The 112,946-nt window shown below is 45.1% G+C and overlaps 1 protein-coding gene across 1 annotated transcript; it reads left to right on the forward strand.

Moving 5' to 3' along the window:
• The first annotated feature begins 20,045 nt into the window (after positions 1 to 20,045).
• Positions 20,046 to 107,229, forward strand: LOC142201185 (macrophage mannose receptor 1-like). The gene is made up of 31 exons (XM_075272013.1): positions 20,046 to 20,103; positions 22,416 to 22,808; positions 24,452 to 24,625; positions 27,497 to 27,658; positions 28,212 to 28,325; positions 29,832 to 29,952; positions 60,407 to 60,612; positions 61,658 to 61,815; positions 61,894 to 62,007; positions 64,994 to 65,109; positions 65,816 to 65,964; positions 70,266 to 70,459; positions 71,099 to 71,226; positions 74,373 to 74,460; positions 76,698 to 76,836; positions 78,860 to 78,892; positions 79,727 to 79,890; positions 82,174 to 82,250; positions 82,825 to 82,925; positions 83,551 to 83,693; positions 85,102 to 85,216; positions 86,326 to 86,480; positions 87,039 to 87,050; positions 91,445 to 91,547; positions 92,875 to 93,104; positions 93,497 to 93,662; positions 97,403 to 97,552; positions 97,883 to 97,999; positions 102,732 to 102,950; positions 106,610 to 106,645; positions 107,009 to 107,229. The coding sequence occupies exons 1-31, from the start codon at positions 20,046 to 20,048 to the stop codon at positions 107,227 to 107,229; spliced, it is 4,356 nt and encodes a 1,451-aa protein (XP_075128114.1).
• Positions 107,230 to 112,946: the final 5,717 nt, after the last annotated feature.

The following is a 112,946-nucleotide window of genomic DNA, read 5'->3' on the forward strand; positions in this document are numbered from 1 at the left end:
TCACATTAGATAAGATAATGTAATGAATAAGTCTGTGTATACATATATTCTCATAATTGGTAATTGTACCTACATGTGTATTAAGTAATATTATGTCCTGCGAAACATTCCCCAGGTGGGGGTGTCCATTAGCTGACGTCAAACATTAACCTTGAATGTTGGTATAGTGGACAAGCTTTAGAGGAGCCCCTGAGATAAGACACCTCTGTGCCTGGGCTTTGTGTAAGAACTAGAGATGAGTGAATGCCGTTTCAAATAGCACGCTCCCATAGGAATGAATGGAAGCGGCCGGCACGCTGGCCGCTTAACCCCCTGCGTGCCGGCTGTGTCCATTCATTCCTATGGGAGCGTGCTATTCGAAACGGCAGTGTTCGCTCATCTCTAGTAAGAACCAAATCAATGCTGAAAGTAATGGATGTTAGCGTCCACCAATAGGAATTGAGAATGATGTCATAAATGAGGGTTTTGATGTATAAAGGAGAGCTGGGCCCTGTATGTCTTTGAGACTGCTAATTGTATACTGCACACTCTCACCCCGGGGTGAATAAAACGTTATACTTCTTGAAGATTTGAAGTCTGAAGTTGTATTTCCTCCAACACTAATCTATACGAGGGGTTGGCGTGATACGCTGGGTTCCAGTGACACACTCCCTTTAAGAGAGGTTTGAAGGTCTGTAGATTAGATTAGATTGTGTTCCGCATAGTCATCCCACCTTGGCATGCACCTTTCATGGTTCCCGAGGCAAGATCTCAGACTTGTTGGCTTGTCCTTTTACGTGTCAGTGAAGGAGCTGTATCGAAATTTGTGATACTGAAGGCCAAGGGAGTTGCATTTAGTAACCAATTGGACTCCAGATATCAATATATAGACACCTTTAGGGAACTATAATCTGATTCTTGATTGGTTGTTCTGGGGGGCCCGATCTACTATGCAACAACTGAAATAAATCTCCCCAAATTAGGTTTTAATGCGACGTCTCAGTCAGTCTGCTGCCCCCTAGTTGCCGGTCTAGGGCATTCAGAGGAGGTAGATTTATAATATGGCCTTGGATGTCAACCACTGGTAAGGCTGTAGTCGAAAATGGTTGGGTAGCCCTGACCTAAGATGTCTGCATAGAAGTCTATGGACACAGCTTATCCATGGACATACAGGCACAGATGTCAGTACAGTCTCTGAAGATCATGGCTTGGGGACCAAGTTAATAAGAATCGTATATTACATGGAATATGTGAACAAAATTCTTTGGCCCTGGGCAACCCCGGTGTAGTGAGGTCAGTATTAGTTACACCGCCACAGCGTCATAGGATCAGTAGTTCTCCTGATGTAGGTTATAGGATGCTTAGAGGGTATATTAGATGTTGTTATTCTCTATTTAATAGCAGACCATAATCTGATGTGGTATTTTATTTATTATGTTATTTTACTGACTTAGGGCCCCTTCACACGATGTAAGCGCTCGGTTCATTCTGAGCCGTACACGCCAGCGCTTCTGAACAGTTCCCATTCACTTCAATGGGAGCGCGCATGAAACCGGCTTCACGCGCGCTCCCATTGAAGTGAATGGGAACTGTTTAGAAGCGCTGGTGTGTACGGCTCAGAATGAACCAAGCGCTTACATCGTGTGAAGGGGCCCTTATATTAGTGACTTGGGCCGGGACTATTCTGCCTCAGCATTATCCAAGAACAGGGAATGGCTGCAGATTTATGTCTCAGATTGGAGACATTTTCTAGGACACAAACCCACAACTAGAGAAGAGCGAACAGTAAAATATTCATTATTCGTTTTCGAATAGCCGCTCAATATTTGACTATTCGAACGAATACACTGGTCAACAGCCAAAATGTTTCGGGCATCAAACCAGTTGTTCTTAACTAATTTTGGGGTGCTGAGATTGAAATTGATGCTAAAATTTTAAAATTGGCTTTACTTTTCATGATATAGACGTGCATTTTATATTTCTATTTATATTTGGTTAAGAAAGCCTACCACCTGTATTTTGGCTGCAAAATAGGCGACCAGGACAAGAGTTGGGCTCCACACATATGCTGTAATACATGTTCTTAAAATCTCAGACAGTGATTGAACCGGAAGAAACAGTCTATGCCGTTTGCAGTGCCAATGGTCTGGAGAGAGCCATCTGACCATAGTGACAATTGCTACTTCTGCAAGGTGCCTCCAATTGGGAAAGGAATTTCAAAAAGAAAGAAGTGGACTTTACAGTATCCGAATATTCCATTTGCGATACGCCCAGTAGCTCATTCTGAAGAATTGCCAGTTCCAAATGCTCCAGAAACATTCTCGCTCGATTCCACTGACGAGGAAGAAGAAGGAGTTTGTCATGAACCATCTACCTTGTCAGATCCAGACTTTCCTGCATCACTCTCCACTGAACCGCACCTTATATCGCAAAGTGAACTTAACGATCTTGTTAGAGATCTAGACCTGCCCAAGAGTAAGGCCAAGTGCTTAGGTTCCAGACTACAACAGTGGAATCTGTTGGCAGATGATGTTCAAATTTCTTTCTTTAGGAACCGTCAACAGTCTCTTGTCCAATTCTTCTTCATGGAGGGTCATCTTGTTGTATGCAATAACGTTTGTGGTTTAATGGATGCTCTCAAAATCAGCTATAACCCCGATGAGTGGAGGCTATTTATTGATTCATCAAAGCTAAGTCTTAAAGCTGTCTTACTTCACAATGGCAATGCACTACCATCAGTTCCAATTGGTTATGCTGTTCACATGAAGGAAACCTATAACAACATGAAAGAGCTCTTGAGATGCATAAACTATGATCAACATCTGTGGTGACTTGAAGGTGGTAGCGCTAGTGCTTGGTCTACAGGGAGGATACACCAAGTACTGCTGCTTCCTATGTGAGTGGGACAGTCGTGCAAGATCAGAACACTACAAGAAAAGAGACTGGCCACTCAGAAAGTCACTGCAGCCAGGGACTAAAAATGTTATGCATCCAGCACTTGTTCAAGCAGGAAAGATTCTGTTACCTCCTTTACATATCAAGCTTGGTCTTATGAAGAATTTTGTAAAGGCAATGGATAGAAATGAAGAGGCATTCAAATATCTCCTCTGTAAGTTTCCAAGGTTGAGTGAAGCAAAGATAAAAGCAGGAGTCTTTATTGGTCCTCAGATTCGTATGCTTCTTCAAGATGACGAGTTTTACCATTTGCTGCGTGGCAAAGAAAAGACTGCATGGGAAGCATTCAAGTTAGTCGTGACTAATTTCTTGGGAAACACCAAAGCAGATAATTATGAAGAGATGGTTGAAAATCTCCTGAAGGCATATAAAAACCTGGGATGTAACATGTCTTTAAAGATTCATTTCTTACACTCTCATCTTGACTTCTTTGCACTAAACTGTGGAGCGGTGAGCGATGAACATGGTGAACGATTTCATCAGGAAATTGCGACTATGGAAAAGAGATATCAGGGTAAATGGAACCCATCAATGCTTGCAGACTACTGCTGGACAATTATCAGAGACAATCCCATGTCTGAATACAAGAGACGTGAGTAAAGGAGCCGAATAGCAATTCAATAAGGATCTACGTTCCAAAGTTCAATAAACATACTTCATTTGTAAAAAATTCTTAGATATGACTATAAATTATAGTTGAGTTTAGATAGAACTAAGTTTCCTAAGAATATATTTCCAAAATTTTAAAAACAGTAAACTTGCACCTCTATTATTGCAGAAGTAATAAATATGTATCATATTCTATACAATTCACAAAACAGTAAAATGAGAACTCTTCGATATCATAGAAACTAGAGCCAATTGATAGTTTTCCTTGTGATATTTGAATTCAGCACATAAAAATCATTAGGGAATGACTCATTTCATTTCAGAAACAAACAACTTTTGAAAATTTGTTGACCTGTGATATCGAACCCCATTATAGTCTATGGGGAAAAATGCTTCGTTTCAGGGAATCCTACCATTCGACTCAGGAGGGGTCACCAAGTCCACTATGACACCCCAGGAAATGATGCCAACACCTCTGGAATGACACTGGGACAGCAGGGGAAGCATGTCTGGGGGCATCTAACAAGCCCAAGTCACAGTTTTACGCCACCATCACAGCCTAACAACTACACACTTTCCACACTCAAATAAACCTCTATCAAAGTGGGAAAATACCTGGAAAGCTTCTTTACTCCCCAAATGGATGGACACAAACCCAAATTTAAGCTAAAGAAACATTAACAAGCACCCCTTTAAATCACGTTCCCCATGACAACCACAGATGGAATAGACAATGGGAAATCCATCAGTCCCCACCCTGAACTGTCATTGTGTGTGTGTGTGTGTGTGTGTGTGTGTGTGTGATGTGGTAAGACCTTCCAAAATTCACTTTTATGGCCCTTAACATGAGCCCTTCCAAATTAAGTTACAGGCCCTTAAGCTGAGCTACCAGCAGAGATTGAGGCCCTTCAGGTGACTTCAGCCTCTACCTGCAGAGTTTTAGGCACTTTAACTTAATTCAGCCTTGCACCAGCAGAGTGTTAGCCCCTTTAAAATTGTTAGCCCCAAAACGGTGGTTCCAGAACCATCACTCTCATTATGTGGGATTGATGCAGTGGATTGGACTGAGGACCCAGACATTGAGACATTGACCTTGATTTTGATTGGAAAATTGATAACATTTTGGCATCCACGGTGGGGATAATACTAAGTGGGATACACTGAAAGTGTATTCCTACATACTCTATATACCCGTAATCCACGTTGTAACAGTGTACCCCCCCAGAACTAACTGGCATAAACTGAAATGCTCAGCCCATAGAATGTGGGTTAAGGGTATATAGGGTATGACAGTGTGCCCCCCGCACCTAACTTGTATACTCTGGAATATTCACCTGGGTTGTCAGTGTTAAATCCCCAAATTAATTGGAGATATATGCACCATAAATCTCAGGCTATTGCTATATTCACCCAGGTTCTCAATGCTAATTCCCCAAATTATTTGGGGATACATACACCCTACATCTCAGGCTCTTGCCATATTCACCTGGGTTGTCAGTGTTAAATCCCCAAATTATTTGGGGATACATACATGTAACATTTCTGGGTATTGGCATATTCACCCAAGTTGTCAGTGTTAATTCCCCAAATAATTTGGGGATACATACATGTAAAATTTCTGGGTATTGTCATATATATATATATATATATATATATATATATATATATATATGTATATATATATATATATATATTCTTTTGTAAATCTCATTCAATTGAATTTTTTACATTTTCGTACAACAAATGCAAAGACCAAAAAATATAAAGAAAACATAACATAAGCATCTTTGGTTCTGAATAAGGTTACATCATACAGAATAGTGTAAAATAAACAAAAATAAAGGTATTACTCTAAGTTTAATGGGTTTACAATCCTAAGTGGACTGATTTGGACTATCTGGAACATGCTTTGTATTCGGGTCGCCTTATAACTATAAGGAGGAGGGTGAGTATAGGCTATAGAGAATGTAGGAAAAAAAATAAAAAAATAAAGATCGGTAGGGGAGGGGATTGCAAGGGAGGGGTAGGGGTTGTATTAGTAGCTTATATTCAGCTATCTGAGCTCAGGTTGGTCTTATGAAATTTGAGCCAGGAAGACCAGATATTTAAACATTTCCTGTGAGTTCCATTGGCTCAACTAATGAGTTCTTCAAATCTCGAGATTTGGTGGACTTTTTCTTCCCAATGAGAGATCGGGGGAGAAATCGGTTGTAGCCAGTAGTAGGGGATAAGAGCTTTTGCTGCTTCAATTAAGATGGTTATCAGATCCTTTTTCTTCGGGGTGAAGTCAGATTGGGGGAGGTGTGTGTGTTGTGTGTGATTGTGCGTGTGTGTGTGCTGCGAACTTACCGGTGAGTGTGCAGACAGTGAAGGAAAGTTGCCAGGTCGGGGCTGAGTGGCGGTGCGGGTCAGACTGTGTGTGCGCTCTGCGGTCTGATGTGTGCCGTGCGGGCCAAACTGTGTGAGGGCTCTGCGCGGGAACTGTGCATGTGGCGTCATCAGTGAATCAGTGAAGTGCAGTTGGTGTGAGTGGCCAAGCGGTGGCGCGCGGCTGATAAGAGAAGATGGCGGTGGCACGCGGCTGATGAGAGAAGATGGCGGTGGCAGAGCGGGACCTTTGTTTTTGGGGTTATGTGAGTGTGTAAGGTGTGGAAATACATGTAAATGTGATGGAGTGGGGTTAGGGTTACCGTAGAGGCAACAATATGGAGTGTGGAGGTATTTTGGGGCCGGAAATGCAAGGAAGTGTGTGTGGGGGGCTAGGAGTCCTACTTTTGGGACTGTCCTGCTAAGGAGCCATGTTGTCTAGCGGCACGAAAAGTAAATTATTACCAGCAGGGTTGTGTCCACCTGCAAGCCGTGCTCCCCGGAGGACTCTATATGATCAAGTTTTCTATACGGTGAGCTGATACATACTTTTTTCTTCTTGTATTGGCACGAAAAGTAGCCTAGGTTTCAATCGCAAGGAATAACTATGTTTCTGGAAAATTTTAGGGAAATCCGTCCAGCCTTTTTAGCTTGATTGAGGAACAAATATCCAAACATCCAAACACACATATTAGTGTGATGTACAGTATATTGAGATGTTAAAGAGGAGCTGTCACCTCCCGGGACACATGTGGTTTAATACACTGCTAGAGAGCTGACAGGGCAATGAATTCAGCGCACTTTCGGCTTTCCCGTTCTGTGCCCCGGTGAAGAGCTATTGATGCCGGTACTGTAGCTCTTCACCATCAGAAGGACGTTTCTGACAGTCAGTCCGGAACGCCCTTCCTCATAGCAGCGCCTATAGCACTGTACTGTGAGAGCGCTATAGGCGCTCAGCGTCATTGATGGCTGTCATAATGCCCTTCTGAAATTGAGAGCTACAGTACCGGCACAGAACGTGAAAGCCAATAGTACACTGAATTCAGCGCACTGTTGGCTTTCTAGCGGTGTATTAAACCTCATGTGCCCCAGATGGTGAAAGGTCTTCTTTAAGGATTAGGCGCAACAGCGAGATGCAGCTAAAAAAACATTGCGGGAAAAAAATAGCAGTGAATCTCAATATATTTTTTCCACAGTGTTTTTCATTGAGCTTTTGTCCCCAGCGCCCCGTTGCCCCTGCCTGTGTCTGTTCAGTCTCATGGCCTCATTTCTGGAAATCCTGTATCTAATTGGTTTCAGTGGTCCCATGAGGTGCAGGACTCCCAGCATGGGTGCACCGGCGCAAGACTGAATAGACACTGGCAGCGAACAACAGAGCAACAAGAAGGCGCTTTTTATTTATTCTTTTATTTTACACCTCCCTCCCAGCACATGGGTCGCTCCAATTCCTGGACAAATCTTTAAAGGGTTTATCCATCTTTGTAATATTGATGGTTTGTCCTTGGGATAGACCATCAATATTACATCTGTGATGACACAACAGCCAGGACCTCTACAGATCAGCTCTTCCAGGACAGCGCGGCTATAGGTAATGGTAACATTTCTAGGAGCCATGCTGTTCACTTTCCATACAGTATGTAGCAATAGGTTTAGATAGTGCAGTGTTGCACATCGTATGGCAGGTGAGCAGCATGGCTCCTGATATGTTATTACCTTCAGCCGCCCTTTCTCGCTGGTTTGCAGGGATCCTGATGGTGGGCCCCTAGAAATAATTCCACTGGTGGGCCCTAGACACCCCAGTCCGACACTGTTCCTGTCCCACCTTCCCTGCAGTTATTGGTGCAAAAAACGCGCCAGGGAAAGTGGGAGGGGATACGAATTTTTACTGCATATGCCACGTGGTATTCGATTGGATACCAATACCTCAAACGGCCTGATATTCGATCGAATACTTATTCGATCGAACGGTGTTCGCTCATCTCTACCCACAACCTCTTCTGGGTATACAAGTAGTGTATCTGCTGCTCATAATCTCATGTAATCTGTTTGTATAGTCTACGGAAAGAATTATGGAAAAATGTATACAGGTACTTTGTAGTCTATTTTAGACCTTCTAGGACCAAGTAATCTCGCCTTTACAGGGATTGTCTGGTATAGAAAAACTATCTTCTAATATCATATTACAAAATGTTATGTCAATAGAGGAGGGTATGCTCCATGATAAGGGCCCCACTTAGAGCCCCCAAAGCTGAGAGCAGCTACAAGGTGTTGCTCTGGAGGATCTATGACTTCTATGCAACCTGTTGGTTTTAATGGCAGCCATGTATCCCTAGGCAGAGTGAATCCCAGGCGGAAGAAGACGCGGGACGCTGCACGGAGAAGACTTCGAAAAGGTAAGAGAAGAACCAGCGTTGATTGGAGGAATGTATAGCATTCTGCCAATCAACGCTGGTTCTGCTTCGAACATTAAACTTCGAACAGCTAGTAGTGTTCAATCGAGTAGTGTTCGATCGGACACCTACTCGATTGAACACTGCTCGCTCATCTCTACTCCTAATCTCTTAATGAACCATTAATTGTGTATTAATCATGGATTATAAATCAAGGTTTGTAACAACTGATAAGGAGTTCAGACAATATCTGGTTATTAGATATTGCAGATGCCAATGAAGTCCTAGGAGATGTTAAATCCGCCCTCAAATCTCATCTTGATTATCTGAGACCTTATCTGTCTAATCTCTCCCCACAACATGGACATCTTCTCTATCATTCTGGCCTTTTTATGCTGCTAAATGGTGCACAGGGTGGTCCATCAAAGTTTACCCCATTGTACCCAATCTTCTTATTTACAATTCTTTACCTAATTTTAGTTTTAAAAAAATCTGATGAATTCAGTCGCATTTGGAATTATTTCAGATTTGCAGAAAACAAGAGCAGTTTCTATTTTGATGTATCAAATGTGTAAAGATTCTTATCTTTCTTAATTTGTAAAGATTCTGATTTTTAGGACCCCTGCACACAAGAGTGCATTGTCAGTGTGTTAGCTGTGCTTCTTATGGCCCCATACACACACCCAAGCATTATCACCGGCCCAGCTCCTACAGCTGTGTGTTTTGTGACTTGAGTTCTCTGAAGGATATTAATGGGTCTGTGATGGCATGGCCAGTGCATGGATATGGCTGTTCAATCACGGGCCCGGTACATGCACACGGTCATGTACATGCATACATAATATTCATTTTAAAGAAAAGAGAACTATAGTTTTTTGCAATTTCCTTCATGACTGAGACATCTTCCTTGGTTCATGACCGGACACGTTTTTGGGTTTCTTTTTGGTATATCAGGTTTAGAAGGCTATAACATTTTTATCATTCAGGATATTACAATGAGTCTTGATTTTTTTTTTTTTTTTTGTATTTATTTATTTTTATTTAGAGATACAAAGGGATTTATTTTTACATCATTTTTTATTTTTTGCACCCTCTTCTTTTTATATAATTGGGAAATGCAAAAAAAAAATCTAGGGGAATGAAATCATGTCAGTTTTACACATTTCTTCAATTCATTTTTAATAGCACAAAGGCCTAAAAGACGATTTTTAAATAGTTTTTCCTTTCCATTACAGCAAGTTTTTTGTTGCTGGGGATGGGGCTAGAGGCTGTGATGTGGATGTGGTAGGGGAATTCTAGTATTCAAATCAACCTTCTACCGTTAGCAGCACGGTGAGAGGAATGGCGATAAAGGAGACTCAATAGAGCAGCATATACTGCTTCTCTTCCCCGCTGCATATTCTCCATCCTTTCCACCCACCCCGCATTACACACAAGTTCCCCCCACAAACACATCTCCACACTGGCGGGGTTATCATTCAAGAGAGGCAGTTTTACGGTGAAGCAGGGACACATTCATGCAGCATTCCAGATCACACACCGTGGGTTCCAACATGCGTTGGGAGCCACGTAATACGCAGTCCCCGCAAAGCACACCCCCTCCACAGTCCATGCAAGGGTCCACCGCTGCCAATCAGAATGCAGGCTAACCCTGGCTCTGCAGGAAGGAGGAGGGCACACAAGGCATCATCACGGCAGGCGCACAATACTTCTGACACATGTCCTGAGTTTCTCTCAACAGATGATAGTGACCCACAGAACTGGCAGAGACCGCTCACCCCCAGGAGACATTATCGTAGAGGATTGCTTTAGAAAGATGCCTCCAACGTTGCTCCTATTGCAGCTGCTCATCCTCTACTTCAGATAGATCCTGACCGTCGAGGCGACATCAAGACTCTAGGCTGTCTGGCGGGTCGGCGAGGCCTCCTCGCTGTGAGGACAGAACATCCGTGGCTACAACATCAAGATGGGCTACTCTAGAAGCACAGTCCATGCCTGCGGTTAAAGGGGTATTCCCACGTCGCATACTCACCAGTCTTTACTGCTGTAAAATCTTCTTTATTCCTGGTTTCTTGCATCATTTGGTGGGCGGGGTTTCACATGCAACCTGCTGTTTAGCTCCGCCCCAAAATTCAAGTGTAGCTCCGCCCACCCATATTGGACTATGAAGTACAGGCAGCAGCAACTCCATTCTGTGTTACATACAGAGACTGCCTGTCTCTGCCATAAAGAACACAATTGTATTAGCTAGCCTGATAACTGGGAGAACCAAAGAAATGAAAGCAGCTCCTCTCCCCTATTTGATAGCAGGAAGCTAGGTCACGTGGTGTAGACACAGGAATAGCTAGATACACAGGCTCACTGCCTGCACTTAGCCCCTCCTCCCTCCCCCCTGAGAGCAGGAGATACATCACTGGACTTTTGAGCAGATAAGTCAAGGGCTGTGGCCACAAAGAATTGAATAAAGTAAGATAGTGGACAAACAAAGCAGTTTTGCTGAAGCAGTGTATTTAGGAAAAGTCTTACATCCACATTAACAAGCAGTATAGATAGGATCCTTGTGATGGGACAACCCCTTTAAGCCCACCGCTCCCATCACGTTACCGGCCTAGATGTCTACAGGACCTGGAACAGCTGGTGAGTACCACAGCCACCAAGGCTGGACTAATATACCTTAACATGCTACACCTAATGATTTTGTCTCAGCCTTAAAGTAGTTACTGTCGAATCTTGAACAATCATCACCTGTGTTAGGACCCACAGTGTCATCAGGGAGAGTACTGCCCCTGCCTGTTACTCCCAGCGAGGGTCCTGGGTTTGCTTTCCGGGACTCCATTTTTTGTGGAGTTGCCCCACTGGGCACATACATGTGCACGGATACAAAAGAAAAAAAATGAAAAAGGCGAATATATCTATATCTGGTCACTATTATCTGTGGACCACCTGTCTGTGGTTAAGGAGCGATCCTTTGAAAGAGGACAGGATAAAATACCAAGGTGGCAAAATTGGGTACAAGCATTTGCTACTCTGGCAGATATTATAAGCCATAAGTCACTAGAGCGCAGTCCAGAGACAGTATAGACAGAGCCCACAAGCTGCATGGAGGTGCAGCTTGGTGGCGTTATGACGAGGTGTATCGACGTTGGTTGGCTCTAGCCCCCACAGTTAGGCGTCAAAGGCAACGGACGTTTGGATACAAATGATGATGTCTCAGAGACCCCAGCGTCCCTTTCAAGCAGGGTCTGTAGGCATTGGAAGACAATCCGATGCAACAGCCCATCGTCCCATTGGTGCATGTTGGCTGTACGATGAGGGCCATTGCCGGTTTTATGCCACATGCAAGTTTCGGCACGAATGTTCAATTGTTTGCACATTCCAGTGAGCGCCCTCTATTGGTTTGCAACACTGAGGCACCTGACTTCCTAATTACATCATGGAAGACAGATTTGCATATTCTTCCCATGGTCCCTTGCAAAGTGGAGTGCTAAAGGCTTAATAAGTCTCCACACACCTATATGGTGGTCTCTCCCCAAAGAGTGACGATATCCCCCTAACCACATGAACACAATAAATGTACTACTTATAGGCATCAGTTGTCAAACCTGAGTGTCAACTAAACCATTTCAATCCCATTTGGCTTGCCCGGACCTTTCTGGATAATAAATGCAGATGATATAGCTAGCAAACCAATATCATTTAACTAAAGTTTGAGAGTCCAGAGACTTATTTTCCCCTGCCATCCTCCACTGCCATAGATTTCTACCAGGAGCCCTCCACTCCTTCCCCGCCAATGCTATAATGACAAAATTAACCCTTCTGGCATAACCAACAACATCCAATACTCTGTCACCTGATATATCCATATAATAGCTAACCGGGTAGTCCGTTGCATAATCTACCTGGTATATTGTGTAGATGCTTAGGCTGGCTGAGATGCTGTAGACCACTTATCTGTATGTAGTGCACTAAGTGGAACCAGATTCAACCTCAATTTTCTAAAAGTTTTGGGGTCGACTCAAATCAGAAACTTTGCGTGTTCTCCTGACTCCAGAGTGTAATAATTCCACTTTTGCTTCTATCCAAACAAGTTTCTTTACACTGAACCATACACACCCAAAACTAATCTTCAGAGGTTCGCCCATCTCTAACCCTTGGATCACATCTGCGTTTGGTAATCTGTTCGGGGGCCCCGCATAGGGACCAAATGCATTTGCAAGCGGAGTGCAGTGAAAGCACACGGACCCCATAGACTATAATGGGGTCCGTGTGCTTCCCGCAAGATTTCCGCACGAGTCATACGGACAGGAAAGTAGATTGTGAAATACTTTCCTGTAGGCATGTTCCCTGAAGAGATCGCGCAGCAAGCACACAGACCCCATTATGGTCTATGGGGACTCCCCCGAACGGATTACCGTATTTTTCGGACTATAAGACGCACTGGACTATAAGACGCACCCAGGTTTTAGAGGAGAAAAATAGGGGAAAAAAATTTTCAGGCAAAAAATGGTAAAATATTTAATATATGGGAGTTGTAGTTTTGGAACAGCTGCAAGGCCACATTGACAGGTGACCCTGCAGCTGTACGGGGATGTATAGGGCGTTTTTTTTGTGGGGCCAGGTGTACTTTTTAGATATACCATTTTGGGAAATGTTTATTGCTTAGATCACCTTTTATTTAATTCAGAGGCAAAACAGAGAGAAAAACCCAGCAGTTTAGCACTTTTGATTTTGACGTTCACTGTACATAAAAATATTAGTAGACCGGGCATTTTCAGACACAGGGATACCTAATGTATATGTTTCACAGTAATGTTATACTTTTATATGTATTCTAGGGAAAGGAGGTGAACTTTTATTTATTTTATTTTTTATTATATTTTTTTAAGTGTTTTTTTTTTTTTTACTATTTTATTATCCCCCGCCTAGGGGGCTTGAACCTGCAATCATTTGATTGCAAGTCCCATAGACGGCAATACAAGTGTATTGCCGTCTATGGGAGATTCTATACATTACTATCGCGGAGGGTCATAGACCAGCCACAATAGTAATATATATCTATGACAGGCCTGGGAGCCTTCATTAGGCTCCCAGCTGTCATCGGAACAGGTCGGCTCCTGCGGCCTCGCCGTGCAGGAGCCGGCCTGCATCACTAAAGGTATGGGGCCAGTGGGGACCGGCCCCGGGGCTAACTGACTGCCGGGACCTGTGGAGGAGGAGTGGATTTGCAGCATGGCCGCGCTACTGCCACCGCTGGTTTTCTTCAGCGGCAGGAGCGTGACAATCTGCAGGCCTCGGCAGCTAAGACAGTCCCCGGCATCTGCTGTAATAGACCGGCGGATGCCGGGGAGTGTCTTAGCTGCCGGGGCCTGCAGTATTGTCACACTCCTGCCGCTGAAGAAAACCAGCGGTGGCAGTAGCGCGGCAATCTGCAGGCCCCGGCAGCTAAGACACTCCCCGGCATCCGCCAGTCTATTACAGCAGATGCCGGGGACTGTCTTAGCTGCCGGGGCCTGCAGATTGCCGCGCTACTGCCACCGCTGGTTTTCTTCAGCGGCAGGAGTGTGACAATACTGCAGGCCCCGGCAGCTAAGACACTCCCCGGCATCCGCCGGTCTATTACAGCAGATGCCAGGGACTGTCTTAGCTGCCGGGGCCTGCAGATTGCCACGCTCCTGCCGCTGAAGAAAACCAGCGGTGGCAGTAGCGCGGCCATGCTGCAAACCCACTCCTCCACCCACATTCAGACTATAAGACGCACCCTCATTTTCCTCCGAAATTTGGGGGGAAAAAAAGTGCGTCTTATAGTCCGAAAAATACGGTACCTACGCAGATGTGAACGAGGCCTAACTGTGACATGTGGTCTTTATATAGGGGGTGGGGGATGCCCTGTCTCAGGAGCCCACCAGCAAACTGGCCCCTGTGGGCCAATTTGAGCCTAGCCAAAAAATAAGCCAACAAATATGCTTTACCAAGAGAAATGTAGTTTGTATTTGGATATGACTTCAACACAACCTAAATTTCTACCTAATTTATGTACCTAGATACCATTAATTTTGAGTAAGGGGGGGGGACACCTTGGCTCAGGGGCACAGCAAGGAATGTACCTGCTTCCCTGAGAGCCGAGCCAAAAAAAAAAAAAATTAGATATCATGGACTGACTAATAGGTACACCCCATACAGGCAGGATTGGGGCCTTTTGATGGTATGATGTGTTATGGAAACATTCCAGCCATAGTATAAGAAGTAAATAGATGACAGATCAGACATAATAACACAGGATTCTGATCTTAGCAACTACATCAGTAAGTGCAAGTCCTCCTATTCATTCCTCCATTCATTCTTCCTCCTTGGACAAGGCATCTTCCAGGAGATGACACGTAGACAAGTTTCCTTATCTTGTTATTCTTTGAAATATATTGTTCAAAATTCTGCAGAATTTTGACCGACACAAGAAAGACAATACAATTTCCAAATTTCTTCTACACTTGCAGAAAATTGAAGATGCAGCAAGAATGAAATCGCTTACTCCAACCAAATAAAAAGAACTTGATATCAACAGGACAGAATGTCGGATTTACTTCATTTCTATAACAGATGTAATAATAGTGAAGGGGAGTTACTGTAGATTGTTAGAGATGAGCGAACAGCGTTCGATCGAGTACGTTTGATCGGACATCAGTGGAATATTCAATCTAATTCTCAGGCTATAGAAGCCTCATCCAGGTTGTCACGGTGTGTACCCCTCAAAAAACAGTGGGATATACATTCTAATTCTCAGGCTATAGACGCTTCATCCAGGTTGTCACAGTGTGTACCCACCAAACCATCTAAAAATGCGCAAGGCTACCAGTAAGAGACGTGGACAAGGCCGTGGGAACGCTGCTGGGGAGCAGGTCACGGTGAAGCCATAGCGCACTCCGTGCCTAATCCTCAGGGGCAGCAAGCTCTCACAACCTGAGTTCTTGTGATGGAGTTGTGTGTTTTTCTGGTGGGGATTTGATCTGGTGTTCTCTGGTCTTTTGGTGGTTTCCTTGCCATTGGACCATCTGTTTGTACATTTGGTATTGGCCTTCAGAGTATGCTTGTAGTTCTTTGGATTGAACTTCAGGTGTTGGTCGTTACCATTATCCTATGGGACGGTTCTGGGGCCTGTATTAGGAGGAGGGCTGGCTTCACTTGTTGCCGGTTTTCATTGTATCCAACATAGAATTCGTGGCTCAGGGAGGAGGAGTGTTTTTGGAACTATAGCTGACTTGGAAGTGGTGTGAGTGTTGCCTTGTGTGTGAGTCTGGTTTTCCCCTGCACACTTCCACTCTGCCCTGTCCTTCAGTTCTGATTGCCTGTCACTGTCTTGGTGTTTGTGAGGAAGTTTGGGTTCCAGTTAGTTTTGCCCCAGTCCTGTGTTAACCCTTTCCTCACCTCTCCACTGTCCCTCTCCTCATTCTCTTGTTGCGTATTGTGTTGTGCTGTGTGTCTGTTGTCCAGCACATCCCATCCTGTTTGTTTTGTCTGCAGCTGCACCTTGGTTTCTGTAGGGGTGACCACCTTAGTATCCCCAGTCCCTAGCTCTCTTGTAGCTCTCGCCCTGTCAGCTAGGCCTTCGTGTTAGAGAGCCAGGAGTTGTCTGGGCCAAGGCTAGCTTGGGAACACCTGACCACCACCCGAAGGCAGGGTCTAGCTAACCGCCATAGCGTCAGGGAAAGTCTCCCTCCCCTGTTCCCGTAGGGAGCATTCACACGGAGTAACGCCGGGCGTGTATCACAGCCGTACACGCCGGTGTTACAGCAGACTGCCGAACACTTCCCATTCACTTCAATGGGAGCGCTCGTAAACGCCGCTGTTGCGAGCGCTCCCATTGAAGTGAATGGGAAGTGTTTGGCAGTCTGCTGTAACGCCGGCGTGTACGGCTGTGATACACGCCCAGCGTTACTCCATGTGAATGCCCCCTTAGCGGTGCAGTCTGCAGTCCGGATTTTGCGTCTGGGCATAGACACGAACGTCACACAAGCATTGCGCTTCTCCACAGTCCCCGGCTTGCCGGCCACATTAAGTAGGGTGCAGGGCACAAACCTAACTAGGCCCAAGCACCAGGAACATGTGTTACAATGGCTGGCGGATAATGCTTCTACCACATTATCCACCAGCCAGTCAGCCTCTACCTCAACTCCTACTCCTACACAACATTCTGGTCAACCTTCCTCCCAAAATGCCCAATCTTCCCAGCAGAGTAATCCCAACTTTCCCTGCTTTACCGAAGTCAGGCAACACCCAGAATGGCCCAAGATGTTCTCTATCATAGCCAGCCCAGGAAAACTCCCCCATCGAAGGCACGTTCCTCGATGGTGTGGAGATTTTTCAAGGAATAAGCGAGGGACAAATATAGTGCGGTTTGCACAATTTGCCACTCAAAACTGAGTAGGGGCTTTGAAAAGAGCAATGTTTCGACCACTTCCATGCGCCATCATTTGGAATCCAAGCACTCGGCTCAGTTGGAGAGAGCAAACACAGGACAATCATTGTCCAGCGTTGCTGCCACTGCCTCTCCCACTGTTGCCAGTGCTGGTGCTGCAGTCCAGAGCACCAGCCAGGACACTGCAACATCTGGCACCGCCACTTTGGGGACTTCTCCCTCATCCTCCCCTTTTCCTGTCTCAGCTCCTTCTCCTGCACCATCATGCACCTCCTCCCAGCAACCCACCATCTCTCAGACATTTCAGTGCAGGCAAAAATACAGCGCTAACCACCCACATGTGCAAGCCTTGAATCTCCAAGCTCCTGGCCCAGGAGATGTTGCCGTTCCGGCTTGTGAAAACTCCGGCCTTCCGGGACCTGATAGCAAGTGCGGCACCTCGCTATGCCGTCCCTAGCCGTCACTACTTCTCCCAGGGTGCCGTCCCTGCCTTGCACCAGCACGTGCCACTCAACATCAGGCGGGCCCTAAGTTCCGCGCTTTGCACAAAGGTCCACTTAACCACCGACACGTGGACAAGTGCACGCGGACAGGGAAGCTACATTTCACTGACTGCACACTGGGTGAATGTAGTTTTAGGCTGGGACTGGGTCACAAACTGGGCCGGTGTACCTCATCTCCCCGCCTATCACTCCTGGCAGGGGCTATGAAACAAAACCCTCCTCCGCCGCCGTTAAATTGACTCCAGCTACGAACTGGAAATGTTGCAGCACTGGCGTGGTAGACATCAGCAGGGCGTGCTGAAGCTCATCAGCTTGGGGGACAGACAGCACACTGCCTCCGAGGTGAGGGATGCCCTACTCAATGAGACAGCAATATGGTTTGAGCCACTGCACCTGGGCCCAGGCATGGTCGTGTCTGATAACGGCAGGAACCTGGTAGCAGTTCTGGAGCTTGCCGGACTCCAACATGTTCCATGCCTGGCCCACATCTTTAACCTAGTGGTGCAACATTTTTTAAAGACATACCTAAATGTGCATGAGCCCACTTTCGCAAGTCTACAGTAGCCGCTGCTAGCCTAAAAAAAACTCCAGCAATGCCTACATCTGCCCGAACACCGGCTGTTGTGCGACGTCCCCACATGCTGGAACTCAACATATCGTATGTTGAGCAGAGTGGTTGAGCAGCACAGACCTTTGATGGAATACCATCTCCAAAACCCTAGGGTGCCACAAAGTCAGCTCCCTCAGTTTCTCAACCATGAGTGGCCATTGATGGGAGACCTATGTGAAATCCTACGGGTGTTTGAGGAGTCCACCAAGAGGGTCAGCTGTGACGATGCACTAGTGAGTGTAACAATCTCACTCTTGTGTGTGATGTGTGAATCCCTCATTGCCATCAGGGATAACGCAGATCACACTGAGGAGTCAGGGATAGCAGCAGAACCGTCACAGCAGGACAGTAGTTCCACACACCTGTCCGCTTCACAGCGTTTAATGATGGAGGAGGAGGAGGATGAAGACGTGGCAGATGATATGATTGTGACACAGGAGGCTACCGGGGAAGTTCAATGCGTCCCATTCTTGCAGCGTGGATGGGGCGAAAGGGAGGAAGAGGAGGAAATGGAGAGTGACCTCTCTGGTGGGGGCAGCGAAGTCATGCCAAGTAACACTCTGGCACACATGGCTGACTTCATGTTGGGGTGCTTTTCAAGTGACAAGCACGTAGTCAAAATAATGGAGAGCAACCAATACTGGATATTTGCTATCCTTGACCCTCGATATAAAAATGACATCTCGTCTTTTATTCCGGTAGAGGGGAGGGCCAATCGCATTAATGATTGCCACAAGCAATTGGTGCAGAATATGATGGAGATGTTTCCATCAAGGGTCGTTGGCGGCAGAGAGGACAGTTCCTCCATGAGGCGAACAAGTGCCGTCTGGTCCACACCCACAAGGTGTACACTGTCTAAGCTCTGGGACACATGGCACCCCCTCGCCAAACTCCCGCCACTGAGGGGTCTAGTGTCACCAGGCGGGAAAAGTTTAGGCGCCTGTTGCGGGAATACCTGTCCAACCACAGCCTTGTCCTCTCCGACCCCTCTGCGCCCTACACGTATTGGGTGTCGAAGTTGGACCTGTGGCTTGAAGTTGCCCTATATGCCTTGGAGGTGCTGTCCTGTCCTGTCCTGCCGCCAGCGTGCTATCTGAAAGGGTTTTCAGCGCAGCCGGTGGTATCATCACGGATAAGCGCACCCGTCTGTCAGCTGAGAGTGCCGACCGGCTGACTTTCATCAAAATGAACAGCCACTGGATAGAGCCTTCATTTTTGTGCTCAACCTCTACAATTCCTCCTCATATTCCTCCACCATTTGCGTTGCACAATTCTGATCCTTCTAGGTTCAATCCACCCTGATTTCCCCAAACTCTGCTGGTTAGAGGCTCAACTCACTCCAAGGGCCAAAAACACTGCTGATGCAAGGCTCAACTAAGTTATTGGGGCTCAAGTCACCTAAAGGACCTCAATCTCTGCTGGTAGCTCAGCTTATGGGCCTGTAACTTAATTTGGAAGGGCTCACGTTAAGGGCCAGGAAAGTGAATTTTGGAAGGTCTTACCACATCACACACACACACACACACACACACACACACACACACACACACACACACACACACACACACACACACACACACACAATGACAGTTAAGAGTGGGTACTGTTGGATTTCTTATTCCATCTGTGGTTGTCATGGGCAACGTGATTTAAAGGGGTGCTTGTTAAGGTTTCATTAGAGTAAAATTTGGGTTTCTGTCCATCCAATTGGGGAGGAAAAAAGGTTTCCAGGTATTTTTCCACTTTCATAGTGGTTTTTTGAGTGTGGAAAGTGTGTAGTTGATGGACTGTGATGTTGGGGTAAAACTGTGACTTGTTAGATGCCCCCAGGCATGCTTCCCCTGCTGTCCCAGTGGCAATCCAGAGGTGTTGGCATCATTTGCTGAGGTGACGTGGTGACCCTCCTGAGTCAAACATTGGTTTCCCCCTAAACGACTATTTTTCTCCATAGACTATAATGGGGTTCGATGTTCGATCGAACAGTCGAGTATTGAGCGGCTACTCGAATCGAACTTCGAACATTTCACTGTTCGCTCATCTCTATAGATTATGTGGCTCTTAGGACTGGGAGGTCCTGTTAGGTCCCATGTGACCATATAGTCCTTTATTATATACAGAACACATTTTGGGATGTCACAATCTTCCTACTGGGAACTGTAACAGGACTTGCTTGGTGCAGATAAATTAATGTGGGAACTGGACAGAAAAATGCGATATATACAATGACTGTCTCCATATTACTCACACTTCTATACCTTATGTGGCCGCCTGGTCTGTTGGGTAAGTTACACTGTACTTACATGTGCTAGGGTGCGGGTTATAGCTATGTCTAGAGTCCAAAGGCTGGAGGTGCTACCAGGATACAGACCAGTACACCAGGGGACGTGGAGGGGGCCATAGGAGGGCAAAAACCCAGCAGCATGACCTCCACCTTTGTGCAAGCAGGAACAGGAGGAGCACTGCCAGAGCCCTGCAAAGTGACCTCCGGCAGTCCACAAATGTGCATGTGTCTGCCCAAACGGTTAGAAACCGACTCCATGAGGATGGTATGAGGGCCCGATGTCCACAGATGGTGGTTGTGCTCACAACCCATGGCCACAAGAAAAATGGCCGCTTCCACAGTATTGTAAGCGGCCATTTTCTCGTGGCTGGCAGGCATGCGCAGTTGGCTTGCCTTAGGCCCAAGGCCTAGAAGTAAGAAGACGCCGCCGGAAAAAGATGTGGTGAAGATCTCGTCGCAGAAGAAGATGGAGGCGGCGCTGGATAGCTCTCTGGCAGCATTGGGGACGCCCCCAGTGCTGCGAGAGAGCTCATTTGCATACCGAGAAAAATTGGGATTGCAGGCGAACGGCGGCACGGAGAAGAAAAGGAAAGGTAGGAGACGAATAGCCTTTCTTAAGGATATTCCGACATGTTAGGGAGAAAAAATTGTGTTTATTGTGATTTTTGTGTGATTTTGTTGTCATCACATTCAACTTTGTACAGAACAAAGTATTCAATGAGAATATTTCACTCATTCATTCAGATCTAGGATGTGTTATTGGAGTGTTTCCTTTATTTTTTGAGCAGCATAGATGACAGATCAGACATAAAAACACAGGATTCTGATCTTAGTAACTACATTAGTAAGTGCAAGTCCTTCCATTCATTCTTCCTCTTTTGACAAGGCATCTTCCAGGAGATGACACGTAGACAAATTCTGCAGAATTTTGACCGACACAAGAATGACAATACAATACTAAATTTCTTCAACACTTGCAGAAAATTGAGGATGCAGCAAGAAAGAAATAGCTTACTCCAACCAAATAACAAGAACTTGATATCAACAGGACAGGATGTCGGTTTTACTTCACTTGTATAACAGATGTAATAATGGTGGAGGAAAGTTACTGTAGATTATGTGGCTCTTAGGACTGGGAGGTCCTGTTAGGTCCCATGTGACCATATAGTCCTTTATTATATACAGATCACATTTCTGGATGTCACAATCTTCCTACTGGGAACCTTAACAGGACTTGCTTGGTGCAGATAAATTAATGTGGGACCTGGACAGAATAATGCGATATATACAATGACTGCCTCCATATTACTCACACTTCTATACCTTATGTGGCTGCCTGGTCTGCTGGGTAAGTTACACTGTACTTACATGTGCTAGAGTGCGGGTTATAGATATGTCTGGACATATAGGCAGCCTATATATATGTCCCATATGATCATTATGGGGTTGATTGCGGGTGTAGGTCACTAGGGTATCCCACTAATGTCTGATAGGTAGGTGACCGACTACTGTAGACACCTGCAGCATTGTCAGAATGCCACTTGGCACTGTATGCAAACAAGCACCTTCATGCAATTTTGATTTAAAGTGAGTGTTTAATAAAAAATGCAAATAAATGTATATTAGTTGCTAAAAGTGGAAACCAAACAATAAATTATATGCACCAAACCTCCTAAAAATAAGAGTTCAACATGTGCAGATGTCCTCCTGGAGACTGAAGGGGAAGAATCTGTAGGCAGGTGCGGGGATAAGTAAGAAGGACCACGGCACTGAGAGTATTTGCAAGGTGAACAGGATTGCCCAAACATGTCTGAAACGGAACAGCTATTATTATACTGTGTGGTCTCTTCAGATCCCAGAGTATAATATGCAGAGGCCCAGAGGAAACATAATTAAAAATGTTACCCCTCCTTGGTTCTAGTGCAGATCTTTGGGGCCTCTTTAATGATGTCAGAGACTTCTGAGGCTCAATCACAGGATAGGTCATCAGTATGTGATCTGTCAGGGTCTGACACCTGGACCTCTCACATATCAGTGCAGCTAGCTATATCCGTGTGCTGGAACCAGCTAGTGAACTGGGAGCAGGTGCAGCACTTCTCCTATTCAAGGAATGGGTGTGGCACAGAAGCCCCGCACATGGCATAGTGATGGTTTGGGGGAATTCCAGAGCTGCTCCATCCACTAGCAGTTTCCAGCACAAAGACTGCTAGAACAGCTGATCTGTGTGGGGTTCGGCACCCGAATCTCATCAGCATGAAAAACTGAATTTGGGGCTGGAAAATCCTTTTAATAAATGTATCTTATTTTTCAGGTGCCAACACATTTTTAATCTACAATGACCCTCACAAGCGATGTCTACAAGCAGAGGATTCTGCCCTCGTCATGGCTGAATGTAATGAGAATTCTATTAGGCAGAAATTTCAATGGATTTCTGAGGAGCAGCTTATAAATGTAGGGACATCACACTGCCTGTCTGTAGCGTCTATAACAGAAGGGTCAGCAGTGGGGCTGCATACATGTGACGCCAACAGTCACCTCCAGAAATGGCAATGTAAAAATGAGACTTTGTTTGGAGTCACCAATGGTGATCTATACATGACCTGCAGAGATAGAAAGAAAATCATCATCTCCAATAGCACAGGAGACTGGAGCCAATGGAGAATCTATTCTACAAAGGAGGATTTATGTAGTAATTCTTATGAAGGTAAGGAGAAGATGGACAAAGATCATGTGGGCAATCTAGTCTGCCCTTGTATTGGCAAACATCTATTACTCTCTCAATGTGATAATATTTACTGACTTTGCTTTTGATCTTATCTGAAATAGTTTCAGATTGTGCCACTTGTTCTTGTGTTTAGTTGTTTATTAAAAAGTTTTGTAATAAACCTTATATTCCTTTTACCATAGAGGAGAGAAGCTGAGCTCTGTGATATATAGGTTATATGATAGAGGAGAGAAGCTGACCTCTGTGATATATAGGTGTATATGATAGAGGAGAGAAGCTGACCTCTGTGATATATAGGTGTATATGATAGAGGAGAGAAGCTGAGCTCTGTGATATATAGGTGTATATGATAGAGGAGAGAAGCTGAGCTCTGTGATATATAGGGTTATATGATAGAGGAGAGAAGCTGAGCTCGGTGATATATAGGGTTATATGATAGAGGAGAGAAGCTGAGCTCTGTGATATATAGGATTATATGATCGAGGAGAGAAGCTGAGCTATGTCATATATAGGGTTATATGATAGAGGAGAGAAGCTGAGCTCTGTGATATATAGGGTTATATGATAGAGGAGAGAAGCTGAGCTCTGTGATATATAGGGTTATATTATAGAGGAGAGAAGCTGAGCTCTGTGATATATAGGGTTATATTATAGAGGAGAGAAGCTGAGCTCTGTGATATATAGGGTTATATTATAGAGGAGAGAAGCTGAGCTCTGTGATATATAGGTTATATGATAGAGGAGAGAAGCTGAGCTCTGTGATATATAGGTTATATGATAGAGGAGAGAAGCTGAGCTCTGTGATATATAGGGTCATATGATAGAGGAGAAAAGCTGAGCTCTGTGATATATAGGGTCATATGATAGAGGAGAGAAGCTGAGCTCGGTGATATATAGGGTTATATGATAGAGGAGAGAAGCTGAGCTCGGTGATATATAGGGTTATATGATAGAGGAGAAAAGCTGAGCTCTGTGATATATAGGGTTATATGATAAAGGAGAGAAGCTGAGCTCTGTGATATATAGGGTTATATGATAGAGGAGAGAAGCTGAGCTCTGTGATATATATATATATATAGATTATTATATAGGAGAAAAGCTGAGCTCTGTGATATATATAGATTATTATATAGGAGAAAAGCTGAGCTCTGTGATATATATAGATTATTATATAGGAGAGAAGCTGAGCTCTGTGATATATAGGTTATATGATAGAGGAGAGAAGCTGAGCTCTGTGATATATAGGTTATATGATAGAGGAGAGAAGCTGAGCTGTGTGATATATAGGGGGGGCCCTGGGGTACATGAAGAGGATACTCAGGAGAGGTGAGGCAAGGCGAGTATAAAATTTATTATTTTTACTCACAATCCCTGTGCCTTCACTTATTATAAGGAGACCCCGGAGTATATTTTTTTCCTGCTTGGTAAATTACAAAAGCTTTTGGGTTCGAATACAAAACTTTTGGAAAATTGTGGTTTTTCCAGATGTATCTGAAACAGTTCACTTATCCCCAGTTTATCCGAATCTCTAGTTGGCCTACAACACCTTGTATACCCCATAATGAAGTAAACTAGATATTAATTCTACCATGAGGACAATGATGTAATTTGCTTTTCCACAGAAATATACACTCTGAGGGGGAATAGTAATGGTCGGCCCTGCAAATTCCCTTTCAAGCTCAACAACAAGGTTTATGTAGACTGTACAAGTGATGGACGATCTGATGGAAGACCCTGGTGCTCTACAACCTCAGATTATGACACCGACCAGCTGTATGGATTTTGTCCATCTAAATGTAAGTGTAATAGTGATTTACACTGATGGAGTTGTCTATTACAGATGTCTCCTTCCTTACCTTTCCTCTGGGCTGTATATGTGAAATATTTGCTTCTCAAGATGACAGATTATTCAAAACAACATGCTTCTGAGATACTGTCACATGATGCCTGCCCTGTATAAATATATATATTTACATATATATTGCCATTGGCCACCCAGTAGTTGTGATTTTGGGTTACAGCCTTCTTTGTATCTTCCACTTCTTTTTAACAACCTACTGTGGGGGACAATCCAGCACGTTGGATACTTCACCAGGATCAATGGTGGTTACAATGCTGAGCAATAAGGGAGTATCCCATAAGATGAGTTACTTCATACACTTGAGTACTATGGGTATGAAAAGAACGACATAGTGTTCGGACAACGATATGAAGTATACATCAAGATTAGTGAAGAAATGGTTCAATAACAATGAGGTGGAGGTGCTGGATTGGTCCCTACACGCCCCAGGGTATTACTACTAGTACAGGCTTCAGGCCTATATGGTACTGCTAGCACAGGTTTTGGGCCTATATGGTAATATCCCAGACTGCGTGACATCTGGGACATTACCATATAGGCCTGAAGCCTGCTAGGATTAACATCGGATCCCGGAGAGGTGAGTAACACTGTTTATTATGTTCCCTCACCTCCCCTGGGACTCTTATTATTATACTCGGGGGGTCTGAAAAGACCCCTGAGTATAATAATAGCAGCAGTGGGATCACGGCCTGGGCCCGGGCCTACTCACTACCACCCTCAGCAGCCTATAGTACGAGAGAAAGCGGGGGCGGCAGTGAGCAGGCCTGGGGAGGTTGGTAAATAAGCCTCTACCTGCTGGGGAGCTGGGGATACTCCAGCATGTAGTGACCTATTATAAAAAAAAAAAAAAAAAAAAAAAAAAGTTATTTTACTTACTGATCCTGCTGCTGCCTCTTCTCCCCCCCGGCAGTAAGACGTGTGATGACGCCGCCTGCGATGAGAGGCAGAGGTCTAAACCAGTGCAGGAGGAGGCAGCTCGGGTTGTTGTAAGAGCGGTCGTTCTCCTGCGTTAGTTTAGGCAAGAAGAGTGAAAAAAAATAAAAAGAATCGCCGCGGCTGCCGCCCCCTCCGGAGCGCCGCCTGAGACTGTCTCCTCACCTCGCCTCATTAGAGGTGCAGCGCTGCTAACAAAATCATAGAAAAATAGATTTTAAGGAGCAAAACAGTAACAATGCAGTTACAGGGCATGAATCTGCAGAACTAATCATATGCTAAATAGTCACAATCATATTTATGTATGAGATAGCCAAGAGGATTGTCTATAAAATGATGGGAGTCTCATGTTCTAGGCTGTAGTGGATGGTGAAAAATGGAAAAGTCACAAGACCAAAACATTGTTACCCTTTTTGCCTATCAGTGTATTACATGTTTCTTATATTCACCTGTACTGTTCATTTATCAAACTTTTATTTTTTTTTTTTTTTTGATCGGAATCAGAAATTATTGAAAGCAAAATATGAAAGATTATTACAGTCTCCAGGAAGTAATGAAGTTCAGTCCCCTGTCCCAGTTAGTGATTTGGGGGCTGCACAGAAGATCCTTATCTGTGTGCATAGTGTTACTATTCTGCCTTATCTAGGTCTCCAGCAGTACAGAACAGTTATTATATCTCCTGTCCCAGCCTGCACAATAAGGGCTCATTCACATGGAAATGATGAGGAATCTTAGGTGGATATGTGCCTTAGCCTAGTTAGCCTACTTAACTTCGCCTAAAGCTGAGCTGTAGAAATTAGGACATGTCAGCCTATGATAGTGATCTTACTATGGATGTTAGTAAACGAAGTGTGATTGCAGCATCCTGGAGTACTGCTGCTGTAAGTATTTTTCTGTTGGTATGTGCCGGCTTCTATGTACATAGTTTCATTTTTATGGTTCCTTGTTGTCCCCCCCCCCCCCCCACAACTCAAAAGCCTTGGTTCATCTCTGGCCTCTCACAGGCCAGTGCGCCCAGGGTTGTAGGAGGCTATTGTCTCCACGATGACCATTGAAGGCCAGTCTAGAGCTAGCAGTCACCCAGCACAGTACATGTTGGACTGTGTTGGGAGAAGACCAGGGCTGGAACAGAATGGCCACCAGTACAGCCTCTAGGATGAATATTTATCGCACCAGGCTCATCTAGAGACCACCCTGAGACATGGAATATTTCTGTGCATCTCTAATGGGACATTTGCCAGTCGTGCCGGGAAGAGCAGCGGAGCTTCCTGACGGAGGTCTTATTGGGGCCTAGTATCCAGGTAACCAGATCCCTGTCAGGATTCCCCCTACCCGCAACATCCCAGGTGGGGAGTGGCATGAGGGGAGGAAGAGTTGTGGACTTATTTGTAGAGCCTATAACATCCCTGGGCAGTCTCGTGAGAACAAGGCGGAGGGACTGGACTGTGTACTACTACCCCCATCTGCAAGTTGCTGGTTTGTCATTTACCTGAGTTAATAACCAGTTACCTGGTTTTCACTGCACATCTGGACTCTTGAGTTGCGCCTGCTTCACCATCAGGGCCCTTCCAAACACCACCACACCGTCTCAGAGAGGAAAGGTCCCCTCTCCAACTAGAAGTGCCCCGGGGGAATACTACTACTACCACCACCACCATCCGATAGAGCTGCAGGCCCCCCCTTGCCTGTATCTGTTCCTGGAGTGGGATTGGGATGTACGTGGAGTGTGCTCGGCCTAGCAGGTGGCACAGCCAATACCACTACAACTCCCATCCTCCGGTCTCCTCCACTGGGTTGTGGCATAACCTGATTTATATAATTCGCCATTTTCGGATTATCGTCTCTTTAATACATAACACATTTTTCTTCTCAGCTACATCTAAGGACTTGTGGACAGCAGATCCTGTTACTGGCGACAACTATCAGATTAACTCTGATTCAGCCCTCACGTGGTACCAAGCCAGAAGAAGCTGCCAGCAACAAGACGCAGAACTGCTGAGTATAACCGAACTACACGAACAATCATTCATTGCAGGTAAGAACCAAGGTAGAGAAGAATCAGAAGGGACACGTCAGAGATCTACAGGAATTAGGACAATAGTATGATATGTATGATGAATGTGGAGTCACAGATTATCTAATCCCGTTCTCTATAGAAGCTTCCATTATTCCCACACACCGGAGACATTTTTCATTTTCATCCAACAATTGTCTGATTTTCCATTGGGATAAAATGTCCCCTCGTCTTATTACAGTCTGTGCGATTACACACATGGACTCCTTCAAAGGCTCTTGGACCCTAATGTGAATTCTATACAGGACCATCACCTACCATGTGCCATGTATAATACTGCTGTTCTCATATGTGACAGACCACCCTTATACCCACTCACCAGAGCCCACTTATGGCTCCTATATAATCAAATATAAATATATATAGTATTGTAATGAATCTTTTGATAGAATAGAGCTTTCCATGAGCCTTTGTTTCTTCTTCTGCTCACACCACATTTGTGACTCTCCTGATAATTGGTTTTCTGGGGCTAAACTGTATGTAATCCATTATGTTATCTATCTATATTTTATAGGGTTAACAAACACCCTCACCACACCCTTATGGATTGGGCTTAATGGTCTGGACTTCAATGGTGGCTGGAGTTGGGACAGTGGAGACCCTTTTAGATATCTCAACTGGCTTCCAGGTAAAATCAAAGTATAAGTTCTATATCCTGCACTTAAAGGGGTTTTATGGGTTAAAAATATTGATGACTTATCCTTACAATAGGTCATCAATACCAGATTGGTGGGGGCCCGACACCTGGCACTCCATCTATCACCAGTTCTAAGCAGCTGATACACAGAGAATGGAGCAGGAAGCAGACCGTGCTGGGAGCCGGAAAAAAATAAGCGAGATACTCATTTTTCAGGCCATTTCGCCTTGCGATTTGGCCTGAAGAAACTCCCTCCTCCGGACTAGGCCCATTCATCGGGCCTAATCCGGAACAGAGTGCACGGCTGGATGCCGGTGCAGTACACCGGCTTTCAGTCGCGGCTACCCGGTCTTTGGATCGGAACCTGAGGCAGCCTCTGCCTCAGGTTCCGATCCAAAAAAGCCAGTGTGAACTTACCCTAACAAGTAACTAAGATTAACTGAGTGCATAGAAAAGGTATAATGAAAAAATATAAATAAAATAAATAAATAAAATAAAAATATATAGAAACATTGGAGTAGTCACCTGGTGACTGCAATAAAAAAAAATTGCATCCACACTATTCACACTATATCTTAAAAATGTTGGACTGGTATTCTCAACTTATAAGTAGAGATGAGCGAACAGTAAAATGTCCGAGGTTCGATATTCGTTTCGGGTAGCCCCTCAATATTCGACTACTCGAATCGAATATCGAACCCTATTATAGTCTGTGGGGGGAAAATGCTCGTTTCAGGGGTAGGCAACGTTCAATCAAATTATACTTACCAAGTCCACGAGTGAGGGTCAGGCTGGATCCTCCGAGAAGTTCTTCTCTGTGCAGTGTCCTTGCGGCGTCTTCCAGCTCTTCATTCACTCTGCCAGGCATCGGGCCTGGGCAGAGCCGACTGCGCATGCCCACACTACAAGTGGACATGCGCAGTCGGCTCTGCCCAGGCCCGATGCCTGGCAGAGTGAATGAAGAGCCAGAAGACGACGCGGGGAAGCTGCACGGAGAAGATTTCTAAAGGTAGGAGAAGAACCAGCGTTGATTGGCCGACTGTATAGCATTCGGTCAATCAATGCTGGTTCTGCATCGAACTTTTACATTCGAACAGCGAGTGGTACTTGATCGAGTACGAATATTTTGAATACCGTAGTATTCGATCGAATACCTACTCAATCGAGTACTACTCGCTCATCTCTACTTATAAGATGGTGTGTATGAGGAAAATAAATGAACATAACCACAGCACAGCTTAGGCCAAGTTCACATTTGCATTAGAATTTGCAGTGTCTTCCTTAAATTCGCTCTCTGCTTTCAGTTTAAAAGCAACGGATATCCAACAGACTCTATTACAGTCAATTGTGTCTCCAGGGGCGCCATATGCATCCACTATTTTAGTGGTCTTCCTCTCCATTGTTCTGGTCCTCCAAAGGACCAGAACAACAGATAGGCTGGCACACATATGACCTTAGCCTTTAGGCATTTTTATCTAACACTGTTGCTTTCTTTAGGAAATCCATCAGATGCCCCCGGTGTAAACTGTGTAGCGGTAAATCCTGGAGAAAACACAAAGTGGGAAAGCAAAGAGTGCAAGCAAAAACTGGGCTATATCTGTGAGAAAGGCGACAAGAAGTCCCGAGATGTCCCCTCTCCAGGTAGGAAACAGAGATATGTGTGATAAAGAATAGAGATGAGCGAACAGTGTTCTATCGAACTCATGTTCGATCGGATATTAGGCTGTTCGGCATGTTCGAATCGAATCGAACACCGCGTGGTAAAGTGCGCCATTACTCGATTCCCCTCCCACCTTCCCTGGCGCCTTTTTTGCTCCAATAACAGCGCAGGGTAGGTGGGACAGGAACTACGACACCGGTGACGTTGAAAAAAGTAGGCAAAACCCATTGGCTGCCGAAAACATGTGACCTCTAATTTAAAAGAACAGCGCCGCCCAGCTTCGCGTCATTCTGAGCTTGCAATTCACCGGGGACGGAGGTTTCCGTCCAGCTAGCTAGGGCTTAGATTCTGGGTAGGCAGGGACAGGCTAGGATAGGAAGGAGAAGACAACCAACAGCTCTTGTAAGAGCTAAATTCCAGGGAGAAGCTTGTCAGTGTAACGTGGCACTGACGGGCTCAATCGCCGCAACCCAGCTTTCCCAGGATCCTGAATGGAATACACTGTCAGTGTATTCCCGTATACCCGATATATACCCCGATACCCGTTCCAACGGTGTGCCCCCCCACCTTCACCCCAGAAATACCCTGCAAGTCCCCTAGCAATAGAATTGGGGCTATATACACCCACAATTTTTACTACTGGTATACAGTGCCATTGTCTGACTGGGAATTCAAAGAATATATTGGGAATACAAATACCCTCATTTCTTGCTACTGCCATATAGTGCCAGTTTCTGACTGGTAATTCAAAGAATATATTGGGGTTACGTGCACCCACAATTTTTACTACTGGTATACAGTGCCATTGTCTGACTGGGAATTCAAAGAGTATATTGGGAATACAAATACCCTCATTTCTTGCTACTGCCATATAGTGCCAGTTTCTGACTGGGAATTCAAAGAATATATTGGGGTTACGTGCACCCACAATTTTTACTACTGGTATACAGTGCCATTGTCTGACTGGGAATTCAAAGAATATATTGGGGTTATAAATACCCTCATTTCTTGCTACTGCCATATAGTGCCAGTTTCTGACTGGTAATTCAAAGAATATATTGGGGTTACGTGCACCCACAATTTTTACTACTGGTATACAGTGCCATTGTCTGACTGGGAATTCAAAGAGTATATTGGGAATACAAATACCCTCATTTCTTGCTACTGCCATATAGTGCCAGTTTCTGACTGGTAATTCAAAGAATATATTGGGGTTACGTGCACCCACAATTTTTACTACTGGTATACAGTGCCATTGTCTGACTGGGAATTCAAAGAATATATTGGGGTTATAAATACCCTCATTTCTTGCTACTGCCATATAGTGCCAGTTTCTGACTGGTAATTCAAAGAATATATTGGGGTTACGTGCACCCACAATTTTTACTACTGGTATACAGTGCCATTGTCTGACTGGGAATTCAAAGAGTATATTGGGAATACAAATACCCTCATTTCTTGCTACTGCCATATAGTGCCAGTGTCTGACTGGGAATTCAAAGAATATATTGGGGTTACGTGCACCCACAATTTTTACTACTGGTATACAGTGCCATTGTCTGACTGGAAATTCAAAGAATATATTGGGGTTATAAATACCCTCATTTCTTGCTACTGCCATATAGTGCCAGTTTCTGACTGGTAATTCAAAGAATATATTGGGGTTACGTGCACCCACAATTTTTACTACTGGTATACAGTGCCATTGTCTGACTGGGAATTCAAAGAGTATATTGGGAATACAAATACCCTCATTTCTTGCTACTGCCATATAGTGCCAGTGTCTGACTGGGAATTCAAAGAATATATTGGGGTTACGTGCACCCACAATTTTTACTACTGGTATACAGTGCCATTGTCTGACTGGGAATTCAAAGAATATATTGGGAATACAAATACCCTCATTTCTTGCTACTGCCATATAGTGCCAGTTTCTGACTGGGAATTCAAAGAATATATTGGGGTTACGTGCACCCACAATTTTTACTACTGGTATACAGTGCCATTGTCTGACTGGGAATTCAAAGAATATATTGGGGTTATAAATACCCTCATTTCTTGCTACTGCCATATAGTGCCAGTTTCTGACTGGTAATTCAAAGAATATATTGGGGTTACGTGCACCCACAATTTTTACTACTGGTATACAGTGCCATTGTCTGACTGGGAATTCAAAGAGTATATTGGGAATACAAATACCCTCATTTCTTGCTACTGCCATATAGTGCCAGTTTCTGACTGGGAATTCAAAGAATATATTGGGGTTACGTGCACCCACAATTTTTACTACTGGTATACAGTGCCATTGTCTGACTGGGAATTCAAAGAATATATTGGGGTTATAAATACCCTCATTTCTTGCTACTGCCATATAGTGCCAGTTTCTGACTGGTAATTCAAAGAATATATTGGGGTTACGTGCACCCACAATTTTTACTACTGGTATACAGTGCCATTGTCTGACTGGGAATTCAAAGAGTATATTGGGAATACAAATACCCTCATTTCTTGCTACTGCCATATAGTGCCAGTTTCTGACTGGGAATTCAAAGAATATATTGGGGTTACGTGCACCCACAATTTTTACTACTGGTATACAGTGCCATTGTCTGACTGGGAATTCAAAGAATATATTGGGGTTATAAATACCCTCATTTCTTGCTACTGCCATATAGTGCCAGTTTCTGACTGGTAATTCAAAGAATATATTGGGGTTACGTGCACCCACAATTTTTACTACTGGTATACAGTGCCATTGTCTGACTGGGAATTCAAAGAATATATTGGGAATACAAATACCCTCATTTCTTGCTACTGCCATATAGTGCCAGTTTCTGACTGGTAATTCAAAGAATATATTGGGGTTACGTGCACCCACAATTTTTACTACTGGTATACAGTGCCATTGTCTGACTGGGAATTCAAAGAATATATTGGGGTTATAAATACCCTCATTTCTTGCTACTGCCATATAGTGCCAGTTTCTGACTGGTAATTCAAAGAATATATTGGGGTTACGTGCACCCACAATTTTTACTACTGGTATACAGTGCCATTGTCTGACTGGGAATTCAAAGAGTATATTGGGAATACAAATACCCTCATTTCTTGCTACTGCCATATAGTGCCAGTGTCTGACTGGGAATTCAAAGAATATATTGGGGTTACGTGCACCCACAATTTTTACTACTGGTATACAGTGCCATTGTCTGACTGGGAATTCAAAGAGTATATTGGGAATACAAATACCCTCATTTCTTGCTACTGCCATATAGTGCCAGTGTCTGACTGGGAATTCAAAGAATATATTGGGGTTACGTGCACCCACAATTTTTACTACTGGTATACAGTGCCAATTTCTAACTAGGAATTCAAAATGCGCAAGGCTCCCGGAAAGGGACGTGGACGAGGCCGTGGGCGAGGTCGGGGGAATGGTTCTGGGGAGCAAGGTAGCAGTGAAGCCACAGGGCGTCCCGTGCCTACTCCTGTGGGGCAGCAAGCATTGCGCCACTCCACAGTGCCAGGGTTGCTTGCCACATTAACTAAACTGCAGGGTACAAACCTTAGTAGGCCCGAGAACCAGGAACAGGTCTTGCAATGGCTGTCAGAGAACGCTTACAGCACATTGTCCAGCAGCCAGTCAGACTCTGCCTCCTCTCCTCCTATTACCCAACAGTCTTGTCTTCCTTCCTCCCAAAATTCCGAAGCTTTACAGAACAATAACCCAAACTGTCCCTGCTCCCCAGAGCTGTTCTCCGCTCCTTTCATTGTCCCTCAACCTGCCTCTCCACGTCACGATTCCACGAACCTAACAGAGGAGCATCTGTGTCCAGATGCTCAAACACTAGAGTCTCCTCCATCTCCGTTCGATTTGGTGGTGGATGACCAGCAACCCACCCTCATCGACGATGATGTGACGCAGTTGCCGTCAGGGCATCCAGTTGACTGGCGCATTGTGCGGGAGGAGGAGATGAGACAGGAGTTGGAAGAGGAAGTGGTGGATGATGAGGACACTGACCCGACCTGGACAGGGGGGATGTCAAGCGGGGAAAGTAGTGTGGATGTTGAGGCAGGTGCAGCACCAAAAAGGGTAGCTAGAGGCAGAGGCAGAGGTCAGCAGCTTAGGCGAAGCCAGGCCACACCCGGAATCTCCCAAGATGTTCCAGTTCGTACCCAGCCCCGAAAAACTCCCACCTCGAGGGCACGTTTCTCGAAGGTGTGGAGTTTTTTCAAGGAATGCGCCGAGGACAGATATAGTGTTGTCTGCACAATTTGCCTCTCGAAATTGATTAGGGGCTCTGAGAAGAGCAACCTGTCCACCACTTCAATGCGCCGTCATTTGGAATCCAAGCGCTGGAATCAGTGGCAGGCAGCAACGGCAGGACAAAGGCCGCCTGCCGTTCACGCCACTGCCTCTGCCTCTGCCACTGCCACTGCTGACTGTGCTGGCGATGCACTCCAGAGGACGAGCCAGGACACCACTTCATCTGCCTCCGCCACTTTGTTGACTTCTACCTCATCCTCCCCTGGTCCTGTCTTATCTCCTTCTCCTGCACCATCAAAGGCACCATCAGGCGTTTCTTTACAACAACCCACCATCTCTCAGACATTGGAGCGGCGGCAGAAATACACTGCTAACCACCCACACGCGCAAGCCTTGAACGCCAACATCGCTAAACTGCTGGCCCAGGAGATGTTGGCGTTCCGGCTTGTTGAAACTCCCGCCTTCCTGGACCTGATGGCAACTGCGGCACCTCGCTATGCCGTCCCTAGCCGTCACTACTTCTCCCGGTGTGCCGTCCCCGCCTTGCACCAGCACGTGTCACTCAACATCAGGCGGGCCCTTAGTTCCGCGCTTTGCACAAAGGTCCACTTGACCACCGACGCGTGGACAAGTGCATGCGGACAGGGACGCTACATTTCACTGACGGCACACTGGGTGAATGTAGTTGAGGCTGGGACTGCTTCCCAAACTGGCCCGGTGTACCTCGTCTCCCCGCCTAACATTCCTGGCAGGGACACGAGAAGAACACCCCCCTCCTCCTCCTCCTCTACCGCCTCCTCCTCCGCCACCGCCTCCTCCTCCGCCACCGCCTCCTCCTCCGCTGTTAGATTGACCCCAGCTACGAGTTGGAAACGTTGCAGCACTGGCGTTGGTAGACGTCAGCAGGCTGTGCTGAAGCTGATCAGCTTGGGGGACAGACAGCACACTGCCTCCGAGGTGAGGGATGCCCTCCTCGATGAGACGGCAATATGGTTTGAGCCGCTGCACCTGGGCCCAGGCATGGTCGTTTGTGATAACGGCCGGAACCTGGTAGCAGCTCTGGAGCTTGCCGGACTCCAACATGTTCCATGCCTGGCCCACGTCTTCAACCTAGTGGTGCAACGTTTCCTAAAGAGCTACCCCAATGTTCCAGAGCTACTGGTGAAAGTGCGGCGCATGTGCGCCCACTTTCGCAAGTCGACAGTAGCCGCTGCTAGCTTAAAATCTCTCCAGCAACGCCTGCATGTGCCACAACACCGGCTTTTGTGCGACGTCCCCACACGCTGGAACTCAACGTTTCAGATGTTGAATAGAGTGGTTGAGCAGCAGAGACCTTTGATGGAATACCAGCTACAAAACCCTAGGGTGCCACAAAGTCAGCTGCCTCAGTTTCACATCCATGAGTGGCCATGGATGAGAGACCTTTGTGACATCCTACGGGTCTTTGAGGAGTCCACAAGGAGGGTGAGCTCTGAGGATGCGATGGTGAGCCTTACAATCCCGCTCTTGTGTGTTCTGAGAGAATCCCTGATTGACATCAGGGATAACTCAGATCACACAGAGGAGTTAGGGATAGCATCCGATCCGTCACAGCTGGAGAGTAGGTCCACACATCTGTCCGCTTCACTGCGTTTAATGGAGGAGGAGGAGGAGGAGGAGGAGGAAGAAGAGTTGTCCGATGATGTGATGGTGATACAGGAGGCTTCCGGGCAACTTCGAATCGTCCCATTGTTGCAGCGCGGATGGGAAGACATGGAGGATGAGGAGGAAATGGAGATTGAACTTTCCGGTGGGGCCAGAGGAGTCATGCCAACTAACACTGTGGCAGACATGGCTGAGTTCATGTTGGGGTGCTTTACAACCGACAAGCGTATTGTCAAAATCATGGAGGACAACCAGTACTGGATCTTTGCTATCCTTGACCCCCGGTATAAAAACAACATCTCGTCTTTTATTCCGGTAGAGGGGAGGGCCAATCGCATCAATGCTTGCCACAGGCAATTGGTGCAGAATATGATGGAGATGTTTCCAGCATGTGACAGTGGCGGCAGGGAGGGCAGTTCCTCCAGTAGGCAACCAAGTTCTCACCGGTCCACACAAACGAGGGGCACACTGTCTAAGGTCTGGGACACCTTGATGGCACCCCCTCGCCAAAGTGCCGCCACGGAGGGTCCTAGTGTCACCAGGCGTGAGAAGTATAGGCGCATGTTGCGGGAATACCTTTCCGACCACAGCCCTGTCCTCTCCGACCCCTCTGCGCCCTACACGTATTGGGTGTCGAAGTTGGACCTGTGGCTTGAACTTGCCCTATATGCCTTGGAGGTGCTGTCCTGTCCTGCCGCCAGCGTCCTATCTGAGAGGGTGTTCAGTGCAGCCGGTGGCATCATCACTGACAAGCGCACCCGTCTGTCAGCTGAGAGTGCCGACCGGCTCACTTTGATAAAAATGAACCACCACTGGATAGAGCCTTCATTTTTGTGCCCACCTGTGTAAAGCACCCCAACATGAAACTCCATGTCTGTACTCAACCTCTCCAATTCCTCCGCATCCTCATACTCATCCACCATAAGCGTTGCACAATTCTGCTAATACTAGGCTCCCTCCAACATGATTTCCCCCAACTCTGCTGGTTAGAGGCTCCCTCCACCCTGATTTCCACCAACTCTGCTGGTTAGAGGCTCCCTCCACCCTGCTTTCCCACAACTCTGCTGGTTAGAGGCTCCTTCCACCATGAATTTGCCCAAACTGGGCTGTTTAGAGGCTCCCTCCACCATGAATTGGTCCAAACTGGGCTGGTTAGAGGCTCCCTCCACCATTAATTGGTCCAAACTGGGCTGGTTAGAGGCTCCCTCCACCATGAATTTGCCCAAACTGGGCTGTTTAGAGGCTCCCTCCACCATGAATTTGCCCAAACTGGGCTGTTTAGAGGCTCCCTCCACCATGAATTGGTCCAAACTGGGTTTTTTAGAGGCTCCCTCCACCATGAATTGGTCCAAACTGGGGTGGTTAGAGGCTCCCTCCACCATTAATTGGTCCAAACTGGGCTGGTTAGAGGCTCCCTCCACCATGAATTGGTCCAAACTGGGCTGGTTAGAGGCTCCCTCCACCATGAATTGGTCCAAACTGGGGTGGTTAGAGGCTCCCTCCACCATTAATTGGTCCAAACTGGGCTGGTTAGAGGCTCCCTCCACCATTAATTGGTCCAAACTGGGCTGGTTAGAGGCTCCCTCCACCATGAATTTGCCCAAACTGGGCTGTTTAGAGGCTCCCTCCACCATTAATTGGTCCAAACTGGGCTGGTTAGAGGCTCCCTCCACAATTAATTGGTCCAAACTGGGCTAATTAGAGGCTCCCTCCACCATGAATTGGTCCAAACTGGGTTTTTTAGAGGCTCTCTCCACCATGAATTTGCCCAAACTGGGCTGTTTAGAGGCTCCCTCCACCATGAATTGGTCCAAACTGGGCTGGTTAGAGGCTCCCTCCACCATGAATTTCCCAAAACTTGGCTGTTTAGAGGCTCCCTCCACCATTAATTGGTCCAAACTGGGCTGGTTAGAGGCTCCCTCCACCATGAATTGGTCCAAACTGGGGTTTTTAGAGGCTCCCTCCACCATGAATTGGTCCAAACTTGGCTGTTTAGAGGCTCCCTCCACCATGAATTGGTCCAAACGGGTTTTTAGAGGCTCCCTTCACCATGAATTGGTCCAAACTTGGCTGTTTAGAGGCTCCCTCCACCATGAATTGGTCCAAACTGGGGTGGTGAGAGGCTCCCTCCACCATTAATTGGTCCAAACTGGGCTGGTTAGAGGCTCCCTCCACCATTAATTGGTCCAAACTGGGCTGGTTAGAGGCTCCCTCCACCATGAATTTGCCCAAACTGGGCTGTTTAGAGGCTCCCTCCACCATGAATTTGCCCAAACTGGGCTGGTTAGAGGCTCCCTCCACCATGAATTGGTCCAAACGGGTTTTTAGAGGCTCCCTTCACCATGAATTGGTCCAAACTTGGCTGTTTAGAGGCTCCCTCCACCATGAATTGGTCCAAACTGGGGTGGTTAGAGGCTCCCTCCACCATTAATTGGTCCAAACTGGGCTGGTTAGAGGCTCCCTCCACCATTAATTGGTCCAAACTGGGCTGGTTAGAGGCTCCCTCCACCATGAATTGGTCCAAACTGGGGTTTTTAGAGGCTCCCTCCACCATGAATTGGTCCAAACTGGGGTGGTTAGAGGCTCCCTCCACCATTAATTGGTCCAAACTGGGCTGGTTAGAGGCTCCCTCCACCATGAATTGGTCCAAACTGGGCTGGTTAGAGGCTCCCTCCACCATGAATTGGTCCAAACTGGGGTGGTTAGAGGCTCCCTCCACCATTAATTGGTCCAAACTGGGCTGGTTAGAGGCTCCCTCCACCATTAATTGGTCCAAACTGGGCTGGTTAGAGGCTCCCTCCACCATGAATTTGCCCAAACTGGGCTGTTTAGAGGCTCCCTCCACCATTAATTGGTCCAAACTGGGCTGGTTAGAGGCTCCCTCCACAATTAATTGGTCCAAACTGGGCTAATTAGAGGCTCCCTCCACCATGAATTGGTCCAAACTGGGTTTTTTAGAGGCTCCCTCCACCATGAATTTGCCCAAACTGGGCTGTTTAGAGGCTCCCTCCACCATGAATTGGTCCAAACTGGGCTGGTTAGAGGCTCCCTCCACCATGAATTTCCCAAAACTTGGCTGTTTAGAGGCTCCCTCCACCATTAATTGGTCCAAACTGGGCTGGTTAGAGGCTCCCTCCACCATGAATTGGTCCAAACTGGGGTTTTTAGAGGCTCCCTCCACCATGAATTGGTCCAAACTGGGGTGGTTAGAGGCTCCCTCCACCATTAATTGGTCCAAACTGGGCTGGTTAGAGGCTCCCTCCACCATTAATTGGTCCAAACTGGGCTGGTTAGAGGCTCCCTCCACCATGAATTTGCCCAAACTGGGCTGTTTAGAGGCTCCCTCCACCATGAATTTGCCCAAACTGGGCTGGTTAGAGGCTCCCTCCACCATGAATTTGCCCAAACTGGGTTTTTTAGAGGCTCCCTCCACCATGAATTGGTCCAAACTGGGCTGGTTAGAGGCTCCCTCCACCATGAATTGGTCCAAACTGGGGTGGTTAGAGGCTCCCTCCACCATTAATTGGTCCAAACTGGGCTGGTTAGAGGCTCCCTCCACCATTAATTGGTCCAAACTGGGCTGGTTAGAGGCTCCCTCCACCATGAATTTGCCCAAACTGGGCTGTTTAGAGGCTCCCTCCACCATTAATTGGTCCAAACTGGGCTGGTTAGAGGCTCCCTCCACAATTAATTGGTCCAAACTGGGCTAATTAGAGGCTCCCTCCACCATGAATTGGTCCAAACTGGGTTTTTTAGAGGCTCCCTCCACCATGAATTTGCCCAAACTGGGCTGTTTAGAGGCTCCCTCCACCATGAATTGGTCCAAACTGGGCTGGTTAGAGGCTCCCTCCACCATGAATTTCCCAAAACTTGGCTGTTTAGAGGCTCCCTCCACCATTAATTGGTCCAAACTGGGCTGGTTAGAGGCTCCCTCCACCATGAATTGGTCCAAACTGGGCTGGTTAGAGGCTCCCTCCACCATTAATTGGTCCAAACTGGGCTGGTTAGAGGCTCCCTCCACCATGAATTTGCCCAAACTGGGCTGGTTAGAGGCTCCCTCCACCATGAATTGGTCCAAACTGGGTTTTTTAGAGGCTCCCTCCACCATGAATTTGCCCAAACTGGGCTGGTTAGAGGCTCCCTCCACCATGAATTGGTCCAAACTGGGCTGGTTAGAGGCTCCCTCCACCATGAATTTGCCCAAACTGGGCTGTTTAGAGGCTCCCTCCACCATTAATTGGTCCAAACTGGGCTGGTTAGAGGCTCCCTCCACCATGAATTTGCCCAAACTGGGCTGTTTAGAGGCTCCCTCCACCATGAATTGGTCCAAACTGGGTTTTTTAGAGGCTCCCTCCACCATGAATTGGTCCAAACTGGGCTGGTTAGAGGCTCCCTCCACCATGAATTTCCCAAAACTTGGCTGTTTAGAGGCTCCCTCCACCATGAATTGGTCCAAACTGGGCTGGTTAGAGGCTCCCTCCACCATGAATTTCCCAAAACTTGGCTGTTTAGAGGCTCCCTCCACCATGAATTGGTCCAAACTGGGCTGGTTAGAGGCTCCCTCCACCATTAATTGGTCCAAACTGGGCTGGTTAGAGGCTCCCTCCACCATGAATTGGTCCAAACTGGGTTTTTTAGAGGCTCCCTCCACCATGAATTTGCCCAAACTGGGCTGTTTAGAGGCTCCCTCCACCATGAATTGGTTCAAACTGGGCTGGTTAGAGGCTCCCTCCACCATTAATTGGTCCAAACTGGGCTGGTTAGAGGCTCCCTCCACCATTAATTGGTCCAAACTGGTCTGTTTAGAGGCTCCCTCCACCATGAATTGGTCCAAACTGGGTTTTTTAGAGGCTCCCTCCACCATGAATTGGTCCAAACTGGGCTGGTTAGAGGCTCCCTCCACCATGAATTTCCCAAAACTTGGCTGTTTAGAGGCTCCCTCCACCATGAATTGGTCCAAACTGGGCTGGTTAGAGGCTCCCTCCACCATGAATTTCCCAAAACTTGGCTGTTTAGAGGCTCCCTCCACCATGAATTGGTCCAAACTGGGCTGGTTAGAGGCTCCCTCCACCATTAATTGGTCCAAACTGGGCTGGTTAGAGGCTCCCTCCACCATGAATTGGTCCAAACTGGGTTTTTTAGAGGCTCCCTCCACCATGAATTGGTTCAAACTGGGCTGGTTAGAGGCTCCCTCCACCATTAATTGGTCCAAACTGGGCTGGTTAGAGGCTCCCTCCACCATTAATTGGTCCAAACTGGGCTGGTTAGAGGCTCCCTCCACCATGAATTTGCCCAAACTGGGCTGGTTAGAGGCTCCCTCCACCATGAATTGGTCCAAACTGGGTTTTTTAGAGGCTCCCTCCACCATGAATTTGCCCAAACTGGGCTGGTTAGAGGCTCCCTCCACCATGAATTGGTCCAAACTGGGGTTTTTAGAGGCTCCCTCCACCATGAATTTGCCCAAACTGGGGTGTTTAGAGGCTCCCTCCACCATGAATTTGCCCAAACTCTGCTGGTTAGAGGCTCAATCCACCCTGATTTTCAAAACAAATGTTGGTGCCAACCTCAACTTACTACAAGGGCCAAATTCACTGCTGGTGACAAGCTCTCCTCACTGCAAGTGCCAAATACACATGTTTCAAGGTGTTTTCCTACTGTCAGAGAGGTGGTATTGAGTGTGTAAAGTGTGTAGTTGTTAGGCTGTGATGTTGGGGTAATAGAGGGTCTTTGGTGTGTTAGATGCCCCCAGACATGCTTCCCCTGCTGTCCCAGTGTCATTCCAGAGGTGTTGGCATCATTTCCTGGGGTGTCATAGTGGACTTGGTGACCCTCCAGACACGGATTTGGGTTTCCCCCTTAACGAGTATCTGTTCCCCATAGACTATAATGGGGTTCGAAACCCGTTCGAACACACGAACATTGAGCGGCTGTTCGAATCGAATTTCGAACCTCGAACATTTTAGTGTTCGCTCATCTCTAATAAAGAAGCAAATAATGGACGTCATGGGGGAGATAGAAAGTGGTGATAAATAGAGATGAGCGAACACTAAAATGTTCGAGGTTCGAAATTCGATTCGAACAGCCGCTCAATGTTCGTGTGTTCGAACGGGTTTCGAACCCCATTATAGTCTATGGGGAACAGATACTCGTTAAGGGGGAAACCCAAATCCGTGTCTGGAGGGTCACCAAGTCCACTATGACACCCCAGGAAATGATGCCAACACCTCTGGAATGACACTGGGACAGCAGGGGAAGCATGTCTGGGGGCATCTAACACACCAAAGACCCTCTATTACCCCAACATCACAGCCTAACAACTACACACTTTACACACTCAATACCACCTCTCTGACAGTAGGAAAACACCTTGAAACATGTGTATTTGGCACTTGCAGTGAGGAGAGCCTGTCACCAGCATTGTATTGGGTACTTGCAGTGAGGAGAGCTTGTCACCAGCAGCGAATTTGGCCCTTGTAGTAAGTTGAGGTTGGCACCAACATTTGTTTTGAAAATCAGGGTGGATTGAGCCTCTAACCAGCAGAGTTTGGGCAAATTCATGGTGGAGGGAGCCTCTAAACACCCCAGTTTGGGCAAATTCATGGTGGAGGGAGCCTCTAAAAACCCCAGTTTGGACCAATTCATGGTGGAGGGAGCCTCTAACCAGCCCAGTTTGGGCAAATTCATGGTGGAGGGAGCCTCTAAAAAACCCAGTTTGGACCAATTCATGGTGGAGGGAGCCTCTAACCAGCCCAGTTTGGGCAAATTCATGGTGGAGGGAGCCTCTAACCAGCCCAGTTTGGACCAATTAATGGTGGAGGGAGCCTCTAACCAGCCCAGTTTGGACCAATTAATGGTGGAGGGAGCCTCTAACCAGCCCAGTTTGAACCAATTCATGGTGGAGGGAGCCTCTAAACAGCCCAGTTTGGGCAAATTCATGGTGGAGGGAGCCTCTAAAAAACCCAGTTTGGACCAATTCATGGTGGAGGGAGCCTCTAACCAGCCCAGTTTGGACCAATTAATGGTGGAGGGAGCCTCTAACCAGCCCAGTTTGGACCAATTCATGGTGGAGGGAGCCTCTAAACAGCCAAGTTTTGGGAAATTCATGGTGGAGGGAGCCTCTAACCAGCCCAGTTTGGACCAATTCATGGTGGAGGGAGCCTCTAAACAGCCAAGTTTTGGGAAATTCATGGTGGAGGGAGCCTCTAACCAGCCCAGTTTGGACCAATTCATGGTGGAGGGAGCCTCTAAAAAACCCAGTTTGGACCAATTCATGGTGGAGGGAGCCTCTAAACAGCCCAGTTTGGGCAAATTCATGGTGGAGGGAGCCTCTAACCAGCCCAGTTTGGACCAATTAATGGTGGAGGGAGCCTCTAAACAGCCAAGTTTGGGCAAATTCATGGTGGAGGGAGCCTCTAACCAGCCCAGTTTGGACCAATTCATGGTGGAGGGAGCCTCTAACCAGCCCAGTTTGGGCAAATTCATGGTGGAGGGAGCCTCTAAAAAACCCAGTTTGGACCAATTCATGGTGGAGGGAGCCTCTAACCAGCCCAGTTTGGGCAAATTCATGGTGGAGGGAGCCTCTAACCAGCCCAGTTTGGACCAATTCATGGTGGAGGGAGCCTCTAACCAGCCCAGTTTGGACCAATTCATGGTGGAGGGAGCCTCTAACCAGCCCAGTTTGGACCAATTAATGGTGGAGGGAGCCTCTAAACAGCCAAGTTTTGGGAAATTCATGGTGGAGGGAGCCTCTAACCAGCCCAGTTTGGACCAATTCATGGTGGAGGGAGCCTCTAAACAGCCCAGTTTGGGCAAATTCATGGTGGAGGGAGCCTCTAAAAAACCCAGTTTGGACCAATTCATGGTGGAGGGAGCCTCTAATTAGCCCAGTTTGGACCAATTAATTGTGGAGGGAGCCTCTAACCAGCCCAGTTTGGACCAATTAATGGTGGAGGGAGCCTCTAAACAGCCCAGTTTGGGCAAATTCATGGTGGAGGGAGCCTCTAACCAGCCCAGTTTGGACCAATTAATGGTGGAGGGAGCCTCTAACCAGCCCAGTTTGGACCAATTAATGGTGGAGGGAGCCTCTAACCACCCCAGTTTGGACCAATTCATGGTGGAGGGAGCCTCTAACCAGCCCAGTTTGGACCAATTCATGGTGGAGGGAGCCTCTAAAAAACCCAGTTTGGACCAATTCATGGTGGAGGGAGCCTCTAAACAGCCCAGTTTGGGCAAATTCATGGTGGAGGGAGCCTCTAAAAAACCCAGTTTGGACCAATTCATGGTGGAGGGAGCCTCTAACCAGCCCAGTTTGGACCAATTAATGGTGGAGGGAGCCTCTAAACAGCCAAGTTTGGACCAATTCATGGTGGAGGGAGCCTCTAAAAACCCCAGTTTGGACCAATTCATGGTGGAGGGAGCCTCTAACCAGCCCAGTTTGGACCAATTAATGGTGGAGGGAGCCTCTAACCAGCCCAGTTTGGACCAATTAATGGTGGAGGGAGCCTCTAACCACCCCAGTTTGGACCAATTCATGGTGGAGGGAGCCTCTAAACAGCCAAGTTTGGACCAATTCATGGTGAAGGGAGCCTCTAAAAACCCGTTTGGACCAATTCATGGTGGAGGGAGCCTCTAACCAGCCCAGTTTGGGCAAATTCATGGTGGAGGGAGCCTCTAAACAGCCCAGTTTGGGCAAATTCATGGTGGAGGGAGCCTCTAACCAGCCCAGTTTGGACCAATTAATGGTGGAGGGAGCCTCTAACCAGCCCAGTTTGGACCATTTAATGGTGGAGGGAGCCTCTAACCACCCCAGTTTGGACCAATTCATGGTGGAGGGAGCCTCTAAACAGCCAAGTTTGGACCAATTCATGGTGGAGGGAGCCTCTAAAAACCCCAGTTTGGACCAATTCATGGTGGAGGGAGCCTCTAACCAGCCCAGTTTGGACCAATTAATGGTGGAGGGAGCCTCTAAACAGCCAAGTTTTGGGAAATTCATGGTGGAGGGAGCCTCTAACCAGCCCAGTTTGGACCAATTCATGGTGGAGGGAGCCTCTAAACAGCCCAGTTTGGGCAAATTCATGGTGGAGGGAGCCTCTAAAAAACCCAGTTTGGACCAATTCATGGTGGAGGGAGCCTCTAACCAGCCCAGTTTGGACCAATTAATGGTGGAGGGAGCCTCTAAACAGCCCAGTTTGGGCAAATTCATGGTGGAGGGAGCCTCTAACCAGCCCAGTTTGGACCAATTAATGGTGGAGGGAGCCTCTAACCAGCCCAGTTTGGACCAATTAATGGTGGAGGGAGCCTCTAACCACCCCAGTTTGGACCAATTCATGGTGGAGGGAGCCTCTAACCAGCCCAGTTTGGACCAATTCATGGTGGAGGGAGCCTCTAAAAAACCCAGTTTGGACCAATTCATGGTGGAGGGAGCCTCTAAACAGCCCAGTTTGGGCAAATTCATGGTGGAGGGAGCCTCTAAAAAACCCAGTTTGGACCAATTCATGGTGGAGGGAGCCTCTAACCAGCCCAGTTTGGACCAATTAATGGTGGAGGGAGCCTCTAAACAGCCAAGTTTGGACCAATTCATGGTGGAGGGAGCCTCTAAAAACCCCAGTTTGGACCAATTCATGGTGGAGGGAGCCTCTAACCAGCCCAGTTTGGACCAATTAATGGTGGAGGGAGCCTCTAACCAGCCCAGTTTGGACCAATTAATGGTGGAGGGAGCCTCTAACCACCCCAGTTTGGACCAATTCATGGTGGAGGGAGCCTCTAAACAGCCAAGTTTGGACCAATTCATGGTGAAGGGAGCCTCTAAAAACCCGTTTGGACCAATTCATGGTGGAGGGAGCCTCTAACCAGCCCAGTTTGGGCAAATTCATGGTGGAGGGAGCCTCTAAACAGCCCAGTTTGGGCAAATTCATGGTGGAGGGAGCCTCTAACCAGCCCAGTTTGGACCAATTAATGGTGGAGGGAGCCTCTAACCAGCCCAGTTTGGACCAATTAATGGTGGAGGGAGCCTCTAACCACCCCAGTTTGGACCAATTCATGGTGGAGGGAGCCTCTAAAAACCCCAGTTTGGACCAATTCATGGTGGAGGGAGCCTCTAACCAGCCCAGTTTGGACCAATTAATGGTGGAGGGAGCCTCTAAACAGCCAAGTTTTGGGAAATTCATGGTGGAGGGAGCCTCTAACCAGCCCAGTTTGGACCAATTCATGGTGGAGGGAGCCTCTAAACAGCCCAGTTTGGGCAAATTCATGGTGGAGGGAGCCTCTAAAAAACCCAGTTTGGACCAATTCATGGTGGAGGGAGCCTCTAATTAGCCCAGTTTGGACCAATTAATTGTGGAGGGAGCCTCTAACCAGCCCAGTTTGGACCAATTAATGGTGGAGGGAGCCTCTAAACAGCCCAGTTTGGGCAAATTCATGGTGGAGGGAGCCTCTAACCAGCCCAGTTTGGACCAATTAATGGTGGAGGGAGCCTCTAACCAGCCCAGTTTGGACCAATTAATGGTGGAGGGAGCCTCTAACCACCCCAGTTTGGACCAATTCATGGTGGAGGGAGCCTCTAACCAGCCCAGTTTGGACCAATTCATGGTGGAGGGAGCCTCTAACCAGCCCAGTTTGGACCAATTAATGGTGGAGGGAGCCTCTAACCACCCCAGTTTGGACCAATTCATGGTGGAGGGAGCCTCTAAAAACCCCAGTTTGGACCAATTCATGGTGGAGGGAGCCTCTAACCAGCCCAGTTTGGACCAATTAATGGTGGAGGGAGCCTCTAACCAGCCCAGTTTGGACCAATTAATGGTGGAGGGAGCCTCTAACCACCCCAGTTTGGACCAATTCATGGTGGAGGGAGCCTCTAAACAGCCAAGTTTGGACCAATTCATGGTGAAGGGAGCCTCTAAAAACCCGTTTGGACCAATTCATGGTGGAGGGAGCCTCTAACCAGCCCAGTTTGGGCAAATTCATGGTGGAGGGAGCCTCTAAACAGCCCAGTTTGGGCAAATTCATGGTGGAGGGAGCCTCTAACCAGCCCAGTTTGGACCAATTAATGGTGGAGGGAGCCTCTAACCAGCCCAGTTTGGACCAATTAATGGTGGAGGGAGCCTCTCACCACCCCAGTTTGGACCAATTCATGGTGGAGGGAGCCTCTAAACAGCCAAGTTTGGACCAATTCATGGTGAAGGGAGCCTCTAAAAACCCGTTTGGACCAATTCATGGTGGAGGGAGCCTCTAAACAGCCAAGTTTGGACCAATTCATGGTGGAGGGAGCCTCTAAAAACCCCAGTTTGGACCAATTCATGGTGGAGGGAGCCTCTAACCAGCCCAGTTTGGACCAATTAATGGTGGAGGGAGCCTCTAAACAGCCAAGTTTTGGGAAATTCATGGTGGAGGGAGCCTCTAACCAGCCCAGTTTGGACCAATTCATGGTGGAGGGAGCCTCTAAACAGCCCAGTTTGGGCAAATTCATGGTGGAGGGAGCCTCTAAAAAACCCAGTTTGGACCAATTCATGGTGGAGGGAGCCTCTAATTAGCCCAGTTTGGACCAATTAATTGTGGAGGGAGCCTCTAACCAGCCCAGTTTGGACCAATTAATGGTGGAGGGAGCCTCTAAACAGCCCAGTTTGGGCAAATTCATGGTGGAGGGAGCCTCTAACCAGCCCAGTTTGGACCAATTAATGGTGGAGGGAGCCTCTAACCAGCCCAGTTTGGACCAATTAATGGTGGAGGGAGCCTCTAACCACCCCAGTTTGGACCAATTCATGGTGGAGGGAGCCTCTAACCAGCCCAGTTTGGACCAATTCATGGTGGAGGGAGCCTCTAACCAGCCCAGTTTGGACCAATTAATGGTGGAGGGAGCCTCTAACCACCCCAGTTTGGACCAATTCATGGTGGAGGGAGCCTCTAAAAAACCCAGTTTGGACCAATTCATGGTGGAGGGAGCCTCTAAACAGCCCAGTTTGGGCAAATTCATGGTGGAGGGAGCCTCTAAACAGCCCAGTTTGGGCAAATTCATGGTGGAGGGAGCCTCTAACCAGCCCAGTTTGGACCAATTAATGGTGGAGGGAGCCTCTAACCAGCCCAGTTTGGACCAATTCATGGTGGAGGGAGCCTCTAAACAGCCCAGTTTGGGCAAATTCATGGTGGAAGGAGCCTCTAACCAGCAGAGTTGTGGGAAAGCAGGGTGGAGGGAGCCTCTAACCAGCAGAGTTGGTGGAAATCAGGGTGGAGGGAGCCTCTAACCAGCAGAGTTGGGGGAAATCATGTTGGAGGGAGCCTAGTATTAGCAGAATTGTGCAACGCTTATGGTGGATGAGTATGAGGATGCGGAGGAATTGGAGAGGTTGAGTACAGACATGGAGTTTCATGTTGGGGTGCTTTACACAGGTGGGCACAAAAATGAAGGCTCTATCCAGTGGTGGTTCATTTTTATCAAAGTGAGCCGGTCGGCACTCTCAGCTGACAGACGGGTGCGCTTGTCAGTGATGATGCCACCGGCTGCACTGAACACCCTCTCAGATAGGACGCTGGCGGCAGGACAGGACAGCACCTCCAAGGCATATAGGGCAAGTTCAAGCCACAGGTCCAACTTCGACACCCAATACGTGTAGGGCGCAGAGGGGTCGGAGAGGACAGGGCTGTGGTCGGAAAGGTATTCCCGCAACATGCGCCTATACTTCTCACGCCTGGTGACACTAGGACCCTCCGTGGCGGCACTTTGGCGAGGGGGTGCCATCAAGGTGTCCCAGACCTTAGACAGTGTGCCCCTCGTTTGTGTGGACCGGTGAGAACTTGGTTGCCTACTGGAGGAACTGCCCTCCCTGCCGCCACTGTCACATGCTGGAAACATCTCCATCATATTCTGCACCAATTGCCTGTGGCAAGCATTGATGCGATTGGCCCTCCCCTCTACCGGAATAAAAGACGAGATGTTGTTTTTATACCGGGGGTCAAGGATAGCAAAGATCCAGTACTGGTTGTCCTCCATGATTTTGACAATACGCTTGTCGGTTGTAAAGCACCCCAACATGAACTCAGCCATGTCTGCCACAGTGTTAGTTGGCATGACTCCTCTGGCCCCACCGGAAAGTTCAATCTCCATTTCCTCCTCATCCTCCATGTCTACCCATCCGCGCTGCAACAATGGGACGATTCGAAGTTGCCCGGAAGCCTCCTGTATCACCATCACATCATCGGACAACTCTTCTTCCTCCTCCTCCTCCTCCTCCTCCTCCTCCTCCATTAAACGCAGTGAAGCGGACAGATGTGTGGACCTACTCTCCAGCTGTGACGGATCGGATGCTATCCCTAACTCCTCTGTGTGATCTGAGTTATCCCTGATGTCAATCAGGGATTCTCTCAGAACACACAAGAGCGGGATTGTAAGGCTCACCATCGCATCCTCAGAGCTCACCCTCCTTGTGGACTCCTCAAAGACCCGTAGGATGTCACAAAGGTCTCTCATCCATGGCCACTCATGGATGTGAAACTGAGGCAGCTGACTTTGTGGCACCCTAGGGTTTTGTAGCTGGTATTCCATCAAAGGTCTCTGCTGCTCAACCACTCTATTCAACATCTGAAACGTTGAGTTCCAGCGTGTGGGGACGTCGCACAAAAGCCGGTGTTGTGGCACATGCAGGCGTTGCTGGAGAGATTTTAAGCTAGCAGCGGCTACTGTCGACTTGCGAAAGTGGGCGCACATGCGCCGCACTTTCACCAGTAGCTCTGGAACATTGGGGTAGCTCTTTAGGAAACGTTGCACCACTAGGTTGAAGACGTGGGCCAGGCATGGAACATGTTGGAGTCCGGCAAGCTCCAGAGCTGCTACCAGGTTCCGGCCGTTATCACAAACGACCATGCCTGGGCCCAGGTGCAGCGGCTCAAACCATATTGCCGTCTCATCGAGGAGGGCATCCCTCACCTCGGAGGCAGTGTGCTGTCTGTCCCCCAAGCTGATCAGCTTCAGCACAGCCTGCTGACGTCTACCAACGCCAGTGCTGCAACGTTTCCAACTCGTAGCTGGGGTCAATCTAACAGCGGAGGAGGAGGCGGTGGCGGAGGAGGAGGCGGTGGCGGAGGAGGAGGCGGTAGAGGAGGAGGAGGAGGGGGGTGTTCTTCTCGTGTCCCTGCCAGGAATGTTAGGCGGGGAGACGAGGTACACCGGGCCAGTTTGGGAAGCAGTCCCAGCCTCAACTACATTCACCCAGTGTGCCGTCAGTGAAATGTAGCGTCCCTGTCCGCATGCACTTGTCCACGCGTCGGTGGTCAAGTGGACCTTTGTGCAAAGCGCGGAACTAAGGGCCCGCCTGATGTTGAGTGACACGTGCTGGTGCAAGGCGGGGACGGCACACCGGGAGAAGTAGTGACGGCTAGGGACGGCATAGCGAGGTGCCGCAGTTGCCATCAGGTCCAGGAAGGCGGGAGTTTCAACAAGCCGGAACGCCAACATCTCCTGGGCCAGCAGTTTAGCGATGTTGGCGTTCAAGGCTTGCGCGTGTGGGTGGTTAGCAGTGTATTTCTGCCGCCGCTCCAATGTCTGAGAGATGGTGGGTTGTTGTAAAGAAACGCCTGATGGTGCCTTTGATGGTGCAGGAGAAGGAGATAAGACAGGACCAGGGGAGGATGAGGTAGAAGTCAACAAAGTGGCGGAGGCAGATGAAGTGGTGTCCTGGCTCGTCCTCTGGAGTGCATCGCCAGCACAGTCAGCAGTGGCAGTGGCAGAGGCAGAGGCAGAGGCAGTGGCAGTGGCGTGAACGGCAGGCGGCCTTTGTCCTGCCGTTGCTGCCTGCCACTGATTCCAGTGCTTGGATTCCAAATGACGGCGCATTGAAGTGGTGGACAGGTTGCTCTTCTCAGAGCCCCTAATCAATTTCGAGAGGCAAATTGTGCAGACAACACTATATCTGTCCTCGGCGCATTCCTTGAAAAAACTCCACACCTTCGAGAAACGTGCCCTCGAGGTGGGAGTTTTTCGGGGCTGGGTACGAACTGGAACATCTTGGGAGATTCCGGGTGTGGCCTGGCTTCGCCTAAGCTGCTGACCTCTGCCTCTGCCTCTAGCTACCCTTTTTGGTGCTGCACCTGCCTCAACATCCACACTACTTTCCCCGCTTGACATCCCCCCTGTCCAGGTCGGGTCAGTGTCCTCATCATCCACCACTTCCTCTTCCAACTCCTGTCTCATCTCCTCCTCCCGCACAATGCGCCAGTCAACTGGATGCCCTGACGGCAACTGCGTCACATCATCGTCGATGAGGGTGGGTTGCTGGTCATCCACCACCAAATCGAACGGAGATGGAGGAGACTCTAGTGTTTGAGCATCTGGACACAGATGCTCCTCTGTTAGGTTCGTGGAATCGTGACGTGGAGAGGCAGGTTGAGGGACAATGAAAGGAGCGGAGAACAGCTCTGGGGAGCAGGGACAGTTTGGGTTATTGTTCTGTAAAGCTTCGGAATTTTGGGAGGAAGGAAGACAAGACTGTTGGGTAATAGGAGGAGAGGAGGCAGAGTCTGACTGGCTGCTGGACAATGTGCTGTAAGCGTTCTCTGACAGCCATTGCAAGACCTGTTCCTGGTTCTCGGGCCTACTAAGGTTTGTACCCTGCAGTTTAGTTAATGTGGCAAGCAACCCTGGCACTGTGGAGTGGCGCAATGCTTGCTGCCCCACAGGAGTAGGCACGGGACGCCCTGTGGCTTCACTGCTACCTTGCTCCCCAGAACCATTCCCCCGACCTCGCCCACGGCCTCGTCCACGTCCCTTTCCGGGAGCCTTGCGCATTTTGAATTCCTAGTTAGAAATTGGCACTGTATACCAGTAGTAAAAATTGTGGGTGCACGTAACCCCAATATATTCTTTGAATTCCCAGTCAGACACTGGCACTATATGGCAGTAGCAAGAAATGAGGGTATTTGTAACCCCAATATACTCTTTGAATTCCCAGTCAGACAATGGCACTGTATACCAGTAGTAAAAATTGTGGGTGCACGTAACCCCAATATATTCTTTGAATTACCAGTCAGAAACTGGCACTATATGGCAGTAGCAAGAAATGAGGGTATTTATAACCCCAATATATTCTTTGAATTCCCAGTCAGACAATGGCACTGTATACCAGTAGTAAAAATTGTGGGTGCACGTAACCCCAATATATTCTTTGAATTACCAGTCAGAAACTGGCACTATATGGCAGTAGCAAGAAATGAGGGTATTTGTATTCCCAATATACTCTTTGAATTCCCAGTCAGACAATGGCACTGTATACCAGTAGTAAAAATTGTGGGTGCACGTAACCCCAATATATTCTTTGAATTACCAGTCAGAAACTGGCACTATATGGCAGTAGCAAGAAATGAGGGTATTTATAACCCCAATATATTCTTTGAATTCCCAGTCAGACAATGGCACTGTATACCAGTAGTAAAAATTGTGGGTGCACGTAACCCCAATATATTCTTTGAATTCCCAGTCAGACACTGGCACTATATGGCAGTAGCAAGAAATGAGGGTATTTGTATTCCCAATATACTCTTTGAATTCCCAGTCAGACAATGGCACTGTATACCAGTAGTAAAAATTGTGGGTGCACGTAACCCCAATATATTCTTTGAATTACCAGTCAGAAACTGGCACTATATGGCAGTAGCAAGAAATGAGGGTATTTATAACCCCAATATATTCTTTGAATTCCCAGTCAGACAATGGCACTGTATACCAGTAGTAAAAATTGTGGGTGCACGTAACCCCAATATATTCTTTGAATTCCCAGTCAGAAACTGGCACTATATGGCAGTAGCAAGAAATGAGGGTATTTGTATTCCCAATATACTCTTTGAATTCCCAGTCAGACAATGGCACTGTATACCAGTAGTAAAAATTGTGGGTGCACGTAACCCCAATATATTCTTTGAATTACCAGTCAGAAACTGGCACTATATGGCAGTAGCAAGAAATGAGGGTATTTATAACCCCAATATATTCTTTGAATTCCCAGTCAGACAATGGCACTGTATACCAGTAGTAAAAATTGTGGGTGCACGTAACCCCAATATATTCTTTGAATTCCCAGTCAGAAACTGGCACTATATGGCAGTAGCAAGAAATGAGGGTATTTGTATTCCCAATATATTCTTTGAATTCCCAGTCAGACAATGGCACTGTATACCAGTAGTAAAAATTGTGGGTGCACGTAACCCCAATATATTCTTTGAATTACCAGTCAGAAACTGGCACTATATGGCAGTAGCAAGAAATGAGGGTATTTGTATTCCCAATATACTCTTTGAATTCCCAGTCAGACAATGGCACTGTATACCAGTAGTAAAAATTGTGGGTGCACGTAACCCCAATATATTCTTTGAATTACCAGTCAGAAACTGGCACTATATGGCAGTAGCAAGAAATGAGGGTATTTATAACCCCAATATATTCTTTGAATTCCCAGTCAGACAATGGCACTGTATACCAGTAGTAAAAATTGTGGGTGCACGTAACCCCAATATATTCTTTGAATTCCCAGTCAGAAACTGGCACTATATGGCAGTAGCAAGAAATGAGGGTATTTGTATTCCCAATATATTCTTTGAATTCCCAGTCAGACAATGGCACTGTATACCAGTAGTAAAAATTGTGGGTGCACGTAACCCCAATATATTCTTTGAATTACCAGTCAGAAACTGGCACTATATGGCAGTAGCAAGAAATGAGGGTATTTATAACCCCAATATATTCTTTGAATTCCCAGTCAGACAATGGCACTGTATACCAGTAGTAAAAATTGTGGGTGCACGTAACCCCAATATATTCTTTGAATTCCCAGTCAGACACTGGCACTATATGGCAGTAGCAAGAAATGAGGGTATTTGTATTCCCAATATACTCTTTGAATTCCCAGTCAGACAATGGCACTGTATACCAGTAGTAAAAATTGTGGGTGCACGTAACCCCAATATATTCTTTGAATTACCAGTCAGAAACTGGCACTATATGGCAGTAGCAAGAAATGAGGGTATTTATAACCCCAATATATTCTTTGAATTCCCAGTCAGACAATGGCACTGTATACCAGTAGTAAAAATTGTGGGTGCACGTAACCCCAATATATTCTTTGAATTCCCAGTCAGACACTGGCACTATATGGCAGTAGCAAGAAATGAGGGTATTTGTATTCCCAATATACTCTTTGAATTCCCAGTCAGACAATGGCACTGTATACCAGTAGTAAAAATTGTGGGTGCACGTAACCCCAATATATTCTTTGAATTACCAGTCAGAAACTGGCACTATATGGCAGTAGCAAGAAATGAGGGTATTTATAACCCCAATATATTCTTTGAATTCCCAGTCAGACAATGGCACTGTATACCAGTAGTAAAAATTGTGGGTGCACGTAACCCCAATATATTCTTTGAATTCCCAGTCAGAAACTGGCACTATATGGCAGTAGCAAGAAATGAGGGTATTTGTATTCCCAATATACTCTTTGAATTCCCAGTCAGACAATGGCACTGTATACCAGTAGTAAAAATTGTGGGTGCACGTAACCCCAATATATTCTTTGAATTACCAGTCAGAAACTGGCACTATATGGCAGTAGCAAGAAATGAGGGTATTTATAACCCCAATATATTCTTTGAATTCCCAGTCAGACAATGGCACTGTATACCAGTAGTAAAAATTGTGGGTGCACGTAACCCCAATATATTCTTTGAATTCCCAGTCAGAAACTGGCACTATATGGCAGTAGCAAGAAATGAGGGTATTTGTATTCCCAATATATTCTTTGAATTCCCAGTCAGACAATGGCACTGTATACCAGTAGTAAAAATTGTGGGTGCACGTAACCCCAATATATTCTTTGAATTCCCAGTCAGAAACTGGCACTATATGGCAGTAGCAAGAAATGAGGGTATTTATAACCCCAATATATTCTTTGAATTCCCAGTCAGACAATGGCACTGTATACCAGTAGTAAAAATTGTGGGTGCACGTAACCCCAATATATTCTTTGAATTACCAGTCAGAAACTGGCACTATATGGCAGTAGCAAGAAATGAGGGTATTTGTATTCCCAATATACTCTTTGAATTCCCAGTCAGACAATGGCACTGTATACCAGTAGTAAAAATTGTGGGTGCACGTAACCCCAATATATTCTTTGAATTCCCAGTCAGAAACTGGCACTATATGGCAGTAGCAAGAAATGAGGGTATTTGTATTCCCAATATATTCTTTGAATTCCCAGTCAGACAATGGCACTGTATACCAGTAGTAAAAATTGTGGGTGCACGTAACCCCAATATATTCTTTGAATTACCAGTCAGAAACTGGCACTATATGGCAGTAGCAAGAAATGAGGGTATTTATAACCCCAATATATTCTTTGAATTCCCAGTCAGACAATGGCACTGTATACCAGTAGTAAAAATTGTGGGTGCACGTAACCCCAATATATTCTTTGAATTCCCAGTCAGAAACTGGCACTATATGGCAGTAGCAAGAAATGAGGGTATTTGTATTCCCAATATATTCTTTGAATTCCCAGTCAGACAATGGCACTGTATACCAGTAGTAAAAATTGTGGGTGCACGTAACCCCAATATATTCTTTGAATTACCAGTCAGAAACTGGCACTATATGGCAGTAGCAAGAAATGAGGGTATTTATAACCCCAATATATTCTTTGAATTCCCAGTCAGACAATGGCACTGTATACCAGTAGTAAAAATTGTGGGTGCACGTAACCCCAATATATTCTTTGAATTCCCAGTCAGAAACTGGCACTATATGGCAGTAGCAAGAAATGAGGGTATTTGTATTCCCAATATACTCTTTGAATTCCCAGTCAGACAATGGCACTGTATACCAGTAGTAAAAATTGTGGGTGCACGTAACCCCAATATATTCTTTGAATTACCAGTCAGAAACTGGCACTATATGGCAGTAGCAAGAAATGAGGGTATTTGTATTCCCAATATATTCTTTGAATTCCCAGTCAGACAATGGCACTGTATACCAGTAGTAAAAATTGTGGGTGTATATAGCCCCAATTCTATTGCTAGGGGACTTGCAGGGTATTTCTGGGGTGAAGGTGGGGGGGCACACCGTTGGAACGGGTATCGGGGTATATATCGGGTATACGGGAATACACTGACAGTGTATTCCATTCAGGATCCTGGGAAAGCTGGGTTGCGGCGATTGAGCCCGTCAGTGCCACGTTACACTGACAAGCTTCTCCCTGGAATTTAGCTCTTACAAGAGCTGTTGGTTGTCTTCTCCTTCCTATCCTAGCCTGTCCCTGCCTACCCAGAATCTAAGCCCTAGCTAGCTGGACGGAAACCTCCGTCCTCGGTGAATTGCAAGCTCAGAATGACGCGAAGCTGGGCGGCGCTGTTCTTTTAAATTAGAGGTCACATGTTTTCGGCAGCCAATGGGTTTTGCCTACTTTTTTCAACGTCACCGGTGTCGTAGTTCCTGTCCCACCTACCCTGCGCTGTTATTGGAGCAAAAAAGGCGCCAGGGAAGGTGGGAGGGGAATCGAGTAATGGCGCACTTTACCACGCGGTGTTCGATTCGATTCGAACATGCCGAACAGCCTAATATCCGATCGAACATGAGTTCGATAGAACACTGTTCGCTCATCTCTAGTGATAAAGGGACAGAAGATCTCGGGGATTTCTGTCACACTGAAGAAGAGCGGACTATTGTCAGTTACAAGTGGTTGCTTACAGAGAACAGCAGATTTATAGGGGATCTCTGACTCTTTTTTATTGCTTAATAGAGCTACTAAAGGGGCCACAATCCCCAAGCCTCAATTTCTAGTGTTGGCAGGTCCGGTCTTCAGCTTACAGGTGCCAGGTGACCTCTGCAGCCAAGCACAGGCCTCAGCAGTTACCTGTTCACATTGGGCACATCACAGCAGTCACGTGCCATTGGTGAAGAGGTCACTGCTGAGGCCTCTGATTGGCTGCAGCACTCGTAACTCAATAGGGTCATCCCTGGTCAAACTCCTTTTTACAGAACTGACCGGCCACCGTTGAAAATGGAGGTCCAGGGAAAGCTGAGTAAAGTTTATACAGTTTTTTGAAACAACTCGGCAAGGAAGTTATTCTCACCATTTTAGAGAACTAGACACAGATCTTCTGCGGATGTATAAAACAAAAATGAGTCCCCTACATCCATTTAATTCAAGTGGTCCTCTAACCACTAACAGTCCTGCATAATGAAATAACACTGTAAGACTTATAATGGATTCTTAGGTGGTTTGACCCCCACAGACTCAGTTTTGCTTTTGGTGTAAGCAGTCTCCCATTTGTTTGTTAGCCATCCTTTGCCTGCTTAGCAGTCCCTTATGGGCTGACAAATTTGACATCACCACCATCCCAGGACTGACTGGACATGCGCACCAGGTTCCATAGAACACCGTCACTCACATACTCCACGTGGGGGGGGCGGTAAACAGGCGCGCACACAGGAAGTAGTTTCCCGCCCACATCTACCAATGTGTTAAATACTCAGGTTGCTGTTGGGTGGACAAGCGTCTGACCTGACGGGACCTGGTAAGTTATGTTCTATCATGCTATACTAAGCTTTGCTACATTTTGTTTAAGATCTGTGGATATTGTGAGGGAGGATGTGGCACCTGGGGGATCACTTCACCCCATCCCCTTCCCTCCTCTAAATGTGATTTACAAGTGGTCCCCACTAGGACCTTATTTTCAATTCCCCATATATTCAGTTACCCATATTTTATTATCTATGCATGTGGCTATGAATTTCCTCGCCCTCCATTTCCCTCTGTCATTGACCCTTCATCAACCACTGGGTTGTGGGCGATTTCAATCTTCAACTTTTTTGTATCTAGCGAACACCAATGTCATTTGTATCAATTTATATCCATCTAGAGCACAATTTGCTAGTGTGTTACATGTTCACCACTAAAGTTTTATATTTATTTGCATTCTATTCATTCATAATACTGACTGTGGGTGCGCACTATCCACCAGTTGGATCACTATTTTGATCATTACAAGATATGGCACACTTGTAGGTATATCTATATTGCTGTTTGCAATATAATTTTTAATCTATAATATATACCTAATGTCACACCTATTATAGTTACCTCCTTCGAGCTACTTGTCATCTAATTAATTTTTTTACAGAATGTCAAAACCAATTTATGTTTCCTTTAAATGTATACATATATATCTTTCAATATATGTTGATGCATTCTAATGGGTCAGACGCCCTCTTGTTTGTTTGATTATACCTTGATGGTCCCCTTATATTATTTTATGTTTTTATTTAGTATGTTTTATTGTATCATCCTACAGCTCTTGTTTTTTGCACTTGAGAAAGGGCCAGTGTAAGGCCCGAAACGCGTCGTGCTATATGCTGTATTTTTAACTACCCAATAAACCCTATGTGATTGGACCCTGGTTTACCATCTTCTTAAACATACCAGTGTGCGCAGTTCTCCCTCAACGGACCTTTGGTCCCCTTTTCCTCCTCTGCGGATGTAGGCTTGCTCCAATCCTTCTGTCTCTTCATGTCATCCCAGACAGACTGTATAATGTTTATATCAGGGGGCCTTATATCTGTGGGGACCTTAACATCCTTCTCCACAGCTTCCCAGCAAGTGCTTTCACCTCCTTCATCCACCCTTAACTCTGCTGCTGCTTAATCCACCTCTCCTCCCGTTTTACATCAGCCACTCTCATTTGCCAATCCTTTCACCGCCTACCCATCACCCAGCGAATAATTTAAAATGTTACCACTGACCTACAAAGCCATCCACAACCTGTCCCCTCTATACATCTCCGACCTAATCTCCTGCAACCTGCCCACACATAACCTCCGATCCTCTCAAGATCTCCTACTCTCCTCTGCTTCTATCCATTCTTCACACAGTCGTCTCTAAGACTTCTCCTGTACATCCTCCATACTCTGAAACTCACTACCACGACACATAAGACTGTCACCCACAATCACAATCTTCAGGAAGACCTTGAAGACTCAGGAAGACCTACAATCTTCAATAATCCTACTGACACCACACCACCATCTGAACAGCTTCTACCGTCACCTACTGTTTCTATCCCCTCTTTCTCGCCTAGATTGTAAGCTCTTGCGAGCAGGGCCCTCTACCCCACTGTACCAGTCAGTCACTATTAGTATTGTACTTGGCTTGTGTATTTTATGTATTGTAGATAAAAACTCAAATGTACGAGGGTAGTCTGAAAAGTTTCCTACCTCCACATGTAGATGGCAACAATCGTCAACCAAAGTTGGGGAATGTGTTCGCGCATGCGTTGGAATGTACTCACTAAAATGTCAACCATTTTGCACCAGCGGTTTTTCTTTGACAGTCGTCGAAGTGAGTCAATGCGAATGATTTTGTGAAAAAGAATAAAATCAAATATCGAGCTGTCATTAGATATTTGTTTTTGAAAGGCAATACGCCTTCGCAAATTAAAGATGAGTTGGACCAGGTATGGGGACCCTGCACCATCATGTACCACCGTCAAATTTTGGGCAGCTGAATTTAAACGTGGCTGTACCAGCTTGGTTGACGATGAACATTCGGGACAGACAAATGATGCTAAAGAACCATCGAATGAAGGTTAGAGAGATAGACTCTCTATCCCCATTTGGTGAACTTGAGCAATGTTTTCGTTTGTGGTTGCAGTTTTTGGCCGTCCCGAACATTCATCATCAACCAAGCTGGTACGGCCATGTTTAAATTCAGCTGCCCACAATTTGACGGTGGTACATGATCGTGCAGAATTCCCGTACACAGCGTTCAACTTGTCTTTAATTTGCGAAGGTTTATTGCCTTTCGAAAACAAATATCTAATGACAGCTCGATATTCGATTTTATCCTTTTTCACAAAATCACTCGCATTGACTCACTACAACCGCTGGTGCAAAATGGCTGAAATTTTTGTGAGTACATTCCAGCGCATGCGCGAACACATTTCAAAACTTTTGTTGACGATTGTTGCCATCTACATGCGGAGGTCGGAAACTTTTCAGACTACCCTTGTACTTGCTGTACCTTGGTTTTAATATAATAATGTACAGCACGATGGAATTAATATAATTATGTAGAGCACGCCATGGAATTAATAAAATAATGTCCAGCATCATGGAATTAATATAATGAAGTCCAGAACTCCTCCTCCAAAAGGCAAAGGTTATCTGCCTAAAGCTTTTGCACAATATACTGTTAGGTTGAGGCCACAAGTTGTGGAAACGCAGCTTTTTTTTGTGGCAGATTTTGCTGCAGTTTTTGAGCCAAAGTCAGGAGTGAATTGAGCAGTAAGGAGAAGTATAAGAACTTCCTATATATTTCCCATTCCATTTATAGCCAGTCTTGGCTTTGGCTCAAGAAAATAGCAGCAAAATCTGCAATAAAATACTGTGTTTCCACAATGTGGGGCCTCAGCATAATTTTGGACCAGAATAACCCTAGAATTCCAATAAACATGTCACTTACATATGATGGTCAGGAAGTTCTTCTGTCCTGTTACAGGCACCAGTGACCCCATCTTTTGTCCTTCATCATGGATTCCTTACAATGGACACTGCTATTACTTGGATAGGAACGCTAGGACTTGGAAGGAGGCCATGTTATCTTGTAGAAGCGAGGAGGGAGATCTTGCAAGTTTGCATAATATTGAAGAAGCGAGTGCTATCACCTCACAGCTTACATTTGGTGAGTATCTAAAAGTGAACATCTATTCCTCCATACATATTCAACTTGGGTGTACATGTGTTTTTAATAGGGATAGAGGAATAAGCTACTGCCGGACACCTCTACCGGGGGGGGGGGGGGTTATCTACCCAACATCACCATACACATTATATGGTCAATCCCATATATTTATAGCATACCCTATCTCTGTAGATCACACATATCTGGAGACTAGAGGTTCCCTGACTCTGTTCTTTCGGCTCCAATGAATGGAAAGGTTTAGTCTATGAACACATCACATTACTGTACAGTCTCTGGTGTAAGGACTGTTTTTCCCAGAATGCAAACTCTAGAGCAAGAAGACATTGAGCCAGCAGGGAGCGCTGCAAGATCTGAGCTCAGGTCAATTTGCACTGACTCCAATTGTCAAACTTGTCCTTTAAATCCCATTCTGGTGACCAGGACTTGGCTAGTTAAGAAATGCAGCGGATTGCAGCTCCGAACATCAATACAATTTACATCATTATCCCCCTGCCAACCTCCACAACTATAGATTTTGTTCTCAAGGAACAATACCCACCTCCACCAATGCTGGGGTGACAAAATTAACCCCAGCACAACCAACCAAATCTATTCCATTACATTCACCTGTTAAAGATCACAAGTGAAAGAAATTGGGGAGGGCGGGCTATGAATTAACTTCAGTTAATGGTCACCACAATATGGCTGACATCTCACACATTAGCACGTAAAACTAGAACATTAACTTTCACTAATGTGTCCCAGTCCTAATACAATTACAGTCCCCGAAAACACATCATACAGGCCTAACCCATGGATTTGCCTTAAACAGAGTCTGTCAGTAGAGCCCAACCCAGCCCCGCAGATAGATATGTTAGGATTACCTGTATCAGTGTCCTTATCCTATCTATCTGCAGGGCTGGGTTGATGTGTTGGGTTCTGGTGACAGACTCCCTATAAGTGCAGCCTTGTATACTAGTATGGCCATCTGGTGGAGGGCACATGACCACATGTAACTATTACACATATATAATATTTCTTCTAGGTGATGCAGAGTATGTTTGGCTTGGGTTGAATGACTTGACGATACAGCTATATTTTGAGTGGAGTGATGGATCCCGGGTGACATATACAACATGGCAGAGAGGAGAACCATCTCACCTCAATAATAGACAAGAGGACTGTGTGGCCTTATCCACTAAGGTAGGACATTGTGCACCTGGAGACCATGAAGATGAAGATGATGGGAACGTTCTCACCTTGTAATACATTCTTACACAGGACGGACAATGGTCAGACCAGACATGTGAGAAAAAGTTTCCATATATTTGTAAAAGAAAATCATTGCCAAATGGTCCAGAGCAAGATATCAATGTCAACCCTGGATGTGATAAGGTAAAGAACATTATATGTGGGGTTATATAATGAGGATCTATTAGTGTATAGGGGGATCATAAGAGATCATGTCTGTCTTTGGTAGACTTGGCCCATTCACTTGTTATATAGACACACTCAGTGATATATATATATATATATATATATATATATATATATATATATAAGTCCTGTGAAAAAGTTTGGGCACCCCTATTAATCTTAATCATTTTTAGTTCTAAATATTTTGGTGTTTGCAGCAGCCATTTCAGTTTGATATATCTAATAACTGATGGACACAGTAATATTTCAGGATTGGAATGAGGTTTATTGTACTAACAGAAAATGTGCAATATGCATTAAACCAAAATTTGACTGGTGCAAAAGTATGGGCACCTCAACAGAAAAGTAACATTAATATTTAGTACATCCTCCTTTTGCAAAGATAACAGCCTCTAGTCGCTTCCTGTAGCTTTTAATCAGTTCCTGGATCCTGGATGAAGGGATTTTGGACCATTCCTCTTTACAAAACAATTCAAGTTCAGTTAAGTTTGATGGTCGCCGAGCATGGACAGCCCGCTTCAAATCATCCCACAGATGTTCAATGATATTCAGGTCTGGGGACTGGGATGGCCATTCCAGAACATTGTACTTGTTCCTCTGCATGAATGCCTGAGGATTTGGAGCGGTGTTTTGGATCATTGTCTTGCTGAAATATCTATCCCCGGCGTAACTTCAACTTCGTCACTGATTCTTGAACATTATTCTCAAGAATCTGCGGATGCTGAGTGGAATCCATGCGACTCTCAACTTTAACAAGATTCCCGGTGATGGCATTGGCCACACAGCCCCAAAGCATGATGGAACTTCCACCAAATTTTACAGTGGGTAGCATGTGTTTTTCTTGGAATGCTGTTTTTTTGGACGCCATGCATAACGCCTTTTTGTATGACCAAACAACTCAATCTTTGTTTCATCAGTCCTTCATCCAAAATGAAGCTGGCTTGTCCAAATGTGCTTTTGCATACCTCAGGCGACTCTGTTTGTGGCGTGCTTGCAGAAACGGCTTCTTTCTCATCACTCTCCCATACAGCTTCTCCTTGTGCAAAGTGCACTGTATTGCTGACTGATGCACAGTGACACCATCTGCAGCAAGATGATGCTGCAGCTCTTTGGAGGTGGTCTGTGGATTGTCCTTGACTGTTCTCTCCATTCTTCTTCTCTGCCTTTCTGATATTTTTCTTGGCCTGCCACTTCTGGGCTTAACAAGAACTGTCCCTGTGGTCTTCCATTTCTTTACTATGTTCCTCACAGTGGAAACTGACAGGTTAAATCTCTGAGACAGCTTTTTGTATCCTTCCCCTGAACAACTATGTTGAACAATCTTTGTTTTCAGATCATTTGAGAGTTGTTTTGAGTAGCCCATGATGCCACTCTTCAGAGGAGATTCAAATAGGAGAACAACTTGCAATTGGCCACCTTAAATACCTTTTCTTATGATTGGATACATCTGGCTATGAAGTTCAAAGCTCACTGAGGTTACAAAACCAATTTTGTGCTTCAGTAAGTCAGTAAAAAGTAGTTAGGGGAATTCAAATCAATAAAATGATAAGGGTGCCCATACTTTTGCACCAGTCAAATTTTGGTTTAATGCATATTGCGCATTTTCTGTTAGTACAATAAACCTCATTTCAATCCTGAAATATTACTGTGTCCATCAGTTATTAGATATATCAAACTGAAATGGCTGTTGCAAACACCAAAATATTTAGAACAAAAAATGATTAAGATTAATAGGGGTGCCCAAACTTTTTCATAGGACTGTGTATGTATATATATATATATATATATATATATATATATATATATATATATATATACAGAACAGGAGGAGCTAAGTAGATTGATACATAATGGTGTGAGGAAAATGGTCAATATATCCTGTACTTTATAGATTAATTCCTTCTCATTTTGGGTGTAACGGAATTGCTAGAGCAGCAATTCTCCAGTAGCTGCTGGTGAACCCTGTGGCAAGGGGCACAATAGACAGTGAGCCCTAACCTGAAACCCCCCGCTGTCTCTTCCTGCTTGCTGGTCAACAAAGAACATAGGTAAGACAAACAACATTAAAGAGAGGTTAGCTAGTCAAGGGTCCAGTAACAGTCAAGCAACGCAGTACAGAATCGTAATCCAAGAGAATAGTCAAAGGTAAGGCTAAAGATCAATAATATGAGTTCAGGTAATAGATAAACAGCGTGTGGCCAGAGGATGATGCCAAAGCCTGGACGGGCAAAGATGTTACATTGAGTTTAATAGCCCAATGGGTAGTCCTACTTAGTGACTGATACACGTCCTTGTTTAAGTGCATAAAGACATAGCTGTTGTTTCTTGAGTGTGACCACCCACTGGACTATTAATCTAAGAATGTGCAGAAATTAAAATAAATCTGTAACTTGCACTTGTCCTTGAGCTGGTGGGGGAAGACTGGCTGCCATGTACTGCACACAGTTAGTAAAGGAGAATCTGCTCCATAACCATCTCTCTCACTCAGAAACAGTCCAAAAATTATCCTGGACATATATAGAGAATACTGACTGTACTGATATGAGTAAAGTGCTTTGGTTGGGATAGAAAGCTCCTATTTAGCCTCCGCATCAGACTAAACCTCTATTCTTTCTCTTATCTCCTGTACTTCCTGTTCACTTCTCCTCCTCCCCTCTCCATAGACTTCTATAGATATATGTAACCTGAATCATGTGAGTGCAGTCCTTCATATGTCTGACACAGCAGGACTCCATTTTTCAGAGGAGGGGAGCAGGGAAACTGGCTGATCAGAACAGAAAGAAGTATTTTTCTATGCTAAAATGTATTAAGAAGTTTCTTATAATTGTCTGTTCTAAGCTTCTTGAATATTTATTGACCATTTAAGTTTATGGGGAGTCAATAGAAAGAAATAATGTCATCCAATTGCATTAAATGGATTTCTTATTGATCTCTCTGTAACCAGGGCGAGAAGAGACACGGCTACTACTGCTATGTAATAGGGGAATCTCCTGGTACATTTACAGAAGCGAGCCGCACATGTAATAATAATGGAGCCTTCCTGCTGACTGTAGAAGACAGGTGATTATTACTTATACATAGTACGGGCGAGTTATGGCCATGTGATTAGCAGGGGCTTGTTATGGGAGTTATATTGCTATAAGATGATTATTCCTAGTTTGAGGAGGTGGAATAAGGAGGTGCGGTTTTCTACCATCGCTTATTAAGTCATGAATTTAGATTGTCTGTCATTGTAATACTGCTTTGTAATGCTATGTGAAAGATTGAACATACAAATGTTCACTGCTTCAAGTCCCCTAAGACATTTATAGTAATATACCCCCCCCCCCCAAAAAAAAAAAAAAAAAAAAAAAAAAAATTATAATGAAAAGAATGAACAAAGTATAAGTCCAAATTCCAACAATATTTGATTTACCCGCTCTTTGCCTTCCATCACTTCTTCTCGGTACACTTCCAGTTTTTGGCAGAACTTGGAAGGGAGGTTGTTCCCACCATCTTGGAGATGCACAGATCTTGGATGTAAACTTGATCTAATCCCTCTGTCTTTTCATGTAACCTCAGACAGACTAGATGACAGTGAGACCAGGGATAAATCTGTGGGTCCATATCATCACTTCCAGGACTCCTCCTCCAAAGGGCACTTACACCACATTTTGCTGGGATTATGTGCCCCAAATGGTGCCATTGGAAATGCAACTCATCCTGTAATAAATAAGTCCTTTGTGATAAATGTAAATGTGACATATGTAATGATGACTTCTTGCAGGTTTGAACAGGCCTTTCTAACAAGCTTGATCGGGTTTAGACCAGAGAAATATTTCTGGACAGGGCTCTCAGATACCAGGGACAGGAACACTTTTACATGGGCCAATGGGCAGAAAGTTTTGTACACTAACTGGAATGAAGACATGCCAGGTAAGTCCATTCTCCAGACTTTATCTCCATTTTTATTGTCAGTTTTCACACACATGTAGCATGACACTTCTATAGCTGTTCTGACAACCAAAGGGCTGTTAACCAAAATACTTTTTTATGTTGAACCCACAAACTACCCAATCAGATGGGCAATTAACAAAAATATTTGTCTGTGCCAACTGATGCTAGCACCTTACTTTGGCTGGCCCATGGCCAAAAATTTCTTGAATGTTTTTGGTATACAAAAGTTTGCCATCAGCAGTCAAAGTAGTTTCTTAAACAATTGCCAGGTGAAATGGCCAAAATTAGTCACTTCAGTCAACTAAAGTCTAGTGCATGGGTAGAAAACTTTCTGCAAAACTACATCTCCCAGCATGCATACTGGCTCTGCTGTTCTTGTTACTCTTATGGAAGCAAATGGAGCGTGTTGGGTGTTGTAGTGCCGCAACCCAGGGGAGGAGACTGGAGGGTGGGAGTAGTAGTGTAATTGGCTGTGCCACCTGAAAGGTCAAGCACACTCCACATGAACCCCAATCCCACTCTAGAGCTGGACACAGTCAAGGGGGGTCTGCAGCACACAGCACAAATGGGTGGTAGTAGTAGTAGTATTTTCCCCGGGGCACTTCTAGTTGGGAGAGGGGACCTCTCCTTCCTGAGCCGGTGTGGTGGTGTTCAGAAGGACCCTGATAGTGATGCAGGCACGACTCAGGAGTCCAGGTTGCAGTGTAAACCAGAGAACTCTTTATTAACTGGAACAATAGGTAAACCACCAGCTTGCAGATGAGGGTAGTAGTTTCAGTTCAGTCCCCCTGCCTTGGTCCAAGAGGCTGCCCAGGGAAGTCACGGACGCTGCGATAATACGCCTCCTCTCATACCACTCACTGTGTAAGATGACAGGGGCTGTAATAGGGCAAAGAGACCTGACAGGGATCTGGGTACCTAAAGACTAGACCCAAATGAGTTACTCCTGTTAGGGTCCTCCGTTGCTCCTAAAGGTACGGCTGGCTGATGTCTCTGAGACGCACCATATATTCTCCCTGTCTCAGGGACTGTCTCTGGATGAACCTGGGGTATGAAGAAGGTCTTCTAGAGGCTATCCTGGTAACCATTAGAGTACTTTCTAGATTCTCTCTCTGCACAGCACAGCATGCACTGTGCAGGATGGCTGCTCACACTAGACTGACTGTAACGGTCACTGGAAATACTATAGTATATTTACAACCTCGCCCAGTGACCTGAGATTGTCCAGGGCTGAACTAAGGCACAAGATTCAAACTGAAAGGGGGAAAAATATGCAGGAAAAGCTGCATAACACTGACATTACATATAAAACATGTAAGATGGGACATACCAACACAACCTGGGAGGATAAGAGACAAATAACAAAAATAGCAGCTGCTCCAGGATGCTGCAGTAGTTTCAAAACAGCTGGAATGCCAAAGCATATTGACTATCTGTATTGCTGAGGATGGGAGTAGTAGTGTCCATAGTGATGTCACTGAACAGGCTGAATGCCCTCAACCAAATTCCTCCAGCAAACCTACTAGGCCAGGCTCCGACAGGGGCGGCCTGTTTGCTACCAGATAGTGGTGGTAGTAGTTCCTCTAGGGCTCTTCCAGTTGGAGAGGGGTCCTCTCTAAGACTGAGCCATGTGATGGTGTTCGGAAGGGCCCTGATGCAGGAATAACTCAGGAGACAGTGGTGTAGTAGAAACAGAGTAAACTTTACTGCGGCAAACCATGAATAGATGTAGCTTCCCAATGGGGGTAGTAATCTCTAGAGATGAGCGAACAGTGTTCTATCGAACACATGTTCGATCGGATATCAGGGTGTTCGCCATGTTCGAATCGAATCGAACACCGCGTGGTAAAGTGCGCCAAAATTCGATTCCCCTCCCACCTTCCCTGGCGCCTTTTTTGCACCAATAACAGCGCAGGGGAGGTGGGACAGGAACTACGACACCGGGGGCATTGAAAAAAATTGGAAAAAGTCATTGGCTGCCGAAATCAGGTGACCTCCATTTTAGACGAATAGTGGATTTCAAATCCGGGTCATATGAGAATGTGAACTTTGTGACTATGAGACAGGGATAGCTGTACAGGCAGGGATAGCTAGGGATAACCTTTATTTAGGGGGGAATGTTATTAAAAATAACTTTTTGGGGCTCTATCGGGTGTGTAATTGTGATTTTTGTGAGATAAACTTTTCCCATAGGGATGCATTGGCCAGCGCTGATTGGCCGAATTCCGTACTCTGGCCAATCAGTGCTGGCCAATGCATTCTATTAGCTTGATGAAGCAGAGTGTGCACAAGGGTTCAAGCGCACCCTCGGCTCTGATGTAGCAGAGCCGAGGCTGCACAAGGGTTCAAGCGCACCCTCGGCTCTGATGTAGGAGAGCCGAGGGTGCACTTGAACCCTTGTGCACCCTCAGCTCTGCTACATCAGAGCCGAGGGTGCGCTTGAACCCTTGTGCACACTCTGCTTCATCAAGCTAATAGAATGCATTGGCCAGCGCTGATTGGCCAATGTATTCTATTAGCCTGATGAAGTAGAGCTGAATGTGTGTGCTAAGCACACACATTCAGCTCTACTTCATCGGGCTAATACAATGCATTAGCCAGTGCTGATTGGCCAGAGTACGGAATTCGGCCAATCAGCGCTGGCTCTGCTGGAGGAGGCGGAGTCTAAGATCGCTCCACACCAGTCTCCATTCAGGTCCGACCTTAGACTCCGCCTCCTCCAGCAGAGCCAGCGCTGATTGGCCGAATTCCGTACTCTGGCCAATCAGCACTGGCTAATGCATTGTATTGGCGTGATGAAGCAGTGCTGAATGTGTGTGCTTAGCACACACATTCAGCTCTACTTCATCGGGCTAATAGAATGCATTGGCCAATCAGCGCTGGCCAATGCATTCTATTAGCGTGAACTGAGTTTGCACAGGGGTTCTAGTGCACCCTCGGCTCTGCTACATCAGATTGCTACATCTGATGTAGCAGTGCCGAGTGTGCATCAGATGTGTAGTTGAGCAAAACTGACTCAGCACTGCTAAGTCTCTGCATTCACATAGGAATGCATTGGCCAGCCTTCGGCCAATCAGCGCTGGCTCTGCCGGAGGAGGCGGAGTCTAAGGTCGGACCTGAATGGAGACTGGTGTGGAGCGATCTTAGACTCCGCCTCCTCCAGCAGAGCCAGCGCTGATTGGTCGAGTTCCGTACTCTGGCCAATCAGCACTGGCCAATGCATTTCTATGGGGAAAAGTTAGCTTGCGAAAATCGCAAACTGACAGGGATTTCCATGAAATAAAGTGACTTTTATGCCCCCAGACATGCTTCCCCTGCTGTCCCAGTGTCATTCCAGGGTGTTGGTATCATTTCCTGGGGTGTCATAGTGGACTTGGTGACCCTCCAGACACGAATTTGGGTTTCCCCCTTAACGAGTTTATGTTCCCCATAGACTATAATGGGGTTCGAAACCCATTCGAACACTCGAACAGTGAGCGGCTGTTCGAATCGAATTTCGAACCTCGAACATTTTAGTGTTCGCTCATCTCTAGTAATCTCCCAACTGTTGGGTTCTCCCAGGCTGTAATGATAGTAAAGTGCATTGAACTCTACTCCAATAACTCTAGGTATCCCAGCGTCAGCGAGTTCTGGGGCTGGTAATAAGGAAGTCCCCATTGGGCCCAATTATATATAACTCCTGGCAAACAGGACTCCTTCTATCCTCCCGGGACAGTGTCTGATAGACAGTCAGGTCCTCTCTGTCTCAGGGCTGTCTGTGCAAGGCCTTGGGCTGTAGACTTCTCTCCCTCAGTGGCTGACTAGAACTGCAGGGCAAAGTGTCACAGTGCGAAACTCACTGCTAGACTCACACACACTGAGAATACAAAACATAAGGCTTTTTAAGCAGTGACACTCTGGGACTCTGCATCAGGACATATACTTTAGGTATATCCAAACGTATAATAGATATTAGTTTATCTTGGAGCCTTCTATGTGAATTAGTTACATTTTTAGCATACAGGATCACATTTTCCCGGCTGGTCTCTACTTCCTGGTCCCATCTGGAGACACAGGAAATGCTCTTCACTGCTGTGACCACTGATTGGCCGAGAGGACATTTCCTGTGTGTAAAGACTGGACCAGGAAGTAGAGACCAGCGGGGATCAGACATCATTGGAACTGGAGCACCAAGGCATTGGTGTGGTAGGAATTGCTATTATTTATTTTCTTATGCCATGCTGGTCAATATTAAAGACAAAATTATTCCTCTGGACAATCCCTTTAATTACATTTTAAAGGCAGAACACAGGGCTGTGTTGCTATGGCAACTGGAAACAAAGCTGGATTATGGGATGTTATAAACTGTGAAGAGAAAGCTAAGTATGTGTGCAAGAAGTGGGCTCAAGGAGTGACACCGCCACCCATCCCAACAACAACACCAGAACCAACATGTCCAAGTGGTTGGACTCCATCAGACCATTCATGTTTCAAGGTAAAGAAATCTCTCCATGTGACAATTACATTATAAAACCCTATGTTGTAGTTTTAGTTGGAGATACTTTAAAATTTGACTTCAGAACATACATGACAATGTGCTCATAGACTTTCATACCCACCTTGTACATCAAAAGAGTATTTTGGGCATATGGGAGTGACATCTTGGTCCTTTCCTGTGACCGTAGAGGCCACTGATTGGCCTCAGCAGTCATGTGCGGCAAGGACTATTGCATAAACAAGCCCATATCTGAGTACCGGGGACAGGTGATTATGGGAGGTTTTATGCCTCAACTTCAGCCTACTGGCCCAAAACTGCAATTCCTGGACAACTCCTTTAACTATGCCATTTGATGCAGATCAAGTACTGTACATCCCATAATCCCTGTCCCTTTCAGTAATCAGGTAGCTCATTGGGACTGTGATACAGCTTGCTCCCTCTAGTGGTAATTAATACCAATGAAAATCTTGTATTTCACCCTGCCCAGGAAGGAGCAGGACATACAGAGCTATGTAGAGTGAAACTGAGCTTTTACCCAGAAGGAAAAGTTTCATAAACTAAGGCTATTTTATTTCTGCAGCAAATCTATAGGATAATCCATAAATATTTTACAAGCTTTACTTGGTTTTCCAACAGTTTTTCTCTGCAAGACTGTTTGCTACAAAGACCTGGTTTGAAGCAAGAGATTTTTGCAAAACTATAGGGGGTGATTTAGCCAGTATCACCAGCAAGGAGGAAGAGAAGGCAGTGGAAACGGTGGCTACGTAAGTAGTCTGAAGAGTAAGAAACTAAGAATCTAAAACTTAACTTTTACTAAATAGGTTATTATGATAAAAATATATTGTGATGAATGGCTAACGGATTGTGGTTGTGATAAACCCAAAAGCCAAATGAATCCAATGAGCTGCTATAAAATAACTTCTAAAGACATGTCATGGTCTGAGGAATCTGGAGTCAACTATAATATCTACCCAGGTCAGTCTGTGAAGCGAACCTAGGAGTGTGACAAAAGTTAACACCGCCCTATATTTGCTGTTTGTGAGCAGATTATAGCAGCAGTAATATATCAGCTGTGTTCATCAATGCAATAATAGATACTAGTTTGTCTTGTTATATAGTTACATTTGATCTCCACTGGACAGCTGTAGCGCTCAACACTATGCGGACTATTACTCTCAATGAATCTTAACCATTCTGCCTAAAAGAAGTAGGTAATGATGACCCAATCTGATGATCAGTAGCTGTACCTTCACTGAATTAAACGCTTCATCAAGGGACCATCTGGTAAGACAGAGAGAAAACAAAAAGAGAGCTTAGGAGGGCTATGGAGATATCCACCGTCCAGTGGCACTACCACCACACCTCAAGTTAGTATTAAACTGACCGCAACAGAGCCCCCACAAGTCTAAAATATATAGCCCAAGACCCTGGGGGCATAGCTGTCTATGATACCGGCAAATTGAAGTAAGAGGTGCTTCGAGGCCCTCCCCAGATATGCCTAGTCATGTTAGTGGCAGCCGCCCAATGTGGGTGAAGCTTGAAACATCAGTTAAGTGTCTCACCATGGAGGCCTGGAAGTGGTATGGATTGTGGATCGGGTCTGTCAGTGTATACAGATATACTAAAGCATAATATCTCTCAGTGTATATACAATATTACTATTTCATCATCTCATCATATCTGTCAGTGTATATACAGTATTACTATAGCAGCATATCATCAGGCCTGACAGTGTATATACAGTATTACTACAGTATCTCATGTGTGTCAGTGTATATTTAATACTACTATAGCATCATTTCATCAAGTCTGTCAGTGCATATACAATATTTCTATTTCATCATCTCATCATATCTGTCAGTCTATATACAGTATTACTATTGCATCATCTCATCAGGTCTGACAGTGTATATACAGTATTACTACAGTATCTCATGTGACCCAGTGTATAATATTACTATAGCATCATTTCATCATGTCTGTCAGTGCATATACAATATTTCTATTTCATCATCTCATCATATCTGTAAGTGTATATACAGTATTACTATAGCATCATCTCATCATGTCTGTCAGTATATATACAGTATTACTATAGCATCATCTCATCATGTCTGTCAGTGTATATACAGCATTACTGCAGCATCTCATCAGGTCTGACAGTGTATATAAAGTATTACTACAGCATCTCATGTGTGTCAGTGTATATTTAATACTATTACAGCATCATCTCACCAGGTCTGACAGTGTATATACAGTATTACTACGGTATAGCATCATGTCTGTTGATGTATACATACAGCATTACTATAGCATTATCTCATCTTGTGTGTCAGCATATATATAGTATTACTATAGCATACTCTCATCATATCTGTCAGTGTATATACAGTATTACTACAATATCTCAGGTGTATGGCTCCTCACTCTACTCGCACACCTACATACCTCCATTGACAGGCCATCACAAGGCAGGAATAGCAAAATCTCTCAGGGTCCTTGAGTACTGAAGGTAAAGCTTAAGTGGCAGGGCAGACAGCAACAGGACCTCTCAGCATCACATGTGACTCCTTCTGCCCCCAGCTTCCTGTGTAAACACTTTTTTTTCTCTCTGGAACAATCGATTTTTCTCTGAGCTGAAGGGGGGTTCTTTTGTCATGTAGCTTTGCCCTGCAATTCAGTCTTTCGGCAAAAGTTCAACTCACCCATACACATTAGGTATTCCTATGTCTGAAAACACCTGGTTTACAAATATATAAAAAAATTTTATTTTATTAATTTTTACCCATATAGTGAACGCTGAAGAGAAAAAAATCAGAATTGCCAAAACACTGCTTATTTCTCTGTTTGGCCAATGATAAAATTTTTTAATAAAAACTGATCTAAGCAATAGCAATTCCCCAAAATGGTGTAGCTAAAAAGTACACCTTACCCTGCAAAAAAGGAACCCTATGTATCTCCATACACAGACATAAAAAAATGTTATGGGTGTCAGAATATGGGGACTTTAAGAAAAAAATTTTTTTGCAAAGTTTTAGATCTATGTTAAGGGTTTAAAATGTAAATAAAACTATAAAATTTGGTTTCCCCGAAATTGCACCAACACATAGAATACAGGTGACAGGAGTTTGGCTGCACAGTGAACCCTGTAAAAACAAAGACAGCAAGAAATTCCCACAAGCAGTTTTTCATCAATTCCACCTCATCCTGAATTTCCAGCATCAGAGGTGTCTACCACGTCTATTTGACTAATAGGCCCTGTATATGATTGATGGGTTGATATGGCAGCCAGGACCTCGTAGGTCAATAAAACACTGACTGCGGGTAATAAACTGCATCAGTAACACCAGGGGTGAACCATAGTTTTCTGCCACCTGAGTTGGAAGTCAGAAAGCCGCCTCCACCCCCCCCTGGAGGAGGGGGAGGGGCTGAGGGGCGGGGCTGAGCAGAAGGGGGTGGGGCGGTGCCGCACGGAGGGGACGGGGCCGAGCGGAGTGAGCGTCTTTAGCAGGCAGGGAGAGGACCTACTCTCTGCCTGAGCGTGAGGGGTGGCCGCTGGAGCAGCGCTGCTCCAGCAGCCTCCCCGATCCACCGCTCAGTGACGGTGACCGTAAGCCAGTCCAGGACAGCTTGTCCTGGACTGGCTTAGGTCCGCAACAATGCCGCCCTCCCCGTGGCCCTGGCATAGCGCCGCCTGAAGCGGTCGCTTCAGGTCGCCTCATGGGAGGTGCGGCGCTGAGTAACACATTATTAGCAATCAGAGGATTGTACAGCCAAACGGGACAAAAACCCCCAAAAAACCTTAATATAAAGTTATACATGCAAAAATTTTACGTAAAAGTAAAAGGATATATCTAGGTGCATTGCAGTATATTCATCTATATATCTTTTTTTTTTTTTTTTATACTAGACCTAGAATGTATTTCTCTGCACGTATTTGGATTGGTCTAGTGAAGAATGGTCCGGGTAAAGGCTTCGTATGGTCAGATGGCTCACCTGTAAGTAATATCTTGTGTATTGTTTCACACAAAGGGAACCTGTCACTCATGTTGACTGGTCTGGCATTCTACCTGTCCGAGCATGCTTAGCCACCAGGTTACCTCTTCTACACTTCCTACTGGTAAGAACTTTCCAAAGGCATTAACGGCTGCAACAATGCAAACACAATTGAAGTGGACGTTGGTGCACGTTTAGGAACCGTTGGTGTACCTTAGTATCTTAGACAAAGCAAGTAGAGATGAGCAAAGTTTTCAAAAATTCGATTCTGCTGCATTTCACAAAAAGATTTGATTCTATCCAACTTAATTCACGGCGAATAGCGTTAAAAAAAATAGCTCTTTCCTGGTTGCAGAGATCCTGTATCGTGGTGTAGAACACTGCTTTACAGGAACAGGCATAAGGAGTCTGGGGTGGTAGTGAAACAATACAGTGAGTCAGAATGACACGCACATGACAGGCTTTGCTCTTAGAATCACTGCACACTTCACTTATTTGGCCAGTTACGGGGCCAAAACTGACCAACTAACTCAAGTGTTAAACATTGATATCATTGCCAGATATAAAGAACCATGCAGAGGTCCAAGATCCTACTGTAGCGTGCAAAAGCGCACTCCATTGACACCCTCATCAGCTAATTCCTCAAGGATATCTGCAGAACCTGTTTTAGTAAGCACTTTTACAAGTAGAGGCCCCTGACAGAGTGGAGAGGGCATCATTGTGACATAGTGTTGTGGTAGCAGCAGCATAAGGAGGCCACAGAGTGCAGGGTGACATAATGTGGAGGTAGCAGCAACATTAAGAAGCCATATAGTGACCCGGTGGCAGCAGCATGAGGAGGCCACAGAGTACAAGGTGACATAATTTGGAGGTTGCAGCAGCCTTATAAGAACATACAATGACCCAGAGTCAGAGTGGAGGGTGGGGGGGGGGGCAGCAGCATGAGGAAGCTACAGAGTGGCAAGGTGATATAATGTAGAGATAGAAGCAGCCTTAGGAGGCAAAAGAGTGACCCAGTGACAGAGTGTACAGGTGGCATCAGCATGAGGAGGCCATACAGTGCCCATTGACATAATGTGGAGTTAGCAGCAGCCTTAGGAGGCCATACAATGACACGGTGACAGAGTATGGGGGTGGCAGCAGTGAGAGGAGGTCATGCAGTGCCCAGTCACATAACCTGTAGGTTTCAGTAGCATTAGTAGGTCATACAGTGACCCGCTGACAGTGTGGAGGTGGGAGCAGTGTAAGGAAGCCACAGAGTGTCAAGGTGACATATTGTATAAACCCTAGCAGGCCATAAAGTGACCCAGTGACAAAGTGGGGAGCAGTAGCGCGAGGAGGTCACAGAGTGGCAAGGTGACATAATGTGGAGGCCTTAGAATACCCAGTGGCAGAGTGTTGAGGTGACAGCAGTGTGAGGAGGCCATACAGTAACCATTGACATAATGTCCAGGTAGCAGCAGCTTTAGGAGTTTATGCAGTGCTTATGGTAGAAGCGTGAGGAGGCCATAAGGTGGTAACGTGGTATAATGTGGAGGTTGCAGCAGCCTTAGGAGGCCATAGAGTACCCAAAGACTGAGTGTATAGGTGGCAGTAGCAGGCCATACAGTGCCCGGTGAAAGTGTGGGGAAAAGGCATTATACAGTAACAGCAAAGTGCATGGGATTCAAGCAAATCCCATGCCCACTTTGCACTAAAATCCGTAGCCTGAACAGGCTAAGATATCCAGAACTGGCGCGATTTTGGAAATCGCAGCATGTCAATTATATCTACGGAAATTCTGGCGGCTTTTCGGTAGATATAATTGTAACAAAGTCCGCAAAGGAATACTCTGTCAACTTTCTGTTCAAAGCGCTGCGGGAAGAACCGCGATGTGTTCCGTGGGGCCTTAGCATTAATGATATTTTTTATTACATTTTTTTTTTTTTTTTGGGGGGGGGGGGGGGGCAAAACGATGAAAAAACTGAGATTTGGCTATTTTGATTATTTTTTCCCACTATGGAATTTACCTTTAGGGATAATTATTTCCATATTTTTTTTCACATATGAAAATTTGAATTCGTTTTATTGTCAATTTTCAAATTATTGGAACACAACATTGTACGCAGCCCAATATGGTACCAATTAAAACTACAGAATATGTCGACACAATGTCAATGCATTAACCATGTAGTGAAGTATAAAAACTATCAATGTGATTTTGTGGTCATTGTGCAGATATTTTCCTTCTTTTAATTAGATGCGTTATGAATACTGGGGCCATCGGAAACCTGACAACGACAAAGCAGAGTTTTGTGGGGCAGCAAGTGGTTTTACATTATTGTGGTATGAACGGCACTGTGATAATTTTTTTGAATGGATTTGCAAGCTAAAAAAAGGTACAAACATATTAGAAATAAAGATAATTTCCTCTTATAGATACAAGCCCTAGTGTAATCACATGGCATGCTGAATCAGAAACTCTCAGAGAGGTTTCAATGTGGTACTTTAACAAAATGTATCAGTAAGAGGGTTCACATGTAGGAATTTGACGCAGAATCCGCCTCAAAATCCGCTTGAAATCTGTCTCCCATTAATTTCAATGGGAGACAGTAGCTGCAGAAAAAAATAATCATGCTGCTAAGGGACGGAAGTATATAAATAAAACCTCTTGGGCTCCGGGCACACTGCCTGCTGCTTTCGGCCCTCTTCAGTGATGTTACAGACGTGGCTTACGCCGGTGTCATATGTGGCACGATGCCACTTGAGCAGATAATGGCCTACTGTATATACTCGAGTATAAGCCAACTCGAATATAAGCCGAGACCCCTAATTTTACAAAACAAACTGGGAAAACTGTGGTATGAACGGCACGGCATGAATTCAAGTATAAGCCTGGGGGAGGGGGGGGGGAATCCATCATTGCAGATAAAAAGTCTGGTCATGTGCATTACTGCTTAGTAACTCCATGTGCCTCATAGTAAAAGCAATTCACCCCATCATGTCCCTCACATTAACCCCCTGTGTGCCTCACATCAGAGTTACTGATATGTGGGACATATGGAGGTAATAATTAGGCATCTTCATAATTAAGGTCCTTTATTAGTACCCCCATGTGTCTCACATATTAGTAACCTTTATATGGGGCACACAGGGGTTACTATGAGGGACATGATGGGGTTAACTACTATTAAAGTGAGGCACATGGAGTTACTGAAACTAAATTAATAACCCCAAATGCCTGACATTAATAGGAATAGTAATTCCGGCAGGTACCTGTGTGTTACTTTCACTTTACTGTAGCTTCCTCTCTTCCATACCACGGACATCTTCTATAAGACACAATGAATCCTGGCCACTGACTTATCTGCAGATGTTACATTCTAGTTTCTACAAGTCCTTTGATGACATTACAGTCACGTGACCTTTCACATGATAAGCCAATCACAGAGCACTAAAGGACCTCCCCCTTCATTTATTATACGCACGTCCTTCAATTTTCTGTGCTCCGGGGATCCTGACTCGAGTATAAGCCGAGGAGGCTTTTTCAGCATAAAAACTATGCTGATAAAGTCGGCTTATACTCAAGTATATACGGTATTTTAAAAAAGAAAAGCATCAGGGGCCTTCTAATATCTGCAGATCCACGGCAACGTCATGGGCTGAAAGCGCACAAGTATCTATTCTGCATATTTGTAATTCTGCTCCTTCGAGTTCTTCCTCTACCTTCATCAAGCATTATCACCATTATGAGGGTCCAGCTTTTTGAACAGCATTGCTGAATACCGTTTCTAAGTGATGAGATCCCCGGGGGGGGAGAGGCAAGCGCAAGAAGACAGTGAGTCCTAAGCTGAACACCCCCCCCCCCCAGTCCCTTCCTACTTGCCTGTCCTGTCCTAAGTAACAGGCGACAACTGGGCAGTAAAACCTGACCTAGAAATAAGTGATGACACAGAAAGCAGACAAGATAAAACCAGAACAAAGGGAAGTCAGCTACCGAAGGGTTCAGTAACAGTCGAGCAACGCAGTACAGAATCGTAATCCAATAGAATAGTCAATGGTAAAGCCAGAGGTCAGGAATAAGAATACAAGAAACAAACAGCAAGAGGAACTCCAGCAAACCTGAGACAATAGCAAGCGCCAATGTGAATGTGAGCCAAAAATAAATAGGGACTAAGATCCTGCCCAAGATTTGATAGAAAGATGGACTGTCAATCACACAGGCAAGGCTAAAATTAACTATTTAAGGAGCAGAGGGAAACCAAGGTGAAGGGAATAAGACAGTATTCAGACAAAACAAGAAGAACCCAAAAGAAGAAATCACAGCCGGGCATGTCTCCTGTGCCACAGCATGTGGCCAGAGGATGGTGCCAAAGCCTGGATGGGCAAAGATGTTAATTTTGTCTTTCTTCTTGTTTCTAGGAGCAAAATTAAAGGAAGAACCAAAACCTATTCGTAAGTTACTTATTTCTCATTCTGTAAGGGGAGTTTCACACACAGTAATTTTTTTTTTGAAAAACACAACTACAGTTTTTGATGCAGTTTTTTGAATCAAGTCAGCAGTAGATGCAGTAAGAAGGAGAAATGTATGTTCTAATTCTAAATTTTCCATACCCAATGGAAAACTTCCACAAAAACTGGCATTGTGTGAAACAACCCCAAGGGTTGGTTCACAATAGTGCTTGTATTCCATCCAGAAGGAGACCCCATAGACTACAATGGGCTCCGTGTGCTTGCCGCACACTGCCCGCATGAATGATTCGGTGTTGTAAGAGGCCGCTCTGAATATAATGTGTCCGCAATTGTGGACCATTTGCGGACTTAAGTTACGCTTGTGTAAAAACAGCCTTAAACTTAAACAGAACATTTAAGTGCAAACCCTCTATAGAACCAATGATAAATACCCCCTAGATAATTGCAGACCCCAGCCCAAATACCTTGTAAAAACAAGGAGAGGTAGGTGTTTGCAGTGGGGACGTATCTACAAGAGCATCAGAAAAAAATTTAAATGGAAATTCCACAATGCATGTTTTTCTTTCTAGGGCAATATGTTTGAGGGGCAAATACCCTTATACCCTTAATCAGTCCTTCTGTCTACGGCTGACACTTTGGCCTTTGCCCATGGCTAGTAAGAAAAAGATGCATTGAAAAATGGCAGAATACACAACATGTACCACAATACATTGCTCCCTGTGCTGCCATGATCCCTGGTACATATATGAGGTATTTGTGTCAATCCTTCCCACTTGTATATTATAATAATATATTTGTATCTCCTTTATATCATAGAATATGAAGTTACAAGTGATGGTTGGCTGATCTACAATGACAGCCAATACTATGTTAGCGAAGATCGAGTGCCGATGGAGAAAGCTCAAGAATTTTGCAAACACAATTCTTCTCATCTTGTCACCATTAATAGTGAATCAGAGCGGAGATTCCTCTGGAGATACGTAAGTGTGAATACAAATATTCTTCTTATTTTATACTACGGGGTCCACGGTCATTTTTAATAATCCAATATTTTAAAGAGAGTCTGTCACAAGAACAAGAACCCACAAGAACTCCGCAGATAGATAGGTTAGGGTCACCTGAATCAGACATTGTTTCCCTCTTGTGAATTGCTGCCTCCATTTAGATATTGCTGATTTGGTCAATATGCAAATGAGCAACTAGGGCATTGGCCTTGCTCCAAAGAGGGACATGGTAACACCCTGGATATCTCAGCAAAGGAGGCAGCGATTCACAGGAGGGAACACTGTCTGATTCAGGTGACCCTAACCTATCTACATGTGAGACTGGGTTTATATGCTGGGACCTGGTGACCGATTATTTTTTTTTTTAAAAGGATTAAAACTCTTTTTTTTCTCTTTCACACGTCGGAATAGTCTTAAGAAAGGCTATTCTTCTCCTACCTTTAAAAGTCATCTCCGCCCCGCCATTCGGTTAAAATCCCGTTTTTTGTCGGTATGGAAAAGAGTTCTCTCCCAGCACTGGGGGCGTCCCCAATGCTGCAAGAGAACTCTCTCCAGCGCCGCCTCCATCTTCTTCAGCAATGGCCTCTTAACACGTCTTCTTCCGGTGTGCGGGGGGGTCAAAATTCAATGCATGCGCAAGTCGGCTCTGCCCAAGGCCTGCTGGCAGAGCCAACTTGCGCATGCATTGAATTTTGACATGTGGGCGGCCATTTTTATGTGGCCGCTTACTCGAGCATGCGCAGTACGCTTTGTACTCCATAGAACTACAGGAGCGTACTGCGCATGCTCGCGTAAGTGGCCACAAAAAAAATGGCCGCGGGCATGTGCACTCGACTCTGCCAGCAACCCAATGGCAGAGCCAACTGCGAAAGGCATCAAAGTGTGACCCCAGCTGCAAGGGGACCAGTGAAGAGGCGGTTGCTGAAGAAGATGGAGGCGTCGCTGGAGAGAGTTCTCTCGCAGCATTGGGGATGCCCCCAGTGCTGTTTGAGCGCTGAGGCCCGTCCCCAGTGCTGTGAGAGAACTCATTTGCATACTGAAAAAAAGCGAGATTTTAACCGAACAGTGAGGCGGAGAAGAATAGCCTTTCTTAAGGCTATTCCAACGTGTGAACGAGAAAAAAAAGAGTTTTAATGGTAGAATCCCTTTAAGTAAATGAAGGAATTGCAAGTGTTATAAAAATTTTCCAAACATAGAATAGATATCAAGGTTCCGCTTCTCCTCCTGCACACAGCCTCTACGCATCTTCTACTTTCCTAATGGAACCTCAATTTCCTATTCTATGGTACTACCTGCAAGTAAATAGATGTGCACAGGCTGTGCAGGAGGAGATCCTGCTCACCCCATCACTGCTCTGTAAGTACAGGTTATAAGATAGCAGAACAGGAAGCTAATAGAGATGAGCGAGTATTCGTATATTCGAAATACTCGTACTCGATCAAACACTACTAGCTGTTCGAAGTTTAAGGTTCGATGCAGAACCAGCGTTGATTGGCAGAATGCTATACATTCTGCCAATCAATGCTGGTTCTTCTCTTACCTTTAGAAGTCTTCTCCGTGCAGCGTCCCGGCAGCGTCTTCCGGCTGGAATTCACTCTGCCTAGGCATCGGGGCCTAGGCAGAGCCAACTGCGCATGCGCGGGCATGCCCTCGCATGCGCAGTCGGCTCTGCCTAGGCCCCGATGCCTAGGCAGAGTGAATTCCAGCCGGAGGAAGACGCGGGGACGCTGCGCCGGGAGAAGACTTCAAGGAGAATCCAGCCCGACTGTCACTCGTGGACTTGGTAAGTATGATTTTATCGAATTTTGCCTACCCCTGAAACGAGCATTTCACCCCATAGACTGTAATGGGGTTCAAAATCCGTTCGAACAGTCGAACAGTTTGCGGCTGTTCGAATCGGATTTCGAACCTCGGACATTTTAGTGTTCGCTCATCTCTAGAAGCTAATAGGTTTCTGTTCTAGCATGTTTTTCAAGTGCATCAGTGTCTTGTAGATGTCGATACAGTTGAAATTTTTGTGTGCACTAGCAGCTACGCCTCTGATTTACCCTAAAATGATAGCAATAAAAACTACAACTCACTAAATGTAACAGTAAAAGAAGTTGTTACTCTTAGAATGTGTTTTTGAAAATGAGAAAAACAATTCCTTGGTCCACATGGTCCAAAATATCCCAGTCTTTAAAAAATGAATTAAAAACAGCCATAATTCTAATGTGACCAGAGCCTTAATCCCTTTGATCTTTTATTTTCTTTTTTTAGATTTCATCCGACAAAAGAAGAATGATGTTTACCTATTACATCGGCCTACAACGTTTCGGACCGGATAAAGAATCTAAGTAGGTGCTTGATGGAGAAAGTGACATTAAACTGATTATAGCTGTTGTCTGTATACTTGACGTACACTGAGAAGTGAGAAGTCTGAAGTGACATCCAATACAATGGGCGGGGGGGTGGGGCAATTTTTGTGGTGCTGCCATGTTTTTCCATACATTATAGCCCCATATGGTCATGACTACAAGTACTTGAAAACAAAAGCAGAATAGGCCACACCTGACCGGTAAACTACCAGCCTGGCCAGTACATACTGACATATCAGTGCTAGAGATGGGCGAGCCTTTCTCACAAATTGGGGTTTCATTTTGGATGAACTTAAATGGCATGATATGCATGATGCTAAATTATTATACTCTGAGGTCTCTTCAGTCCCCATATCATAGGTGCTGGCCCAGGAGAGAAGAAAAAAAAATAAAATAAAAACCATTTAGACTCATGTTCTCACCTCTTTTGGGGCTCCTCGTAGCTTCTGGCCTAGTGATGTCATACACCCTTTTTAAGTATTTAGTCCGATCATTCTCCTTTAAGCATGTGTATTACACTATAATCTTATTGACGCCATTTCTTTATTATTAGATGGATGGACGGTTCTCCAGTTGACTTTGTCACCTGGGAGTCAAATCAGCCGGACTTTCCCAATAATGAGGAGTTTTGCACGGAGATGCGACCACCATTGGGTATGGGTTAAGCTTATAATGACATTTCTGTATGAAATTATATCAGGAGTACAGATTTGCTTGGTATGGGAGAAAGGGGAGTTGGTTTATCCCTCACTTCCTGCACACTAGGGGGGCAGATTTTATATTAAAATTGTTCCAAAATACAAAGTAACAAAACTGACTCCTAAGACTACATGTGCATGAATATTCATGATTGACCTACATAGAGGGAAAATGGATGACATTTGTGGGCTGCCTGTTCTCCATGACCCCATTCACTTCGCTCATCAGTGAGCCCAGCCCACATACTTGGATTGGTTTAGGACCTGTTTTAAGTTTTGCCCAGGGGTCACTGCCACATACATGGGATGAGAAAATACATGGATGTATGTTTGATGCCATAGAGATGAATGGGCCAGGGTGCTAGCCAAAAGCATTAGGACCTGACTTTGCAGCATTTTCCCACACCTGCCTAAAGCTTTTACACTGTATTGTAGTTACCAAAAGGGCTTGACAATAAGCCCCCAGGACCAGCAGAGGTGTCTGATTCCCTTAGTTGTTCTCCCACCACCCTCAGCAGTCAGGGGTCCTCTTTCCTGCCATCACTAATATGACGTTATTTTCCATTGCTCCATTTTTATAGGGTTATGGAATTATGTAAATTGTGGCTTTAATAATGCATTTATCTGTGAAAGGACCAACAGTACCATTGATACCACATTTGCGCCAACTCTTCCTGCCCCAGAAGGTGGATGTCCAGAAAACTGGATGCCATTTGGACAGAAGGTAATTTCATCAATATTCAGGATATAGAATATAGAACATACAGAACTACAATAGTAACTTGTATATCCAGCCCTAAATATAAGCTACAGTGAATTGTCATGTGCGGTCGGACTCTGTTCTGTTGGCTAAAATATGGAACATTCTAAGCAGATGCCAGATATTGAGCCCTAAGGGAAAGCCTCCCACCTTTTATCCTCCTTAGTACCAATGACACAGGTGAGCCTGCTAACATTGCACCCCCCTCCATTTGTCCCTGTCCCTGACAATGCATCTGTAACTAGGTAGCATTGGTTACGCTTAACTCTTGACTAGGGTTGAGGGATCGGAAAAGATTGGATCCCAATTGGCGATCGAGTAAATTTCACGATCGTGATCGGGTTCCGATCCCGCCTAAAAAAGATTGGGAATGGAATTCCGATCCCGATCGCTCAAACTTACCTGCACAGAACTGCTGCTGCTCCCCGGAGCTCCTGGCCATTGTTCTCTGTGTTCTCCTCTGTCATTCACACGCTGGCAGAGCACCGTGCGCGCCCCTGCCTCCCTAGGGTAGTGTTACAGATGCTGGGAGAAGGCGGGGCTTGTTGTGGCTTAGGAGAGAGTGGGCGGGTACTGGGAGGGGAGACGTGAGTGATGAATGACAAAGGAGAAGACAGAGAACAACGGCTGGGAGCTCCGGGGAGTAGCAGCGGTTCTGTGCAGGTAACTGGACAGTATTGGGGACTAAGTAGCCGGCAGATTTTTTTAACCACTACACAGTGTGGAGTCCAAAAATTGAAGCCTTCAATTTTTGGACTCCACGCTGTGTAGTGAATAGGATCGTTTTTAAAATCTGATTTTCGATCATTAAAAAATCCCATTGACTTGCATTAGGAACGGAATTGGGATCGGGATCGGATTCGGATGGAAAATGATCGGAAATCAGATTTTAAAAACGATCTTGAAATCTCAAGATCGACTCAACCCTACTCTTGACTCTTCCAAGGAAACCTCACATGTCCTCTAACTTTACCTCTCTCCATTCACCCATCTGTAGCCATGTAACCCTTCCTCCAAACCATACGGGCACCTCCAAACATGTTTGCTCGTTTGTTTTACTAAATTCTCATAAAAGTGTGCGCCCACCTCTCCAGTCACAACAAGCGGGAGACATCAGGATACACCAGTTCTTGGTATATGTGAAGGTCTCAGAAATAGGATCCCCAACTATCAGACATTTATGTTCACAATGGGAATACCCTATAAAGAGAACTCTTCCGAATGTCTGATAGATGTTGGGTATACTGGGGACGTTTTGTATATGTCATACAATGTAACCAAAGACTTATTTCTGTTACCTTATGGCTTTATTGTGATATTTATTTGTATCATCATCTTTATGTCATAATCGTATTCTGATATTCTTTTTAAGTGTTACGGGATATTTGGCACAGGAGACGATGAAGGGGTTCACTGGGATAATGCCAGACGTGCCTGTCAGTCCTCGGGAGGAAATCTGGTGACTATAAATGATGATTTGCTACAATGTAAGTAATGGACAGACTTCTATGTACTGTATATTGTACAGTTCTTTTTTTTTTTTTTTTTTTGTTAAAGGAACATCACCAGACCCAGCTTATCCCTCCAGCCCCACAGAGAGATGGGTTAGGGTCACCTGAATCAAATAGTATTTTTCCTCTTGTGAATCCCTGTCTCCTTTGCTGAGCCTCACACCTCATGTGCATATTGACTAAGCCAGAGATATCTAGGCAATGATTCACAAGGGCAGAACACAGGTGACCCTAACCTATCTATCTGTGGAGTTGGGTTCTGGTGACAGACTCCCTATATTGTATATAGATTAAGTGAAGATCATGTCCCCCTATTGAACAAGTGAAGAAATGTACGCAAAATTCGATAAAATCATACTTACCAAGTCCACCAGTGACGGTCGGGCTGGATTCTTCGGAAAGGTAAGAGAAGAACCAGCGCTGATTGGCAATGTATAGCATTCTGCCAATCAACGCTGGTTCTGCATCGAACCTTAAACTTCGAACAGCTAGTAGTGTCCGATCGAGTACGAGAATTTTGAATACCGTAGTATTCGATCGAACACCTACTCGATCGAACACTACTCGCTCATCTCTAATAAAAACGAACAATTTCTATGTTTTTAACATGTTATTTACTTGTTTTTGTTTTTTAAAGTATCCGATCAGGAATATATTACTGTATGATTGTCATGAAATAAAGTAAATTAGCTTCTTTTAGCTTATGTTCAATTGTTCCATTTTTTGTTTTTATTAAATTTTTTGTTTAATTTTTTTCAAGTATTTCTATTTAAAATACTTCAGTCATAAGTATTTTGTATTTAAAATACTTTCCCAAAGTATTTTCCCGAACACTGCTGCCCCCGTAGTCATGTACTGGAAATAGAATAAAAATAATAAGCAATCAGCAAATAAAAAGAGATTAGAATAAAAGTGATAGATTCCGGTTTAATAAATAAAATATTGACAATTCCTCTTATTTGGGTTTCATTTATGGTCAATTACAACCTCCTGCCCTTACGCCCCTCTGTATTGGCTCTACTGCATTGTGTTTCCCTACATGGTGATACATATATAATACATACATATCATATGTTTTATTACAGCTTTTCTGATGTCTCATTTAATAAACATTACGGTCGATGTCTGGATCGGATTACACAACAAAGGTAATATCCGCAACTTTCTCTGGATAGATCAAAGTGGAGTGTATTATACAAACTGGGCCAAAGGATATCCATGGAAGTCTGAAGATTTACCTGTAAGTAATTTTTATTACATATATGTACAACCATATTAATTAACAATGGAAGGGACTATTTCTGGCTGAACAGAATTCCACCCTCCATATGTTGGACTTGTTGGAGACATACAACAGTCAGCTTTGTCTTTGCAACATCCAGCACTCACACTCTGCAACAGGACTGACTGTACAAATAGAGAGAGGCTGTAAAAAATTTCTTGCTGAGCCAAACAGACAGAGGCACTCCCCTTTGTAACTTCAATGTTAGCCAGTGGCAGCTCATGCATGACACCTGCTGTTTGCTCGTGCCCTTTGAGGAGGCCACTTTGTCAGTCACCAGGACTACAGGATAAACCATTGATTCATATCCTGGAAAAGATGCTGGCAAATGTGGCTGGTCAGGGGACTGCAGACATGGCACCTACATGTACTGGCCACATGAGCCATGTGGGGGATGAACTGGAGGCCATTGAAGAACAAGCAAGGTTTAGAGAAATGGGTGGTTTTTCTACGCAGGTGACAGGAGAGGAGGTACAGGAGCAGCCAGAAGAGCAAGAGGGAGGTGAAGAAGACGAGGCAGATGACCCAGTCACACCATGACAATTTGCAGTGGAGATGGTGCAGGGAGTCCCTCTAAGTCACTTGCACAAATGGTCACAAATTGTCACCATTTGGCAGAGGGATGACTGCTACACCATAGAAAATGAGTAGAACAACCACACTTTATAATAAAACTAATAACATGTATTAGTTTCTGGAATTAAAAACATGGATGCAAAAAAGTACAAACAAAAATACACATTAAGGGTGCATTCACACTGAGTAAACGCTAGCTTATTCTGAACGTAAAACACGTTCAGAATAAGCGGCGTCTAAAGCAGCTCCATTCATTTCTATGGGAGCCGGGATACGAGCGCTCCCCATAGAAATGAATGGGCTGCTTCTTTCACTCCGTGCAGTCCCATTGAAGTGAATGGGGAGTGCCGGCGTATACGGCAAGCTCTGCTCATGCCGGAGCGTACACGCCGGCACTTCCCATTCACTTCAATGGGACTGCTCGGAGTGAAAGAAGCAGCCCATTCATTTCTATGGGGAGCGCTCGTATCCCGGCTCCCATAGAGATGAATGGAGCTGCTTTAGACGCCGCTTATTCTGAACGTGTTTTACGTTCAGAATAAGCTAGCGTTTACTCAGTGTGAATGCCCCCAAAGGGGGAAAACAATGAAGTCATACTGCCAGTAAGCCACACCGGTGAGTGGTAGAGAATAGAAATATACTCAATGTCACAATTAGGTAATCTATAGTGAAATAAAAGATCCTAGAATTGGTGAATACCATAGTCTATATATATATATATATATATATATATATATATATATATATATATATATATATATATATATATATAACTCAATATCTGTAGTAGTCTGCTCTATACAAATCCACAGTTCTCGCCTGATTTGGCTGAAATTTGGCACGCCCCCTCTCCACGCACAGGATCGGAATACTGCGCACGTTATATCTCGCTAGTGTCCCCCCCCCGTCATAAGATAGGAGCCCCAGAGTTAGGCCCTATACATATAATGGGGAAAAGTGAAAGTGAGAGCGCTGAGGGGAAGACAACAGTTGTGACTGACAGGGACGGATTACAGCGACGGCGCCAAAGAGTCGCTGCTAAAGGGGCCGCACCACCAGACACAACACACAAACACCATATATACATCACACAGACAGCACACATTCACCAACACAAAAGCACAACACCACACAAATACCACAACACACCACACAAACACCAGAGCACTCTAGACACACACAACACAAACACCACCCTACAAATACCACACCACCCCATAAATACCACACACACGGACCGCACACGCATGAACCACACACACATGCAAACACACTCAGATGGATGCACACTATGCACACGGAAGAACAGAGCACATGCGTACTCACACACAGCTACCGCACACATGGACACTTGCTCTGTGCAAGCAGAAACACATGGATCACATGCGCACATGCACGCATACATATACACGGACCACACACGTGCATGCACACACGCATACATACACATGGATCACACACATACACGTGAGCATACACACGCACACATATACATGGACCACACACACGTGCATGCACACACGCATACATACACATGGATCACACACATACACGTGAGCATACACACGCACACATATACATGGACCACACACACGTGCATGCACACATGCAAACATACACATGGATCACACACAAACACCCATACATATACACGGACCATACACATGTGCATGCACTCACGCTTACATACTGATGGATCACACACATGTACACGCACGCATGCAATGACAAAACACGTCTGGTATCCTTAGTGGCTGCTTGCACACTAGTATTTTTCACAGGCCTCAAGGCCATGGCTTTGGCGGTTCCATAGACTTCTTTGTGCACAACGCTATGAATTTTGCAGGCTCCATACAAGTCTATGGAGATGTACAATCCATGGCCCGTAGACCGTAGTGATGCTGTAGTGTGCAAGCAGCCTTACTGAGCAGCAATATGGGTCAGACAAAAACTGCCTGAAAGTAAGATTGTCATTATTGCTTATTATACAGGAGCTTTCATCACTGAAGCAGTGCAATAGATAGTTGTGTAACTGTAAAACAATTTTACTCTTTTGCCATTGAACTACTTATAGATGACACTGGAGGGAGAGGGGGAAGGGCTGCACTATGTTGTTAATTGGGTGTAAATCAGTAGCATAATCAGGAATAGCGGGGCCTTGTGGCGAACTTTTGACGTGCCCCCCCACCCCCTCAAAACTGAAGACCCCGACCAACTCACCCCAGCGCATTCCTGCACGCACTATTATACCCCATAGTGGCCCCTGCACACACTATTATGCTCCATAGTGGCCCCTGCACACAGTATTATGCCCCATAGTGGCCCCTGCACACACTATTATGCCCCATAGTGGCCCCTGCACACAGTATAATGTCACATAGTGTCCCCTGCACACACTATTATGCCCCATAGTGGTCCCTGCACACAGTATTATGCCCCATAGTGGCCCCTGCACACACTATTATGCCCCATAGTGGCCCCTGCACACACTATTATGCCCCATAGTGGTCCCTGCACACAGTATTATGCCCCATAGTGGCCCCTGCACACACTATTATGCCCCATAGTGGTCCCTGCACACAGTATTATGCCCCATAGTGGTCCCTGCACACACTATTATGCCCCATAGTGGCCCCTGCACACACTATTATGCCCCATAGTGGACCCTGCACACAGTATTATGTCCCTCAGTGGCCCCTGCACACAGTATTATGTCCCTCAGTGGCCCCTGCACACACTATTATGCCCCATAGTGGCCCCTGCACACACTATTATGCCCCATAGTGGTCCCTGCACACAGTATTATGCCCCATAGTGGCCCCTGCACGCAGTATTATGCCCCATAGTGGCCCCTGCACACAGTATTATGCCCCATAGTGGCCCCTGCACACAGTATTATGTCCCATAGTGGCCCCTGCACACAGTATTATGCCCCATAGTGGCCCCTGCACACACTATTATGCCCCATAGTGGTCCCTGCACACAGTATTATGCCCCATAGTGGCCCCTGCACACACTATTATGCCCCATAGTGGACCCTGCACACAGTATTATGCCCCATAGTGGTCCCTGCACACAGTATTATGCCCCATAGTGGCCCCTGTCACGCAGTATTATGCCCCATAGTGGCCCCTGCACACAGTATTATGCCCCATACTGGCCCCTGCACACAGTATTATGTCCCATAGTGGCCCCTGCACACAGTATTATGCCCCATAGTGGCCCCTGCACGCAGTATTATGCCCCATAGTGGCCCCTGCACACACTATTATGCCCCATAGTGGTCCCTGCACACAGTATTATGTCCCATAGTGGCCCCTGCACACAGTATTATACCCCATAGTGGCCCCTGCACACAGTATTATGCCCCATAGTGGCCCCTGCACACAGTATTATGCCCCATAGTGGCCCCTGCACACAGTATTATGTATTGACTATGTAAAATCAATTAAAAAAAAAAGGTGAAATGAAAAAAACGTTCATGTCAATATTACGACAGATTAGTAAAATGCCAAAATAAAAATTTTAAGTGGAAACATTTTTTACTGTGACACTGAAAATTTTACTTTAGCATAACCTTTATAATTTAACACATTTTCCGCAAGCGAAGCCACCGGGTAATCTACTAGTTGTCCATATCTACTAGTTGTTTATCCTATGCGCGTTTCACCACCTAATGGGGCTTCGTCCAGGGACAAAGGTGGATCAAACAAACAAGGTATATATAGCTCCAAAATTAACTCACAAACTCACCCCAGCTGTATTACACCTTATGTCCACAAATCTCACATCAATGGTTGCCCCATTAGAATGGTTTTTAGAAATGTGTCACTGGACACCACTGAGTGTTAGGAGTTTTATTGCATCGGTTATATTTGATATTTCATATTTACTCCTTCAGTGACGCTCTTTGTTGCTTTGTTAGACTGTCTAGTGTAACTTTACCTCTCCAGTGAGTTGAATAATTTACATGAAAAAAAATTATATTTGCCAAAATGTCCCATATCTTACACTGCAGTTTGCACTTGTGAGATAGTTTTCTTCCTGTGTGATCTTACAAGCAGGAGGCAGGGGAGGGGTTACCTGGGCACCCACCATGTTCACCTTCAGTTTTCTAAATCCTATGCATTGTACTGAACTTTTTAATAGAATTTTATTGTGGATTTCACAACAAATCTATAACCATATGGAGCTAATCCAGTCTGTATTATTAATCCTTATATTTCTGTAAGCATTCTTACTCTGCAGTATTTTTTCCAAACCTGCCTAAAACTTTAGTACTGTACTGTTCATGAGATTGTGTCATTTTTCTAAAGTCATTTTTTTAATAATTTCATCTTTTTAAGAAAAGTTGTGTGGCTTTGCAACGTGGGAATTTACTGAACGCTGGCACGTGGATTGCGCAGGATTGTAGTCTGGACAGAGGATACATCTGCCAGAAATCTAAGGGTAAGATCAGTTATGGCGGAGACATTTCTTTTATCTGCTGCTCTAATCGGGGAGACTTTTCCCCATAGTCAGAGATCAGCAGTGCGGAATTCCATCAGCGAGACGTCATCTATTAGGGCAGGTCACACTGGGGGACGCAATACAAGTACACTGGAGGTTTTGCAGGTGGGACCTACCTCAATGCTGCCCCCAGTGGCCTTCTTTTATGGATCCCTATCATAATACATGTGTTTATGAGAGTACAGGACTGGCTCAGAGAATTTTCCAAACTTGTTGGTTATGGGATTGGTAAATCAGGACCTACACAAAACAGTCATAGACCAACTGTGGCTCCTGTCACTTCATAGCTGCCACCAAACTTTGCGTAAATGCAGATTTTATGGCTGTTATCAGTAGAGCAGAAAAACATGTTGTCATTGACTGTCCCAGGAAAGTGAATGAGATTTAGAAAAATGAAAAGTGAAAAGCAGTGAAAACACAAGCACTTTTTAGCCGGGGCACCATGTGGCGTTAACGCAGTGGTTTGGCCACAGCAAAAATGCCGCTGCAAAAAAATGCAACGTTTGCCAGTCCCTGCAAAGTGGATGGGATTTTAGTGTTTAGGGAGCATTCACACGGCGTAACGTCCCGCGAGATTTGGCACGTGTACGCCGCGTGACCCTTTGCGTGCCGTACATGCTCCCATTCATTTCAATGGGAGCGGGGAGCGTATGCGCCGCGCTAGTTTGTGGCCGTGAATAAATGGACGGCCGCAAACTAGCACAGCGCATACGCTCCCCGCTCCCATTGAAATGAATGGGAGCGTGTACGGCACGCAAAGGGTCACGCGGCGTACACGTGCCAAATCTCGCGGCACGTTACGCAGTGTGAATGCTCCCTTAGTCTAAGGATTATGTTAGTTTCACACTAACATTGGTCTCTCCAACTCGTCCGCTAAAAAAGTGGTTACCCGTGGACCCCATAGACTATAATGGAGTCCACCGGGTGCCCATCGGGTTTCTGTTTGTTTTAAACTGAAATATACTGATACTATACTGATTAGGCAGAATCTGCATTGGTGTCTCCAACGCAGATGTGAACCTCGCCTTATTCACACACAGAATTTTTTGGAAAATCACATCTCATTATTTCAAAATAAATGGGAAATACAGAGGAAGATCTTACGTTTCTCTGCAGTATCTCTCTCTGCCTTGGGTTCAAAGAACTGAATAAAAAACTGCAGTGCGTTTTTTCTACAAAATTCCATTTTGGAAACTCCCCTCCAGGTAATAGTCTGTCGTCTTCCACTACATGTACAGTAACTCTCTTATCTTCATTTCGTCTTTAGATCCGAGTCTACCAGTTATCCCCACCAGTCCCTCAGATCACTATAAATATGGAGACGCCACCTACAAGTTTGATACAACCAAAAGGACCTGGGATGAGGCCGGTCAGGAGTGTCTGAAGGATAATTCACAGCTAGCCAGCATCTTGGACGGGTACACCACATCTTTCCTAAGAGTTCACCTGGCTAAACATAATAAGCCTTTTTGGATTGGCCTGTATAGTAGGAACGAGGTGGGAATATTTTTATTATTTAACATTAATTTTTAATAAAATTAGAATAGAAATGTGGAGATGTGTAAACAAGCAAGATGCCGCAACGCTAAAGTCTACAGACCATACATGAGGACAATAACTATGAGAGAAGGTTCCCGCTCTGGATGACTCCACTACCCCCATCTGATAGGCTCATACATACAGCTAACCCATAATCAGGAGTCCATTGTCATTTCCTTTTTGGTTCTCGTACATAAGGCACACTGTTACTAGATATTGTGCCAATTGGTATCAAAGCTAGTCATTAAAGGGGTTGTCCATCCCCTAAAACATGTAAAAATAGCTTAGAATTGTATAATATTATTAAAGACGTAATGTAATATCTTACTGACTCCCCATTGGTATTTCAGACTGGAAATACATACAAGTGGGTTGATAACTGGAAACTGCGCTACACTAGATGGGCCGCTGGGGAGCCAAGAATGGGCACATCCTGTGTATATGTGGATATAGATGGTCAGTGGAAGACGTCGTCCTGTAATGAGAGTTATCCTTCTATCTGCAAACATACAAGTGGTAAGATGTCTAAATGAAGTCTATCTATCATTTCATGTATCATATATCGGTCAAACATTCTGATCTGACATGATCATTTTCTCATTACATCTTCATAGAGGTTGGAGCTGTGTTTTTTTTTAGTTCACCGTGTCTAGTGTCACCACTACAGCAGCTTAAATGGATTTTCCCATATAGGACATTTATTGCATATCATAGAAACATAGAATCATATAACACAAAAGTGGGTAATAGGCTTACTACTACGGGAGGGGTTTGTAACATAGAAAAAGATTTAGCCTTACTGGATGAATGGTCCAAACAATGGAAACTGCAGCTCAGTGTTTCCAAATCATTTTATCAGTTCTGTGATAGCCAGGACTTCAAAAGAGAAGGATCCCAATATCTTACAATCTCAAATTGAATCCACAGGCAGCAGGGACAGCAAGTAGGATTCTTCGTTGTAGAGCTAGAGATATAACCAGTCATACATTCAGCTGTATAGAGATTTATATAGAAGGAAGAGAGATTGTAATCCTGCTATAGAGCACTAGTGAGACCACATCTGAAACATTTTGTCTAGATCTGGAGACACCACCTACAAAAGACATGAATAGGTGTTAGCTAACATAGACTTCATAGACATAGTCATAGATATGTGTTAGCCAAGACTTCAGAAGAGAAGGATCTAGGGGTTCTGATATCAGACAGCTTCAGTATGATTGTACATTACAGCCAGGCAGCAGGGAATGTAAGTAGGATGCTCGGCTGTACAGCTAGAGGTATAGCCAATAGGATGCTCAGCTGTACAGCTAGAGATATAACTAATAGGAAGAGACAGATTGTGATCCAGCTGTATAGAGCTGGTGAGACCACAGCTAGAATACTGGGGCTAATATTTTCAAAAAGTAAATTGATAAATCTGGTGTATTTTGAGACTCTCTAGCCTAACTGTACACCTCCTATTAGTTGGCTTCAGGGGTGTAACTACCAGGGTTGCAGCGGTTGTGTTAGGGCCTGTGACATTAGGGGGCCCGGGGACAGCCGCTACTGCTGCATTTTTTTTTTTTTTTAATAGGCCGTTACCGGCTGGAGTAATTCCAGCCGGTAATGGGCCTTACTTTCTTACCGATCCTGGCAGGGGCCGGGATCAATAAGTGACACCGTGGGCCCCACAAGCACTATTATACTTGGAGGTCTTTTCGGACCTCCAACTATAATGATCAGAGGCCCAGGAGAGGTAAGGGAACATAAAAAAAAAAATGGTATTACTTATCTCTATGGGCTCCAGGCAGGCTTACTTGCGTGTCATGCCTGATGTCCCATGACCCGTCCATATGCATTGCAACGCAGGGCCCCCGATCACATGACATCCCGGATAGTGCAGAGCGTTATCTTGCGCGTTATTTTGCGCCCGTGATTTTGCAAAATCACGGGTGCAAAATAACATGGTGTATACGCTCGTAACTCCCATTGAAATCAATGGGATCTTTTTGAGCGCTCAAACTCTGACATGCTGTATACGTGCCGGATCACGCTCAATTTTAAATCGTGTGAACGCACCCTAAGGTGAGTACAAGATTTATTGTTTTCTGGTAAGGGAAAGGAATCTGAAAAGTCGGCAAACTATTATTTATAGGGGTCTAATATTTATAGTGGGGGAACTATTAAATATAAGGGGGGCTATTACAAGGGTGAAGTATTATTAAGGAGTAACCGTTATACATAAGGGGACTACTATATGCAAGGGGAAACTGTTACACAGAAGGGGGGTTGCTATATACCATATAAGGGGAAACTACTATATTTATGAGTGCTACTATATACAGTCCTATGAAAAAGTTTGGGCACCCCTATTAATCTTAATCATTTTTAGTTCTAAATATTTTGGTGTTTGCAGCAGCCATTTCAGTTTGATATATCTAATAACTGATGGACACAGTAATATTTCAGGATTGAAATGAGGTTTATTGTACTAACAGAAAATGTGCAATATGCATTAAACCAAAATTTGACCGGTGCAAAAGTATGGGCACCTCAACAGAAAAGTGACATTAATATTTAGTAGATCCTCCTTTTGCAAAGATAACAGCCTCTAGTCGCTTCCTGTAGCTTTTAATCAGTTCCTGGATCCTGGATAAAGGTATTTTGGACAAACAATTCAAGTTCAGTTAAGTTAGATGGTCGCCGAGCATGGACAGCCCGCTTCAAATCATCCCACAGATGTTCAATGATATTCAGGTCTGGGGACTGGGATGGCCATTCCAGAACATTGTAATTGTTACTCTGCATGAATGCCTGAGGATTTGGAGCGGTGTTTTGGATCATTGTCTTGCTGAAATATCCATCCCCGGCGTAACATCAACTTCGTCACTGATTCTTGAACATTATTCTCAAGAATCTGCTGATACTGAGTGGAATCCATGCGACCCTCAACTTTAACAAGATTCCCGGTGCCGGCATTGACCACACAGCCCCAAAGCATGATGGAACCTCCACCAAATTTTACAGTGGGTAGCATGTGTTTTTCTTGGAATGCTGTTTCTTTTTGGACGCCATGCATAACGCCTTTTTTTATAACCAAACAACTCAATTTTTGTTTCCAAAATGAAGCTGCCTTGTCCAAATGTGCTTTTGCATACCTCAGGCAACTCTATTTGTGGCGTACGTGCAGAAACGGCTTCTTTCTCATCACTCTCCCATACAGCTTCTATTTGTGCAAAGTGCGCTGTATAGTTGACCGATGCACAGTGACACCATCTGCAGCAAGATGATGCTGCAGCTCTTTGGAGGTGGTCTGTGGATTGTCCTTGACTGTTCTCACCATTCTTCTTCTCTGCCTTTCTGATATTTTTCTTGGCCTGCCACTTCTGGGCTTAACAAGAACTGTCCCTGTGGTCTTCCATTTCCTTACTATGTTCCTCACAGTGGAAACTGACAGGTTAAATCTCTGAGACAACGTTTTGTATCCTTCCCCTGAACAACTATGTTGAACAATCTTTGTTTTCAGATCATTTGAGAGCGGGCTGCCCATGCTCGGTGACCATCTAACTTAACTGAACTTGAATTGTTTTGTAGAAAGAAATGGTCCAAAATACCTTCATCCAGGATCCAGGAACTGATTAAAAGCTACAGGAAGCGACTAGAGGCTGTTATCTCTGCAAAAGGAGGATCTACTAAATATTAATGTCACTTTTCTGTTGAGGTGCCCATATTTTTGCACCGGTCAAATTTTGGTTTATTGCATATTGCGCATTTTCTGTTAGTACAATAAACCTCATTTCAATCCTGAAATATTACTGTGTCCATCAGTTATTAGATATATCAAACTGAAATGGCTGTTGAAAACACCAAAATATTTAGAACTAAAAATGATTAAGATTAATAGGGGTGCCCAAATTTTTTCATAGGACTGTATAAGGGGAAACTGCTATATATGAGGGGGTTATTATAAGGGGGAACTCCTATACAAGGCTGATTATTATAAGAGACATATATAAGGGGTGTTATGTATACGGGAGGAAACTTAAATATAAGGGGGCTATTATAAGAGGAAATTATTACATATAAGGGGGCAGAAAGGGGGTGTTATTAAAGGTGCTGCCACTGGAAATATGATGGCGTTATTGGTATATCAGCATTTGGGGCCCTGCTGTTAATATTGACCAGGGTCACAGTTCGTCTAATACCGGCCCTGATTATACCTAATCTATTATATCTGACCGTGTAGCTATTTTGTCTTCTAACTTTTGGTCTTAAAGTTCTCCCTCCCACTGACCCACCTGAAACACCCGGAACCTGCCCAAACGTAACTTCGAGGGCCTGGATTTCCTTCCGTAACCATTGTTATATTTTTGAATCATCATCCCCCACTTGGTGGTACAAGGCAACCTTACAATGTCTTCAGTATGGTAAGTCCTACATATACATTATTGTAAAAATTGAATTTTTAGTTGCGGTGACTGGCGCTGATATAACTATATAGTGGACATTGTGATCAATGAAGAGAGAAGAATTCAAATAGATTATTTATCTAAAAATCAATCGAACATCATAATCAACCATAGAATAAAGTATTCTCAATGGTGAATATTGGTGGTGGGTATTGTGAAGGCATTGATCCTGAAAGGGTTAGACATAAATTATATGTAAGGAAGCATCAGATCATTGACTATGTTGTGCCATAACCTGGAGGAATGAATTCCAAGCAAACAGAATTATTCACTATGACAATTTTCTAGGTGCCACTTTAACGTCAGTTGAAGATTCTACTGAAGTGGATTTCCTCCTCCATCATACTGAGCTACTCAGCAACCAACAAGATACATTTTGGATCGGACTTTACAAGAATGAGAGCGGTATAGTATCAGAACACTGGGCTATATTCACACGACCCCTGAAAAAACATGGCTGTAAAAAATGGGTGAAGGGTCCATTATTTTCACAGCTGTTTTGCATCCAAGAGTCAAGATGAAAGAACTACTCAAGAATCGTTTAGTTTTGGGTTTGGGTGGTTCAGATCCCAGATTCGTTTTGGATCGAACAAGTTTAGTATGAATCTTAAACGGTTAAAAAATAGTGTATAACACTGGTCAGATAGGTTCAAGGAGCCCTGACGATTTCTACCTTTTTTTTTAAAACTGTAATTTTTATTGAAAATTTTAACATAACAAGTGAGAAAACAATTGCAAAGAGGAAGACGAAAATAAGGGAGAGGCTACACCGCCAATCCTGCAGTACATAACAACACAAAGAGTCATATTAAGGAAGTGCAATGAGAAACAAGAATACTGGGGGAGACAGACAAAGACAAGGGGGTGGGGGGAAAGTGAGGGGGGAATACTAGGTCACAGGCCTCGCTGTGCGCAATAGGCATCCCAAGGGGACCAAATGGAGTTGAAAGCGTTCAATGTATTGTTGAGACTGGCCGTCAGAAATTCAAGGCTCCATACATCCTTGGTGCGGGCCAAGAGTTTTGTGCCAAAGGGGGGATTCGGGCTCTCCCAATGCAATATGGGTCTTTGCAGCCTTGCAGAGGTGAAGAAACAGTCTGGAGGTCTTATTACCGAGGTGCCTGGGTGGGAGGTTCAAAATATAAATAAGGGGATCTAAGGCTAAGACAAACATAGCAAAAGTTATGTCAAAGTGAATGTGACGTGTATGTCTATCAGAAAACAAATTGATATAAACTCAAATTAAATTACCCTTTTCTGGGGAAAGCTGCTTGGAATCAGCAATGGTGGGGTTGGGTTTTTTATGATTTTCTTCCTATGTCATAATTTGAAGAAAAATTTGTGGAACTCTAAATGACATGGTAGCGACTAAACCTCCAATAACTTGGCCAAGTGAGAGTTAAAGTTGCAGACCGGCCAGAGGATGGGGTACAGATTGCTGTTTACTGGACACACATTCCTTTATGGATAATGACTAATGGTGTGGATGAAGAAGATGAGGAGAAAGAGATAAAGATAATGATGTTGACCATATGCTAAGTGTGAATGTGGTTTGCCAACAAAGGCAATCGTGGAGAGAGGGAATAGGAATCGGGTAGCAGTGGAAAAGTCAGCCAGTGCCACCACCAAGGTTTGCCTTAGATCTACCCCAGGCAGGTCTTTTAGGATGTTGCTACTGCACATCGGGTTGAGTTCTTACTATTACAGTAGCAACCACTCTCTTCCTGGTCTGTAGAACAATCATCAGATTCAGTAATGTCATAATCTTCCCCATTGTTTGGGACTCATCATGGCAATGGGATTACTCTGCACCCTCACAATACCTAACACATGTCCCCCTAATTCCCCTTCCAGCAATACCAACAGTAGCACACCCACTGTCACTACTACCTTATCCAACACTCATGTCTTCCAGCTATACCTCATCTACATGCAAAAAAACACTGGTAGTTCTCATCCAAATCATCAAGAAGGGGAAGAAGAGGAAGTCATAGGCTATGAGGAATATCTCTCTCAGTTGATGCCACATGACTATTAGAGAATGGGATCTCTGTCAGTGTAATAGACTAGGGTTGAGCCGATCTTGACTTTTCAGGATCGATTTTATAATCCGATTTCCAATCATTTTTCATTCGAACCTGATCTCGATCCCAATTCCGATCCCAATGCAAGTCAATGGGATTTTTTTACTAATCGGAGATCGGATTTTCAAAACAATCCTATTTGCTATACAGCATGGAATCTAACAATTGAACGCTTTAATTGTTAGAATAAACGCTGTGTAGTGATTAAAAAAAATCACTAAAATAGCCAGAGGATTTTTTTTTTAATCCTCTGGCTACTTAGTCCCCCCTGGTGTCCACTTACCTGCAGAGATGGCTGGTCCGGTGCCGGTGTTCTCGTTCTTCTTCGCCTTGCTGCCCCCTGCCTCCCAGGTTAGGAGAGTGTGGGCGGGTACTGGGAGGGGGGCAGTCACGTCTCCCTGCCCTGTACCCGCCCACACTCTCCTAAGCCACAAGCCCACCTTCTTCCTAGCTCTTTAACACTAACCTGGGAGGCGGGGGCAGCAAGGCGAAGAAGACCGAGAACACCGGGCACCGGACCAGCCATCTCTGCAGGTAAGTAGCTACTAGAGATATTAGCTAGTCTCCCATTAGAATGAATGGATGCAGCCGGCGTGCAAGGGGTTAAGGCTGTGTGCCGGATGCTTCCATTCATTCCTATGGAACCACAGTGAGCCTTCACACTGAGTATACACTCCACTCAGAATGAGCGGAGCGTATACTCAGTGTAAACGTTAACATTGTTAGCTTTTCCCACAATGCTTGGCCAGTAGCAAAGCATTGTGGGAAATAATCACCAATCTCGATCCCACCTAAAAAGATTGCGTTCGGAATTCTCGAACACGATCGCTCAACCCTATAATAGACATGGTTGACAGTACAGAAAGACTGCATGGTAGATTATGTGTTGCAACAGAGGGAGAGGATGAACAAACATACAACCCTGACTCAAAATTTGTGGTTTCAAAAATGTCTGTATTCTTTGGAAGTATAACATTGTGGCTATTGGCAGGGCTGTCAAGAGCACAAGTTTTTTTTTTTAGCGCAATCTGTACACTGTATACAAACACTGTATATATGAGCAACAAAAAAAATTATTAACAAAAATTGTTTCAAATTGGCACATTATGTCACACTGTGAATTGAGTGAGCAGAGCTGAAAATAATCCTTAAATAACAGGTTTCTTTTTAGATTAGTGCAGGCTGTTAGACTATACATGAGCAACAAAAAACTATTTAAGGACCTGTGCACACGGCGTAAAAGCGCGCTCATTTTTGCATAATACACGTGTAAAAATCACACTCATATTGACTTCAATGACATTTTTTACACGTGTAAAAAACACGTCAAAAAGCTAAAAAAAAATTTGAGCGTATTTTGGCACATTTTTTACACGTGTAAGAAATGTAATTGAAGTCAATGGGAGTCTGATTTTTACACGTGTATTCTTTACACGTGTATTCTGCAAAAATGAGCGCACGTTTACTCCGTGTGCACGGGCCCTAAGATATTATTTTTTCAGGTTAGCACATTTTGTCACATTGTGTTTTATGTAAGCAGTAGAGCACCCCCAAAAAATCCTTAAAGGGGTTGTCCCATCACAAGGATCCTATCTATACCTCTTGTTAATGTGGATGTAAGACTTTTCCTAAATACACTGCTTCAGCAAAACTGCTTTGTTTGTCCACTATCTTACTTTACTCAATTCAATGTTGACACAGCCCTTGACTTATCTGCTCAAAAGTCAAGTGATGTATCTGCCGCTCTCAGGGGGGAGGGAGGAGGGGCTAAGTGCAAGGAGCCAGCCTGTGTTTCTAGCTATTCCTGTGTCTACACCATGTGACCTAGCTTCCTGCTCTCAGATAGGGGAGAGGAGCTGCTTTAATTTCTTCTGTTCTCCCAGTTATCAGGCTAGCTAATTCAATTGTGTTCATTATGGCAGAGACAGGCAGTCTCTGTATGTAACTCAGAATGGAGTTGCTGCTGCCTGTACTTCATTGTCCAATATGGGTGGGCGCTACATGCTAATTTGGGGGCAGAGCTAAACGGCAGGTTGCATGTGAAACCCCGCCCACCAAATGATGCAAGAAACCAGGAAGAAAGAAGATTTTACAGCAGTGAAGACTGGTGAGTATGCGACGTGGGAATACCCCTTTAAATAACAGGGTTTTTTTTCAGATTAGAATAGGTTGTGAAACTGTATTGGTGAATAGAGATAAGCAAATTTTTTAAAAATGAGATTCAGTTGCTTAGCTGAATTTTCCGAAACTATTTGATCCAAATTAATTCCTTGGCCTTTGTCCTAACATGAGCAGCAGCTATTTTAGGAAAAATGCAATTCGTTACCATGAAGCGTGAGGAAATCTGGTAATGCAAATCAAATATTTTCTGAAATTCGGATCAAATTCCACTTCATCAGCTTCGATTCGCTCATCTCTATTGGGGAAAAAAAAAATGCTTAGAATATTTTTTTTTTCAGATTAGCACAGGTGGAATCAGCATTTTGCTGTTAGTTCTATGTATTTCATGAAATTTTTTTTTTTTTTTTTTTTTAAAAAGAGAATACATTGCCTCAATAGTGTTTGAATAATTCCGTTTTTATGTGTAAGCTAATTAACCTTCTCGGTGCACAGGAAGTTGTCAGCCAGCTCTCCTCCCCCTACTGTTTGCTGTGTGTGAGAGCAGGGAGGAGTCAGCAGCAGCCGCAGCCTGTGCTGTATATACAGTAGACAGTGCACAAAGAGACTTCCGGGGTGCACGGAGAAGCTAATTAGCCTATGAATAAAAATGGACTTATTCAAAATTTACTGAGGCAATTTACATACAAAAGGTACATGTGAAATACCCTTTCTATAGGCTATGCAAGGAGGTGATTAGTGAAAAATGACTTTTTCCAATGATAGAGCCCCTTTAATCCTTCATATAGCTCTTTACATGGAAAAATAGAGGCGTTATGGCATTTGGAAGGCGGGGAGTAAGAAAACAAAAATGGAAAAGTGCCACAGACAGGAAGTGGTTTACAATACATTGCATGTTATACTGTAGAAAATGATGGAAATCTTTGTTTTTGTAGACAATTGGATTTGGTTAGACAAGACCCCCATTGACTTTGTAAACTGGAACAGTGAGAAACCCAATGATGAAAGAAGTGATGAAAGGCGCACAGACCGGGACACCTTACAATCCTATAAAGATGCGTCTTCAATGTGTGTGACGATGGATGCCCTAAAAGGAACATGGAATACCGTAATGTGCAGTCAGCGCAGAGGGTACATATGTAAGGCCTTAAAAAGTAAGTCGTCAGAAACCTGCAGCTATTATTTGTTAAGGTAAAAATAAGCTGAAATCACACAGGATTATCACCGGCATTCAGATCATTGTTATTATTGGGACATGGGAATAGGTTCCTAGCTGGAATGGCATAGAATATCCATCTAATCTGAGCGTATTGTTACGGTCTGCAGGATATAGTTAAAAAAACTAAATAAATATATCCTGCAGAGCCCACTGGGTTCAGAACTGCAGGGCGTACAGATGTGAACAAGGCCCGACAGTAGACTTCACTACTGGGCTTTACCACCGAGTGCTGCAGAACCAAGCGGCCGCTAAATGGATACAAAAGTCTTAGTGGTTACTTCACCACTAGACAAAACTACCAACAATGAGCGTGTGCTCTCAGCAGCTTACTGAGCCGCACCCAGGCTACAGCCCCTGCCTAAGGAACTGACAGACTGTGCAACATATACCAGTGCTGGGCCAAACATACAGCCGCAGCACATGAAACAATGGAGATTAGAGGCTAGCTAGGTGGGAATTCCCTGGGCAATTGTAGGGCAAATTCTAACTACACACCTACCTAGCTAAGGCAGTACTCTGCCAAACTAAGTACTGCACTGGTGTGCAGCATGTAGTATTTGAGATAAGGATAGAGTCCTGGGCGTCCAAACCAGCCTCCTTAAATACAGGGAAGGCGGGACCGATCATCCTGCCCAGGTCCTCAAGCCAAATGCCGATAGGCTGACACCAGTGTCATCAGCAGACCAACTACGGCTATCAGCTGCAAGGAGATTAACCCCATGCATGCTGGACAGAGTTGAAACAGTGGAACAGGCTGCGACTCTGATATCATGGCCGCACCTGCTGCATAGTCCTAACATATATAAAGTTGTGTACACTGTCCTTAGCTGTGTCCGTTACATTTTGCATTTATTTAAATGGACATCGGGTGTGTTCTTTTACTGTCCGTGGGTGTCCTTAACTGTCCGTTGACAAAGATGTCCGATTTTTCGAGCGGACACCAAAAACCTACATGTTAGCATTGGACACTAACGGTAGTATGAACGCTCCCTAAGAAGAAAGTACAGACTCTGAGTGTAACCATACTTTGCACTGACATCAGCTTTTATGCATTTTAACATTTAACCCCTTCCCGCCGATGGCATTTTTTGATTTTCGTTTTTCGTTTTTGACTCCCCTCCTTCTAAACCCCATAACTTTTTTATTTCTCCGCTCCCAGAGTCATATGAGGTCTTAATTTTTGCGGGACAATTTTTTCTTCATGATGCCACCATTAATTATTCTATATAATGTACTGGGAAGCAGGAAAAAAATTCAGAATGGGGTGGATTTGAAGAAAAAATGCATTTCTGCGACTTTCTTACGGGCTTTGGTTTTACGGCGTTCACTGTGCAGCCAAAATGACATGTCCCCTATAATCTGTGTTTCGGTACGGTTCCAGGAATACCAAATTTATATGGTTTTATTTACATTTTGACCCCTAAAAAAAATTCCAAAACGGTGTTAAAAAATTTTTTTTCTAAAAGTCGCCATATTCCGACGGCCGTAACTTTTTTATACATAGGTGTACGGGGATGCATAGGGCGTCTTTTTTTGCGGGGCCGGGTGTACTTTTTAGTTCTACCATTTTTGGGAAATGTTATTGCTTTGATCACTTTTTATTCAAATTTTTAGCAGAATTAAAACAGTGAAAAAACGGCGGATTGCCACTTTTGACTATTTTTCCTGCTACGGCGTTTACCGAACAGGAAAAATATTTGTATAGATTTGTAGAGCGGGCGATTTCGGACGCGCGGATACCTAACATGTATATGTTTCACAGTTTTTAACTACTTTTATATCTGTTCTAGGGAAAGGGGGGTGATTTGAACTTTTAATACTTTTTATATTTTTTTATATTTTTTTTAACTTTTTTTTTATTTTTTTTTTGCATTTATTAGACCCCCTAGGGGTGTTGAACCCCAGGGGGTCTGATCACTAATGCAATGCATTACAATGCTAATGCATTGCAATGCATTGCAAAAAATCATCATCTCTTTTGCAGGCTGTATACACCAGCCTGCAAAAGAGAGAATTTGCAGACTGGCTGGGAGCCCTTAACAAGGCTCCCGGCTGTCATGGCAACGCGGGGTCGGCCCTGGAGCATGCTCCAGGAGCCGGCGATCCCTGCCAAAATGGCGGTGCCCATGTGCCGCCGGGAAGATGGCGCCTCCGGCGCCTTTGACAGCAGCGCCGGAGGGGTTAATGCCTCCGATCGGTCCGGGGACCGATCGGAGGCATTAGCCGGTTGTCTACTGCTTGAAGCAGTAGACACCCGGCGACTATGACGGCCGCCCGGCTCCCGGGCGGTCGCCATAGTTACAGACCCGACACGCACCGTACTATTACGGCGCATGTCGGGAAGGGGTTTAAACACTCCGATGATGACCCTTTTTTGGGCTAAAATCTGCTTGTTGGGGTTTTTTTTATACACAAGTGGCAGTTACATTGCAAATAGTAAAGGTTTTGTAAAAAAAATATTAGCCTATTTTGATGGCTTTTAAGTGCTATAGGCTTATATGTTTATTTGGGAAACAAATTTGTGACTCTAAGCCAACTTGAAAAGTGATAAAGAATTGGCTTAAAAAGATGCTTAAAGTGATTCTACCATTAAAAGAAGTTTTTTTCTCTTGACCTCGTCGGAATAGCCTTAAAAAAAGGTTATTCATCTCCTACCTTTTGCTGTGGTCTCCGCCGCGCCGATCCTCCGAAATAGCGTTTTTTCCCGGTATGCTAATGAGTGTCCGGCAGCAATGAGGGCGGGCCCCAGCGTTCATACGCCGATGAAGGCGTCCCCATTGCTGCCGGAACTGCCATATCCTGCGCCGCCTTCTGCCTGAGCTGCGTCCTCCCCTTCTGTGTCGTCTTGTTTGGGCGTCATGGATGACGCATGCGCAGTCGGCTCTGGCTGCGAGAGCCTGTTAGAGCCGACTGCGCATGCCGGATGGACGGCGGCCATATTTGCAAGGCCGGAATTGCGCGCATGCGCAGTACGCTCTGCCAAGTATTTGCCGAACAGAGTGTACTGCGCATGCGCGCAATTCCATGATTTCTTTTCACATTGTGAAACGCAAATTCTGCCTGCACTATCACTACCTGCCACCCAGAACTGTCACACTCAATCTGAGTAGGGGGCCCTTGGAGGAAAGTGGCGTACAGGGAGACCTGAGAAGTGAATAAGCCACAATTTTTGCACAAGATTTCTGACATACACAAGATAATTCTGATGTTTTTGATGGCTTGGAGCAAGCCTACATCCACAGAAGATCTGTGCTTAGTTTTCCAAGATGGCGGCAGGGACAACCTCCCTGCCCAGTTCTGGTGAAAACTGTCTGCAAGTAGTGACTTCATTTTATTAACTGACAAAAATAAAACATTAACCCTTCTATTTTTTGAAGCTTAAAACTTTTGCACAGTACTGTATATGTAGCAGTAAGCTGCCCACAGATAAGAAGTAATGTCATGTTTTGCAATGAAATACCAGAGAGCCATAATACCGTCACTACCATACAATCATACAAATGATAAAACACAATGAAATACAAAACCATCTCATTTCTACATATAAAATACATAAAAATCTGATTTCTAACCTGTTGTCTGATGTGTTTTCAGCTCCGCTGCCCCCAGAGAAGCTACTAGAGACCACAGGTACAGTATCACTTATCTCCCGCTATTATCTGGGATATTATAAAGGACATTATAAGGGGTTTCTGGGCTTCGGTGGGATATTTATACCTACAGATTAGCTCGGTCTGGATTGAATGGGGCTAATAATACTGCAAATCCATGTCAGGAATCAGAGCGTAAGCCATGGAATTCTGCCATATAGCCAGTAATGTATAAATGGTGGATTTGCAGTGTGAACATAGCCTCAGTGTGTGATGTAATAGAGGGATGTAATGACAGTAGTGACCAGAAGTGACGACTACTGACAGTGATGGATTATTACTCATTTACTGTCACCTCTGTCTGTAGGATTTGTCACTGTAATAACTATATTTGTCTTTACAGAAGAAAGGTCCTCACATGGCCTGACCACTGCTGTAGTTCTTCTTAGTATTCTGGTCATTGCTGGAGTCGCCGCTGGAGTAATCTTTATATATAGGAGAAAACGGAACACGGCGCAACCAGAAAGTGATGTCACCATTAGAATATACATGGACAGGAGCTGTGCAGATATCACACATGATGAAGCCATCTTAGTGCACAACTTTGGCCAAAATGATCTCTGAAATGATGGATTTATAATAAAACCAACCATATCTGTACAATAATGTCTGGTCTGTAACAAGCTCATGGACAATTTCCATCTACAAGGGTTAAATAACACCGGTGCACTGTTACTAAATAAACACCAGAGATAGCTGAGGTAAAGGGGTCTACAGGGTTTTGGATTTTATCACCTACCCTATCCATACCTCCCAACTTTTGAAGAACCGAAAGAGGGACAAAATGTGCAGCGCGCCGCAGCAAATTTATCCCCGCCCACTTTTGTGTTGACTCCGTCCACTCATTAATTTTTCATGTGCCCGCACACAGTATAATCCTCCTACAGTCACCCATAAATTATATGTCCCCCCTCCGTCTCTCCCCCAGCTTCATATACACCCTTCATCTGCCCCCAGATTCATGTCCCCCCATCTCTGCCCCCAGATTCATGTCCCCTCCATCTCTGCCCCCAGTGTCATGCCGTCCTCTCCTTCAGCTGCCCCCAGTTTCACGTTCCACCTCCACACTTACACTTACCTTTTCCTTCCTCGCCGCTCTCTGCGCGCCTCTCTCCCTGACACATATGCGGCTGAAGCAAGGAGCTGACCTGTGTCAGCTCCTCGCTTTGCCGCTGCCGCCTCTACTGGCTTGTAGACGCGATCATCACATCGCGTTTACAAGCCAGTAGCTGGCGGCAGCGGCGAAGCGAGGAGCTGGCACAGGTCAGCTCCTTGCTTCAGCCGCATATGTGTCAGGGAGAGAGGCGCGCAGCGGCAAAGCGAGGAGCTGACACAGCCGCATGTGTTTAACTCAGATCTGCGTCCTCTGGACGCAGATCTGAGTTGAAATCGGGACATACCTCCCTCCAACCGGGACCGCGGGACATGTCACCCAAATCGTGAATGTCCCGCAGAAATCGGGACGGTTGGGAGGTATGGAGTAGGAGCCACATGAGAGGTTATGGGGGGCGCCAGGATGTCGGTCCGGTTTGGAGGTTTCTGCAAAATCATTCTACAGTACTAAAGGGGGCGCAAACACAGATGTAGAGGTTGTGCTCAGTGCACCCTCCAGCACATTTAGGGGATATACAGTCCTATGAAAAAGTTTGGGCACCCCTATTAATCTTAATCATTTTTAGTTCTAAATATTTTGGTGTTTGCAGCAGCCATTTCAGTTTGATATATCTAATAACTGATGGACACAGTAATATTTCAGGATTGAAATGAGGTTTATTGTACTAACAGAAAATGCGCAATATGCATTAAACCAAAATTTGACCGGTGCAAAAATATGGGCACCTCAACAGAAAAGTGACATTAATATTTAGTACATCCTCCTTTTGCAAAGATAACAGCCTCTAGTTGCTTCCTGTAGCTTTTAATCAGTTCCTGGATCCTGGATGAAGGTATTTTGGACCATTTCTTTCTACAAAACAATTCAAGTTCAGTTAAGTTAGATGGTCGCCGAACATGGACAGCCCGCTCTCAAATGATCTGAAAACAAAGATTGTTCAACATAGTTGTTCAGGGGAAGGATACAAAACGTTGTCTCAGAGATTTAACCTGTCAGTTTCCAGTGTGAGGAACATAGTAAGGAAATGGAAGACCACAGGGACAGTTCTTGTTAAGCCCAGAAGTGGCAGGCCAAGAAAAATATCAGAAAGGCAGAGAAGAAGAATGGTGAGAACAGTCAAGGACAATCCACAGACCACCTCCAAAGAGCTGCAGCATCATCTTGCTGCAGATGGTGTCACTGTGCATCGGTCAACTATACAGCGCACTTTGCACAAATAGAAGCTGTCAGGGAGAGTGATGAGAAAGAAGCCGTTTCTGCACGTACGCCACAAATAGAGTTGCCTGAGGTATGAAAAAGCACATTTGGACAAGGCAGCTTCATTTTGGAAACAAAAATTGAGTTGTTTGGTTATAAAAAAAGGCGTTATGCATGGCGTCCAAAAAGAAACAGCATTCCAAGAAAAACACATGCTACCCACTGTAAAATTTGGTGGAGGTTCCATCATGCTTTGGGGCTGTGTGGCCAATGCCGGCATCGGGAATCTTGGTAAAGTTGAGAGTCGCATGGATTCCACTCAGTATCAGCAGATTCTTGAGAATAATGTTCAAGAATCAGTGACGAAGTTGAAGTTACGCCGGGGATAGATATTTCAGCAAGACAATGATCCAAAACACCGCTCCAAATCCTCAGGCATTCATGCAGAGGAACAATGACAATGTTCTGGAATGGCCATCCCAGTCCCCAGACCTGAATATCATTGAACATCTGTGGGATGATTTGAAGCGGGCTGTCCATGCTCGGCGACCATCTAACTTAACTGAACTTGAATTGTTTGTCCAAAATACCTTCATCCAGGATCCAGGAACTGATTAAAAGCTACAGGAAGCGACTAGAGGCTGTTATCTTTGCAAAAGGAGGATCTACTAAATATTAATGTCACTTTTCTGTTGAGGTGCCCATACTTTTGCACTGGTCAAATTTTGGTTTAATGCATAGTGCACATTTTCTGTTAGTACAATAAACCTCATTTCAATCCTGAAATATTACTGTGTCCATCAGTTATTAGATATATCAAACTGAAATGGCTGTTGCAAATACCAAAATATTTAGAACTAAAAATGATTAAGATTAATAGGGGTGCCCAAACTTTTTCATAGGACTGTATATGAAGATTGTTGTATTACGTCAATTGCCTAACCATAACCAAAGATGAGCTAAATAGCAGACCTGGACTTAGGGTTGGTTATGTCTGGTTCTGGGAAAGCTGGGTATCAACCAGACGCCACAGGCTGCCATCCAGGATATCTGACATTATACAGGAGACCCTGGGGCAGATTTACTAATCCTCACTATCACAGACACTGATGCTGCAGCATTGCTTTGTCTATTATTACATCACTTATTAGTTGAATAACTTCGCAGCAGAATTTAAAGCCAAAATATTGTCTGACATTTGCCACATTTAAGCCACACCCCTTCCCCAGGAAAGCCACACCCACTTATCTAGCAAGTTGTAGAATTTTGATCTCTCACTAGATGTGGCCCATTTATTAAATCTTATGCTAGAGACAAACATTCAGTTTTTTTTGCAAAATTTGCATCAGAGAAATCTGACAAGTATTTTGTAGAAAGTGCAGAAAACCCCGGCGCTCGCTGCTGTCGTGACCAGCTGATTTGCAAACCCTGAGCAGCCTCTTAAAATCAATTAGGTTTGACCAGCGTGTGACCACAGGCCGTGGCTTCAGCAACTTTATTCAGCAAGGTAACAGGATTCTGCAAGAATTGCACAGGGCAGACAGTGTTATTAGTTGTCTATATATTGTGTATTTATATCGTCATGTAATACGTAAGGGGATTCCAGGAATTGGGCAAACCATGGAGTAGGCCGGGGAGGTGTAACATTACAATATCTCTGTCCCTGATGCTCCGCTGTCCAGTAGGTCTTGCCTCATGCCCTTGTCACCCTGGAATTCTTGCCCCCCAGGTTCGGTTCTTACTAGGCCACATATGTTATTGGTTCCCTTCCATCAGCCACTGAGGCCACTGAATGGTCACGTAGGACGCAGGACGAGTGCACAGCGTGAGACTGACAGGACAGCGGCGGCCGGAGCCTCGGGGACAGCTGAGTGTTACATTGTTGTGGTTACAATTCCCCGGACTTCTCTGATTTCTTCATTCCCCGGACATCCCTGTAATGTCCCTTTCTAGACTCCATTGTATACGGCAGTCAGTGACATTACTGTACAGTATACCGGGACGTCACCTTCTCTTCTTTTACAGCTGTAATTAGGAATTATTGTAATAATAACCATTTTTCATTTCGTGTGACATTTCCGAAAGTGGCAATTTTTGTGCCGTTATTAAGCGGTGAGAGTCGTAGCCTGTGACGGCGGCTCCCGGGGCGGACGCTCCTGACAGGGTAATATCATCTCGCCATATATCTGTAATATTACGCTATTCACTGCCAGCCTCAGTGTTACGCTGCTCGATGGCTTTATTGATTTGTTTCCTCTTCCTGGCAGTTAAATGACAAAACGCGCCGGCGCCCGCCATTGAGAATATCGCCGGTTTCCTAAGATTGTTCTGATGGGGCAGATGTTGAGAGACCTCGGCGTCTCCCTTTATGGAGGGCTCCCAAAGCTTCTTTCCGTCTTCTGAATTTTGTTTAGAATTGATCGGGCACAGACGATCCAGGGGTGTTCTCCTAATTTACTGCGCCAGCACCAGACGAATGGATCTCAGGGCTCGTGTAAGTGATTGTTGGTTAATGTACAATTGACTTGGGTCTTGTCAATTAACCAGTGAGATGTGGAATGGAGACAGACGAGGCTCGGATCCCGCTTATCCCATGAAGGTCTTGAGATATGAAGCAATTCCCTTCTAAAGAGGAACAATGGCTCCTCATGTCACGCTTCTATCACAGTTCTGCCATCTGTCTGGTGTAATTGACAGTCCCTGACCAGATATTTCCATCACTAGTAATCACACGGCTGTGTTTGTTCTGTGTGTCGGCTTCATAGATATCAAGTCAAAGGCGGTGATGGATCCCATCAGGGGAAAGAAGGAAAATTCTTTCCAAGTCAATGCTTGTCACCATAAGCCGCATAACCTCCGTGGGCTCCAATGCAAAATGTATAACTGGATCCCCACCTACCATATGCTGCTTATAATACTGGGGTCGCATGTGGCACAGGGTTAACGACTTGCCCACCATCCACTGACTATTACATCCCCACGCCCGCAGTTTATCTCTGCAAGGATGTACCTGTATAGAGACGGGCGGTGCAGGCGCAGGGTGCTAGCTGCTACGGGTCTTATTCTCAGTGACTCCACACATGTTTGCATCTTTTCCTGTCCATGAGCCAGAAAATTCAATCTATGGCAGCCATGTTTTGCGCTATAGTGAACACTAGTTTCTGGCATATATTATAGCAAGTCCATGACAATAGCAGGCGAAAAATTCAAAGAGTTGGCCAATTTACACAAAAACTGCATGACACAAGACACGGGTGAGCTATTAAATCCTCTGTATGTAGGTGCGGGCGCCTTGTAACAGCAGCTTACTTTCTCCTATTCGTCTGCACGGATTCTATAGGTCGCCTTTTCTTAACCTAACTTTTAGACCAGACGCTGCAAAGTGATCCCTGAAATCTCTGCAACAGAAAAACTGAGAAACCCAGCACCAAACTTTTATGAGATTGACTGAGATGCGGCTATGATGTTACCGGGGGTCCCATGTCAGGGGCTCCAGTCATCTCCAGCACCCCTCAATAATATTCAGACTATATCCCTTTAAGTACAGAATTGGAGGCGATGGAGAGAAAAGCGTTTCTGCTAAGTGGCCTTCGTTTTATCTCACAAAACTAACAAACATGAAGTTGGCATTAGCATTATCAAACAAGAAGTAATGAAGTTACTCATATTCTTATTGTGCATGATTTATGGCGCGCAGGTGCCAAGATTCTGCTCCTAGACTGGATTAGCAAAGCAATTTTTCTAGAAGCGGGGGAGAGGAAAACACAAAGGAGTTAAGGCGGAAGGAGAATTCGTTTTCTCGGTGCAGTCGGTTAGTGATCTGGAGGTGGACGCTGCCTCGTCTCAGAGCCCTGGATGACAAATGTCTATCATTATGGGTAGAAGAAAACTCCAGCGGCCGACCTCTATCATCACAATGGGGCAGGGGTTGTGCACCATGAGATGTATGCGGTGGGGCCCATCTCCAGTG

This window comes from Leptodactylus fuscus, chromosome 4 (genome assembly GCF_031893055.1).
Source record: "Leptodactylus fuscus isolate aLepFus1 chromosome 4, aLepFus1.hap2, whole genome shotgun sequence".
NCBI lineage: Eukaryota > Metazoa > Chordata > Amphibia > Anura > Leptodactylidae > Leptodactylus > Leptodactylus fuscus.

What these genes read in the sequence shown, in the direction of transcription:
- LOC142201185 (XM_075272013.1), top strand. Translation starts at nt 20,046, where the DNA reads ATGACTGTCTCCATATTACTCACACTTCTATACCTTATGTGGCCGCCT. An exon ending in GTGGCCGCCTGGTCTGTTGG is followed by an intron (nt 20,104 to 22,415) that starts GTAAGTTACACT and finishes CTTATTTTTCAG; the next exon opens with GTGCCAACACATTTTTAATC. An exon ending in ATATCTCAACTGGCTTCCAG is followed by an intron (nt 28,326 to 29,831) that starts GTAAAATCAAAG and finishes TGCTTTCTTTAG; the next exon opens with GAAATCCATCAGATGCCCCC.